Raw genomic sequence first — 144179 nt, forward strand, 5'->3', positions numbered from 1 at the left:
CCTTGTCATCAAAACTGTCTCCCCAATATGGAATGCAGGGGTGTTTACAGGTCTAGGTTTACCCTCATCCGTTGTCAACCAACCTACTATTCGAAATCGACCGAGTCATGAGAATCGATTAGGTGGTCGGTTTGGTCGATTTCGCAAATCTGTTATAGAAAGAGGTTGGAGGAAAAAAATGAGAAAAATATGATTCAAAGTTAAAAAAAAAAACAAAACCATAAACTCATATACATACAAACAAATTGAAATAAAGATAATGGAGGAAAGAAAATGGGAAAAAAAGGGAAAGAGAGAAGGGAAACTCACCATGCCACGACCATTGCTCATCGACACCGCCACCACCGCTATCACTCAACGCCACCACCGCCACACCGTTGATAACTACCAATATTTGCCACCGTCACAGAGGGAAAGACTAAAGATTGAGAGGGAAAAGAGAGAGACGCAAAGATGATTGAGAGATGAGAGAGCATTTATCTTGAAGTTCCAAGGAAGAGAGAGACAAGTCCCATAGTTTTTTGCTAGAGTTTGTCTTTGTGTGTGTGTGTGTGTGTGTGTGAGAGAGAGAGAGAGAGAGAGAGAGAGAGAGAGAGGAAAGTAGGATAGATGGCAGGGTGATAGAGACAAAAAGGTAGATGAGAGGGTGAAAAAGAAGGTGAAAAGAGACAGAGTTGGAGTGAAAATTAAAGTCTCTGAGACTAGGTAAGGCCATAGCCCAACTATTGATTGCAGAAGTCATTGATGATAATGTTGTGTGTGTACAACTAAGGTTCTTGGGAAACAAAATCCACCATTAAAAGGCAACATGTTTAAGCACCATTATTAATTTAATTATAATTATATTCGGTCGGATCAGTTTATGCAGTTTTTCAATTAATACGCTCATAATTCGATCGAAATCTGCACAAAATTCATAATTTCAATCGATTCCCGACTGTTCAACCATTGAAATCGTCCAAAATGGTGTCAAATCGGTTGGATTGGCTCGGTTTGCTCGAGTGATTTAGTTTTATGAACACTCCTAATGGAATGAGATGTTTGATGTAGAACACGTCGGTTGTGCAAATGAGATCTTTTCACAATCTCTAATGGCCCAAATTTTCTGGCTGCCAGTTTATTGTGCTTGTAGGCAGAAAACTTGTCTTTTGTGAGAACAACCTAAACAAAATTTGTGGACTTCCTATAGGTTACTAATAAGATTTTTTGCTTTTTCATTGATACGCTTTCAGTTTGGCACAGGTGCCAAGTCCAATGGAGCTCGTGGTTGATAACCATAGTTAACATAAAAGGGACTAAAATCAAAACTTCGATTTTCTGAAGGGTTACAAGTGCAATTTCTAGTCCAATGATTTCAAATGATCCCCTACCAAACACAGCAATGAATTTCCCAAGGAACAATTAACAACTCTCATTTGACTGTCACTTTGAGGATGATAGGCACTACTAAAGTCAAGCTATGTATTATACAAACAGCTCCAAAAATGATTGAGAAATCGGCTATCCTTGTCTGACACAATGGATTGTGGTAGCCCATGTAGGCAATAGACTTCTCAAAAATACAATTGTGCCACATTTATAGCATCTATTGTCTGCTCGATGCAATGAAATGGACCTTTTAGAAAATTTGTCCATAACCACATAGATGGAATCATAACCTCATTGTGTATATGGAAGCCCCAAAACAAAATCCATTCTAACATCAATCCATTCTAACAAAATCCATTCTCACCAATATTCAACTGCCTTAGGTCCACGTTGGACAAGAGGTTTCGCTTTCACAGAATGAGCAAAATTAGCTCTGGCATGCCAATAATGACTAAGATGACACGACTAGGAAACTCAAGGTCGATATTGCTAGTTTGTCAATAATGACTCAAATGACAAAAACAAATTTGGGAGATATTTAAATAAAGGAGTACTTTTCACCAATTTCCAAATATCTGGATGAGTTTGATTGCATATGCCAAGTACTTGGAATAAATTGCTAAGGCATCGATAATAGTTTGAGTTAAATTACGAACGTAACATCTCTAGAGTTAGGTTGCAAAAAGCCATGAGTGTGTTCACAGCCCAAATATATTAATTACATATCATTAAAATAACACAAGCCTGTGATCTAACTCATCTTATAAGTCTGTAAGCAAACTAGTCAGGTTTACACGCCAGCCTCCAAAATAATGGCAACTTAAAAGGGTAAATACAATTAAGCATGGGTATACATGTATAACTCTGTAAAAGATTTGAATATATGGCATGGCCACCCAACTTTATGCTTACAGTGGTGGAGTACCTGTAATTGTAAGGGACGAGCAAAGATTAAAGCTCACTAAATAATCATCCAAGACATTGAAAATGAGTAGCCAATATATTAAATGTTAATAAGGATGATGCCATATTACACAATTATCTTAAAATTCACATACAAGGATCAATTGCTCAAATATTATAAAATTCAAGGTAAAATCAATACCACCCAAAAATCAATGAAACATCTCGATAACCTAGGCAGACCCTATTGAGTCTAACTAGAACACAATTGTGTCTTTAACCTAGGCGACTAGTCCCTAATCCCGTATTTATGGTTTACTAGACCAATACACTATGGGAAAGCCAACCCCGCATGGGTTTTAGGGGTTATCACCGATGGTATGATGCGGCACCAATCCTTACTCCAATGCACACAACTAACCAAACAGTGGAATATCGGTGCATTTGTATTATTTATCACAAAAGAGGCCTAAGGAATTCCATTGTTAGGTTATCTTTGGGACGTTCAGGTTTAATGTGCTTATTTTGAACATTGGTGCATTTGATTTATTTATCACTAGTAAATGGACTTTCTATTGTTAGGTTGGCTTCCCATCATTTGTTTTGTTGTGGAATTTACTTGTAGATTGGAGAATCTAAAAAAAGAATTCCAGCACATACAATTTTTTTAAAGATTTGGTTACACGTAGGGTTTAATATCTTAGATCATAAATGTGGTGCATTTTAGTGGACTAATCATTTGGTCAGACTAAGTGTCCAGTCTCGAGTCTTGACTGCCGGAAGTTGGAGGGGCATCAAGTTACGGGAAATTTTGATGTCATCGAACAATTTGATAAAATAAAAAAATAAAACCTCAATTTTAAATTTTTTTAAACTCTTTTTTCTTTTTTCTTTTTTTCTCCTATCTCTTTTTCTTTTTCTGAACGTTCCCATTATGTGCCCCATGGTACACGATTCATAAATTGCTCTTTTGTGTTCGTCTTACCTATGTTTGGAATTTGGAACCTGTGGGATTTTAATTAGTATTGTTCATGTAGAAATTCGTACAATTTTTCCTTTTTGTGGTTTGAACTTTTTTATAAGCCAGCTAATCTAGTTGTTTGGAGATGATTTGGCTTATAAATGTGTTTCGTAGCATAAATTAGATGTCTCTGCTTTTGCTTTTCTGTAAAAGTTTTTGTAAGATTCTAACTTCTAAGTGCAGATGAAGATGAAGTTTAGAAGTTGAGTGGCATGAATCAAAGCATCTGAAGTCTTGGGATTATCAGCTATATGTTTCAAAAGAACAGCTTTGGGGAGACTTCAATCCTATTTACAATATATAATTATCTTGCTCGAATTAATGTTTCTGTAAAACATAATTTGCTACACTGGATTTTTAATTTAGTTAACTAGAAGTATTTAACATATTTCACTGTTGCATTACTTCTTGTGAAATTAGTTTGGTTGATTATTGTCTTACGAGTACTTAGCAATGTTTGACTTGGATATATTGGGAGTTTTAAATTTTAGGGGGAATTATAATTTTCACTTTTGTAGTTTGACTCAAATTTCAATTTGATTCTTACACTTAAAGTTCAGTTTTAATTTGGTCCTTTTGTCTAAAAAACTGTTAATTTTTTCATGCACTCCTTGCGAGACTGACACGTATTACAATATTATAAGTTTTGGTGTTTAATTTGAATGGAAGGATCAAATTGAAATCGGATTTAAAAGGCAGGAATCAAATTATTTAAATTAAAATGGTAAGGACTAAAGTGAAATTTGAGTCAAATTAGAAGTTTAACTTATCTTATCTTAATCAACATCTCTGTGGTTTTTATAGAGCAATCCTACACATGCAACGAGTACTAATTTGTAGAATTTTCCTTATATGTGAAGAAATTCTAGTTTTCTGAGCCTACCATAATTAAATCCTTTCTTTTTTCAATTGCTGCTTACCTGACAAGTTGATACCTAATCCTTTTTATAACGATTGATTTCCCATATAACCTAAGTGACGACGTCATTTCCTTGATTTTATGCATGCAACACTTTGACCTCCTTAACCGTAGATTAAAAATTGTATGGGCTACTTTGGATTCTTTGTATGTGTGTAATGTGTAATTGGCCAAGCAAGGAAAATATTTTATTGTTCTTAATGAAAATTATTCTTCTGCGTAGTTAATTGATACCAGTCATTGTTTGGGTAAGCAGTGTCTTGTTTGGATAATGCTTTATTTGCTTCACTATTCACTACAACAAAAAACACATTTGGCGACCTAAAAATTTGTTGCCAAAAGTACAAATTCCGTCGCCAAAAGAATCGGCGACAAATATATAACTTGTCGCCAAAGGCCTGTCACTAAAAGTATTGGCGACGAAATCAGAAATTGTCACCGTATGTAAACATTTAGCGACAAGCAAAATTGGTCGCCAAAAATCATATATTTTGTCGCTATAAAATTACAATTTGTTGCTAAAAGGTTAAAATTTGGATGGGCTATGTAGTTTTAGCGACAAATAAATGCGTCGCCAAAAGTACTATTTAACGACAAAATTAATTTGGTCACTAAAAATCACATTTTTAGCGACGAGTAAGTTTTGGTTGCTAAAAGTTCGTGGAATAACCACTAACTTTTAGCGACAAAAACAATATTTTGTCACCAAATATATTAACAGCGACCAAAATACCACCTGTCACTAAAAATTCAATACACAAATTTTGATTTTAATAATTTTCTTGTTCAAAATAATCCAAAACACCTGTTTTCCTGTGCACAATATATACACAAATGTAATGTAAATAATAATACACCTGTGCAAGATATTCATACTAATTCAAAATTAATAGCTATGAAAAATCCCAATAAACATAATTACAATTCTCTGACAATCTAAAACATGCATACTAAAGTACTTACAAACTACTAACATCAAACCCATAAATACATTACCAAATCCTATGTCAAAATATTTTCAAAATTACAACCAAATATTTTGATGTTAGACATCTAACCAACAAGTCATTTACTAAAATCCTATGTCAAAATATTTGCAAAAACACAACACCAAATATTTTGATGCTAAACATTTAATCCATAAATCATTTATCAAAATCCTATGTCAAAATATTTCCAAAAACACAAAATCAAATCTTCTGATGCAGCCCAAACTATTTTTCACCATTGCCAATCTGTCACATGAAAAAAGAAAAAACAATATTAGATTGACCAAAAAAAAAAAAAACCTCGATATGAACTTCACAATTTTGATTTTAATTTTGTAACGGGAAGTCCAATCGGGTGCTGTTTGCTCATACAACTCTATTTAGGCTTGAACAAGCTACCCGTGCCAAGTTTCGGTAGTTTCAGTGGTCATTTTGCAATTTTGGCCCCCGAACGGGCCTTTTAAGTCTTGTGTTTTACATTTTTTCTCCTAATTTTCTAACCGGAAATCCAATTGAGGTCCCGTTTGTTCCTACAAGTCTACTTAGGCTTGAACAAGCTATCTGTGCCAAGTTTCGGTGGTTTCAGTAGTCGTTTCGAAATTTCGGCCCCCGAACGGGCCTTTTAAGTCTTGTGTTTTACATTTTTCCTTCTAATTTTTTAACCAGAAATCCAGTCGAGGTCCTGTTTGTTCTTACAAGTCTATTTAGACTTGAAAAATCCGTCCATGCCAAGTTTTGGTGGTTCCGGTGGTCATTTCGCAATTTCAGCCCCCGAACGGGCCTTTTAAGTCTTGTGTTTTATAATTTTTCTTCTAATTTTCTAACCGGAGATCCAATCACAACTAGGGAGACTCATAGTATGATCCAACCACTTCTTCTGTGTTTCAATTTTTAAAACCATGACATTGATTTTTCAGAGCCATGGATATAAATCAATCAATTATGATGAGAAATGGTAAAGATAATAGTAAATGCTACTATTGTATTGACATACTGGCAATTTCAGAAGCTTGGTCCTCTGTCAGCTTGGCTGCAAAGCCTCTGAAACCATGTCTGTAACTGTAGACATGAGATGCCCTGTCTTGTTCAACACTGTGTCACCAATTGAATGATTCAATCAGCACAACCAAACAATCCTCAATAAGAACAAGAAGAGGAACACAACAATAACATCAAACCACAAACAAAAAAAAAAAGAGTGTGAAAACATGGTGGTGTACAGTTGAAAAAAAAGAAAAAAAAAAAAAAGAGAAAAAAGGAACATTGGGTGGACCTTCCGCCATGAAAATCAATGAGGAATTGGTGGTTCTGCATCAAAATCCCATCTGGGTCATGACCATCTGTGCTTCCCATATAGACCACAGACCTGCGCACGAGACAAAGCTTGACCCAGTAACATAAATCCGAAAACAAAAAAACAAAAACGAAGAAGTTGAGTGAAAATATCATATCTATATCCACACCTTAACAGAATAACAGAGGCCAACTTGGGCAAGGAAAGCACAAAGGAAAAGAAAAGGAATACCAATATTAGTATTAGTGGTGTTTCTGGATGAAGCCATTCCAAGTACTGAAATGATTCTTCTTCAGTTGGAGTGGAACTTGCAAAAGCTGAATTATATCAGTTGGTTTCAATGGTTGACAATGGATGCCTAAGTTCTTCGTTATCGGTACAAAAAGATATTAGATGCTCGAGCTAAAAATATTCGGAAAAGAATCCAATGGGAGGCACAGGATGTTCACTGGAAAGCTCCTTCACATCATCTGAGAGCTCGGGGCAAAAGGAAGAGAAGAAATCCAAGCACGAGAGTGGAGGAGATGCCAATTCGGTTGTACTGTCACTAACGGATATGGATCCAAGGCCGAAGGAAAAGGGTGTACCAAGCAAGCAAATAAGCGGAAGGAAGAGAAGTGAGAGCACCATTTCTGATGGTGATTGGGCAGAACAACCATCTGGTAAACACACACACAAAACTGGTGACCAATTGACAAGGTTTGGATTAATGGAGACCTTTGATCTGAACATCCAATATCTGACCGACTTTGATTCAGGTCCAAAAGCAATAGACTTGAACTGAGAAGGTAATAATTCAAATGGCATTCAGTGCTTTGAGGCATTGATATCAGATGAGATTAAGTAATATATACAAATATAATGCATTGCTTATATTTGTTTGTAAAAAATTATGTATATTGTTGTGTATGGACCCCAAGTCATTTCCCAAAACTATATCCATATTGAAAGGTAATAATATACTTGTGTACTCTCCCCCTGAGACACACAAACTCACCCCTGTATTCTATTTCGGAATAGCCAAGTCTCTGAGAAATTATTCTTGAGTCTGATAAAGTTCATTGATTAAACAATATTGCAAGAAAAATTCAGTTAAATACCCAACAAGAAACAAAGAATCATTAGCTAAAACATGTGCCTGGTGGGCATAATTACATAGCTGACTAAGAGAATAATTGTATAATCCACACAGCTTAACAAATAATATGTTCCTCTGTAAAAGCCATTGCAACAAGAACAACAGATACATGAACCATATGTGGTTATTCTTTGATATAGCATTTATAGTTGTAGGCTTTGAATATTGTCGGAAAATACGTACTTGCATGACTTCTGATATAAAGTCTCAAGGAGGGAAACTGTCAGCAGCAGAGCACCCAAGCACTGTTCAACGGATGGATACTAGGTGCTTCTAGTAGGAAAAATAAATTCTCTTTTTGAATCAGTGATTGATTTTCGACCAATGAAATTCATCAGTTGCACGATGATTCGTGTGCAAGGATTGTACTATGAAAGAAACAGAGGAAGAATGCTGGGAGGATCCACCCTAGTGTTGGCTCTATGCTAGCTAATGAAGTTTACGGTGAGGGAAGTGGTGCTATCAAAGTCTAGGTAGTTTTTACACCATAATCGACCTTGAAGTCTAGACACCAAAAGATGGCCTCCCCAAGACAGGACTCTGTTATCTTTCTCATGGTTTCAGTTAGGAACATTTGAAGTGTGTAGTGTTAGAATTTCACGTGTTGCGAATCCAATTGCTTTTTATTTGGAAAACTGAATTTGTTGTTTGGTTCGATAAGGTGCATATCACGTAGATTTCATGGTGAAAAAAGAGTTAACAATATAAAAATAGCCTAGTCTACTCTCATACAAGGCGTTGCTCAACCCTATTTGTAAAATCTCTGTATAGATAATACTATGATATCAATTATGCATATAGGTTTCATTCTTCAACCCTTGCATAAAATTAGATCTACCAAATCAGCAGTCCTAGACTGAGTTAAAAAATGTGAAAGTTCACTGGAAGAATTTGGAAGAAGAGACATCTCAGCTGTATTTTGTGGCCATAAATCCAGAAAGTCTTCATAAATATGAGAATGTTCAGCCATAGTAAAGGCAAGAAAGGAAATGCATAGATAGTTCTTGGCTGCACCAATTCTTGAAGCATAGCACTTTTTACGAAATGGCTACAAGGCTTTTTCAATAAATTCAAGCCATCCACAAATTATTCAATAGTATCATAGAGTTCTAAACCATTTCTCACATTCATCATCGAGCAACACCCCATTCCCAAACTGAGACCAACCATTGTAGCATAAAAATTATTATTCAAAGTAAGATGAGACCACTCCACTCATGTTATTATTAGTGCTCCTCTTAATTGATACAGCTGAGAAGCAATGTGATATACATCATGAATGGCATTTTGCAGTCCAGTACTTCACGAGGAGGCATTAATTGAATCCTCCAAGCAACAATCAAAACTTCCAAGTCCCAAGGGGCTGGAAATAGACTCAAACCAGCCCTTACCCAGGCCCGCCCGCCCTTACGGCCTTGGCCACAAACTCACCAAGCAGAGTCCTCCAAACTGCTGCTATTGGATTCTAAATGATTTCAAGATCAGGGTTGAGGCACAAATCCAACCTTCAAGTCCCAATGCAACTGGGATAACCATTGAACGAAACAAACCCATTGGAAGCCCTTCAGTGAAATTTGAATTACTAAGCAAACGGTTCGTTGGATGTGCAAAGTAAAAAACACTTTGTCAAGTAGTTTGATTCAATGACCCCCTCTAGCTGACCCAACACGTAGAATGAAAAGGACTTGAGAACTTTTATCATGGCAATATTGCAACCGCTTCAGTAGTTCACAATGATTACATTAAAGGGCTAGTGGTTGAGGGATTGACAAAGTAGTAATTAATTAAATGCTCACCGCTACTGAGCCATTATGAGTCACATACTCGGGTCTTATTTGTCAACTATATATTTTAATTAAAAAATTAAAGAGTCACTATCACATCACTTTTTTTATTTTTTTATATATGTTTTCATAAAAAATTAAATATTAAAATAACATATTCTCAAACCAAACCTCATTAGGTTCCTCATCACACAGTGACAGGATATTCTAAAATAAAAAATCTAAAAACTCCTAATGTATTAATTTGTGATTATGATTTAATTTTAAATAATAAATAATAATCCTAATTAAATAATCAACAACAAATCAATGCAATGATTTAATATGGAAAAAATCACAATTGGACTCTTCCAATTCTGATAAAAAAATCACAAATTAAAACCACAAAATAATCTCCTAAGAAGATAAAGAAAGAATTATACACTAGAACCCTTAATTACCTAGCGAAGGCAGAATTGAACCGAACTCGATATGCCTCATCCATCGCCATATTCACCTCAAAATTGCTTTACCTAATGTTAAATTCAAAACGTCGATGTCAAATCCACAATGATAAATCATTTCAAAATCTACCAAAACTTTAGATTCAAGTTTTCCGAAATCCACTAATTAATACTGTAACGCCCTCGAAATAACAACATTAAACCCATCAGATAAGACATGCATTTACATATAAACTAACCACATTCTTTTATTCATTTGAGTTCCATTACATAAGTATTACATGTTAACATCAAAACAAAATGCCCTACGGGCTTACAGCTTTCCAAGTTAACACTTGGTTACAACAAAAGAGTACTAACTCGTTTACACATTAAGCCCTTGGCTTGAAGTTACATGTAATACATCAAAAGTTAAGCGACAAAGTATGTCCGCCTCTAGCCTCCCAGCTATGTCCTTGGAGGTGGCATGCTACCTGTACCTGAAAATGATATTCCCATATAGGGTGAGCCACAGCCCAGTAAAAATATACTAAACCAACCATGAACAATGACTAAAATATTAGCAATTGATAGATGGCCAACAACGATACATTCACATAAATCACATATTTATGTCATACGACTTGTGAGTCCAAGTTTCCTTTCATTTTCCCTTTTTCAACGGATAGGCATATAAGCACTACCCACATTCTCAACAGATATGTATAACAACAATATCCACAGATAAGCATATAAGCTATATCCACATTCTACAACAGATATGTATAACCACAATATCCACAGATAAGCATATAAGCTATATCCACACTTCACAAAGATAAGCATATAAGCTCTATCTTCACTTCTCTAGACAAGCATATGAGCTGTATCTACGGAGTTCATCCCCTGTCTTCTCCCAACACTATCCGGTTTAGAGGTACATCCCCTATCTTCCACTAAACCGCGGAGTACATCCCCCATCTCCTCCTCTACACATAACGTATACAAACACATTGGTTCTATATACAATCACACAATACATACAATTAATGTATTCTATCAACCGTCAAATTCAACGACACATTCCATTGATTAGTTTCCGTTTGCCTAATCATCATGCATTGTCTACAACAATCACGACTATCCTCCACCGATAGCCCAAAGCAGTTATTTCTAAACAGAAAATAAATGCACAATGGATATTCAATCAACATTTCATTTTCCTCATTCATCACAATTAATTATCCCAATTAATTAAACAATGTAATTAGGTCAATTTCCATAATTGCCATTTCAACCCTAAGGTCCCATTTTCATCAATGATTTAACATCAATTCCATTTCTCCATGCCAAACATGCATCTAGGTTTATTATGAATAAAACCCCAACTTTTGTAAAATTACACAAAAGCCCCAAACTTTCACAAAATTACCAAGCCAAGCCCAACATCTCAAAATACCAAAATTTAAAGACAAAATCCATAGAGAGGAGTAGGATATCCCTACCTCGAAGTTTAAGCCAAAAAGGAGATGAAGACTCGAAGATCAACTTGCTCCAAATCCAAACTTTTTCAGATTAAATCAAAGCTCTCAACGCCCTCTATCTTTTTAACAAAGGCTCTAGGCTAGATTCACACTCTAGGGAGATCAAATCTTAGAGAGGGTGTAAGTTTAGAGAGAGAGGGTCTCGGATTAAGGGTTTGAAAGAAAAATGAAGTGAAAAAGTGATGTTTCAAAACGCTACTGTCCGCTGATATAAAACACGCTCGCTCGAGCGAAGACTTGGTCGCTCGAGCGACCAGACACAGAAACTCTCGCTCGAGCCAATAAGTTCTCGATCGAGCGAAGAAAAACCCAGACCGCTCGAGCGAAAGAAGCTCGCTCGAGCCAAGAAAGGCAACTCTTAGGTCCAGAACCAGACGCAACACTCGCTCGAGCGAAGCCACTCTGGCTCTACCCACCAGACACGAACCTCACTCTCGCTCGAGCGACAAACTCCTGGCTCGAGCGAAGGGCCAAAAATCTGGGCAGCAACACTAGGCTCCCAAACACAACCAACCTGTAACAAACCTGCCCAACACATCCCATAACTCAATATACAAAGTAAAGAGGATGCAAACTAGATAATAAACAAATACCAACATCCACGGACACATGTCCGGATCACTGTACAACAAGGGTAAACCCGGGATCGCTATAAATACCTATCTCTTTTGTGAATAAAAAAATAAAACTAACCCTTAATGTTTGTCAATAGATAATTCATTGATCAATCAATCTCCTTTTATGCATCAACAAAACTCATATATAAACACACTCAAATATAGAAAACTTTGGGTATGTTTGATTTGGATTTGTAGAGTGATTTTGAGAAAAAATTTCAAAAAAATTTGTTTGGTTTGTAAATTTTCCAAAATCACTTTCTCTCAATCAATCACTTTTTATCTCTCACACATATCTACTCAATTATAACAAGATGTCAAATCATTCTAAACTCCCAAACTCCAAAATTACTTTCAAAATACAGAACCAAACAAATCAAAAAAATTTCTAAACTCCCTCCCCAAAACAATTTTTAAAAACTACTTTCCAAAAACCAAACCAAACCAAACATACCCTTTATTTCTTCTTCCTCTCTAAGAATATGAACAGATTAAATCCTAAAAATAACAAATATCACACTTTATACTAAAAGAAGCCGGAAAGATTGCTCGAGTGCTCACTCTCGCTCAAGCGGTGCGACTAAAGACCGTACTCACATATATGCCAATCGCTCATCTACCATTTGAATGGTAAAACATGTTTTTTAAAAAATCAAAATGTAAACATAAATACTGGATGAACCAATTTCACTATTCAAACACACTAAAAATCGCTCAAGCAATTAATCAACTTTAACAATGAAGTGACAAAAAAAAAAAAATACTCAAATCAAGATTCAAAATATTGGACAATTGTGTACAACTCAAGTTAAATTCACATTTAAACCCTCATAACACATATATAAAACGAATATATATATATATATATATTTGACCAACGAGATTGTCCACCACAAAAACTAACATAAAAGAAAAGTTGAAAATCCACGGCAAACTCTAACCCTCAACTTGAAGAATTTGCATCAGTGACTTGAAATTAAACACACATTTCAAAACTTGGAATGATCTCCAAATCCAAAATTTCCTTTAATAATGAGGTAATACAGCTTTGGAATCATCATGAGAAATGTATAATTTATTCATAACCTCGATAAGAAAAACTTAACAACAAAAAAGAAAAAGAAAAAGAAAAAGAAAAGAGTCTTCCTCAACTAGTTAATAGGAGCCTGCATATGTTTTAGGACACAAAATGCCATCTGCATAGTACAGAAAATACAACCATTCACCTAATCTATGTGGATCATGATTGGAATAGATTCTGCATAAGGAAACATGTAAAATTTAATAGACAGAAAAGTGAGTAGAAGTGACTTTGGTCCAAAAAGCAAAAGGAGATTATTTAAATTGAGAATCTGCAAACAGAACAAGCTAGAGAAAGTGAGAAACTGATATAATCATACAAGTATTACCAAGGTTCATTTGGACCTAGCTAGCAAAATAATTAAGCAACTGAATCCTATCCTCCTGACTAGGAAACTCAAAATTATAATATCAGGGTTCAAAAGAAACTCAACTCTGACTAGGAAACTCAACTCAACTCTCAATCCTATCCTCCTACACATTCAGATTCAGAGCCTAAAACTATTATACCCTCCTAAACCAGATGATCCATGCCCAAAATTATAATATCAGCCCCCAAAAAATACAAAATCAGTTCCAAAATCAGTCCGAAATTTAGAATATACCAGTCCCAAAAATCAGTTCCAAAATCAGTCCAAAAATTAGAATATATCAGTCCGAAAATCACAATATTAGTCTAAAAATCACAATATCAGTCCGAAAAATCAGAATATCAGTCCGAAAAATTAGATTGATGACAAAGAAGAAAAAGAGGAAGATGAGAGAGTGTGAGGGAAAAATCAGTCCCATTGATTGTGTTGTGTTCTGCAATGGCGAACAAGATAATGAAATTGATGATAAAGAAGAAAGAAAGGAAGATGAGACAGTGTGAGAGAGTGAGAGTGAGAGGCAGAAGGAGAGGGAGAGGGAAAGAGAGACGAAGAAGAGGGAGAGAAGACATACCTCTTTGTCTTCTATTGTGTCGCTTCAGGTTGTGGAATGAGAAGACGAAGAAGACTCATTTTAGGTCAATCTTGTTTATTCGGTCATTAAAAAAAAATAAAAAAAAAAGACAGATTCAAAACGACGTCGTTTTGACAAAAAATTTATTAGCGACGAAAATCATTATGTTGCCATAAATATCATTCATCTTTCAGCGACTATTTTAATTCCGTAACCAAAAAATCCAAATTGGCGACAAACATTTTCGTTGCCATATATTAATTTTGTCGCCAAAACTTTTTTAGCGCTCCCGCGCACAAAATTAAATTGGCGCCAACCATTTTTGGCGACGAATTGAGATATTTGTTGCTAATGGTGTATTTTTGGGCGACCAACACGTATATTGTCGCCAAAAACATACAATTGGCAACTAAATTCAATTTGGTTACTAAAAAATGTCGCCAAAAATGTTTTTTGTTGTAGTGATTGGAATGAAATGGAATAACATGATTATTCTATTAAAATATCTATCATCATCTTTGATTCACCAAAAAAATAATAAAAAATACACCCTAAATTGAATCATCATTCACATTATAAAAGAATGATAATTTCATACTAAAGTCTAAGGAATAATTATTTTAACTCGTTTTAGCGAATCAAACAATTCCTAATTGTTAGACTAAGTCCAATAAATTGTACTTTTAAGTTTGACTTATTTACATAATAAACTGGTTTCGAACGACAACCATTGTTGCTATAATGCTATTGTTATTGTTATAATTTGACAATAAATAGTGTTATTTTGTCAAATTATAGCAATGGTGCTCTAATGGTCATTTGCTATTTTAGCAAATCTTAACTAATTTTTTCTCCAAATTTGTAGGTGTTGTTTGGATATAGATTTTTTTGTAATTTTATTTTTGTTTATTTTTTTATCTTTTGTGACATTTTTTTACCTGTTTGTAAAAAAAATTATATATTTATATTATTTCAAACTAGACAAATATAAAAAATGAATTTTTTTTGAAAAATTAAAAAAAAAATTTAAATATAATTCACCCCACCAAAAAATATATCACTATATATTTAATAATTTTTTTTAATTATAGAAATTCGAAATATCACTGTCTGAAAAAAACAACCGTTTAAAGATAACTGTTGTTATTGAATTTTTTTTTTTTTTTTTAAGCCAAACAGAACACAACGGCTGTTTTATGGGCAGAGTGGGAGATCACAACCGTCCACGTCTAAAATGTTCAATGGTTGAGATGATTATCTGGAATCATCCAAACCTCTCCTCTCACTCTCATCACACTGTCTTCCCTCTCCCAGTCACTCTGTCTTCCCTCTCACTCTCCTCAAACCGATCTCTCTCTCTCTCTCTCTCTCACACACACACACACACACACACACACACTCGCACTATCTTCCCTCTCCGCAAACTGATCTCCCTCTCTCTGACTCTCGCTCTCTCACTCTCGCACTGTCTTCCCTCTCTTCACCGATCTCTGTACTCTCCCATCTGTCTCTCTCTCGCTCTCCGTCTATATACACATCATATATATATATACACTTTGATTTTTTGTTTATTTTTCTGTTTGTTGATGTGGAGGCGATCGCGATTTTTCAAACTCAGGTCTCGCGATGGCTTCAAACCGGATCTTCAAAGAACTCAAGCATCTCCAGATCTTCAAACAACTCAGGTCTGTGCTCTCCGATTTTTCGTAATTATTTATTTTGATTTTTGGTTTAATTTTTGTTCATCCAAATATTTTTGTTCATCCATTTATTTTATTTTGATATTTATTTTGATCTTCAAAGAACATCCATCTGATTTTGGTTTGGTTTATTGTGATAATATCCATCTGATTTTTTCACTCCATTTGGATCAACTGATTTGGTGATAAATGATTAAAAAAAAAAAAAGAGAAACCAAATTTGGGTTTGTCAAATTTATTCTGAAATTTGTGAATTTGGCAAAAAAATTGTATAAATTGGGTTTGATTCTGATATGTGGGTTTGATTCTGAATTTGTTGGATTTTCTACTGTTTCAAATCTGTTTCTTCATTTAAATAAATTGGGACCTTACTGTTTCTATATTGGGACTCATATTTTAAAATAAATTCCCCATTTAAATGACGTTTTATTGCAAAAATGTCATTGCCACGTCATTTTAGTGATAAATTTTGTATGAATAACAATTTGCTTTCTCATATGGTCTGGTATGTTTTATTATTTTATAAATATAATAAATCCTATGCATACACACTATTGTTACATATAAAAACGTGAAATAAAATGAGAGAGCTATTATTTATCAACGACTCCATTTCACCTCTTGTATTTATACTATAAAAGTCATGTACATGTGTCAAAAAAATCATATTAAAAAAATAGTAGAACTTACCATGTCACATGAAAGATTAGGGGTGTAAAAAAAATCGATGAAACCAAACTGACCACTCAAGATCAACCGAATTTTAAGTTTTCGATGCATTTTTTTTATACTGGTATTTTATTTCGATTTTGAAAATTTTTACATTAATATAAACTGAAAGATTAGGGGTGTAAGAAAAATCAATGAAACCGAAACGATTGCTCAAAATTGATCAAAATTTTAGTTTTATGTCTATTTTTCATATTGGGTGGTCTGTTTTGATTTTGAAATTTTTTACACTAATATAAACAGAATCAATTGAAATATTATATTGAAAAACTTTTATTTTTTAAGTGATTAATAATTCAATTTTTGTAATAAAAACTAAGAGGGAGACATTTTCACTATTTTTCTTCATTTATTCCCAATGTGGAATTTTACAAGTTTTTATAAAATATTTTAAAATTTCATGTGAATCCTTCTTCGACACCAAATTGACAAAACCAACAAAATTGAATTGTAATATGCGGTTTATTTCGATTCTTCAACCACCAAAACTGAAAGATTCAATTTGGTGCTAAATTTTTTCATAATTCTGACCAAACCAAACCACTTACACCCCTATAGAAGATGAAAACTTGAGATAAAATATTGGGCAAATTACACTGGTAGTCTTTGACACTCATGTTATTTTGATCCTTATAATTTCAATTGGCTTGATTTTGGCCCTGAATTTATGATATTGTCTCAATTTGATCCAATTGATTATAATTGTTATTGATTTTTTTATGAAAAATGTGCACATAAGAATATGTGTCATGCTTTTAAGAGTAAAATTATAAATTTATCTAACTCAGTAAATTAAGCTCAAACAACATAGTAATCATTTTTTGACAAAAATCACAATCAGTATTATCAATTGAACCAGATTGACACTATAAAAATCAAGCCAATTGAAAGTGTGGGGATTAAAATGACATGGTGGACAAAATTCAAGAACTAACAGTGTAATTTGCTCTAAAATATTTCAATCATACATGACAATTATGATAAAATAAAATAAATTTGACGATAAATAACATCACGTGTTCAAAATTTTTTATCCAAGTTAGATAGGGATGTATGTCAATATGTTTTCAGGGCAAATGCTCTTGCCAACAAACACAGTTGTGATCCAACACCATTTAGATTTTCTTTTTTTCTGCTGTTTAGAATTTTTGAAATTGTAAATAAAAATTTGTTTGGTTTATGTTTTTGTTTACAAAAATTTTCTAAACACCAAAAAAACTAGTTCCCCCCCCCCCCCCAATTTCTTCCTCTTTCGCCCACCCTTTTCAATCATCACCCACTACTCTCATTATTTCCACCACTTCCACCAACCACTTCCCTTGGTCATCAATCACCTCCCACTTGTGATAACCACCTTCGGTCACCAATTCTTTTTAGAAACAAGCTTTAACTAGCACTTTAGATGATCGAGCGGCCATTATTTCCGACCGTCAACCACTTTCGACCGTGACCTCTCACTATTGGCAATCACTTTTGGCCACCACTAACCACATCCCACCAGTGGCACTTACTTTCGGCCGCCACCTTCGGAGGCAAACAACCACATCTGGCCATCATCTTCAACCGTCTACAACTACCTCCTGTAGACCAATTCTTTCACTTTTTTTCAAAATAAGTTTTTTAAAACATGTACGTCAAATTTGTTTTTTGTTTTCGTTTTTACCTAAAATAAACATAAACATATTTAATATTTTTTGTAAAATAAAAATAATAAAATGTAAATGTTACCAAACCACATCTAAATCATTTCACCTTAATCTAAAAACACAATTTGAAATATCAGTTTAAAAAAAAAAAGAAAAGAAAAATTAGAAAGTGTACAAAATAATTTTACAAGTCCACGGATTTTTTTCCTCACTTCTAGCACAGCTGAGTATAAACTTGGATTCTAAGAGCAACTCCAATGGTTTTTCTATTTGCCTTGCCAAAGCCAAAAAATAACGTGGCTTCACAAATGCACTACTCTAATGGTGTGCCATTTGCCATGCCAAAAAATGGCAAAGTCAGCTGTTTTTTTGAACCTCCAACTGTTAGTTTCACAACTTCTACAAATCAAAACTCTACCATAAATTTTCAAACCACAATAAATTTATAAAATTACAAAAACTCAATAAAGATCCGTCTAGAAATTCAGCTTTCCAAATTTAATTTGGAACCCTCAAATTTTTTGAATATGGAAAGTTTCTAGATTGTACAAAATTTTAGAATAATTTAGAACCCAAATTTGAACACAAATTTAGAACAATTTACAACCCAAATTTGAATTTGGCATTTGGTTGTGCCAAAATGGCAAGTCCCTATTAGAATGGTATAACCAAAAAAATAAGTTTTGTGCATTGTAGTAAGCCAAAAAATAATTTTGACAAAGCTATTTTAACTTGAGCCATTGAGGATCTATCTTGCAATTTCAAAAACGGTTCTGAGTTTGCTAAAAAATTTCCAAGCTATAGTATTTTATAAATAACTAGAAGGCTGAGAGCACATAATTTGTGGTTGAAAAAAATCATGTGCGTTACCAGGCAGTTGAAAAAATATTTTAAAAAAATTTGAATAATAGCATAGCTGACTCTTGTGGGCATTTTTAATATATATATATGTATGACATGTCTGCACTAATTTAATTGTAAGCTTTATATTATATATTATAATATTAAGGGTACACACATAACGTGTGTATCATGACAATTGTTTAAAGTAATTAGATCTCATAATTATGACACTTATATTTGAAGTAGTTAAATATGAGAGGAACAATTATCAAGTTTAGAATTACTTTGGAAATTTTTTTTCTTTTGACAATTTACACTAATTTATTCATAGGTTTTATATAATAGAATAGATTAACAACCAAAAAGGCCGGTTATGATGGGAAGGATTTGTATCCAATTCTCATAAATGATTTGGACTATCTAGTCAAGTCATTGGGGTCTATTTCAATGATATGAATCATTCAACTTCTAATTTCTTGTATGTAGACTATTAATTAAAAAAAAAATCAGATATATTTGGTAATTATAGCTATGTATTTTCATCATTTATTTAGAGAAAAAATAAATAAATGAACGATAAGTAATTAAATATGATTAAAATTATCGAACAAAATAAATTTTGTATGTGAATAATTTACATATAAATATCAAAAGAATAAATAAATCAGATTCTCAAAATGGGCCAAAAGAATGAATGATCATACTATCAAAATGGGTCATGCGAAAGGCCCCCCAAAGGTGAACTTGATGAGTGGAAGCCTCCCTACCCCTCTCTTTGGGCGAGAATTTAGTGGTAGGAAACCCTACCCCACCTTTTGTGGGTGTGTGTTTTTTTGTTTTTTTTATCTTTTACTGCGAGTCCCTGTCTCCATGGCCGACTGAAGAGAGAATATCAAAGAGGAAGTCTGAGTATCAAAAGAGAAAAAAGATTGGTCCAGGAAAGAAGCAACTGGTCGTTCTCCTTGATGGTATATATTTGTATTTCTCTCTCCGGTTCGCATGCAATTCCTCCTTATATGTAGTTATAGAATTGCACAACAAAGAAACATGTAACTAGCAAGTAGCAACAGAGTGGTTATGCTCACCTTGCCTCGCCTCGCCTCTATAACATTAAAAAAAAAAAAAAAATCAGAGAACTAAGAAGACAACAATGGAGCATTAAAAACCACCTTTTTCCTTTGAAGTTATCTGAGCTAATTTAATAATGTGTCATACATTGTGGTTTCGTGGTGCCTATCTTGACATACTTCCCATTTGATTGTATTAGGGCTTCCCACTCCTTTGCTTAGTGCCACAGGCATTTGAAGCCTTCTCAACCCAACAAATATGCCCAACAAAGTAAACGTTAATACATAAAGAAAAAAAATTACGCTTATGGTTCTAGCTAAATTTTTTTCCCACTTAACAAATGCCCTAGTTGAAAATTAGTTCCAGTGACTTCCAATAAAGAATGTTCCATATGCTTCTTTGTTATATTATTGGTTTTGTAAATAGTAAATACTAAAAATCTGTACAAATACAAAAGAAGCAAGGACACCTACTTCACAGTAATAAGAAAGAGAGAGTATAACAACAATAATTGTTTTAAGAAGCTGACACACTAATTTTGAAATTAAAAATTATAAGAATCCGATAAGAAACTGTTTTCATATCACCGAATACGTGATAAAGTACTATTGTTCTTCACTATTTTTTTGTTAATAAACTGACACACTTATGCTTGGTGTTCATTCTGTAAGCCAGTATCCAAAGGCTACCTATTAATGTTTTGAATTTTCTTTCATCATTCAACTTCATGACTGGTATGGTCCTAGCTATTGCAATTGGAATTTTTAATTAATTAGGCATTTGTCATGAAGTTAATTGCTTGATTCATTGTTAAGAGGTAATTTATTGGTTTCACGGATTAAATTATAGTTTCTTTGACGTGTATAACGTTGATTATTATGCTAATTGTGGTCATTTAGGTTATCGCCTTCGTGGTGGAGTGAAAAGCCTGCCAAACTTGTCGGCCTAGGTATTAATGAACCTGTTTGCTTTATCAACATTTGATGCATCAGCCAAAAAAGTAATTAATTAGCTTGAAGTAATCAGCAAATTTGCCATTTTAAATACTAACTTATCTAATGGGTGTACAAAGTTAGTAATCAAATTTTAATTAAATTCATTGAATAGGATTATGGGAGAAAGAAGAAAATTTTCACTCACCCACTTGACACAAATACAATCAGAAATACTGCCACCGACATTGTAGCCATTTGTTGAGATACTCCATTTGATCTTCTACTTGATCGAACTTAGCAGCTAAGAAATTGTATAGGCAGATAGAATTCGATGTAGTAATTTTGATTATCACTTAGTTGATTAGTCTAAAGCTTTTATAACCTTTGTTTTTGCACTAAACAAAATTTGGTTATTGTTACGAAACTAATTTTTCGCAATAAGTAAATTTACTGTGATGAAAATTATTTTGTCCTTATAGTTCACAAATTCCATGGTAGGAAGTTTTAAAGCCAGTGGGAGTTAAATACTGCCACGAATTAGTTTCATCACAATAAATTTGTTGCAATAAAGATTAAATTAGGACATATTGTGACAAACTATTTTGTAACAATAGGTAACTGTTAATTGCCACAAAAATATTGTTGTAATACGTTGTTGAGTACTTGAAGGAGGGCATGCGGATCTCCTGTGCTTGTGGGCTCGTCCCTCTTGTTTGGCTTCTTGCTGATGGGGGCTTCTATGATCACATCTAAGGAGGGTTTCCATGCATTGTTCACCCTTCCTTCCATTTTCTTTTAATGAGAAAAAATATATACATATGATTATTTAAATATGATTGTTACAATAATTAACAAAACAACTTGGATTATTAGTTAGGTCCAATCAATATTAGGGATAAAATTATAATAAAGAATTAATTATTGTAAATTTTGAAAATATTTATCCATCTGAGTATTATTTCAAGTTAAGTTGGATGAATTTTTTTTTTTATTCTGTCAAACTCTAATTACTCCAAATCTTATATAACATTAACCAATTTTCAAATAATAGATGGATGATATATACTATTTTATTTTTAAAATTTGGATTATAAAATGCATCTTTTTATTTTGTTATTTTTTAATTAAGGGAAAATATTATTAACAATCATATTTTTTAATTAATAGTACATCTCCTATAATAGTACATCTACTACAATGGGATACAATATAATCTCACATGATATATAATAGTACATCATCTACTATAAAATTTGAATATTGAGACAAAAAGGGTTGTTGAGAAAGTTCGGAGGAAGAAAGCCAATGGAAAATTTGAGCCATTGGTTTGAATTTTATTTCTTTTGTTTTCTTATGGTTTTTCATCAATTGAGCTTGGCATCATGTTGCAATTGGTTCTTTGCAATAGTAAGAGGAGAGGGAATAGAATGTATGTACTCAGAAATTATATGACTTGCCCCCTTTTCTCTTATTTTATGGAGATATTCCTTTTTTAATAGATATTGTATGACTTGCCCTTTGCATTACTTTTCTTTAATGGGTTGATTTTCAATTTGAAATACATGTATTTGTTGTGTGTGTATGTGTTCCATTGAGGTTTACTTTGGCAAAGAGTTTTACACAAAGGAATTGGTTTTGATCTTCTGATTTACATCACTTTTTGAATAATGTTGTTGTTTTCTACCTTAGGTTTGACATCTTTTTGTTCAATAGGATTGGAACAACCCTTTACTTTTCCCGGGTAGCATCCAAGCTTACCCAATCTAAGGGGCTTGGAAATAGAGGGTTCCAAGATTTATGATGAAGATAAGGGTGCTAAGATGAATGGGAACCATATAATGGCCTTTGTTCCTCTATGGATGCTGATATGACAGCTGTCCCTATTGAAGAGCTTGATATACATTGTTGAGCTCATTTCCAGACAACTTAAGCTTTTGAGCTTGATGTATATTATTAAGCTCATTTCCTAACACCTTAAGTTTTTGGGACTAGTGGTGATCTAATAGTTCCCCCCCCCCCCCTATACGATCAATACATATGGTATGTACTTGTGTCTATGTGGACCTAAGAAAGAGAGATTTATATTTTACTTTTAACTGTTTTAAATTATAATACTAAATTCCAGACCTTGTGTCCATTTTTTCTAATTGACCTTGAGATAAAGACTATGATCACTTGGACTATCTTAGCTTGAAACATCAGTGCAGAATGTTAAGTTGACCTTCTTAGCCCTGCAATCATGCATCAGGTTTCTTTACTATATATTGATTCTTTTAGCTTTGATTCTCTAAGTTAAGTTCATGCAGCTGCATTCATCTTCGTATGTGCACTCAAGTTTGAAAAACTGATGATAACTGTAGGGATATTACAATTTAAGACACTAACATTTTCATGGGATTCATTAGTTTATACTTTGGTGGTATAGTTATTGTTTAGTAGAGTAATTTGTTACTTGTTAGTTTAGTTTTATGAGTTCACATCTGCTACGTGTAGTGTTGGTGATGTGGGGAACTGACGTGGTTATTTTTGCAATAAAATTGCTAGATCCTTTGCCGGTCTATTGAATCAGAACCTTTTAATTTTTTTTGTCATTGTATGGCGTTATTGAGAAGATTTAATTGCCTTCATATCCTTATTGTACTTATAGTTTGTTGGCTTTGTCAATGGCCTGGATTTAGGAGATTAAGTGGTAGCACTAGAAGTATGTTAACTATTTATTGTGGTTTGTTATTCTAATCTGTTACAGAGAGTTACCCCATTTTAGAGTTACTGATTTTGATTTAAGATGGCTGTTGATCCAGATACCATAGTATGTTTTATCCTATACTTCCATTTTGTAGAATATTTTATCCATATTATCTTATAGCTAACTTTTTATTCATATATTTTGTTTTTATTATATGACTAGCTTGCTAAAGCATTTGAAATACAATTTTTAGAAGGAAAACAAATTGAGGATTCAAACATGTATATTGGTTACCTTGGAAGTACACAAAATAGTATAAAAGTGGTGTACCACCTTGAGTCACAATCAAAAGATTTATAATGGTGGTACGATTTTGCGACGAGTCACTGCAGCCCGTATTTACTGAGAGTAATTGGAAAGTGTCAAAGTAGTTTTGTTGTTTTCACAGAGGTGGTAGAAGGAACTCTACACGATTGGGTGAAGAAAAACCCTCTCATTAGTTCTAAGTATCCTAAAAGGTTGAGTAAGTCTTTTATTGGCATCTTGGGGTAAGTGCATGTCTATGTCATCTTTGCTATTTATCCAAGTAATTCATTCATTTGTTTTTTTGTCTTTTCATTCAAATTTTTTTGGTCATTTACTCTGTAAGGATATACTTAATGGCATCATATACTTCAGATGTATTGAGACAACCACATGGAGAAATTTGTGCAAACAATGTCTACTTAGTTAATGGAAATGCCAAGCTGGGCAAACCTGTAAATCCGGAGTGGTACGAGAAGACATTGGGGGATGACATTGACAAATTCTGTGTCCAAATGGTCTAAATTTCCGTTTGTTTTGGAAAGTATAGTATTTCTTTAATTATGATTTTTTAAGTATTGTATAGTGTTTTTATTATATTGATTCTCACGCTTTTTGTTATACAAGCATTTGATGAATGTAATTAATCATCAGATCTTGTTGATTTTAGATGCAAGATACGAGTATAGACTAGTTGCCTATTCTCTTGTTAAACACCATTCTAGCCTATACTTGCATCTTACATCTAACGTCAACATGATCGGATGATTAATTGCATTCATCAAATGCCTGTATAACAAAAAGCGTGAGAATCAATAGGAATAAAAACACTATACAATACTTAAAAAATCATAATTAAAGAAATACTGTACTTTTTAAATTTGTTGTATTTTTGCACGTATCTATGCAAATGTTCCAAACCAAAGGGAAGTTTTGACCCTTTGGACTTAAATAGAGACTTGACTATGCCGCAGAACTTGTCAATGTCATCCCCAAATGTCTACCACTCAGGATTTAGAGCTTTGCCCAACTTGGCATGTCCATTAACCAAATAGACATTGTTTGCACAAATTTCTCCATGTGGTTGTCTCAATGTAAATCTGAAGTATATGATGCCATTGAGTATATCCCTACAAAGTGAATGACAAAAAAATTGAATGAAAAGACAAATGAATGAATTACTTGGATAAATAGCAAAGATAGAAATATGTACTTACCCAAGATGCCAATGAGGATACTCAGAATCAATGAGAGGGTTTTTCTTCACCCAATCGTGTGAAAAGCAACTCTTAGTAAATACGGGCTGTAGTGACTCGTCGCAAACTCGTACTACTTAGTATACATGTTTGAATCCTCGATTTGTTTTCCTTCTGAAAATTGTATTTCAAATGCTCCAGCAAGCTAGAGTCATATAATTAAAACAAAATAAAAATATATGGATAAAAAGTTATACGATAATATGGATAAAATATTCTACAAAATGGAGGTATAGGATCTTGAATCAAAATCAGCAACTTTAAAATTGGGTCACCCTATACCCACTTAATCTCCTAAATCCAGGCCATGGACAAAGCTAGTGAACTAGTATACGATAACGCATACAATGACGGAAAAAAATTGAAAGGATTTAGTAGTTTTATTGCAAAAATAACAACTACGTCAGTTCCCCACATCACCAGCAGTACATGTAATAGAGGTGATCTCATAAAAAATTTGTTCGTGTCTTAAATTGTAAACAATAACTGTACTACCAAAGTATAGATTGATGAATCCCATGAAAATCTTAGTGTCTTAAATTGTAATATCCCTACGATTTTTGTCATCTTGCATCTCTGTCCTTTCTTCTTCTGTTATGATCTCTAGTTTGTGACACTGATGATGAGAGGGCCACTGCTGCTGCCCTCAAAATTGCCCCTCTTCACCTTGACCATGCCTTCTTTTGCCCCAGTCTTCTTTTCCTTTTCGACTCACTATTCGGTTGATCTTCACCACGGCTTCTACTCAGCAGTGCTTGATTTGTATTGATCACTCTTCTTTGTTTTATTTCTGCCTCATCTTGACTCAGTTGCTTATTTGATCCCAATGGACCTACAATTTCCTCAATGGATGGCGGGGTTGGTGATTGATATTTTGTGATTTGGGCTTCATCCTGTTTCCATTCACTTCTTATGTGGTTTAGACCTCCAATTAATAATCCCTTGAACTGGGCTTGGTCCAACATAATATTTAATGCTGGGCTTGTGCTTATGCTCTTCATAAAGCCCACCGGAAGGCCCACACAGATGATAGAGGAATAGACTGATGTTGGTGGCAAGCTTGCTCTTTCAGACGTCGAGAATAAGATCAACCCTATCCAAACGACCACCAATGGCAGGCTCCCCCTCACCACAAATAACAGTCCGCTGACTAGATAACTCGTGTTGATCTATAACAATCAGATTCACAGAAAGTAACATCCATACTAACATACACTTTGCGAGTGTGAGGATCATAGCATTTGTAACTCTTCTGAGTAGTAGAATAACCAATAAAGACACAACGCACAACCTTGGAATCGAGTTTCCCAGTGCATGCCTTCCACTTTTCCTAGTTACCATATAATGTGGATTTGAGTTCTTTTTTTGTGGTGCCTTCCACGTTTGTTGTGGATTTGTGTTCTTTTCTTCCAAAATTCAAGCCTTTCTCACCATGTAATGTCTTTCTAACCTCTTCTAGCTTGGTAAATACTTTTGTCAGATATCTTTCAAATTACCATGTAATGTCTGTGTTCTTCTATCAGACTTCAATTATTACTATTTTTTGGTTTAACTAATTATATGTTGTTTGTATCTGTTGGTGACCTAACAGATGTAATATTTCTCACTTCCTTCTCTTTTCAGTTTATATGGAGTTTTGTCAATTATATTGTATAAATTGTGGAGAATTGGTCTTGATCATTACTTTTGTCAATTATATTGTATATGGTTAGGGGTGCAAATGTTGTAATTGATGAAAATGATGTTTCTTGTAAATACAATTTCTGTTTAGATGCTTTTGCCTTCCTTTGATCCCACTAGAGGAGGGTTTGTTGGTCCCTGTCCGCGATATTCCCAGATTGTCAGGTTACAAGGCCAGACCTATTGTGGTCACACGAGGGAAAAATTTACGTTCTTTCCAGACATTCATACTAATTCCTGTTTGAACTTGATCTTGAGGCACCCCATTTTGAGGTTTTTGATCCCAAAGGTGATAGAAAGTGGGAAATCCTCCCCAATCCTCTCAGCTTCAGTAAAACTGGTGGTGAAACTATCCTCAGGATTTATACCTAGGTTGGTTTTTGCTTGTTTGACGGAGTTCTTAAGGAAGTATTGAGGGCGGGAGGATGGTAGTGTTGTGCCTTCTCCAGTGTTGGAACTGAATTTGAGGGGGGTGAGCTCACTAGGTACTAAGTGAGCTTTCTATTATGTTCAAACCTCTGCTCGAGCGTTACGTAGGCTTTGTCACCCATCTCTGTGATCGCCTTATGTGTTTCTTGTATGGTAGCAAAGCCAAGTGAGAAGCAAAACCGTTGGTGTTGGTGGCGAACCGTTCCTCTCCGACGAAATTGAGCATCTGCAAGCATATGATTTGGAAAATTGGAATTATGCTTATTGAGTAATCGAGTCTGTCATCATGTATATGACAAAATATCCTATAAACGAACGTAACAAATTAATATCCCAAAAATATGGGAAGAAAATTAAGAAAATTCCCTTGCTTGTATATGGCGTTGAAATGTTGCAGTCAAACTCTTTCCCATTTTGTTCTTTTCTACTCAGAGCCACCATCGACCACAGCTGACCAATCTTTTTCCTTTATAAGATCTTTCCCACTTCTCAAACCTTCACATGATTCCTTGGTACCCCACTGCCCAACAGGGTCCATAATCACACAAAATCAAAGATTAAATATATAACACAGAACTCATAAATATTTTTTTAGGTCTATCACATTTTTTTCCTCCAAAATTGTCTATAAAATTTGTAACTACTCAAAAATTTTCAATTGCAAAATCTGTTTTATTCATCGAAAAATCTAAAATTGATGGGGGACTGTGTATGTAAATGTAGGACAGAATTTTGCTAATTTGGCGGATGTGCACCATCTTATTGGTTGTCTAGCAAATCCATGGTGTATGAATTAGTTGTGAAAATTTTGGTCTCAACCACAAGTCAGCTGGTGGTTGTTAACATGATCCTCTTAATATAATTAGAATTCTATATATATATATATATATATAACAAATGATAAAATTCTTGTGATATTTTAAAAAATACAACATTATTTTTGTCAAAAATTTCATATAAACATTCCATTCCATATGGTTAAGTGTTTGGTAACGTTTACGTTTTCAGTTTATATTTACAAAAATTTTATAAACTGGTTTTTGTTTATTTTTAAAAAAATATAAACTACAAACGCGTTTGGTAATTGACAAAATGTTTAAAAAAAAATTAAAATATAAAAAAAAGCGAGAAATGGCAAGTGGTAGCAAGTGACAACGGAAGACGCTGGTGAAAAGTGGTGACGGTGGGTGGTGGGTGGGTGGGTGGGTGGGTGATGGCGGCAGGTGGTGGGTGGTAGCGAATGGGTGGTGGTGGTGGTGGTGGTGGTGGGTGGGTGGGTGGGTGACGGTGGCGGGTGGTGGGTGGCAACGAGTGGGTGGTGGTGGCGGATGGCGGGTGGTGGTTGCAGATGAGTGGTGGATGGTGATGATGGGTGGGTGGGTGACGGTGGCTAGTGGTGGTAGCGAATGGGTGGTGGCGGGTGGGTGGTGGTGGTGGGTGGGTGGCAACGAGTGGGTGGTGGTGGCGGATGGCGGGTGGTGGTTGCAGATGAGTGGTGGATGGTGATGATGGGTGGGTGGGTGACGGTGGCTAGTGGTGGGTCGTAGCGAGTGGGTGGTGGGTGGCGGATGGCGGGTGGTGGCGAGTGGTGGGTGGGTGGGTGACGATGGCGGGTGGTAGGTGGTAGTGAGTGGGTGGTGGTAGTGGTGGTGGTGGTAGCAGGTGGGTAGCGAGTGGGTAGTGGTGGTGGGTGGCGGGTGGTGGTGACGGGTACGTGACAGGTGGCTAGTGGTGGCAGGCGGGTGGTGAGTGGTGGTGGCAGGTAGGTGGTGAGTGGTGGTGGCAGGTGATGGTGGGGGGTGGGTGGTAGTGGTGGCAGGCGGGTGGTGAGTGGTGGTGGCAAGTAGGTGGCGGGTGGCGGGTGGTGGGTGGTGGTGGCAGGTGGTGGCGGCGAGTGGGTGGCAGATGGGTAGTGGCTGGTGGGTGAGTGATGGGTGGTGGTGGTAAATGGTGGTGGCAGGTGGTGGTGGAGGGTGGGTGGTGGTGGCGGAAGATGGTGGTGGAAAATGGTGGTGTTGGGTGGTAAAAAAAAAAAAAACTCAAAACTCAAAATGGAAACACATTTTTTATGTTTTCATTTTTTGGCCAAATTTATAAACTGAGACCACTGATTTATAAATCAAAAATTTTACCAAACAAGTTTTTATTTGAGTTTTTAAAATTTTTAGAAATTTAAACAGAAAACTGAAAACGTAAGTGTTACCACTGATTTATCGTTTTTGTATAAATACACATTAATTTTATTATAATATATGTGACAGAATGGTGCGGTGCCACGTTGTGATTTGCCCAGCACATATTTTAAGCTCCTAGTTGAAGTTGGTGGGAAGATGATATGGCTTCCAACCGATCAGTTGTGCCGTGGCAAATCAGATCACTTAATCTTATTAATTAATTCTTCAAGAAATGTCTAGGATTGACAATTACAGTTTTAGGGTTATGGGTTCAAATACTTTGCAACTAAGCCATGATTAAAAATACTAGGATTGTTATATATTATTTAATTTTTTTATCTTTATTAAATATTTTAATAATTAGGAATCCAAAAAAAAAATATATTTTAATAATTAAACTTACATAAGAGAAATTAATTATTAATATTCGTGTAAAAATTGATATATATCAATCATATATATATATATATTTTAATATATATATATTAAAATCCAAAAATATATTATTAATTATATATATATCAATCATATATAATATTTCTCTAAAAATATTAATCAGTGTCCAAAATCCCATACGTTTCTTTTGTGGAAGCAAACTAAATAGAAAAGTCCAACGCAATGAGGCTGGACAAAGACAAGTTAATTAAACTGTTTGAACTTGTTCTTTGCAATTAAGGCCTAACAATTTGATTTTATTTCACAGAATCTTTTATTAGAGTTAAAAATTAATCATGTTTATATTTATTTTTGATAAATAAAAAAAATGTTTAATACGCATATATGTTTTAAATTTTGTTTTGAAAATAAGGAAGTAATCGAAAGTAATTGCTGACAACTGGATATATGTTTTAAATTTTGTTTTGAAAATAAGGGAGTAACCAAAAGTAATTGCTGACAACTGGATATAGTGTTAGAGGTGATTTTTGGCAGGAGGAGGCAACCAAAAGTAGTTTCCAGCAAGATGTGGTTATTAGTGCTTGGAGGGGATTTCCGTCAATTGGAGTGGCCAGATGTGATGCCCGATGGTGGTGGTGAGGAATAGATGGCTTGAAGGAATTAAAGAGAGAGAAATTATTTTTCTTAACATGTGAAACTAATTTGTTTTAAGTTAAGAGTTTAATAAATTTTGTAAACTGCTAACAATTTTAAAAAATAAAAATAAACATCAAATAAATTTTTGTTTACAACTTTCAAAATTTTATAAATATATATAATAATAAAAAAATGCTAGCTTAGTCAATCATAGTTTGTTGATAATTGCAAAAATGTAAATGAGGACACGTGTAGGCACGTGTAGTTTTGAACATGGTTAAGTTATTCTCACAATTAAATTTGTATGAGAGTTATAACATTGTAAATGAGGACACGTGTAGGCAAAACGGCTGAAAGGAATCTTGAACCACTAAAGACCACTTATCAACATGTGAAGACCAAACTATATAAGGTTGACATGTTCAATTCATTAGGGAAATCAATACCCGAATCCTAATTCCTAGCTTTCTTTTCAAGTTTTCTTCTCTAATTTATTTGGAGGGTTTTTGGTTTACATTACACCAACACCGGGTGAGATTCACCACTACTTTTATCCATTTCAGGTCATGACATCATCAATAGTAATTTAACCCCAAGTGGTGAGAGGTGACAAAGTTAGTTTAACAACTTCTTTTAAGTCAACTTTTTGATTTAAAAAAATAGAGAAAAATCAAAGAAAAAAAAAAAAAGGAAAATTAGTCTAAGGTTCATCTCCCATCTTTAGTAATGGAAGAGATTCACAATATTATTTTATGATGTCTAAGGTCCCTCAACCCTATCCACATTCATGTATTACAGAGAAATTTGATATGCCTCACGGCTTCAAACCTTCACCCTCTCTTTCTCTTCTTTCTCTCTCAGACTCACGCCTCACCTCTTCTCTCTCCTTGTTGCTCTTTGCTCTCTTTCGTCGATCCAGCTCGATCAATCCAAGAAGCTCTATGTCAAGAACTCCTCGGCCACTCTTGCTTCGATTGAACAGTCGTATGAAGGTCTTCCACCGTGGCTCGGCGACAATCTCCGACCACTCTCGAAGCTTCTTTAGAGCATTGATCCCCCGATCCTATCACCTCCTCCTCCTCGCCATGGTCCATGAAGAAAGCCATTAAGAACAATCATGGTTAGATGTTAATCAATCAGAGGTAGAGAATTTTGTGGTTCACGTGGCTCCATCACCCATCCAAGATTGTGCACCAGATGCTCCAAAAGGTAGCTTTCAATTAGCAGTTATAAATAGTGATCACAAGAAACCAAGATCAAGTGGTAGTTTCAATGATGCTTCCACAAAAGACATCTCTTTTGGTGAAATGGTTGATTTTGAGGATGAGCCTACCTTGAACATTGTGGTTATCTGGGCAAGTTTGTAGAATTGATCTGCTTGAGGATATCATTGAAGATGTAAGAAATAACAAGGTAGTCTTGCTAGTTTTTCAATTTGTTTATTATGATCATAAGCTACTAGAAATTCTTCCTTATTTAAATTTTTGTTATTAGGAACCCTTTCTTATAATCTTAGGGCAGTGAAAACAAAACCACCTTGCTGTTAAACCTTTCTCTGGTTTGGTTAATTTTCTCTGCCATGTTTAATTTTTTCCGTGGTGTTCAATTTTCTCTTGATAGATAGAGGGATTTGAATGTTGATCTAGAGTAATTTGAATATTAGTATAGAGAAATTTGTGAAATGGTCAAGGGTTTTTTATGTTAGTCCAGAGATCTAGAGAAATTTGAATGTTAGTTCAGAGAAATTTGAAAAAAGTTCAAGGGTTTTTGATGTTAGTCCAGAGAAATTTGAATGTTAGTCCAGAGAAATTAGTCCAAAGAAATTTGAATGTTCAAGGTCTTGACCCCATAGAATTTCCAATGATTGCTTTGTATGTTTAATTCATTATGAATATAGACATAAATATAGTTATTGGATCAAGTCTCTTTTTGTAGTATAAGAATAATGTTGGATCAAATTACTGAAGCCATCAAACTGCAGACAACACAAGTGAATTTCTCGTTGGAGGGGATTTCTCTGGGGTTGAGTAAATTTCTCTGGGGTGGAGAGGGAAATTTCTCTGGGTTGAATCTAGAGAAACTCTCTGGTGAGATTTTCTCTATGAATATGCATCCAAAGCACTGAAGCCATCAAATTGCAGACAACACAATTAAATTTCTCTGGTTGAAGGGGATTTTCTCTGGGGTTGAGTAAATTTCTCTGGGGTGGAGATGGAAATTTCTCTGGTGAGATTTTCTCTGTGATGTGTCCAGAGAAATTTGGAATTTTCTCTATGTTGAGAGACCTTAGACATAATGAAAATATTAAAGGTTCTTTATGCTATAAAATCTTAACATCAAGAACCTTAAAAAAAAATCCCAAAAAAACCAAAGGAAAATCATGTTGGTTCGAAATCTAGTAAGTGGATAAGCGTAAGTGGCTGATTCAATGAGCCCACAATGCTCAGGTAGACCCATTATATTCATAGCATGTGACATTATTATTTTGGCATTAATCATTATCGATGATGTAGTTGGGAAAAAAAAAAAAACTGAATTGCCAAATAATTTGGCTTATTTGAGCCTCTTTTTTTTTTGGGGGAGGGGGGGGGGGGGGCTTTTTTTTTTAAACCAAAAAAAAGGCTTATTCTTTGAGCTTTTTCAACATTTTTAAGTGAAAAAAGGGCTTCCAAACTAAGAATTTACAGTGGAAAAATAAAAAATAAAAACCTCTACAATCATTTCCAGCATCCATAATTTATAAAAAAAAATGATTAGGAAAAAATTGAAAAATTAGTCTAATTTTTTTTTTTTTTGGCAAGTGAACAAGCCAGGAGGATGACATTATTAACTATCGAATTAAAATGTATCTTTTAGGCCCACTTGTTTTAGTGGTATTTTATTTTCATTTTCTATATAATCAAAGGCCATAGTTGAGAGAGAGAGAGAGATTGTCACGTTTATAATAAATTACTAAAAGAGTTATGATATATATTATTTGTTTGATAACAAATTAAAAAATTATATTTTTAAAAAAAAAATTGGACTTCAATGAAGTTTTGTAAAATTTGTGTCAAAATTTAAAAAATAATTTACATTTTCGTTAATAAAATGCAATTTTTTTGACTAATTCAAACAGTTAATGTTAGAAACTCACAACAACAAAAAAAAAAAAAAAAAAAAAAAACTAAAAATTCATAATTTAAATCTATAAATTTATTTATTACTTATCCTTATTTTTTCTCTTTTCCTTAACGTAATTGTGTCAGTCTGGCGAACAACAAATGCTCTTAACACGAGATTTTTTTAGAGTCAGATTTTACAGTGGTCTGACAAAGCTCTTCATGGCGTACAAAAGCAAAAGCATTACGGACACTCCGAACCTAGTCCAAACTAGGATCAAGACCAGCCAAAAAATCATATAAATGATCCTTCTCAATCTTCTTTTTCTGGGTGGCAGCATCTGTGGCAGACTTCATTGCACTCAGAAGGTCCAATTCGTGCCAAATAAGTTGAAGAGCACCTTAGCAATCAACCACAGACTTACCATTCTGGCGTGTCTCATGAGACCGACATCGGAGTTCATACATCTGTGAAGCATCATCCTTGCCCACAAAATAGGTTTGGGAAACCACATCCCAAACATCATGAGTAGTAGGGAGACGAAGAAACACAACCCTAACATTAGAGGTCATTGAATTAAGAAGCTAAGATTTAACCATGGCATTATCCTCCAACCAAGTAGAGTAAGTAGCATCTGTTTCATTGGGTTTAGGTTTTTTTTCCAGTTAAATACTTCACTTTTCCTCTTCCTGTGAATACACCTCCACACTTTGAGACCACGTGGAGCAATTTGAGCCATCCAATTTGTCTGGGGTGATTTGTAGAGTTGTCTTGATGCAAAGTCACAGTAGTTGGAGAAGGGTTAGCAACAGAGTTTTCATCACCCATGTTGAGAGTAAATAGGAAGAATAGCAATAATCGGCAGAAAGATTGCATAGTAGCGGCCGTAAAGCAATTTCCAGCGATAGTGGCAGCGGCAGACTTTTCAGACCAGATCGGAATTGGTCGGATAATATGTCAGGGTAAAAATCGCAGAAGAAAAAAGAGAGGAAAAGTTTTAGGATCAATGCTCTGATACCATGCTGGAATATAGCAGATTATTTTATTCTTTTCCAATATGGAGGTATATATAGCTATACGAGGCAATACATGAAAAGATTTACAATTAAGTAATACAACTAATCTAATTAACAACTACTATGAATAACTAAAAAATGACAACTAATCCCTAGCTATACACACATCACCAAGTTCTTTAAAAATTCATGAACAACTTTTAAATGTCTTGGATAGGCAGTTATACAGACTGATCATATGATGAAATTAACATGATTGACTTACACAATTCGAGAGCTTAAGAAGCCTCCATACTCATCTTCCAAAGCTTGGGGAACATCAAATTGAAGAAGAGTCACAAAGGGCTTTATACCTGCATATATAATTTAGGACAAACATCTGTCTTCACATAAGAATACATATATATATATATATATATGCATTTTGACTTGTAAAATAGATTATGAAAGAGTTGAGGTTGAATCAATAACCATTGGCAAGAATCTATGAGGTGTTGTAGTATTTGATTCCTTCTTCTTTCACACCTTCACTAAACCTTCCATCTAATAATTCCAAATTTTGAAAAGAAACAATAAATAAATAGAAGCCAAATAAGGATCCATTGATTTGAAAGGATTATAACATTCCATTGAGATATCAGAAGTTTTAAGATACTTTGATTAAACGATTGAAACACATGATATTTGGGATTCCTAAAACCAACATTTTTTTTTTCATTTGCACATTTTTCTTTTCTTTTCTTTTTTCTTTATTTTCTTTCATTATGTTTATGTTTTCATTTTTGTGGCCCAATATTCCTCTATCATATTTTTAAGAGCAAAATACCAAAGACAAACCCTCAAGGTTTGATGAACATACAAAATATATATATATATATCCTATGATTTGAAAAGGAGTCTTGTGAATAACTATCCATTGGCAATTCGTTAGAAACCAAATAATGTCAAAAAGTTTAAAATTTCAATACACATTTGACATAATTTCATACATTTTTTTACTATATGTTTTTAAATATTTTCACATATTTCAATGTATAAACATTACATAGTGCATTTCCCTTTCAAAAAATTGAAAAAGAAAAAAGAAAAAAACATGAGGTTTGAAGTTTACAGTCAATTATAAACCATCTAAGTAACAGAAAAAAATTGTTCGATGTCAACATTTTTTGGTGCCATGTTCGAAAAGGGAGCCTATGTTTACACCACAAATTCAACTTCTTACACCCACCTTTTCATACTCATTTAAAGCTTCGATTTTTTTTCCTCTTTTCACCATATATTTCCGAAGTACTCTCACATCTAACCTTGCATATCTTGATGTCTCTAACCCTCCAAACCCTAACCCACACAACCTATCCCACAACCAGCACCACTTCCAACGACCACCCTAGTCCCTCTCCTATATATATGCCACCCACTTCTCCACCACCATGATACCTACTAACTTTCTTGCTGGCCTCTATCCCCTCCTCTCATAATCGTGAAACCCCAATTGACTTACCTTTGCAAATCATGTATGAGAGAGACAAACATAGAGACTTTTAAGGGGGGAGGCCTAGGGTATTCAAATCTAAAGGTTTATAGGTTGAGAGTGGTGGTGTTTGGTGGTTGTAGGGTTTCATAGAAGATGGGGTGTTGACAGAGGAAAAGAGGGATTAGAGGTGATGGGAAGGGGCTAGGGTGTCAAGATGGCGGGACGGGAGTTGACTGGGGAAAGGGTGGCGGAGACAGGGTTTGAGGGAGTCAATGAGCTAGTAGTGGGTGTGATGGAAGAGGAATGGAATAGTTACAAATGGCAGCAATAGGTGGGGGAGAGGGTGGTGTCAATGGTTGATGGGTTGGGAGGGGTGGTGGCAGTACGCACTAACAAGTGAGCTGGTAGCAAGTAGCATGGGTTGGTAGAGAAGTTTTTTTGTTTTAGATTTAGAGTTTTTGTTTTAAAATTTAGTTTTATTAAGGGCAATTTATTCGGAAATCCCATCCCAAAAAATTATGTTTTGGAAAGTCCTATGAATTTTTGTGGACAATCACAGTCTTATTGAATTTGGAAATGTACACCGTGAGATCATTTCACTATATTTTTTTGGAGATTCTTGGGTGAAATATACTACGTTTAGTTTCCAAATGTTGGGTATGAACTTTTGCCAAATGTGTCATTCTTAAAATGTGACAATGAGACATCATTATTAAAATGCCAATTGTGTCATTCTTAAAATTTGATAATGGGACAATCATTCTAATGCATGCCTTATTGTCTTATTAAACTTTTGTCAAATGTGTTATTCTCAAAATGTGACAATGTGACCTAAAATGACAACTACGATTTTGCAATTTGAAATATCATATTCACATACACATTTTACGTTTCTAAATGTGGATATGTTTCATTTGAAATTTTTTGATGTTAGACAAGACTTTTTGGATTATAAGAATATTTGGGATTAAGTGGGTCATAAGTTATGGATATAAAATTTAATAGTTAATGCCGTTTTTTACTAATTTACAAGTTGTAATAAAAAGGATTGAAAGTGGGGGGTGTATTGAGCTTGAGAAATTTATTTATAAATTTTATAGCCCAATAAATTCACAAAGTATTCTTGTGTTCCACCTAATCCCATACATTTGAATTCCAATAGGTCTTTTTTCCTATATTAGAAGTATTATGTGGATTATTTTACCCTTATAAGCTTTTATTGTAATATATATATATATCATAAATGAAATATATTTAATCATAATTTTCTTTCTATATGGTAATATATATATATATATATATATAAAATACTGTATATAAATATATAAAATTATTATTCTTAATATTTTATTTGCCTCAATGTGAGGAATTCACTTGATCAAAGATCTTTACCATTATTTTACAATAAGGTCTTATCATGGAAGAATATTTGGAAGAGAAGGTTAGTTATACATGTAGACCAATGATAGAGATGATGATGGACTCGCAACAGAGATAATCGTAAATCAACAGTGGACAGTCGTTTTTTTGCTATTGTTATACATAAAACATAGTCTCTTCGTCAGTTTGTATAGTCATTGATATTGTGTAGTTTATTCGCTGGTATTATGCTGGAGTTGATTATATACATATTTTTTCTAAAAAGGTGCATCAATATATATGAAATATTTGATGATTTTTTTATATATTGTTTGATGATTTGTTATATATTGATTGTTACTATGGTTTTTGATTGAGCAATCATTTTTATTGTCATTGAATAATTGAAATAGGCGTTTTTTACTTTTTTTAATTTTGTTTCCTGTTTTCACATTGCAGTGTGAATGTTCACATTGGTATGAGTTTAGTTTTTTTTAAGGATAATTGTATGTTAATTGTAAACTATGAACATTTACATTATATTTTGGTATGAATTTTATTTTTCTGAAAGTTAGTTGTATGTTAGTTATTTTTATTATAAGTTGGTTAAATAATCATTTTTGTTACCATTGAACAATCGAAGCAGTCAATTTTCACTTTTTTGAATTTTTTTTTTATGTTTTCACATTGGTATGAATGTAGTTTTTTAAGAACAGTTGTATGTTAATTGTAAATTGTGAATATTCACATTGTATTTTTATATGAGTTTTATTTTTTTGAAAATTAGCTGGATGTTTGTTATTTATTGTAAACATTCACATATATTTTGTTTTTTTCGAAGATTAATTGTATATTAATAGCCAGATTAGCACGAACATAGTATGTACATAGAGATGTAAATATTTACATTAATTTTGTAATACAAACACTACAACAAAATTTGTCTATAACCACGTTTTTTAGACAATGTTTTTTTTGGAAAACGCTTTGCAAGAACTAAAGTGAAATTAAAGATACGCATGTTTCACTTTATAACGGTCATTTCTCTCTAGTGTTTTCTCTTTCCGTCATTTTGTTTTCTCTCCCCATTTCTCTCTATCGTTTTCTCTCTTCATCCTAGATCTAGGGTTTTCTCCATCTCCTCATGCTCCTTGATAGATTCACCGGGGTTTAGATCTAATTCTAATTCCATCGATTCCTGCATCGATTTTGTTGAAATTTCTTGATGGTTTTTTGGTTTTCTTGATTTTGATTCTGATGATTTTGCAGAGGAAGATGGTTCGGTTGAGTTGCACAAATCGACGGGGTTATGAGACCGAGGAGTGAAGAAAGATCAAGATCATCAGGATCGAGATAGGGATTGGGACCGAGACCGAGACCGAGATCGAGACCGATCAAGTCGGAGAAAGAGGAAACCAACCAATGAAATGATAGGGTTTTCTGTTCCAAGAAAAGCTCGAGCGCGATGGCATTGGATGTGCCTGTTGAAGCTCCTCCTCAGGTCTGGTTCTCCTGTCGCTACCATCCCTCAGGTCCTCTCTCTATTAGATCTTCGATCTGGCCTCTCTTCATTCGAATTTTGCTCTTTTTTTATCTATTCACTTGCTATTTTTGGTCCGCTTTCTTTTCAATAGAATCTCATTCACTTTGATCTTTTTGTTTTTCAATCTCACTTTTTTCAATTTTTTCAATCTATTTTTGATCTTCTGGTAGATTGGTTTGTCTGTGTATTTGGCTTTCATTACATTTTTGTATCTCCCATATTTGTTTGTGTTTGTCAGACAAGGGGAATGCAAAAGTGGCTGTGTCTCTGGTTGGATATGATCAGGAATTGAAGGTATAATTCAATTGTGTGCTGGAATGTTTCTAGCATGTGCCTTTCTTAATGGGCCAAAATCTTATTCGCATTTGTGCGATTTTGTTTTTGGTTGGATAAAAGAACTTTGGCTTGGGTTAGTTATATTTTGTTTTTAAAGAGAGTTGATATGTGTTGCAAAGTGCTATGGAATGTGTATTTGGTTCAACATTTGTGTGCAAAACTATTAATGCAGCGAGGGAGGTAAGTCTTTTTCAGTAATCCTTTTCCCTTAGGTGCCTTTGTATAGATGATTCTAATATATATTTTCCATTTGAAGATGACATGTTTTCTTTTGTTGCTCTGCTGCTATGTTTTGTGGTCATGTTATATTTGAGTGCAACTGTTGATTCTATGTCTTGATTTTAATGTACTGTAGTTCACTAAGAACACTGCAAAAAAGGATCAAAGAGCATGTGGTGCTGGATTTTTTTTCTCAGAAGTTAGAATTGATGAATGAATTTATTTTTTGACAAACATCTTAGAAACATATGCACTTTGGTTTAAGGTTATGCTATTGATCTGTAAAAGTGTTAACTTGGCTAAATCTTTTTTTTGGCATTGGGCCAAATTAATTTGTCATCTTGTACGTGTCTAAACTACTACGTATTTTGAATAAATGTGTTTTTTGTTACCTTGTTGAGCTTGATCTCATTTTCACATTAATGACTAGTCCATAGGTTGCTTTTAATAGAGAAATTGGCACCCCAAGTGTCACTCTCGAAGGTGATATATTTCAGCCAAGTGGCCTTTTGACTGGTGGAAGTCACAAGTAAGTGAATATCCTTGGTGCTTTTGCCCATTCTTGAGAATAGTAACGATTTATAATTTTGGTCAGTTGCTACTTGTACTTTTTAAGGATGGGAGGTGCGCGGTAACAGATGACATTCTTCCAGATGGATTTAAACTGAAAAAGGAAGATGGTGTTTTACTACATGTCCTATGCCATGGGCAGAGGATGCCTTACATTTGGGGAGATGATGCAGAAGATTTCCGACCTGAAAGATGGCTCAACAATGGTGTTTTCCAACCTAAATCACCGTTCAAATTCATTGCATTTCATGTACGTTTACAGTTTACTTTTTTTTTTGTTTACAGAAAAGATTATACGTGCTTATATTTATTTCTGGCAAAACAAAAATGAAAACATGGAGATGGAACGCGTGATCGAGTTTCCACACGCACGTGGATCGTTGTCCCAGAAAGAGACCGCGTTTGGGTTGGGACATTGCTCCTCAGGCCCTCAAGGTATCAAATCTGTTCTCTAGATCTTTGATTTCATAATTTTTTTCTTCTTTTTTCGATTCTATTTTTTGCTAGATCAGGTCGAAATTAGATATGTGGTAGATCAAGTTTGAGAAAAGTTTTATGCTTTTATGTTTGATCAATTTTTATTGGCTAATTCGTTGTAGTTTCTTATGGATCTGTAAATTTCATGCTTTTATGTGTTCTTTGTTGTTATCTGTGTTGTTGTGGCATTTGTCATTGGTATAGCTGTTTGCTGCTGTCTTCCATGTATAATTGCAATATTATATGCAGTAGCAGATCAGGTAATTTGCAGAAGTGTCTCTTTGGTTTTGTATTTATTGCCATGAAAGATTTAATATATTATGATGGTGTTTGGGAAGTGAGTTTTTATGTAGATTTTATTGGATGTACGTTTTTATGAGATAAAAAATTTTTGGTGTTTGGGAAGATAGTTGGGTTTTTATGTGGTTGGATGTGATGTTTGTGAGAGAAAAAGTGAAATGATTATGGGGTTGGATGTGATATTTTGTTTGGATGTGTTTTTTTGGTTTTGCAAAACTTTTGTCTTTTAGTAGAAAAAATGAGAAAAAAATTTGGAAACTTGCTTCCCAAACACCACCTATATTTCTAAGCCTAGATTTTTCAACTGCAAAATAGTTATTGGTGTTCAGATTTACAGCTCACGCCAATAGTTGCTTTATTAATCAACTAAATCCGCTACGAAGCATAATTGAAATTATGTTGAACTTCTAACTTTTGAACTATATGTTCTACTACTTACCAGAATTATCTGTGGCTTAAAATATTGTAAATTTAACGTTTAAGCTTGGATTTGAATCCAGTGTTTCTTCAAACAGTTATTTGATGGATGACCCCATCACATCACTTGTAACATTTTCATCCTAACTTTCTAGCTCGGTATTGTAGCTAACTTTTCTTGTTCTTTTTTTTTTTTTTTTTTCCTGAGTTTGGACAGAAACTTCTTCCTTTGTTTGCAATTTGAATACACCTTATGTCTTTGGGTGAGTGACATCATGGAATTTATTGGCACATTGTCTGCAAGAAAATGTAACATTAATGACACAGGGCAGAATGTAGAAATTTCTTTCTATGACTATAGAGGTGGAACTTGCTAGAGATACTAGTGCACTGACTATCTTGTACTATGTTCCTAAAGAGGAGATATCATGCTAGGAGCATTGGATGAGAACTGAGATCTGAGTTTGGGTTGTTAATTCTCTCTCTCTCTCTCTCTCTCTCTAAGTTAAAAAGGGTTCATGGTCAACTATCTAGTCTGTACTTAGAATTGCTTTGCCAAATGTCTGTTTCGTTATTTGACATCACCTTGACTCTGAATGTTGAATGCTTCTTCTTTGACTTGGCATTAACTTCTGTATGAAAACAGGAAGGAGCAACGAAGGAAGAAAAGACACGTTTGTTTGGGTGGATATGGGTTTAGAAAGGTACTAATAGTCTAATAAAATTATTAATCTGATGTTTGGTTAAATGATTAAAGAACGGACTAATAATTTATTCGGATATGGCCTTTCACACATGATGGACTATTCAATTCCATAGAGTGAGATATAAATTTGAGGACTAAGCCTCCAAACGGACTATTCAATCCCACAGGGTGGGATATAAATTGGAGGACTAAGCATCTAAACATATGATAGGATACACAATCTAACGGGATTCGTAGTTCCAGGACTATTAGCGACAAAAATACTAATCTAACTTAATCTAGTCCACCAAATAAACATGGCCTAAAGTTAGCGCCAAAGATGGGCTAAAGTACTGGGGGCATTGGGGAGGAGGGGGGCTAGGGAAGGGTTGTAATAAGGGCAAGGTTCATTGGAATGATAATGGAGGGTGGCCGGAGATGGGGGGTGGGAGGACTGTTGGATAAACGATGTTGTAGGGTTGTGGGTCCAAAGAAAAGGTACAGTTAGGATTATAGTGGGTGCTCAAATAAAGAAAAAATAATGCAGAGGAATTTTGGTATAGGTAAAGAAAAAATGTGGAGATTATAAAAAGATCTAAACTTAAATAAGTTTATAAAATAGGACTTGTCACTAAATCTTTTTTTAAAAAAATGGATAAATTACACTAATTTTCCTTTAGATTTGGAAAGAAAAAAAAAAAAAAATACTGAATACTATGAATTTGTTATAATTACACTTCTTTAAGATTTTAATTCCACATTTGCTCCGTACAACTGAGACACTTCCATCCTACAGTCTGGTAGATGAAGACTAATTGACAGTAAAATGTCCATATTGTGAAAACTTCATTTTTTTTTGCTGATTCTAATGTCATTGTTTATTTTACAGAAAGAAATTGCGCAGCTTACATGTGAATGTGAACGGCACATTGGGACACAATCTGGTGGCATGGACCAGGTTACATAACCTCCATTACATGCTCTTGAATTTTATTATAGTTTTCTTGAACCTTCAGGGCTTTACTCTCAATAGTTTGACATCATCCAAACATACTCCAACTCTTACAAAAACATATTTCTCTTGTATATTGCAACTTGCTAATTTTTAATACATTTTAAGGAAGAAGTCCTTTGTTAAGTTGGTGGCTAGTGTTATTTGTCCTTGTTAGGGATGGATAACGGTTTATTCGATCCGCACAATTCGTCCAAACTGATTCTATCCGCACAAATCTAACCCAACGCGCATGCATAAATAGGGCGAGTGCAGGTCTATTTTTCCATACAAAATCGGGTTTGGGTTAGACCCAACCCTACCCGTGCAAATCTGCAACCCGCCCGAATGATCCGCAGCATATGCTTAAACGAAAAAAAATCTGGGTATGCCTCTCTCAAATTCATTTTTTTATACTCCTTTCTCTCTCTACCAAGCTGTCTCTTTTTTTCTCTCATCTGCTGTATCTCACTCTCTCTCTCTCTCGCCTACCTCTCTATTCATCTCCTTCCCGTCGCCATCGCTCTCATCTCCTCTACCGCTGCCGTCGTCTCTCCATCCGCTCCACTCCTCCCTGTCGTAGTGTCGCCGTCACCCCAAACCAGATCTAGAGATGGCACATCTGGAAGATCTACAGCAAAAAAAAAAAAAAAAACAAAAACCGAAGGTACCTAGATCGCCCAAATCTCGCCTCTCCTCCATTTATTTATGGTTTGCAGACTTGTTTTGTTGTGGGTTTGTAACTTTTTTGCTTATTTTATTTAATACAAGAATATGCTTTTGGTTGTGTTGTTGTGTTGTGGGTTTGCAAAGGGGTTTGTAACATTTTGCTTTGATTATTTAATAAAAGAAAATGTTTTTATTGTTGAATAATAATAATAATAATAATAATAATAATAATAATTTGTTTTAAGAAAACAAAACTTCGGAAAAAAATAATCTGTTTAATAATAATCTGAATAATAATAATAATGTACTTAATAATAATCTGAATAATAATAATAATAATGTGTTTAAAAAAAAACTGCTGAAAAAAATCTCTCAAAAGAAAAAATCTCTCAAAAATAAAAAAAAAATAATTCACAAACCGCTCGCAACAGCCCGCGCAACCGCATGATCCACCTGTTCAATCCGCAACCCGCAATGCGGGTGGACGCGGTTCCATTTTTTCCCAACCTGCCCCGCATCGGGTGGGTCCAACCCGTCATCCGAACCGCACGAAACCGATTCGTGAGTAGGATTTTAGTTATTTTAATGACTATCAAACGTGTTCATATTATTTTTGTTTGGGTCAGACTGGCCACAACCTATCAGTCTATAATTTGATTCACCTTGCAGGCTATCTCTGTCATGGCTCAATCTGGGTTTGTGGAGTTGATTGATTTCAATCCCATTCGCGCAACTGATGTGCAGCTTCCTGCTGGTGGTTCTTTTGTAATAGCGCATTCATTGGCCGAATCCCAGAAAGCGGTCACTGCTGCTATAAATTACAATAATCAGGTTGTTGAATGCCGTTTAGCTGCTGTAAGTTTTATTTTGTTTCATTTTATTTTTTGATAGTTGGTGTATATTTTACTTTATATTGCAATTTGGTTGTTTGTTATTTATCAAAAAATAAAAAAAAACTTTATATTGCATTTTCTATCAAAATGACCGAAAGCATTAGTCTATGGATTCAATAGCCATTGTGAAGGCTCCTAATTTTAAAATCTACGAGGTCTATTAGCTAAATTGTCCTCCAATGCAATAGTTTATAGACTTCCAAATGCTTTTAGCTTTTTACTGTTAAACATGTATTGTACTCTTGATATTGGGTGGTTCTGCAGATTGTTCTCGGTATAAAGCTTGGAATGAAACCTCAAGAGGCAATATCCAAAGTGAAAACTCTTTCTGATGTTGAAGGGTTGTGTGTATCATTTGCTAGCAGTCGTGGATCTTCTGATCCTGTCGTTGCTGTGAAGGTATGTATTTATTTATTTTCTGCAGTAAGGCTGTTTTAATCATTTGTTTTTGTTTTTAATGATGCCTCTACTTTGTGCAACACCATCAGAGGTGGTTGTGATCATGGATTTTCTGTGTACCTGTATAACCCCATTAGAGGCTCATTAGATTATGGATTTGTGTAACTTATTGTTCTTTCCAAGTAAACATAAACATTTTTATCCACCAGTATGTATCGGGTTATAGTAGCTTGTGTCATTGCCGCAGGAACTTTTGAGTGAAGAACCTTATAGAGCTGAAAATATTGAGAAAATCACTGAGGAAAACCTGCAATCAATCTTTGCCGATTCTCCAACTTCTTCGGATGTGCTAAAAGTGGCCAGACTATATAAGTTATTCCAGGTAACTTTTTTTACAGTAGCTTTTATTCCAACATCATGATTGAGTTATGATTTAAATTTGTGAGCACAGAATGCTGTTATCCATCGTCTCTGTTTTTGTTAGTTATGAATTATTATTAAAATTTCGTCTGGATTCATAAGGGTGAATGTTTGCTAATTTTTCTTCCTTCAAATCCTGGATTAAACGTGGTAGGTAGAAGGGGCCATTTATGGAAAATTTTCTTCCATATGTGCATTACCTGCATTTTTCTTCATGTATTTTTGGGATGAAGTTTTGGTTATATTGATCCACTAGTTTTTTTATTTTGTTACACAAAATCGATAGTCGCAATCTATTATTCACTAGTCAGAGCATGTTACTAACAGTCAAAGAAGAACACAACTCATAATGATACCTCTAAAATGGTAGAGAAATAAATTATAAAAAAACACAAACACAAGCACAGAGGAACAAATTTAATTTCAAAGAGAGAAGAAAATATATGGTGCCACTACAGTATTGTCATATTCAAATCTATTGCTGCAAACAGGGAAAAGGAAGTTGTGCAATTTTCTTTCCGTATATGAGGTAGTGCGAAGAGAAAAACAACATATCTGTGCAGATGCAACCACTAGAATCAAAACAAATGGCAATCATAAATCAAGGTTCTAAATTATATTTGGTCTGGCCGTGAATGAAGGAAACTAAAGCAAACTTTTCAAATACAATTAGCTCTTAAATTGTAACAATATAGTAACATACAAGTGGTGATATGTTTTGGTAACAAATGAAATACAAAATCAAACATGTCTGATAGTTTGAAATTTAAATTCCAATTTCTTGTTTGTGATGGGCTAAAATAACTCATCATATACTAAAATAGTCAACAAAATAAAACACTCATTACATTACTCTTTTTATTTTTTTACACGTGTTTTTATTATTCCCAAACGATACCATGTAATAAATAAATAAATAAATCGGATCTATATCTAAAACATAGTTTGAATAGTTTTTATTTTTATAATCTGTAACTTGAGAAGTTAACTATATACAGAAATTGATTGTTCTTAGAGAAATACTGTTTAGCACTGTCTTTTCCATTACATCGTCCTTTTTTACTCACTTGATTTCGGTGAACATAGGCCAATTCCATTGACGTATCCTGATTGTTAAATCATGAAAGAATGAACGGATGTGAAACAAGCGAAAATCTTAAAATTTAAGGAAAATGAACAAATCGTAGTTTTACTTACCATGAAATGTTGGTGAATTTGAATCTGCTCCTTCAGAATCCATAGCTATGAAATCAACAATTAATCATCACTATATAACACCAATGACACATCCATATATCCGTACATATATATATCATGTATTTATGTTTGTGTATATGTGATGAACTCATATCACATCATAACAATTAATCAGCACAGTGAATGGATGTGAAACAAGCGAAAAACTTATAATTCAAGGAAAATGAACAAATTGTACTATTACTTACCATGAAATGTTGGTGAATTTGAATCATCTCCTTCAGAATCCATATCTATCAAATCAACAATTAACCATCACTATATAACACCAATGACACATCCATATATCCATACATATATATCATGTATTTATGTTCGTATATAAGTGATGAAGTCATCCCCATAACACATCCATATATCATAACAGTCTAACAGATCCATATAGTAGTACTTTGAAGTTGCTGTGTTTTAGTTTTGCGAGAGAGAGAATATGTGTGTGTTTGGTTTTGAAATGCTTTTGAATGATAAACTCATAATACCACATCATAATAGTCTAACAGATCCATATAGCATTACCTTGAAATTGCTGTGTTTTGGTTTTGCGCGCGAACGCGAGAGAGAGAAAGTATGTGTGTGTGTTTGGTTTTGAAATGCTTTTGAATGATAAACTCATAATACCACATCATAACAATCTAACAGATCCATATAGCATTACCTTGAAGTTGCTGTGTTTTGGTTTCGCACGCGCGTGTGAGAGAGAGAGAAAGTATGTGTGTGTTTGGTTTTGAAATGCTTTTGAATGATAAACTCATAATACCACATTATAACAATCTAACAAATTCATATAGCATTGCCTTGAAGTTGCTGTGTTTTGGTTTTGAGAGAGAGAGAGAGAGTATGTGTGTGTGTTTGGTTTTGAAATGCCATTGAATTGAATTCTGAAGCGCGAGGGGTTTATAAGGCAGTTTCTATTTTTTTTATTTTATATTTTTTTTATCGAAGTTTCTAGCACAACACCAACCCCATGGGAGTGGTGTGTGGCAGCTGTTGGTTGGTTTCATGTGTTTGCCATCATGGTTTTAGATGCCATATATACTGTACAGCAGGTACTTAACGAGATTAGAGAAAGAACAGGGCAGAACACAAACAGCGATGAAATGAAGGCTTTCGAGCAGCTTTACCTACACCAACCCTTTAGAGGTACCGAGCCTTTTGTGCTCTAGCGTAGAGTGAACATTCCTCGAATAAAAAACCTTAGGGAAAGAGACGAGATGCGCTAGTGAGATGTGCCTGTTGCTGATCCTCAGTCGCAAGGTCTTAAGGAAAGAAGGAAGGTCTGATGCATTTATCTGAGGGCGGGGAGTTCATGCAAAGGGGAAGATTCAGAGTCGACTATGCGGGTTATGTCCAACATTCCTCGAGTTACAAACCTTCGGGGAATCACTCGATCCCTTGGATAGCTCAAGGACACATGTAGAGTGTGCCGGAGGAAGGAAAGAGAGACGTGCTTTCTGAGGTGCCGAATGGGATGCATTTCATGTGAACCAATTTTCCCCCTCGTATCGGCCTGTTTTTTTTAATTTTTATCAGTCAGTTCTCGTATCGGCCAGTTTACTGTAACGATTACAAATTAATATGTAATGAGAACTGACTGATAAAAATAAAAACTAAAAAAAAAAGCTTCAGAATGCAATTCAATAGCATTTCAAAACCAAACACACACATACTCTCTCTCTCTCGCAAAACCAAAACACAACAACTTCAAGGTAATGCTATATGGATTTGTTAGATTGTTATGATGCGGTATTATGAGTTTATCATTCAAAAGTATTTCAAAACCAAAACACAGCAATTTCAAGGTAATGCTATATGGATCTGTCAGATTGTTATGATGTGGTATTATGAGTTTATCATTCAAAAGCATTTCAAAACCAAACACAAACACACTCTCTCTCTGGCACGCGTGTGCGAAACCAAAACACAGCAACTTCAAGATAATGCTATATGGATCTGTTAGACTGTTATGATGTGGTATTATGAGTTTATCATTCAAAAGCATTTTAAAACCAAACACACACGTATTCTCTCTCTTGCAAAACCAAAACACAACAACTTCAAGGTAATGCTATATGGATCTGTTAGACTGTTATGATATATGGATGTGTTATGGTGATGAGTTCATCACATATATACGAACGTAAATACATGATATGTATACATATATATGTATGGACATATGGATGTGTCATTGGTGTTATATAGTGATGATTAATTGTTGATTTGATAGGTATGGATTCTGAAGGAGATGATTCGAATTCACCAACATTTCATGGTAAGTAATAGTACGATATGTTCATTATCCTTGAATTTTAAGTTTTTCGCTTGTTTCACATCCATTCACTGTGATGATTAATTGTTATGATGTGATATGAGTTCATCACATATACACGAATATAAATACATGATATATATATGTATGGATATATGGATGTGTCATTGGTGTTATATAGTGACGATTAATTGTTGATTTGATAGCTATGGATTCTGAAGGAGCAGATTCGAATTCACCAACATTTCATGGTATAAGTAATATTACGATTTGTTCATTTTCCTTGAATTTTAAGATTTTCGCTTGTTTCACATCTGCTCACTCTTTCATGATTTAACAATTGGGAGACATCAATGGAATTGGCCTGTGTTCACCGAAATCAAGTGAGTCAAAAAGGACGATGCAATGGAAAAGACAGTACTAAACGGTATTTCTCTAAGAACAATCAATTCCTGTATGTAGTTTATAGCGATCCCGGATTTACCCTTGTTGTATAGTGATCCGGACATGTGTCCGTGGATGTTGGTAGTTGTTCATTATCTTGTTTACATCCTTTCTTACGTTGTATTTGAGTTATAGGATGTGTTGAGCGGGTTTGTTACAGGTTGGTTGAGTTTAGAAACCAAAACTAGTTGCCCAGATTTTTGGCCTGTACGCTCGAGCGGAGGTGTTGGCGCTCGAGCGTAGATTACGTCCATCCAGTATCTTGTTGTGCAGTGTTGTGAGCTCGAGCGTAGGGTTGGGAGCTCGAGCGGAGTCCTGGTTCTGCAAAAGTGCTGGGCGAGTGCATTCTGCGCTCGAGCGGGAGGTTGGCCGCTCGAGCGGACGTCTGTGAGTGGACGCTCGAGCGGGGTGTTTTACGCTCGAGCGGAAGACTGGGTTTAAGTCCCGAAATTGTGACTTTTCAAATCACTTTTTGCTTTCTCTTCTCTCTCTTACTTTTCCAAAAGCACCATTGTTGAGCCTCTCACTCTAGATACTACCTTCTCTCTAGGTTTTGATCTAGTAGGAGTGATTTACTCACCTTTGGCCTTTACAAAAAGGTTGTTGATCGTCGAGGGCTTCTTTTTAATCTGAAAATCTCGGGTTTTGGAGCACGTTGGGTTTTGTCGTCTTCTCCTTTGGGACTCCGAATTTGAGGTAGGGATATCCTACTCCTCTCTATGGGTTTTGTCTTTAAATTTTGGTATTTTGAGATGTTGGGCTTGGTTTGGTAATTTTGTGAAAGTTTGGGGCTTTTGTGCAATTATCCAAAAGTTGGGGTTTCATTCATAATAAACCTAGATGCATGTTTGGCATAGAAAAATGGAATGATTGTTGAATCATTGATGAAAATGGGACCTAAGGGTTGAAATAGTAATTATGGAAAATGGCCTAATTACATTGTTTAATTAATTGGGATAATTAATTGGTGAGAAATGAGGAAATGAAATGTTGATTGAATATCCATTTGTGCATTTATTTTCTGTTTTAGAAATAACTGCTTTGGGCTATCGGTGGAGGATAGTCGTGATTGTTGTAGACAATGTATGTTGATTAGGCAAACTGAAACTAATCAATGGAATGTGTTATGGAACTTGACAGTTGCTAGAATACATTAATTGTTTGTATTGTGTGATTGTATATAGAACCAATGTGTTTATATACGTTATGTGTAGAGGAGGAGATAGGGGATGTACTCCGCGGTTTAGGGGAAGATAGGGGATGTACCTCTAAACCGGATAGGTATTTGGAGGAGATAGGGGATGTACTCCGTAGACAGAGCTCATATGCTTGTCTAGAGAAGTGAAGATAGAGCTCATATGCTTATCTTTGTGAAGTGAAGTGTGGATACAGCTTGTATGCTTATCTGTGGATATTGTTGATATACATATCTGTTGTAGAGTGTGGATACAGCTTGTATGCTTATCTGTGGATATTGTTGATATACATATCTGTTGAGAATGTGGATATAGCTTTTATGCTTATCTGAATGTGAGATATAGTTTTTATACACATCTGTGGAAATGATGATAGAGCAAGTATGCTTATCTGTTGTTAAAAGGAAAATGAAAAGTAATTGGGACTTGTAAGTCGTTGACATAAATATGTTATTTATGTGACTGTATCAGTGTTGACCAACTATCAATTGCTAATGTTTTAGTCATTGTCCATGGTTGGTTTAGTATATTTCTACTGGGCTGTGGCTCACCCTATATGGGAATATCATTTTCAGGTGCAGGAAGCATGCCACCTCCAAGGACATAGCTGGGAGGCTTGTGGCGGGCATAGTTTTGTCGTTTTACTTTGATTTATTACATGTAATTTCAAGCCAAGGGCTTAATGTGTAAACGAGTTAGAACCCTTTGTTGTAACCAAGTGTTAACTTGGAAAGCTGTAAGCCCGTAGGGCATTTTGTTATGAGATTAACATGTAATACTTATGTAACGGAATTCTAATGAATGAAAGGAATGTGGTTAGTTTAAATGTAAATGCATGTCTTATCTGGTGGGTTTATTGTTATTATTTTGAGGGCGTTACATAGTTAACTTCTCAAGTTACATATTATAAAAATAAAAACTATTCAAACTATGGGTTGGGTATAGATCCGATTTATTTATTTATTTATTACATGGTATCGTTTGGGAATAATAAAAACACGTGTAAAAAAATAAAAAGAGTAATGTAATGAGTGTTTTATTTTGTTGACTATTTTAGTATATGATGAGTTATTTTAGCCTATCACAAACAAGAAATTGGAATTTAAATTTCAAACTATCAGACATGTTTGATTTTGTATTTCATTTGTTACCGAAACATATCACCACTTGTATGTTACTTTATTGTTACAATTTAAGAGCTAATTGTATTTGAAAAGTTTGCTTTAGTTTCCTTCATTCACGGGTCAGACAAAATATAATTTAGAACCTTGATTTATGATTGCCATTTGTTTTGATTCTAGTGGTTGCATCTGCACAGACATATTGTTTTTCTCTTCGCACTACCTCATATATGGAAAGAAAATTGCACAACTTCCTTTTCCCTGTTTGCAACAATAGATTTGAATATGACAATACTGTAGTGGCACCATATATTTTCTTCTTTCTCTTTGAAATTAAATATGTTCCTCTGTGTTTGTGTTTGTGTTTTGTTATAATTTATTTCTCTACCATTTTAGAGGTATCATCATGAGTTGTGTTCTTCTTTGACTGTTAGAAACATGCACTGACTAGTGAATAATAGATTGTGACTATCGATTTTGGGTAACAAATTAAAAAATTAGTAGATCAATTTGTTGTGACAGTTGGTCATACAGTTATTTTCTTTTGAATAGCTTTTCCTTTGACCATTAGTCTCCTGTGACCGATTATAGGTTTTTTTGAACAAAGGCATGCATAAGAGTGGTCATATTGGATTTGAATAGATTCATCCTATTTCTCAATACTATATTATTCAACTCAAGGTCTAGAATTATCCACACACTCTCAAAAACTCTCTGCCGCTGTGGTACATACACGGTCTCTCACCATATACTTGCAGAGTGTTTTCTTTGATTGAAAGATCATGGAGTTAAGTATAGACTCTTTTGTCACTTGTTGGAAGTGTTCTAAAGTATGAATACATATTTATAGTGGCTAAGTTTTTGAATCCATAGGTTTTCTTTTATATGTTATGAGTTTTGATGCAAGTGAGTTATATAATTTTTTGTATTATGTGTGATGTTTGAACAAATCGGTGAATAGTTAAATTTTGAATAGATATGGATACTTTTGGATAAATAATATATTTTTAGTAAAAAAAAAATAAAAATTGGACTAATGTATTGACACAATAAAGTATATAATTGTTGTTTCTTCTCTTATTTTATCAATTGTGTTTTGTGGGATGCTCGTAAACGTTGTTTGTTAATAAATCTTTTTAGACAAATTACAAAAGTAGTTCTTGTATTTTAGTTTTTATGTCATTTTAATTTCTATAATTTCAATTGACTCAATTTCAATCATGAATTTGTGATTTTGTTTTAATTTGGTCTAATTAATTACAACTCTTAACATTTTTGTTATGAAAAATATACATACAAGTGGCATGTATCATATTTTTTAAAAGCAAAATTATAAAATTACTTAACTCAGTGAGCTAACTTAAATCAATTTATTGATTATTTTTCATCAACAACACTAATAACATTATTAATTGGATTAAATTGACACAAAATTTAAAATTAATGGTAAAAATTGAGTCAATTGAAAGTGTAAAAATCAAAATGATACAAGAGATAAAATGTAAGACTACTGTTATAATTTACCCAATATTTTTAGTTGAATTTATGACGTGTTCGGTGTAAAAAAAAGTACAAGAAAATAATTAAAAAAAAAGTCATGACTTTAACAGCTGAGTAGTTAAAAAAAAAAAACAACTGACCCGACACCCGAGTTATAAATAATTAAAAAAAACAGCTGAGTAGTCAAATTATCACATACTTTTATTTAAGAAAAAATAAATATATAATCTAAATTCATTCAGTGTTGGTCTAACATAGATAAGTTAATTTTGAAAAATGCTAATCTTTATGAGTAAGATTCGTGACATAAATTTTACGGCGAAATATTAATAAATCTCTAATAATAATCCATTAGACTTAGTTTAGTTAGTCACCATACTTTCCTCTGAGCATCACAATGGGTGTGTCAGTGGGTGTGCCAGTGTGCCAAATTTTGGCCAGCTAAAAACACTGTTTTGTGCTGCAATGAAGTTGCTAACTTGTGTATTAGTGTTAGCCATTAGCATTTTAGACAACGAGAGAAAGAGGGCATTGGGTTTCCTGCAAACCCAAAAAATATAGTATTATTTTTCAATTACAACATAGACAATAGCATTAAAAAAACAAAAATGCAAAAAAAAAAAAAAAAACACATTAAACATTAATGCTAAAAAAACAAAGCCCAACAAGTTAAAAAAAAAAAAAAAAAAGTTAACCAATGGACCGGTCGGACTTCTAGGCAGATGTCTCGGCGGACGACCCAATCCGTTGTGGTATATAAATGCGCACCACACCTTAACATATTCATTGCACCACCACTCACTCTCTAAAATTAACAAATTCTTAACACACTTTACTACACATTTTTTAGGCTTCACTTTTGTTACTTTTTGTCATATAACACACTTTAACAAACAATTTTAGCCATCTCATTGTAGATGCTCTTAGGGCTTAGTCCCTAGGGAGGTCATGGGTTCAATTCCTAATTGAAGGAGTTGAATTAAGGGAGTGCAAGCATTTAGATATTTTGTTAAGGATTGAGAGATTTTTTTCCCGTAGGTACTAATCTAGCAACTAACATTTGCTGATAAAAAATAAATAAATAAAAATCTCGAATAGTGATTTTAAGAACTGTTTGGTCTTTTTTTTTTATTTTGTTTTTTAATTAATGGATTCAAAAGTCATATTCTAATGTGAATTACATAAAGGGTTAAGTATGAACGGGCATGTGCTATGTGTTGAGAGACAAATGTGAGTTTTTTTAAACGTAACATTCCGTTGTAACATATTAAAAGTTTATTTAGTGTACTTTTTTCAAACATAACTATAGCGATCCCGGGTTTACCCTTGTTATACCGTGATCCGGACATGTGTCCGTGGATGTTGGTAGTTGTTTATTATTTTGTTTACATCCTTTTACTTCGTATTTGAGTTATAGGATGTGTTGGGCGGATTTGTTTTAGGTTGGTTGTGTTTAGAAACCAAAACTAGTTGCCCAGATTTTTGGCCTGTGCGCTCGAGCGGAGGTGTTGGCGCTCGAGCGGGTAATACACCCATCCAGTATTTTGTTGTGCAGTGTTGTACGCTCGAGCGTAGGGTTGGGAGCTCGAGCGGAGGCCTGGTTCTGCAAAAGTGCTGGGCGAGTGCATTCTGCGCTCGAGCGGGAGGTTGGCCGCTCGAGCGGAAGTCTGTGAGTGGCCGCTCGAGCGGGGTGTTTTACGCTCGAGCGGAGACCTGGGTTAAAGTCCCGAAATTGTGACTTTTCAAAACACTTTTTCACTTTCTCTTCTCTCTCTTACTTTTCCAAAATCACCATTGTTGAGCCTCTCACTCTAGACTCTACCTTCTCTCTAGGTTTTGATCTAGTAGGAGTGATTTACTCACCTTTGGCCTTTACAAAAAAGTTGTTGATCGTCGAGGGCTTCATTTTAATCTGAAAATCTCGGGTTTTGGAGCACGTTTGGTAATTTTGTGAAAGTTTGGGACTTTTGTGTAATTTTACAAAAGTTGGGGTTTTATTCATAATAAACCTAGATGCATGTTTGGCATAGAAAAATGGAATGATTGTTGAATCATTGATGAAAATGGGACCTAAGGGTTGAAATGGTAATTATGGAAAAGGGCCTAATTACATTGTATAATTAATTGGGATAATTAATTGGTGAGAAATGAGGAAATGAAATGTTGATTGAATATCCATTTGTGCATTTATTTTCTGTTTTAGAAATAATTGCTTTGGGCTATCGGTGGAGGATAGTCGAGATTGTTGTAGACAATGCATGATGATTAGGTAAACGGAAACTAATCAATGGAATGTGTCATGGAACTTGACGGTTGATAGAATACATTAATTGTGTGTATTGTGTGATTGTATATAGAACCAATGTGTTTATATACGTTATGTGTAGAGGAGGAGATAGGGGATGTACTCCGCGGTTTAGGGGAAGATAGGGGATGTACCTCTAAACCGGATAGGTATTGGGAGGAGATAGGGGATGAACTCCGTAGACACAGCTCATATGCTTGTCTAGAGAAGTGAAGATAGAGCTCATATGCTTATCTTTGTGAAGTGTGGATACAGCTTGTATGCTTATCTGTGGATATTGTTGTTATACATATCTGTTGAGAATGTGGATATAGCTTGTATGCTTATCTGTGAATATTGTTGTTATACATATCTGTTGAGAATGTGGATATAGTTTTTATGCTTATCTGAATGTGAGATATAGTTTTTATACATATCTGTGGAAATGATGATAGAGCTAGTATGCTTATCTGTTGTTAAAGGGAAAATGAAAAGTAATTGGGACTTGTAAGTCGTTGACATAAATATGTGATTTATGTGATTGTATCAGTGTTGACCATCTATCAATTGCTAATATTTTAGTCATTGTCCATGGTTGGTTTAGTGTATTTCTACTGGGCTGTGGCTCACCCTATATGGGAATATCATTTTCAGGTGCAGGAAGCATGCCACCTCCAAGGACATAGCTGGGAGGCTAGTGGCGGACATACTTTTGTCGCTTAACTTTTGATGTATTACATGTAACTTCAAGCCTAGGGCTTAATGTGTAAACGAGTTAGTACTCTTTTGTTGTAACCAAGTGTTAACTTGGAAAGTTGTAAGCCCGTAGGGCATTTTGTTTTGATGTTAACATGTAATACTTATGTAATGAAACTCAATGAAATAAAGGAATATGGTTGGTTTATATGTAAATGCATGTCTTATCTGACGGGTTTAATGTTATTATTTTGAGGGCGTTACAACTTGGTATCAGAGCGTACCGGGTTCGAATACTTTGGGTACGTGGGAAGTGATTAGTATCAATGGGTTTGTCTCGCTTGATAGAGATTTAAATGTGGTATCATATGCTATGGGCTTAAGTGATAACATGCTTATGTGACTATGTGGGTTTGGGATTTAATTTCTGGGATATTGATTGGATCCTTGAGTTTCTGGGAGTCTTGTTGGAAAAGCACTTGATCAATGCTGTTTCTAACCGGAACTCTAGTAACGTCTCGGGACTATCATTATCCGGAAATGAAATTCGTAAGTGCTTATGTGTTTATGTGCTTATGTGGAGTGAATTACAGTTGTCCATGTATTAGGACGTGAGTGTTTAGTTTCGGCACATTTATGAATGTGCTAATGTTCTGTGTTGCCTTTATTAGGATGTCAGGACGAGGAAGAGGTGCTAGGCGTGGTAGACCTGCGAGGCAGGAAGTACCGTTACCTGGTGAGATTCCGGCAGTACAGGAGGGGGTTGGGCAGGCCACTGTGGCCGAGCCAGTAGGTCAGCAGGCTATGGGTGCCTTGGCCAGAGAGATAGCAGGAGCTTTGGGTATTCTTAGAGCTGGGAATCAGGCAGCTGAGACAGGGCCTTCCTTCTTGAAGAGGGAGTTCTTTCGGTGTAATCCGGACGAGTTTATCGGGGATCCTAAAGAGCCGCTTAAGGCAGATGAATGGCTCGAACAGACAACGAAGACGTTTGAGATGCTTGGCATCGAGGACGGAGCACTGAAAGTGACCTTGGCATCCTTCCAACTGAAGGGAGATGCGGGTCAATGGTGGAAGTACGAGAAAGCTCGTGTTGGTGGTACTTGGGAGGCGTTTGTGAATGCTTTTCAGGAGAGGTTTTTATCAGCAGCAGCTAGGGAGAAGCTGAGGGATCAGTTTAGCCGGCGGCTTAATCAGCAGGGCTTGTCAGTGGCCGAGTTTGAGGCTACTTTTACCAGTCTGTCTAGGTTTGCACCTGAACTGGTGGCGTCTGAGGAACGCCGTTGCTATGAGTTTGAGCGGAAGTTGAGGCGGGGCCTCAAGTTGAGAATTGGTGGGTCTTATATTCGAGAGTATAGACACCTAGTGGACGCTGTAGCTCATATGGAGCTTATGATGCAGGAGGAGGATGAGGGTCAGAGAGGCTCCAAGAGGAGCCAGGATAGTCAGGGTGATGGCAGGAGACAGAAGGGTTATAACCCTCAGCAGTCTCAGGGTGCAGTCTCTAGATCGACCTTTCCAGTGCCGAGTGTTGGCTCAGGGAGAGGTGGTCAGGGGGATTTCACCTGTTACAAGTGTGGCCAGCTGGGTCACAAGGTTTCTGTTTGCCCGCAGAAGGGTGGGGGTCAGAAAGCTGCTTCTTCTTCAGCTAGACCGCAGAGTCAGAGTTTGGGCAGGGGGTAGCTCTTGACTTGTTATCAGTGTGGACAACCTGGGCACATGAAAAGGTTTTGCCCACAGTTGAGTGCCACTTCGGGAGCGTCTGGTTCTAGGCAGACGCAGGGTTTTCAGCCAGCTCAGTCTGTGCAGGCCTCGAGGGCCAATCCGGGAGTTTCGTCATCCCAGTCTGTGCAGCAGTCTTTTGCTCCGAGAGGTGAGCAGGTAGACCAGGGGCCTACGGGGCGCGTGTATGCTGTTACCGCGCAGGATTTAGTACCGGCTCCATCAGTAGTGAGAGGTACTTTTCTGTTTTGCAACTCAGTTGCTAATGTGTTGATAGACACGGGTGCATCTCATTCTTTTGTATCTGCTGCATTTGCATCTGTTTTGGAATTGGAGTTAGCACAGTTGGCATCTCCTATTTGTGTGGTATCGCCTTTGGGTGGTGAGTTGATCCTGAAACAGGGTGTTAGAGGATGTGATATAGAGGTCGCCGATTATAGGCTTCCTTTTCCGTTTGTTGTCATGCCCATGAAGGGTTTTGATGTTATTTTGGGTATGGACTGGTTATCGTCATACCGGGCTGTTATTGATTGCTACCGCCAGAGGGTCACGTTATGTACCTTGAGCGGGGAGTGGTTCCATTTCTTGGGAGACCGGGTTGGTAGTGTTTTGCCACCGGGGTATGATTCGCGAGGGCGAAGTGAGCTTAGTAGTCTACTTGCCAGCTTTGAGAGTGGTGAGAGTGGTGAGACCCAGGTTGTATTGCCAAGGGTGGTTTGTGAGTATTCAGATGTCTTTCCCGAAGATCTTGTTAGTTTGCCACCTCACCGAGAGATAGAGTTCTCTATTGATTTAGTGCCTGGTACGGTGCCGATTTCTATGGCACCTTACCGTTTTGCTCCAGCAGAGTTGGTTGAGTTGAAAGTTCAGCTCCAGGAATTGCTCGATAAGGGCTTTGTTCGCCCTAGTGTTTCACCGTGGGGAGCACCGGCACTCTTTGTTAAAAAGAAAGATGGTGCCTTGAGATTGTGTATTAACTATCGGAAGTTGAATCGGGCTACGGTTAAGAATAAGTACCCTATGCCCCGTATAGATGATTTGTTTGACCAGTTGAAGGGTTCCCGTTGTTTCTCTAAAATAGACTTGAGATCGGGTTACCACCAGTTGAGGGTCAGGGATAAGGATATTCCGAAAACGGCATTCCGTACGCGGTATGGCCATTATGAGTTTCTGGTGATGCCATTTGGACTTACCAATGCACCGGCAGTCTTTATGGACTTGATGAACCGGATTTTCCGGGAGTTCTTAGACAGATTTGTGGTCGTCTTCGTGGACGACATTCTTATCTATTCGCCTTCTGAGGAGGAGCACGAGGCACATTTGAGAGTGGTGCTTGAGTTACTTAGAGTCCATAGGCTGTATGCCAAGTTTGGGAAGTGTGAGTTCTGGCTGAGGGAAGTCAAATTCTTAGGCCACGTGGTATCCGGGGAAGGGGTGTCTGTTGATACATCCAAGGTTGAGGCAGTGCAAGATTGGGCACAGCCTAAGAATGTGTTTGAGATCCGCAGTTTTCTGGGATTAGCTGGGTATTACCGTCGGTTTGTGAAAGATTTCTCCAGGTTAGCGTCACCGTTGACTAGGCTGACTCGGAAGGGAGTCAAGTTTGTGTGGAGTGAGACTTGTGAAAAGTCGTTCCAAGAGCTGAAAGTTAGATTGACCACCGCTCCGGTGTTGATTATTCCGGAGAGAGGGTTGGGTTATGCAGTTTATTGTGATGCCTCACGAGAGGGTTTGGGTTGTGTGTTGATGCAAGAAGGGAAAGTGGTAGCTTATGGCTCACGTCAGTTGAAAATACACGAGAAGAATTATCCCACACACGACCTAGAGTTAGCAGCAGTGATCTTTGCCTTGAAAATCTGGAGGCACTACCTTTATGGTGAGAGGTTCGAGGTATTCTCGGATCATAAGAGTTTGAAGTATCTATTTACACAGAGAAACTTGAATTTGAGGCAGAGGAGATGGATGGAGTTCATCGAGGATTATGATTTTGAGTTGCATTATCATCCGGGAAAGGCCAATGTTGTGGCCGATGCCCTTAGTAGGAAAACCATTAGTGATGTAGCTTGTATAGCCATCCGGGAATGGGAGATGTTGGGAGCACTTGGCGAGTTTGATTTGCTACTGGGCGAATCTGTCGAGGCTGCGGCCTTGTTTTCTGTTGTTGCACAGCCTACACTTGTGATTAGAGTGTTAGAGGCACAGAGAGGTGACCTTGAGGTAGAATCCCTCCGAGAGAAGATCTCCAGTGGGAAAGTTGAGAAGGGTTTGACGGTGTATCCCGACCTGAGTGTGAGATACCGAAACCGTTTGTTTGTACCGGAGTCTTGCCGAGAGGAAGTACTCCGAGAGTTTCACCATTCGCGCCTTGCGGTGCATCCGGGAGGTACTAAGATGTATCAGGATTTGGGTCGCCAGTTTTGGTGGCGGGGTATGAAGAGAGATGTGGCTGTTTTCGTATCGAAGTGCCTTACTTGCCAGCAAGTGAAGGCCGAGCATCAGAGGCCAGCGGGTTTGTTGCAACCCTTGCCTATTGCCGAGTGGAAGTGGGAGCATGTCACTATGGACTTCGTTGTAGGTCTTCCGAGGACTCAGCGGGGTAGTGATGCTATTTGGGTGGTTGTAGACCGGTTGACTAAGTCGGCGCACTTTATTCCTATGCGCGTGAGAGATTCGGTAGATCATCTTGCCGACCTGTATATTTGGGACGTAGTGAGATTGCACGGGGTCCCAGTGACAATCGTCTCAGATAGAGATCCTCGTTTTATTGCTAGGTTGTGGCAGAGTTTGCAGAGTGCCCTGGGCACTAAGTTGACCTTTAGTACGGCTTATCATCCTCAGACTGACGGGCAGTCCGAGCGTACTATTCAGATCCTCGAGGATATGCTTCGGGGTTGTGTCCTGGACTTCAGTGGGACGTGGGAGAGGCACTTGCCATTGGTAGAGTTTGCCTACAACAACAGTTTTCAGTCTAGCATCGGTATGGCACCGTTTGAGGCCTTGTATGGCCGACCGTGTAGGTCTCCAGTGTGTTGGGCCGAGGTGGGTGATGCACCTTTGTTGGGTCCAGAGTTAGTTAGGGAGACGACGGAGAAAGTTGAGCTTATTCGTAAGAGGCTTGTTACAGCCCAGAGTCGACAAAAGAGTTATGCCGACCGTAGGAGGAGGCCTTTGGCGTTTGAGGTAGGTGATCATGTCTTTCTGAAGATATCACCTAGATGAGGCCTGATGAGGTTTGGGAAGAGTGGGAAGTTATCCCGTCGGTTTATTGGTCCTTTTGAGATCCTTGAGAGGATTGGTGAGGTTGCTTATCGATTAGCCTTACCGCCGCAGTTGTCCGGAGTGCATGACGTGTTTCATGTGAGTATGCTTCGGAAGTATGAGCCAGATCCATCACATGTGTTGGATTGGACTGATTTAGAGGTAGATGAGGATGCCTCGTATGAGGAGAGACCGGTACGGGTCTTGGATAGGCGGGATCAGGTCCTGCGTGGCAAGACCATTCCTTTGGTGAAAGTCTTGTGGAAACATCACAGAGTGGAGGAAGCCACTTGGGAACGTGAGTTGGAAGTTCGAGAGAAATATCCGGACTTGTTTGTTGATATGTAATCTTGTATTTAAATTTTACATTTTGTTGAACTTAAGAGCTTTTATATATGTCTTAAGTTGTGAAACATTGAAAATGTTTTGATTATTGGAAGTATGTTTGGAACTTGCCTCATATGGAAGTTGAATGTGACACTATATGTGTTGAATATATTGTTGAAATTGGAAAGATAGTGCATAATGTTGATGCATGTTGAAAATACATATGTTGTTTACATATTGTGATATGTCTCTTGTTAAAGGGATGGGATGACCGGTAATGGGTCGAATTGTTGAATGTTAAATTGTAACATTGTCTAAAATAAAGGAAAACTTGTTTTGAAAACTTGTGCTTAATTTTGGGGGCGAAATTCTTTAAGGGGGGGAGGTTATAGCGATCCCGGGTTTACCCTTGTTATACCGTGATCCGGACATGTGTCCGTGGATGTTGGTAGTTGTTTATTATTTTGTTTACATCCTTTTACTTCGTATTTGAGTTATAGGATGTGTTGGGCGGATTTGTTTTAGGTTGGTTGTGTTTAGAAACCAAAACTAGTTGCCCAGATTTTTGGCCTGTGCGCTCGAGCGGAGGTGTTGGCGCTCGAGCGGGTAATACACCCATCCAGTATTTTGTTGTGCAGTGTTGTACGCTCGAGCGTAGGGTTGGGAGCTCGAGCGGAGGCCTGGTTCTGCAAAAGTGCTGGGCGAGTGCATTCTGCGCTCGAGCGGGAGGTTGGCCGCTCGAGCGGAAGTCTGTGAGTGGCCGCTCGAGCGGGGTGTTTTACGCTCGAGCGGAGACCTGGGTTAAAGTCCCGAAATTGTGACTTTTCAAATCACTTTTTCACTTTCTCTTCTCTCTCTTACTTTTCCAAAATCACCATTGTTGAGCCTCTCACTTTAGACTCTACCTTCTCTCTAGGTTTTGATCTAGTAGGAGTGATTTACTCACCTTTGGCCTTTACAAAAAAGTTGTTGATCGTCGAGGGCTTCATTTTAATCTGAAAATCTCGGGTTTTGGAGCACGTTTGGTAATTTTGTGAAAGTTTGGGACTTTTGTGTAATTTTACAAAAGTTGGGGTTTTATTCATAATAAACCTAGATGCATGTTTGGCATAGAAAAATGGAATGATTGTTGAATCATTGATGAAAATGGGACCTAAGGGTTGAATGTGAGATATAGTTTTTATACATATCTGTGGAAATGATGATAGAGCTAGTATGCTTATCTGTTGTTAAAGGAAAAATGAAAAGTAATTGGGACTTGTAAGTCGTTGACATAAATATGTGATTTATGTGATTGTATCAGTGTTGACCATCTATCAATTGCTAATATTTTAGTCATTGTCCATGGTTGGTTTAGTGTATTTCTACTGGGCTGTGGCTCACCCTATATGGGAATATCATTTTCAGGTGCAGGAAGCATGCCACCTCCAAGGACATAGCTGGGAGGCTAGTGGCGGACATACTTTTGTCGCTTAACTTTTGATGTATTACATGTAACTTCAAGCCTAGGGCTTAATGTGTAAACGAGTTAGTACTCTTTTGTTGTAACCAAGTGTTAACTTGGAAAGCTGTAAGCCCGTAGGGCATTTTGTTTTGATGTTAACATGTAATACTTATGTAATGAAACTCAATGAAATAAAGGAATATGGTTGGTTTATATGTAAATGCATGTCTTATCTGACGGGTTTAATGTTATTATTTTGAGGGCGTTACAATAACAACGTAACATTTCAAAAAAATTCTTTAGTGTATTTTTTTTCCAAACGTAACACTTCAATCAATGTAACAAATAAAAACTTCTTAGTGTATTTTTTCAACGTAACAACGTAACATTCCAAGAAAACCCCTTAGCGTATTTTTCCCAAATGTGACACTCCAATCAATGTAACACACAAAAACTTTTTAGTGTACTTTTTCTAAACGTAACACTCCAATCAATGTAACACAAAAACTCCTTAGTGTACTTTTCCCAAACGTAAAAATGTAACATTCCAAGAAAATTCCTTAGCGTATTTTTTTTCCAAACGTAACACTCCAATCAATTTAACATATAAAAATTCCTTAGTGTATTTTCTTTTTCCAAATGTAGTACTCTAATGTAGCACTTCAATATAATACCAAAAAATACACTAATAAAAATGTATATTTCCACGCTTGAAAAGAATTTTCCACAACCTTACCTTTCCGTTCCCATGCCAAAAACGAATTAGAAAATTGAAAAAATGAATCATAAAGGGCATTCACTTAAATTCAAATAGCACTAAATCAAATAAATATAACTTTCTAAAACAAAAAGGACTAATTGATTCTTAAAAAAAACTTTTAATACTAAATAGATCAACATTCACCATATTAGATTTATAGATAAATTTTTCTAAATTTTAATCCCTCTCCTATTATGTTAATTAACAGATTGAAGTAATGTCAGTACACCCTCCGTCTCAAAATATTAGTCTCTTATTCTATTTTTATTGTCTCAAAATGTTAGTCTCAAAATAATTATTAACAAGTGGGCATCATTGAAAGCAAGCATAGCTAGTTTGACAAAATTAAATAATTGCACTTATAATTTCTTTTCATATAACGCTACACATTGACATGAATTTTTTTAAATGTCAGCAAGCAAAACTTGAATTATTTGACCTCTCCTCACAAATAGTTGTGTACTGTGTAGAAATTGATTATTTTTTCAACACGATCTCTAATTGTTTTGTTTTGTTTTGTTTTGTTTTGTTTTTCCAGTGCCAGAGATAGATGGTGGCTTGCTCGGCCCGATTGGGCCACTAGGATTCGGTATAGACCTTAAATTTTACAAGTTTTTTTGAATTATGGGTTATGAGTTCTTATGTTTTTGAATATGACAAGCAAAATTTAAATTGTCTGTCATTGCTCAAAAATAGTTTTTTACGGGACAAATTGATTTTTTTTTGAACGCTGTCTTTTGCTTTTTCCAATTGTAGGCATATATGATGATCTGCTTGGCCCTCCGATTGACGGTAAGAATTGAAATTTTGTCAGTTGTAGTGAACGGATTGCGAGTTTTGATAAATAGGTTAAGTTCTAATTTTTAATAATTGCATTTCTGCACAAAAATGGCAAAAAATATTATTAAGAATAGGGCATTATGGGATGCAAGTGGAGATACTATATTGACAAAATTAAATAATTACACACTTGTAATATCTGTGCATATAACATTACGCAATGACATGAATTTCTTTGAATGTTGAGTTGCAAGAGTTGGATTATCTGTCCTCCCCTCATGAATAGTGCTTTGCAGAACATAAATTGATTATTTTTTTCTGCACTATCTTTTTTTTCCTAATGGCAGGCGTATATACTGGTCTGCTTGTTGCACCTATTAACCCACCAGAGCTTGGTATGAACTGGAATTTTTTAAGTTGTAGTCAATGAGTTGCAACTTTTGATCAATGGGTTGAAGTTATAGTTTTTAATAATTGACTTACCATACAAAAATGGGGAAAAATGTTATTAAGAATAGGGTATTATGTGAAGGAAACAGAGATACTTAGAATCTCAAAATTATATTATCTCACCGCCGTAAATTCTTTTCATGTAACGTTATGTAATGACATCAATTTTTTGAACGTCAAGAAACAAAACTTGAATTATTTGATCTTCCCTTACAAATAGTTGTATACTGGGTTGAAACTGATTATTTTTCGACACTATCTTCTTTTCTTCTTTTTTTTTTCCCTTGCCAATGGCGTGCGTAGATTTTGGCTTGCTCGATGCGCCAAATGATCCACCAGCATTCGGTAATGATTGAAATTTAGTAAGTTGTAATCATTTGGTTACAAGTTTTGATCATTAAGTTGGATTTTACTTTATAAAAATTGTAGAAAAAATTATGAAGAATTGGGCATTGTCAGAAGTAAGTGAAGACAACAGGTTTGACGAAATCGAATAATTGCACATCTAATCTTATGTTTTTGTAAGATTATGCATTGACAAAAATATTTTTTGAATTTAATCAAGTAAAACTTGAATTATTTGACCTCTCCTCTGAACAAGGTCTTTACTGGATAAGAAATTGATTTTTTTTTTTTTAAACACTTTGTTTTACAATGGCAGGTATAGTGACCCCGGTCGTTTCTCTTTAAATTATTGTATCCGGACTTAGGTTCCGTGGATCCTGTCATTACTTATTGGTTGTTGTTGTCCTTTAATCTCTTTGTATTTGAAGTATAGGTTGGTTGGGCGGGTCTGTTACAGGTTGGTTGATTTTAGATGCCAATAGGTGATGCCCAGATTTTGGCCTTTACGCTCGAGCGGAAGTTTTAACGCTCGAGCGGTCCCTTCGTTGTTGCTTCTCCGCTCGAGCGGTAATTTTGACGCTCGAGCGTGATTTTCCATCTCCCAGTATTTTGCTCTGTAGTTCTTCCGCTCGAGCGGTAGTTTTTACGCTCGAGCGTGATCCCTTGTTTTTGCTCCTCCGCTCGAGCGGTGAGTTTGACGCTCGAGCGGGTGTCAGTGCCTGCAAAACTTCTGGAAGGGGGCAATTGACGCTCGAGCTGCTTTCTTCACGCTCGAGCATGATTCTGTGTCTTACGCTCGAGCGGGGCTTTCTACGCTCGAGCGTAGAGTCGATTATATCAGTCCGTGATTTCACTTTTTGGATCACTTTTTGACCTACTTTTCCTTCATAACTTTTTAAAAACCGCCCCTGGAGTGTTTTTATCTCTTTCTCTCCCTCTACACACCTTCTCTCCTTCGATTGATCTACTTAGAGTGAGTTTCTACCTTAGATCCTTTATTAAAAAGTTAGAGTAAGTTGAGGGCTTCGTTTTAATCTGAGAAACTTGGGATTTGGAGCACGTTGGTCTTTGGTCTTCATCTCCATCTTCTCTATACGGATTATTTTCTTCGAGGTAGGGATTTTCCTACTCCAATTTATATGTTTTGTTCTAAGTTTGGTATTTTGATAGGTTGGGGACACTTTGAAAATTTTGGGAACAAAAACCTAGTTGAATTGCTAAATTGATTTGAGTAATTAATTTAAGGAAATTGGGGAATTTGGTTAAATCCATGAAATTGGGGAATTTATTGATTAAATGGTGTAGTTGGTTAATATGAATCACTCGCCTATTGAATTGTTGTTATATTTATTTCCAGTCTAGAAATAACTGTTTTGGGCTATCGGTGGAGGATAGTTGTGATTGTTGTAGACATTGCATGTGGATTAGGAATAACTGAAACTAATCACATTGGGTAAGTCATCAATTTGACTATTGCATTAATACAGAAAATACGTGTATTGATTGAGCATTGCATTTGCATACATTGTTTTGTTTGGGAGGAGATAGGGGATGTACTCCACGGTTTAGGGGAAGATAGGGGATGGACCTCTAAACCGGATTTTTGTTTGGGAGGAGATAGGGGATGGACTCCATTAGCACCATTTTTATGTGTGCTTATTATATTGAAGTGTTTTAACATGATTATTGATACAGCACTAAAATGTGTATCAAATGGGAAGTATGAGGTGTTTTGATATGAGCATGAGTCTCATTTGTTTTGTTGATATTGGAAGTAATGTGAATGTGATATATAATTCACTGTTGTAAGTTTGGCCAGGTTCTGAGCCATGTTGATAATAATAGAAAGGGAAATATGTCTTAGACATTAGTGTCATGAGACTGTTTAATGATAAAATTGATTATCTTGGTTAACCATCTATTGAATGCTATAGCTTTATTCAATGCTTATATTTGGTTTAGTATTTTTTCTACTGGGCTGTGGCTCACCCTTTATGGGAACATCATTTTCAGGTTCAGGTGATAAGCTACCTCCACGGACTTAGCCTGGAAGGATTTGATGTTTGGGATTTTGAAGACTTGTCTTTAGTTATATGTTTTATTTTGTTATTTTTTTGAGATTTCATGTAAACAATCAAGCCTAGGGCTTAACTTGTAAATGAGTTAGTACTCATCCTTTTTGTGTCCAAGTGTTAGCTTGGAAAGATGTAAGCCCTTAGGGCATTTATTTTGATGTTGCAGGATGTTACATGTGATGTCTTTCAATAAGAATACTCTGATGAATAACTCAAATGATTCATTTTCTTTTATAAATGCATGTTAATGTTATGGTTATTATGGGTTTATTTTGAGGGCGTTACAACTTGGTATCAGAGCGTACCGGGTTCGAATACTTTGGGTACGTGGGAAGGGATTAGTATCACAATGGGTTCGTCTCGCTTGATAGAGACTTAGATGTACTGTTATGTGCTTATATGATAGCATGTTTATGTGATTATGTGGGTATGGAACGTAGTTTCTAGGATGTTAATTGGACCCTTGAGTTTCTAGTAGTCTTGTTGGAAAGGCACTTGATCAATGCTGTTTCCAACCGGAACTATAGTAACGCTTCGGGACTATTATTATCCAGGAATGAAATTCGTAGGTGCTTATGTGATTATGTGCTTACGTGGAATGAATTATTTTTGTCCAATGCATTAGGACGCGAGTGTTTAGTTTCGGCACATTTATTAATGTGCTAACGTCTTTGTTTGTTTCCTTTATTAGGATGTCAGGGCGAGGACGAGGACGCGGTAGGCGTGGTAGGCCGGGTAGGCAGGAGGTACCGGTGCCAGAGGAGATTCCGGCAGTTCATGAGGGAATTGGCCAGGCCAATGTGGCCGAGCCAGTAGGCCAGCAGGCTATGGGCGCTTTAGCCCGAGAGATAGCAGGGGCATTCAGGGAGTCAGTAGGCATTCTTAGGGCTGAGAATCAAGCCCACGTTGTTGTTGCGGATGCAGGACCTTCCTTTTTGAAGAGGGAGTTCTTCCGGTCTAATCCGGATGGATTTGTGGGTGATCCTAAAGAGCCGCTTAAGGCAGACGAATGGCTCGAACAGACAACGAAGACGTTTGAGATGCTTGGCATCGAAGACGAGGGGTTGAAGGTGACCTTGGCATCATTCCAGTTGAAGGGGGATGCGGGTCAGTGGTGGAAGTTCACTAAGGGGCGTATAGGAGGTACATGGGAGGCTTTTGTGAATGCTTTCCAGGAGAAGTTCTTATCTCCAGCAGTTAGGAAGAAACTGAGAGACCAGTTCTGCCAGCTTAAGCAGTCGAGTTCTTCAGTGGCCGAGTTTGAGGCTGCATTTACTAGTTTATCCAGGTTTGCACCTGAATTGGTGGCGTCTGAGGAACGCCGTTGTATTGAGTTTGAGAGGAAGTTGAGGCGTGGCCTCAAGCTGAGAGTTGGGGGAACTATGATTCGGGATTATGGGCGTTTGGTTGATGCTGCAGCCCACATGGAAATCATGATGCAGGAGGAGGAGGAAGGACAGAAGGGCTCCAAGAGGAGTCAGGATGGTCAGAGTGATGGTAGGAGACAGAAGGGTTTTAATCCCCAACAGTCTCAGAGTAGCTTTTCTAGATCAACTTTTCCTGTGCCGAGTGCTAGTTCGGGGAAAGGCAGTCAAGGAGACATTACCTGCTTCAAATGTGGCCAGCTGGGCCACAAGTCTCCAGTTTGTCCTCAGAGGGGAGGAGTGCAGAGAGCAGCATCATCTTCGGCTCGATCTCAGAGCCAGAGTCAGGGCAGAGGCCAGCCACTATCGTGTTATCAGTGTGGTCAGCCAGGGCATATGAAGAGGTATTGCCCGCAGTTGGGTGGCACACCTGGTGCACCTGGTTTGAGGCAGATTCAGGGTCAACAGCCAGCTCAGTCGGGTCAGGCCTCGAGGGCCAATCAGGGGGCTTCATCGTCTCAGTCGGTGCAACAATCTTATGCTCCTAGGGGTGAGCAGGTTGATCAGAGGTCATCTGGGCGCGTGTATGCTGTTACCGCGCAGGATCTTGTACCGGCTCCATCTGTTGTGAGAGGTACTTTCTTGTTTTGCAACTCGGTTGCTAATGTTTTGATTGATACGGGTGCATCTCATTCCTTTGTGTCTGCTGCATTTGCATCTGTTTTGGAGTTGGAGTTAGCACAGTTAGCATCTCCTATTTGTGTAGTGTCGCCTCTTGGGGGTGAATTGATTTTGAAACACGGTGTTAGGGGTTGTGATATAGAGGTTGATTATCATAGAATCCCATTTTCCTTTGTAGTTATGCCTATGAGAGGTTTCGATGTTATTTTGGGTATGGACTGGTTATCGTCATACCGGGCAGTTATTGATTGCTACCGCCAGAGAGTCACTTGTTGTACCGTGAATGGTGAGTGTTTTCATTTTCTGGGGGACCGTATTGGTAGTGTTTTGCCACCGGGGTATGTTCCGCGAGGACGGAGTGAGCTTAGTGGTCTACTTGCTAACCTTTCGATTAGTGAGGACGGTGAGACTCTGATTGTGTTGCCAAGGGTGGTGTGTGAGTACTCGGACGTTTTTCCCGAGGATCTTGTTGGTTTGCCACCGCATCGAGAGATTGAATTCTCTATTGACTTAGTGCCCGGCACGGCGCCGATTTCTATGGCACCCTATCGTTTTGCCCCAGCTGAGTTAGTTGAGTTGAAGATCCAACTCCAGGAGTTGCTAGATAAAGGCTTTATACGTCCTAGTGTTTCGCCTTGGGGAGCACCGGCCCTCTTTGTTAAAAAGAAAGGTGGTGCTTTGAGACTTTGTATAGATTACCGGAAATTGAATCGGGCTACGGTTAAGAATAAGTACCCTATGCCCCGTATAGATGATCTGTTCGATCAGTTGAAAGGTTCCCGTTGTTTCTCGAAGATAGACTTGAGATCAGGTTATCATCAGTTGAGAGTCAGGGAGGAGGATATTCCAAAGACGGCATTCCGTACGCGGTATGGCCACTATGAGTTTTTGGTGATGCCATTTGGGCTCACCAATGCACCGGCAGTATTTATGGATTTGATGAACCGGATATTCCGGGAATTTCTAGATCGTTTTGTAGTCGTCTTCGTGGACGACATCCTTATCTATTCACCTTCAGAGGAAGAGCACGAGGAACACTTGAGGGTGGTGCTTGATTTACTTAGAGCCCATCAGCTTTATGCTAAGTTTGGGAAGTGTGAGTTCTGGCTAGAGGAGGTGAAGTTCTTAGGCCATGTAGTTTCTAGGGAAGGGGTGTCTGTTGATACATCCAAGACAGAGGCAGTGCAAGATTGGGTACAGCCTAAGAGTGTGTTTGAGATCCGCAGTTTTCTGGGATTAGCTGGGTATTATCGCCGGTTTGTAAGAGATTTCTCCAGATTAGCTTCGCCTTTGACTAGATTGACTCGGAAGGGAGTCAAATTTGCTTGGAGCGAGACTTGTGAAAAGTCGTTCCAGGAGTTGAAAGTTAGACTGACCACTGCTCCAGTCTTGATTATTCCGGAGAGAGGGTTGGGTTATGCGGTCTATTGTGACGCCTCACGAGAGGGTCTTGGTTGTGTGTTGATGCAAGAGGGGAAAGTGGTTGCCTATGGCTCACGTCAGTTGAAAGTTCACGAGAAGAATTACCCTACGCATGATTTAGAGTTAGCAGCTGTGATATTTGCCTTAAGATTTGGAGACATTATCTTTACGGTGAGAGGTTCGAGGTATTCTCGGATCATAAGAGTCTGAAATATCTGTTCACACAGAAAGACTTGAACTTGAGGCAGAGGAGGTGGATGGAATTTATTGAGGATTATGACTTTGAATTGCATTATCATCCGGGAAAGGCCAATGTGGTGGCCGACGCCCTTAGCAGGAAACCTGTTGGTGACATAGCTAGTATAGCCATCCGAGAGTGGGAGATGTTAGGTGCACTTGGAGAGTTTGATTTGATTCTGGGCGAATCCGTTGAGGCTGCGGCCTTGTTTTCTGTTGTTGCGCAACCTACACTTGTGACTCGAGTGTTAGAGGCTCAGAGGGGCGACCTTGAGGTAGAATCCCTCCGTGAGAAGATTTCTGGTGGGAAGGTTGAGAAAGGTTTGACGGTGTATCCCGACCTGAGTGTGAGATACCGAGACCGTCTGTTTGTGCCGAAGTCTCATCGAGAGGAGGTACTCCGAGAGTTTCATCATTCACGCCTTGCGGTGCATCCGGGAGGTACTAAGATGTATCGGGATTTGGGTCGCCAGTTTTGGTGGCGGGGTATGAAGAGAGATGTGGCAGCTTTCGTATCTAAGTGCCTTACTTGTCAGCAAGTGAAGGCCGAACATCAGAGGCCAGCGGGTTTGTTGCAACCCTTGCCTATTGCCGAGTGGAAGTGGGAGCATGTCACTATGGACTTCGTTGTAGGTCTTCCGAGGACTCAGCGGGGCAGTGATGCTATTTGGGTGGTTGTAGACCGGTTGACTAAGTCGGCGCACTTCATTCCTATGCGCATTAGAGATTCAGTAGATCATCTTGCCAACTTGTATATTCGGGACATAGTGAGGTTGCACGGGGTTCCAGTGACGATCGTCTCCGATAGGGACCCTCGTTTTACTGCCAGATTATGGCAGAGCTTGCAGAGCGCCTTAGGTACTAAGTTGACCTTTAGCACAGCTTATCATCCTCAGACTGATGGGCAGTCCGAGCGTACTATTCAGATCCTTGAAGATATGCTTCGGGGTTGTGTTCTTGACTTTAGCGGGTCGTGGGAGAGGCACTTGCCATTAGTGGAGTTTGCCTACAATAACAGCTTCCAGTCTAGTATCGGTATGGCACCGTTTGAGGCCTTATACGGCCGACCGTGTAGGTCTCCTGTTTGTTGGGCCGAGGTGGGTGATGCACCTCTGTTGGGTCCGGAGTTAGTGAGGGAAACGACGGAGAAGGTTGAGCTTATCCGTAAGAGGCTTGTTACAGCCCAGAGTCGTCAGAAATCTTATGCCGACCGTAGGAGGAGACCTTTGGTGTTCGAGGTGAGTGATCATGTCTTTTTGAAGATATCACCAAGACGGGGATTGATGAGGTTTGGGAAGAGCGGGAAGTTGTCCCCTCGATTCATTGGTCCTTTTGAGATCCTTGAGAGGATTGGCGAGACTGCTTATCGTTTAGCTTTGCCGCCGCAGTTGTCCGGAGTACATGACGTGTTTCATGTGAGTATGCTTCGGAAGTATGAGCCGGATCCATCACATGTATTGGATTGGACCGATTTAGTAGTTGATGAGGATGTCTCGTATGAGGAGAGACCGGTTAGGGTCTTGGATAAGCGGGATCAAGTCTTGCGAGGCAAGACCATTCCTTTGGTGAAAGTTTTGTGGAAACATCACGGGGTGGAGGAAGCCACAGGGGAACGTGAGTTGGAAGTCCGCGAGAAATATCCGGACATGTTTATTGATTTGTAATCTTGTAGTTAGATTTTGTCATATTGTCGAACTTTAAAGCTTTTTATATATGTCTTAAGCTGTAAAACATTTAGAATGTTTTGGTTAATGGAAATATTTTGGAACTTGCCTCGAAATGGAAGTTTAAGGGAACATTGTATATATTGAATATATTGAAAATTGTTGAAATTGAAAGAAAATTGCATAGTGATAATGCAGGTTGAAATATATGGTTGTTTTTCATATTGTGGCATGCCTCTTTGTTAAGAGATGGAATGGCCGGTGTTGGGTCAAGTTGTTTATTAGTAAGTTATCATATTGTTGGAATTTGAGAAAAACTTGTTTTCGAAACCTTGTGCTTAATTTCGGGGACGAAATTCTTTTAAGGAGGGGAGATTATAGTGACCCCGGTCGTTTCTCTTTAAATTATTGTATCCGGACTTAGGTTCCGTGGATCCTGTCATTACTTATTGGTTGTTGTTGTCCTTTAATCTCTTTGTATTTGAAGTATAGGTTGGTTGGGCGGGTCTGTTACAGGTTGGTTGATTTTAGATGCCAATAGGTGATGCCCAGATTTTGGCCTTTACGCTCGAGCGGAAGTTTTAACGCTCGAGCGGTCCCTTCGTTGTTGCTTCTCCGCTCGAGCGGTAATTTTGACGCTCGAGCGTGATTTTCCATCTCCCAGTATTTTGCTCTGTAGTTCTTCCGCTCGAGCGGTAGTTTTTACGCTCGAGCGTGATCCCTTGTTTTTGCTCCTCCGCTCGAGCGGTGAGTTTGACGCTCGAGCGGGTGTCAGTGCCTGCAAAACTTCTGGAAGGGGGCAATTGACGCTCGAGCTGCTTTCTTCACGCTCGAGCATGATTCTGTGTCTTACGCTCGAGCGGGGCTTTCTACGCTCGAGCGTAGAGTCGATTATATCAGTCCGTGATTTCACTTTTTGGATCACTTTTTGACCTACTTTTCCTTCATAACTTTTTAAAAACCGCCCCTGGAGTGTTTTTATCTCTTTCTCTCCCTCTACACACCTTCTCTCCTTCGATTGATCTACTTAGAGTGAGTTTCTACCTTAGATCCTTTATTAAAAAGTTAGAGTAAGTTGAGGGCTTCGTTTTAATCTGAGAAACTTGGGATTTGGAGCACGTTGGTCTTTGGTCTTCATCTCCATCTTCTCTATACGGATTATTTTCTTCGAGGTAGGGATTTTCCTACTCCAATTTATATGTTTTGTTCTAAGTTTGGTATTTTGATAGGTTGGGGACACTTTGAAAATTTTGGGAACAAAAACCTAGTTGAATTGCTAAATTGATTTGAGTAATTAATTTAAGGAAATTGGGGAATTTGGTTAAATCCATGAAATTGGGGAATTTATTGATTAAATGGTGTAGTTGGTTAATATGAATCACTCGCCTATTGAATTGTTGTTATATTTATTTCCAGTCTAGAAATAACTGTTTTGGGCTATCGGTGGAGGATAGTTGTGATTGTTGTAGACATTGCATGTGGATTAGGAATAACTGAAACTAATCACATTGGGTAAGTCATCAATTTGACTATTGCATTAATACAGAAAATACGTGTATTGATTGAGCATTGCATTTGCATACATTGTTTTGTTTGGGAGGAGATAGGGGATGTACTCCACGGTTTAGGGGAAGATAGGGGATGGACCTCTAAACCGGATTTTTGTTTGGGAGGAGATAGGGGATGGACTCCATTAGCACCATTTTTATGTGTGCTTATTATATTGAAGTGTTTTAACATGATTATTGATACAGCACTAAAATGTGTATCAAATGGGAAGTATGAGGTGTTTTGATATGAGCATGAGTCTCATTTGTTTTGTTGATATTGGAAGTAATGTGAATGTGATATATAATTCACTGTTGTAAGTTTGGCCAGGTTCTGAGCCATGTTGATAATAATAGAAAGGGAAATATGTCTTAGACATTAGTGTCATGAGACTGTTTAATGATAAAATTGATTATCTTGGTTAACCATCTATTGAATGCTATAGCTTTATTCAATGCTTATATTTGGTTTAGTATTTTTTCTACTGGGCTGTGGCTCACCCTTTATGGGAACATCATTTTCAGGTTCAGGTGATAAGCTACCTCCACGGACTTAGCCTGGAAGGATTTGATGTTTGGGATTTTGAAGACTTGTCTTTAGTTATATGTTTTATTTTGTTATTTTTTTGAGATTTCATGTAAACAATCAAGCCTAGGGCTTAACTTGTAAATGAGTTAGTACTCATCCTTTTTGTGTCCAAGTGTTAGCTTGGAAAGATGTAAGCCCTTAGGGCATTTATTTTGATGTTGCAGGATGTTACATGTGATGTCTTTCAATAAGAATACTCTGATGAATAACTCAAATGATTCATTTTCTTTTATAAATGCATGTTAATGTTATGGTTATTATGGGTTTATTTTGAGGGCGTTACAGCAGGAGCTGGTACTGGCCTACCGGACATACCGATTGATCCAGCAGCTTTCGGTAACATTTGAAAATTTTATAAGTTGTGGTCAATGGGTTTCAAGTTATTGCAAACAAGTTGAAGTTGTAAAAATATTATTTCAAAAGTAGCCATCATCGACAGAAAGCGGAGATAGCTAGATCTACAAAATTAAATAATTACGCTTGTAATTTCGTTCCATATAACATTATGCAATGACACAAATATTTTTGAATGACGAGCAAAACATGAATTGTTGCATCTCTCCTCACAACTTGTGGTTTACTAGATGGAAACATATATATATATATATATATATATTTTCTAACTGAATCTTTCTTTTTCTCTTTTCCCTAGAGGCAGGCGCAAATGCTGGCCTCCTCGTCGCGCTTGCCTCTAGAGAAATATTATTAATAAATGACTTAACCACAGAACAATGAGGAAAAATATTATTAACAAGTGGGCATCATTGAAAGCACGCACAACTAGTTTGACAAAATTAAATAATTACACTTGTAATTTCTGTTCATATAACGCTACGCGTTGACTTGAATTTTTTTGAATGTCAACAAGCAAAACTTGAATTATTTGACCTCCCCTCACAAATAGTTGTGTACTGGGTAGAAGTTGATTATTTTTTCTACACAATCTCTTTTTGTTTCGTTTTGTTTTTTTCTAGTGGTAAAGATAAATGGTGGCTTTCTCGACCCGATTGGGCCACTAGGATTCGGTATAGACCTTAAATTTTACAAGTGTTTTTGGATTATGAGTTATCAGTTCTTATGTTTTTGAATATGACAAGCAAAACTTAAATTATCTGACATTGCTAAAAAATAGTGGTTTACGGGATAGAAACTGATTTTTTTTTTTTGGATGCCGTCTTTTGTTTTTTTTCCAATTGTAGGCGTATATACTGATCTACTTGGCCCTCCGATTGACGGTAAGAATTGAAATTTTGTCACTTGTAGTGAACGGGTTGCGAGTTTTGATTAATGGGTTGAAGTTCTAATTTTTAATAATTGCATTTCCGCACAAAAATGGCAAAAAATATTATTAAGAATAGGGCATTATGGGATGCAAGTGGAGATACTATATTGACAAAATTAAATAATTACACAGCTGTAATATCTGTTCGTATAACATTATGCAATGACATGAATTTCATTGAATGTCAAGTAGCAAAAGATGAATTATATGTACTCCCCTCATGAATAGTATTTTGCAGAACATAAACTGATTATTTTTTCTGCACTATTTTTTTTTCTCCTAATGGTAGGCGTATATGCTGGCTTGCTCGTTGCACCTATTAGCCCACCAGAGCTTGGTGTGAACTGGAATTTTTTAAGTTGTAGTCAATGGGTTGCAAGTTTGGATCAATGGGTTGAAGTTATAATTTTTAATAATTGGCTTGCCCTACAAAAATGAGGAAAAATGTTATTAAGAATATGGTACTATGTGAAGGAAATGGAGATATATAGAATCTCAAAATTAAATAATTTCACCGCCGTAAATTCTTTTCATGTAACGTTTTGCAATGACATGAATTTTTTTGAACGTCAACAAGCTGAACTTGAATTATTTGACCTCCCCTTACAAATAGTTATATACTGGGTAGAAATTGATTATTTTTTCAACATTATCTTCTTTTCTTTTCTTTTCTTTTTTTTCCCCTTTCCCAATGGCATGCGTAGATTTTGGCCTACTCAATGTGCCAAATTATCCACCAGCATTTGGTAATAGTTGAAATTTAATAAGTTGTAGTTATTTGGTTACAAGTTTTGATCATTAAGTTGGAGTTTTACTTTATAAAAAATGACAAAAAAATTATGAAGAATTGGGCATTATCGAAAGCAAGTGGAGATAACAGGTTTGCAAAATTGAATTATTGCACATTTAATCTCATTTTTTGTAAGATTATGTAATGACAAAAATATTTTTTGAACGTGATCAAGCAAAACTTGAATTATTTGATCTCTCATCAAGACAAGCTCTTTACTATATAAGAAATTGATTTTTTTTAACAGTCTCTTTTTACAATGGCAGGAGCTGGTTGTCACGTACCGACTTATTGAGGATGCGAGTTCTACACCAAGCACCTTGCATGCGCATTAGTTTGTGAGCAGCAAGGCAGGCAGGGTAGATCCCCATCACTTCTCTTGGGTTGGTCCTTGGGCATAATGCCACGAGGGTACGTTATACCACTCGTGGAGCCAGCTTCTCGGGAGGATGACAAGCGCCTAGTCTGTGACAAGTGGTATTAGAGCCAACCTAGAGCCAATGTGATAGGGACGGTACGTGGGACTTACACCAAGTGCCTTCATTGTGGGGTCTGCGCCAAGGGTGGTGTTCGCACGGGACGGGTTTCGTGGGTAGGGGAACGGACAAGCGTGGATGCAGGCAGGGTAATGTCCCCCTGGGACTAGCGGTGGTAGTGTGTCACGTACCGACTCATTGGGGATGCCAGTTCTACACCAAGCACTTTGCAAGTGCATTAGTTGGTGAGCAGCAAGGCAGGCAGGGTAGATACCTATCGCATCTCCTGGGTTGGTCCTTGGATATAATGCACGGGGTACGCAGTACCACTCGTGGAGCCGGCTTCTCAGGAGGATGACAAGCGCCCAGTCCGTGACAACCAGCTCCAGTTATTGTAAAAAAAGGTGTTAAAAAAAATATATCAATTTCTTATCCAGTAAAGAACTTGTTTTGAGGAGAGGTCAAATAATTCAAGTTTTGCTTGATAACATTCAAAAAATATTTTTGTCGTTGTATAATCTTACAAAAAATGAGATTAGATGTGCAATAATTCGATTTTGTCAAACTTGGTATCTCCACTTGCTTCCGATAATGCCCAATTCTTCATAATTTTTTTGTCATTTTTTATAAAGTAGAACTCCAGCTTAATGATCAAAACTTGTAACCAAATGACTATAACTTATTAAATTTCAGCCATTACCGAATGCTGGTGGATCATTTGGTGCATCGAGCAAGCCAAAATCTACAGATGCCATTGGGAAAGGAAAAAAAGAAAAGAAAAGGAGATAGCGTTGAAAAAATATTTAGTTTCTACTCAGTATACAACTATTTGTAAGGGGAGGTCAAATAATTCAAGTTTTGTTTCTTGACGTTCAAAAAAATTAATGTCATTGCATAACATTACATGAGAAGAATTTAAGGCGGTGAAATTATTTAATTTTGAGATGCTATGTATCTCCATTTTCTTTACATAATACCCTATTCTTAATAATATTTTCTCTCATTTTTGTATGGTAAGTCAATTATTAAAAATTATAACTTCAACCCATTGATCCAAGCTTGCAACCCATTGACTACAACTTAAAAAATTCCAGTTCACACCATGCTCTGGTGGGCTAATAGATGCAACAAGCAGGCCAGGATATACACCAACCATTAGGAAAAAAAAGATCGTGTAGAAAAAATAATCAGTTCATGTTCTGCGAAGCACTATTCATGAGGGGAGGACAAATAATTTATCTTTTGCTATTTGACATTCAAAAAATTCATGTCATTGCATAATGTTATATAAACAGATATTACAGTTGTGCAATTATTTAATTTTTTCAATATAGTATCTCCACTTGCATCCCATAATGCCCTATTTTTAATAATATTTTTTGCCATTTTTGTGCGGAAATGCAATTATTAAAAATTTGCACTTCAATCCATTTATCAAACTCGCAACTTGTTCACTACAACTGACAAAATTTCAATTCTTACCGTCAATCGGAGGGCGAAGCAGATCACATATATGCCTACAATTGGAAAGAACAAAAGATAGCGTTCAAAAAAAAAAAATCAATTTCTATCTCGTAAACCATTATTTTTGAGCGATGTCAGATAATTCAAGTTTTGCTTGTCATATTCAAAAACATAAGAACTTGTCACCCATAATTCAAAAAAATTTTAAAATTTCAGGTCGATACCGAATCCGGCCCAATTGGGCGGAGTAAGCCACCATCTATCTCTGCCATTGGAAAAAACGAAACAAAAAGAGATTGTGTTGAAAAAATAATCAATTTCTACTCAGTACACAATTATTTGTGAGGGGAGGTCAAATAATTCAAGTTTTTCTTGTGGACATTCAAAAAAATTCATGTCAACGCATAGCGTTATATGAAAAGAAATTACAAGTGTAATTTTTTAAATTTGTCAAACTAATCTTTCAATGATGCCTACTTGTTAATAATACGTTTCCTCATTGTTCTATGGTTTAATTCAATTATTAATAATATTTCTTTAGAGGCAAGCGCGACAAGTGGGCCAACATTTGTGCTTGCCTCTAGAGAAAAGAGAAAAAGAAAGATTCAGTTAGAGAAAAAAAAAAATATATATATAGATATATATGTTTCCATCTAGAAACCACAAGTTGTGGGGGGAGATGCAATAATTCATGTTTTGCTCGTCATTCAAAAATATTTGTGTCATTGCATAATGCTATATGGAATGAAATTATAGTCGTAATTATTTAATTTTGTAGATCTAGCTATCTCTGCTTTCTTTCGATGATTGCTACTTCTGTAATAATATTTTCACCATTTTCTTGTGGAAAAGGCAGTTGTTAAAAAATACAACTTCAACCTGTTCGTCATAACTTGAAACCCATTGACTATAACTTATAAAATTTTCAAATGTTACCGAAAGCTGGTGGATCAATCGGTATGTTCGGTAGGCCAGCACCAGCTCTTGCCATTGTAAAAAAAAGTGTTAAAAAAAAAAATCAATTTCTTATCCAGTAAAGACCTTGTTTTGAGGAGAGGTCAAATAATTCAAGTTTTGCTTGATAACATTCAAAAAATATTTGTCATTGCGTAATCTTACAAAAAATGAGATTAGATGTGCAATTATTTGATTTTGTCAAACCTGTTGTCTTCACTTGCTTTCGATAATGCCAAATTCTTCATAATTTTTTCTTTAATTTTTGTAAAGTAAAATCCAACTTAATGATCAAAACTTGTAATCAAATGACTACAACTTATTAAATTTCAGCCATTACCGAATACTGGTGGATTATTTGGCGCATCGAGCAGGCCAAAATCTACGCACGCCATTGGGAAGGGAAAAAAAGGAAAGAAAAGAAGATAGTGTCGAAAAATATTCAGTTTCAACCCAGTATGCAATTATTTGTAAGGAGAGGTCAAATAATTCAAGTTTTGTTTCTTGACGTTCAAAAAAATTCATGTCATTGCATAACGTCACATGAAAAGAATTTACGATTGTGAGATTATTTAATTTTGAGATTCTATGTATCTCCATTTCCTTCACATAAATACCCTATTCTTAATAACATTTTCTCCCATTTTTGTATGGTAAGTCAATTATTAAAAATTATAACTTCAAGCCATTGATCAAAACTTGCAACCCATTGATTACAACTTAAAAAATTCCAGTTCATACCTAGCTCTGGTGGGCTAATAGGTGCAACGAGCAGGCCAGGATATACGCATGCCATTAGGAAAAAAAAAATAGTGCAGAAAAAATAATCAATTTATGTTCTGCAAAGCCCTATTCATGAGGGGAGGACCGATAATTCATCTTTTGCTACTTGACATTCAAAGAAATTTGTGTCATTGCATAATGTTATATGAACAGATATTATAGCTGTGTAATTATTTAATTTTGTCAATATTGTATCTCCTCTTGCATCCCATAATTTCCTATTCTTAATAATATTTTTTTTACCATTTTTGTACGGAAATGCAATTATTAAAAATTAGAACTTCAACCCATTTATCAGAACTCGCAACCCGTTCACTACAACTGACAAAATTTCAATTCTTACCGTTAATTAGAGGGCTGAGCAGATCAGCATATATGCCTAGAATTGGAAAAAACAAAAGATAGTGTTAAAAAAAAATTAGTTTCTGTCCCGTAAACCACTATTTTCGAGCGATGTCAGTTAATTCTAGTTTTGTTTGTCAAATTCAAAAGCATAAGAACTTATAAACCATAATTCAAAAAAACTTGTAAAATTTAAGGTCTATACCGAATCCTAGTGGCTCAATCGGGCCGAGCAAGCCACCATCTATCTCTGCCATTGGAAAAAAACAAAACGAAACAAAATGAAACAAAAGAGATTGTGTTGAAAAAATAATCAATTTCTACCCAGTACACAACTATTTGTGAGGGGAGGTCATATAATTCAAGTTTTGCTTGTTGACATTCAAAAAAATTCATGTCAACGCAAAGCGTTTTTTGAAAAGAAATTACAAGTGTAATTATTTAATTTTGTCAGACTAGCTGCGCTTGCTTTCAATGATGCCCACTTGTTAATAATATTTTTCCTCGTTTTGTGGTGAAGTGTCAATTATTAATAATATTTCTCTAGAAATCCATTGACTACAACTTATAAAATTTGAAATCTTACCGAAAGTTAGTGGATCAATCGGTACGTCCGGTAGGCCAGCACCAAGCGCCCAGTTTGTGTCATGGTGTTGGTCTATCGGACGTACCGATTGATCCACTAGCTTCGGTAAGATTTGAAATTTTATATGTTATAGTCAATGGGCTTCAAGTTATGGTGAACGGGTTGAAGTTGTATTTTTTAACAATTGCCTTTTCCAAAAGAAAATGGTGGAAAATATTATTTCAGAAGTAGCCATCATCCGAAGAAAGCAGAGATAGCTAGATCTACAAAATTAAATAATCGCACCTGTAGTTTCCTTCCATTTAACATTGTGCAATGACACAAATATTTTTGAATGACACGCAAAACATGAATTATTGCACCTCCCCTCACAACTTGTGGTTTACTAGATGGAAACAATTTTTTTTTATTTTTTAATGGAATCTTTCTTTTTTTCTTTTCTCTAGAGGCAAGCGCAAATGCCTGTTGGTCCCCCAGTGCCTGGTAAGAACTAATTTTTTTTTTTTAAGTTGTATTCAATTAGTTACAAGTTCTGAAATAATTGACTTAACCACAGAACAATGAGGAAAAATATTATTAACAAGTGGCCATCATTGAAAGCAAGCACACGTAGTTTGACAAAATTAAATAATTACACTTGTAATTTCTTTTCATATAACATTATGCAATGGCATGAAATTTTTTTAATGTCATCAAGCAAAACTTGAATTATTTGACCTTCTCTCACAAATAGTTGTATACTAGGAGTGCCCAAAAACCCGATTTTTTTCTTTTTTTTTTTTTTTTTTTTCTTTTCCCTTCTATACATTGGTTTTGTTTTCGATCTTAAAATATCAACTTGATAGGATTGGATTGGGTCTTCATTTAGGTCAATGGCTACACCGAACCAACTTGGGACCAAAACCCATATCTACTGTAAAATATTCTAATTATACTCACGTATCTTCATGTATTTGATTTGTTGTAAACAGTAAGGTGGACTTGATATTTTTTCTTTCTTTCTTTATTTCTTTCTTTTTTTTTTTTGGAAAACTAAGAAGGTGGGACTTGAATGCATCTGATCGTTTTATATATAAGACAAAAGTTAGGGCTCATTAAATTTCATTTCTTATCTTCATCCAGTCAACTCAAATTGTTGCTATCTACCCCTACCTTTATTCTTTGGACCCCACCTCTTTTCTTTCCTTTTTATTGCAATTTTACCCTAACATAAATTCCATCTTTACCCAATGCCTATCCTCTCTAACCCTAACCCTACCTAACCTTAGCCCCACCCGTACCCCACTAGCTCCAGTCGGGACCTCATCAATGTCCACTACAACAAAAATAGTTAAAGATCACACTTTGATAAAAAAAAAGATCTCACTTTTGTTGGAAGTATGATAAAAAAAATTAGATTGATATTTTAATCACACTTTAATTTGATTGAGTGATAATATTTATTTTTTATGTCACTTTTCAATTAAGTGTGATTACATATATATATATATTTTTAATCACACCTTCTAATTAAAGTGTGATTATATATGCACTATTATTTTTTAATCACACTTTTTAAATAAGTGTGATTATATATATATTTTTTAATCACACATTCTAATTAAAGTGTGATTATTTATATATTTTTTAATCACACCTAATTAAAGTGTGATTATATATACATTACTACTTTTTAATCACACTTTTTAAATAAGTGTAATTATATATATATTTAATCGCACTCCCTAAATAGGTGTGATTGTATAAAATATTTCAATTTAATTTTTATATAAAATATACAATTCCCAAATCCGCGCCTCTATTCTACCCATGAATGACCAAGGACGACCAACTACTAGAAAAGAAGGCTTTAGACATGGAACTTTTTTCAACAGTTTGAAAATCGTCGCAAAAAGTAATATTTTGTGACGACAAAAAAAATCGTCGCGAAATTAATTTTTTTGTGATGGCATTTGACTGTCGCAAAAAAGGCATCGGCTAAATACCATTATTAGAGACAGAAAATCCAAAGCCGTGACAAAAAGTAATATTATACACGACGGTACATTACCTGTCTTTTTTTTTTTTTGCAGCGCCTTTTGTTAATCTGTTGCAAAAGATTTTATTTTGCTCATTAATGATGGTCCTTAAACTCGTCGCAAAAACTTAATCCCTAATTACCTTCGCACCCTCCCCACCCCCTTACTTTTTCTTGCTCATCCCTAAACTTTTAGACTTCTCTTCGGATTTTTTTTTTTAAAAAAAAAAACTACCAGTTTTATTGGTGATCATATTTGGTTTAATTTTTTGAAACTTGTTTAAGATTTTTTTAAAAAGACTAAAAATTAGTTTCGTGAAAAAATTAAAAATATTTATCAATTTTATATAACTTTACAAAGGATATGAGTAATTTTTAAAAATCAAAAAATCGATCCCTATATATAAAGCATGAATGCTGGGTGTTGAAATCCTAAAATGACGTCGTTTTGAGCCATAACTCTGAACAAAACCCTTTCACTTTCTCTCTATCGCACTATCTGTGTGTGTGTGTGTCATGTCTCTGCAAAAACTCTTCAAACCCCTACCCTCTCTCCATCAGACCCCAAATCCCAAACCCTCCTCTCTCTCTTTTGCAAAAGCTCCTCAAAACCCTCTTTCTCTCTCTTTCTCTCTCTCTCCATCAGACCCCAAATCCAAAACCCAAACCCTAACTGGCATAACAATGAGTGAGAAGGAGAAGATGGACAAAGAAAATACACACAGACAGAGCTCTGAACCAGAAGAAAAGAACAAAGAAAGAGAAGTAACGACGGAGAGAGAAGACGGCCGAAAGGAGACGGAAGAGACGAACCCATGCAAAGAACACTTCCACCCTTCAACGAGGTTTGTAGATCTATGTTACATGGACTCGGATACGAGTGTCGGGTGCGGGTGTATATCCAAGCGTCAGACCTTCATAAATTTAAATCTTAGGATCTTGGATACATATCCAAAAATTGGATATGGGTACGGGGACACGTCATATGCACATATATGTTGCATATTTTATAATATTCTCAGATGAGATGTTTTAAATTATGTAGAAATATATTAGAAATTAAATATGATTCAGAAAAATATGAAATTTCTATATCTAATTCATGTGGGAGCCTAAAAATATTGCTTTACTAACAAAAATGAATTTCTTCTTCTTCATGTATTGTCACAAATTAAAGGATCTGAGTGTCTAAATTGGGTACAAGCGTCAGACACATATCCCACACCTTTACCAATGTCATATCCGGTGGATACGGGTATTGTGGGGGAAATAGAAGAGTCCGTGTAACACAGTTGTAGATTCAAACTAGGGTTTTGATTTGGGGATTTTCACTAAAAAATCAAGGTTTTGATTGAGCAATTCCAAAATTATGTAAAATTAGTGAACCTTAAGGAACCCTAGGTTCTTGAATTAATTCTGAAAGCATGTGATTATATTGTTTTAGATTGTGAATTTTTCTCTTTTTTTATAAACTTCTTGAATCTGAGTTGGGAAAAATATCTTTAATGTCAATTACTTATTGTGAAATTGGGTTCTTTAATGGGTTGAACACAAATTTTTTTTTTTAATTTGTTATTCTAAAACAATTGATGTTCTGTTACTAAACTTAGGATCCTTTAACTTAGTTGTGATTGTATAAAAAAAAAATTTTTTAAAAAAATTCTTGAATCTAAAATTAGAGAACCCTAAAGGAATTCCAAGTTCTTGAACTAATTTTGAAAGCATGTGATTGTATAAAAATTAGTTTCTTGAATTAATTTTTTTTTCTTTGGTTTAAGTTCATTTTAATTTGCAGCGAGTTGAAAAATTAGCTTAAGTGGTTAATTCATGTTAGTTGAAAATTCTGCTTCAATAGTTCTTGCTTATGAGTACATAATTTATTTGCTACTAATTTTCTTCACAAATCTCTGTCTCTCAAATTATTATTTCAGTGTTTTTTATTTTAATTTGGACTTGGACAATTAGGGATATAGATTATTGCCATTGATTGATTGGTGTAGCTCCATTTTAAAAAATAAATTGGTACAGACACACTTTGGTTATACTTTAATGGGACGGTTGTTTTGGATAAAACTAAAACCTAGATCACAAGTATTCTTGAAAAGGAAGATATGTACATTTAACAATATTTACTTGCTCTACACCTCTGATCTATTAAAAAGTTTAGCAATGAAACTCAAATCCATTTGCCTGGACTCAGCTAATAGTGTCCTTTCTCCTCATTATCTTATGTTATTCTCGATGAAGTCAACCTGTGTATTTGTAACCAATTGATACATTCTCTTTTTTCAAATTCTCTCTTCTTTCTTTTTTAAAGCTTTGCATTAATAAATGGGTGGGGATTGTTGGGAAAATGCTTAAGCTCCAGACCAAAAAACCACTTCATAAGCATGTGGTGGTTGTAAAACAGAGTGAGTGAGGAAGGTCTAAAGGTGAAAATTTCATGGTCAAATTCAACTTTCTTTGCTTGGCTGACTATATCATAAATGTTCATATTGTCACTTCTTTCAGCTCTCAACTAGGTGGATGAAAAATGTTTATCTTTAGCAAAGTTATTTTTTCGTTAAAATTTACAGAGATATGGAAGCCTTTTCATATAATAATGTTTTATTTTCTATTATTTTCTTACTTGGTTTCCTGTGGTTTAACAGGTCATAGGGAATTACTAGTTTCAATTCGTTTCAACGAACCTGGATGGCAATGGTCAGGATGCTTTTTACCAGATCATCTGGGTGATACTCAGGTGAAAATGCAGAATCATGTTTCTGGTGCAATCAGTATGATACGTGTAATTACCACATTATGTTGAATTAGCATGAGTTAGTGCCTTTTTTAATTTTATTTTTTTAGCTTGCATCTTTTAAGACCAGGCGCATTGTTTTGTGAATATACTTGTTTAGGTTTACCCTTTCTGTCAGAGGGATCCATTATCACATTATTTATATCTCAATGTAGTGTAATCCAAGGGTCAACTTCTTTCTTGTTTCTGTATGTAGTATATTCTTTAATTAGTGGATGATTATTTGTTTTGCAGGATGGCACCTAAGGTTATGGAGCAATTACATGGTTATGACTTCAAGTCTGTTTACATGTTTCTTGCAAGTGTTCTTTCTTGTTTATTATTTTTTTAATTATATACTGTGAAGTGTTCTTATTTCAATAATATTCCTACAAGGCTGATATTTGGTCTTTTGGCATTACTGCTTTAGAGCTTGCCCATGGCCATGCTCCTTTTTCAAAGTATCCTCCAATGAAGGTGCATACATTATGTGAAGTCACATGCTTTTATCTGCATCTTTGATGGAAGTAACATCTCATAATCCAATGCTAATTCACAATTGTCAGGTATTGCTTTTGACCTTGCAAAATGCTCCATTTGGCCTTGATTATGAGAGAGACAAGAAGTTTTCCAAGGTTATGTGCCTATAAATGTGGCTATAATTTTAAGTGTTACTGTACTTTGCCTTAAAAACTTGTATATTTATAGCAGAGGAAAGTGGTTTTCATTGTTGATTTTCCTTAATTTATAATCATGTTTCACCTATATATATGATTCAATTACTTCCTTTTGTTGACCTTTGATCCAATAAAAATATAACAAAATTGTCCTATTAGAATTCTTGATTTTCTTATTTATGTTTTTTTCCCGTTTCAAATTTGTCTATATCTATTATCCATTTTTATTGATGTTCAAATTTTTTTAAGCATTTTCATTTTTTCCTGTACTCAAAACAATTGAATTTTTTGATTTTCCTTTTGTGTTTGTTAGTGTGTTTAAAGTTGAAGTTGAAGAGATGAATCCAGAAGTTTTACAACCTAGATTTGTTAAGGTAATAATGGTTATCCTTCGTATATCATTCTTTCACAAGCTCCATTTGTTTGATCATCATATAATTGGATGAATTTTAAATTTTTTTTTTATATTTATTTATTTATTTATTTATTTTTCATTTTTCAATGTTTGGTTGCATGAGAAATGGGTAAAAGAATTTTCTCAATGAAAATATTTGATGACCTTGTTGCGATGGTTTGTTGCCCAACAATAAAATAATGTTTATGATTATGACATTGTTCTCTCATCCAACCAGTTGACAATGTAAATGCAGATGACAAACAATCACAAATTCATAAGGTAATTGAATTAACAAAATTATTTTTATGGTAAACAGAGTAACTAAAAAAGTCCTTGAATTAAAATTATTCTCTTGGTTTTGGTTGTGATTTGTTTCTTTGCTTTGTGATTTGTTGCTCTTATTTTTTTTTTTTGGGTGTGTGTGTGTGTTTGTTTGTTTTACAGGTGTGATGGTAGAGAAATAAATCTTTTCACTCACTCACCGTTGATGTTTACTCCTCAGGTCAGTTCCTTCATATTCCCTCTCTTTTAGTTCATATCTTGCATTGTTTTTTGTATACAAATCTGTGCTTTTGGCTCCTAAGTTGGGATTCAGAATATATATAACGTATTTATGAAATTTGGTCTTTTTAGCAAATGGTTGATTTATTAATGTGTCAATAGGATACTTTATATGTGAAAATGCTACTACTTAGGTGATTAAGTTGATATGATGAAACCTTTTTGGTTGGGGATTATTTTTTTCCTTTTCCGTTTTTCTGTAGTTGACTATACACACTACTTGTTTGATGGAGGTCTAAGAATAGTTGAAGAAGCTATTGGAAGATGCATTGTGTGGCGCTTGATTCATGTATATCTACGAAATTGTGGATTCTTCTATCTTAGAACTATGTATTTGTTAAGCTTTGTGTTGTCATATTTTTCTTTATCTTTTTTTTTTTTTTTGCTTTTGGTGTGGTAGGAGTTAGTTGGTGGAAAGGAATATGATTCCCAGTTAAGGAAGCATTTTCCTTTTAAAAGATGAAATCCTTCTAAATAATAGTTGCATATGTTTTTCTTATATTTTGGGTCTGCATTTTGGTGCTTTGTGCTCATTTAGGACTCTGTGTTTGTTAAGTTTTGTATCGTCATTTTATTTATTAATTTGTTATTATTTTTAAATCAAGTAAAAAAGTGCCCAAACAATTTTTTTCTTGGGGGCGACAATATGAGGTGGGGTGGGCATTGCATCAGCAGTTATATAATTGTCAGGATGCCCTAAAACATTAGGAGCATAGAAAATCCAAATAGAAAAAAAGATAGCAAAGTTTTGCTCCATGTGTGTGTGTGTGTCTTGGCTTCGTAATGTTGGTGGAAAGGAATATGATTCCCAGATAAGAAAAGCATTCTCCTCTCAAAAGGTGAAATTCTTAAAAATTTATTAAGTATCATGTTTTTCTTGTGTTTTGGATCTTTGATTTTGGTGCTTTGTGCAAATTTGTCAAGTATCATGTTTTTCTTGTATTTTGAATCTTGATTTTGGTGTTCCCGTAAAATTGATTAGTTCCACATTTGCAATGATCTAACAGTTTCTTTTTTGTTATGGTCAAGTCTCCTTTTTTTTATGTTATAGCTTTTGGTCCTTGTTTTGTGGCTAGTGTATGACTTCAATTTGTGAACCTCTGTTTCAGTCATTGGAATTGTATCAATTCTGTATGATTTTAACGAGCAACTTACTTTTGATGTATTGAAGGCGAGTGCCTCAGCACAGATGTGGGCTAGCACCCACAATGATACTCTCAAAGAGAAAATGTCTGCACTCGTCAACGCTTTGTCTGCCTGTCCAGATAAAATGGGTACAGGATATCTTTCTGCTTTTCCTCCTGAGCTATTTGATTGTTTTGAAGCTATAAAACCAGTTTGGGCACCATATTACACCATTGACAAGGTATAAACTACTATAGTTGTTTACTAATTTGTTTATTATATACCATTGATATTAACACTTCCTACATCAACAGATACTGGCAGAGGTCTTTTGGATCAACACATATTTGCCAATAATGATCAAGCTTTAAAGATGGTGACATGGATGGTTGACTACTTTTACAAGCTGTTCAGAATGTGATAATGAAGTACACTATTGAAAGACACTGGCTATCATTAAATGAAGAAACTAGCGGCATGAATGATGTCCTTTATAGGTTGTACGCAATAACAGTGCATAAAACTCATCTAGGAACCTCCTTAGCTCTTCATCGTGGTAAAGTAGCATGATTATCTGTTATATTTTTTGTATCAAATATCAGCCTGAATGACTGGGTTCGTAAGGCATTTGGAAATTCCACATAATAGCAAAAGGAGTCATAAACATCATATATTCACTTCCTATAGAGCATTAGGGCAATCTGCAAAAGGAGTTTCATCCAATTTGCAATTATGCAAAGAATTTGGCACCTTCTTTTGCTTTGAATATCTGTAGTGCGATTATGCCCTTAATTCCAACAAATATTGCATTGAACAAATGAATGTCATTTAACAATCCCAAATACCCTATATAGAGCTGTAAAAGCTGATTTGATAAGTGGCAACACTTAATGAGATTTTTGTAAATTGTCACAATTGGTCAGGGATTTTGGTTTAATAGGTCTTTTTCATCGGGGTTGGGGGGTTGGGAAGAAGGGGTACTGAAGTGTTGTTGGTCCTTTGTAGATTATCACTACATTGTTTTTCCCGTATCTGCAAATTCTCTAATAATTTCAAACTTATTTTTTGATAAGGCTGTTTGTTTGTTGTGACTATGTGTAGGGAGATTCAAAACATTTATTGTTGGCTCACCTTTTTGACAAACCCTGCTTTCTAGGATTGCTTGCGATAAAGGTAATTATTGTTTCTTTTGTTTAATTACTTTAAACTTGTATTGGTAAATAGATTGTATTAAATTCTTGAGGCAATGTGGTGATGGCATACAAGCAGTGAATAGGGCTGTCCAAAGGTGCCACTAGATTCTTGAACTATTTGTGCATAAAATTGATCACATGGAATAATAGTTTGTTATGCATACATGTCATAGTTTGCTGAATATAGAAATAATGGAGATAGATATTGAGTTGGACTTTGGATGTCGAGAGTAGTGTACATTCCAACTTTATAGCAAGGATGCGGTAAAAAAACCAGCTGCCCTTGATTATTGAAATATTGCACTACTTGAACAATTCTAACATGAAAAATTGATGGGAAATTGATGCGAAAACCGTGCTCCTTAGATAGCCAATTACTTAATGTCAACTAAGTCAATCAGTTCTCTAGTCACCTCAAGCAAGAATTTTGGTTCTTGATGAAGCCACTACTTCAGTTGATTCAACTACAGATAATCCTATCCAGAAGATCATCTGAACAGAGTTTAGGGACTACACTCTGTGCACTATTGCTCATCGTATCCCAACTGTTATTGACAGCGATCTAGTTCTGGTCCCCAGTGATGGTGCATACACTAATACTTCCCATTTCTTCTTCCATTTAGTGGACATAAGTGTTGCTTGTAGAACTTTTTCCTAAGAATTTTAGTATAATCTGCATTTGGTAATGTTATTAATTTTCACGGGTATCCAAAAAATTTTCATTTCTTTTTCTTTTAAACTTTTGACAAGATAAATTAAATTAGTAAAATGCTCTAGAAGAGAAAGCTGCCCTTGTAGGTCTGTAGGAACAATATCAACACCCACAACTCTTTAGATATCTTGCGATGAATAATTCCTGACTCTGCATCTTGTTTTTCACTAGTAACACCAACTAAGCACAATGTGTTTGCATTGAATCAAATTTTCCAAGATTCATCAAATTTTTTTTATGTTCTTGAAATGATGGAAACTCAAGGAGATTATGGTATACAAGAGTATATATCTAAGCTTGATTCTCAGGATATGCAGGTGAATATGTATCTTGATTAAGAGTTAACTTTTAGAATGTAAATATGGGTTTGAGAGAGTTGTTGGTCTTCGACGTCAAAGTCTTAGGTATGATATTTTACACTGTAAAAATATTAGAGAGTTTTGCTTCTCATTTCTCAACTTGAGTATGATGGTATGGCAAGTATTATCTAAAAATGATTCACTCTCTTTGGCTCACAGTAATTGCTGGAAGCTGAATGAAGGCTGTTGCTTCTTGATCCTCTTGTGACCTGTCCCATCAAATTTATTAACATAATGTTTCTACAACTCCAAGGTTGTTTGTACAGTCGATCTTTGTTTTTATTTTCATCTCTCTCTCTGAAGTATCTAAGTATCAAAGTCACTTATAGGTCATATTCCATTACAGTTCTGTTTTCATTTTTCTTTTCGCTTTTCACTTCTATGAATTTATGCATCTGAAATACCCAGAATTTATTAGATTTGGAATCCATTGATGCCAAGTTTTAACCGGTAATCTTTCTTACAGAACATCAAAACTTGAGTCTAATATTTGGAATTTGTTTTATAACAATTTCTCAGTTTTTTTATCATTTAATTCCCAGTGAAATTTTAGTCTATGTTGTGTTTCTGCTGCACACACTAACAGAAAGCTCATGAAACTTAGTTTTGCAGGTCAAGTGACACAGTTTGATAGTCCAGCAAGGTTATTAGATGACAAGTCTAACATGTTTCTTAGGTTGGTGTCAGAGTACTCATCTAGATCAACTAGCTGCTCTTTGCATAACCATTTAGCCTTGTTTTATAGATGGAATCATTCACTAATAGCTTGGTTCTTTCTTTCCTTTGATCACTTGAATTTCTAAATTCTAGGGCGTATTTGGTTTCTATTTTAGTCAACCAACACTTCACCCCTCAAGAATTCAAGTTTCTTTTTCATCAAAAATTGAGTATATATATATTTATTTATTTATCAGTACGTATTTCTGGGTAATATGAAGTGTATTGAGTGAGAATTAGCTTCTTGTTGTAGTAGATGTATTGGTTAAATTATCAATTTTAGTGCTAAATCTGATTCTCTGGCCATTTCTGTTGTTTGTTATGTTTAGCCATTTGTTTATTTTGGGTACTTGGAACTTTAACTTGTTTATAAAATACTCTCTTTGGTTTATGTGTCTTTTGGTTTATTTTTCTCTTTTGGCCATTTCTCTTTGGCCATTTCTCTTTGGTTTATTTTTCTATCACTAGTTTGCTTTTTTAGGTGTGCTATTGATGTGTAAGTAATGGGTTTGTGACATTCATTTCAAAGGTTGTTTCTTGTAGTGATTGATTTATCTTAATCTATTATGGTTTAATGGTAAGGGAGGGTAATAACAGCGGACTATTTGCAAAAAAATTGTGCTCTAGGTAGTAATGTTAATGTCTGCCCTTTTTGTAAAAGTGAAGTAGAATCTAGCAACCATTTCTGTTGCTAAGTCTTGAGCTACTAAATTGGTGGGGTTTTCAGTGGGCAACACCAGATTCACTCGAGGGTGTGCTCCAATGGTGGTCTGGAGTGAAGCTAAGTAAATTGGAAATGAGTGCTAGATGTGTATATAAATACTGTCATATTTATATATGGTAATCCAAACATTTTATACTAGTAATAATCAAAGTTGTTATTCATTTTCTATTGACGTAGGAGATGAATAGTCAGTATGGTGAGAAAATGTCCGATTTTGTCTTTTGTAAGACAAGAACAGTGTCTACAAAAATAATAAGTTTATTCATATACTTTTAGCGGTTTCTGAATTAATTTGTATTTTTATTTTTCAGGTCAGAAATTTCTTAAAGTGATGCAAAATATGGTCAAAGAATTCAAGAACTTAGTTTTTCAAATTTTTTCATTTTTTAATATATATAATCACAATTAAAACCTTTTTATTAATTCCTTTGTATATACTTTTGAACATTTAACTTTCATTTATGAAATATATAACGTTATTCCATTCAATATATGGTTGTGATTCAAAAATATAGTATATAGTGTGTTTTACATTCTTCAAATGTGTATACAAAAATAATACTATCATAGGTTTTATTAATTATTAATCATATTTAAAAGATGTGATCTAAATGTTATTAATCACAATTAAAAGATGTGATCTAAATATTATTAATCACTTAAAAGATGTGATCTAAATGTTATTAATCACACTTAAAAGGTGTGATTAAAAATGACTCTTTTTAATCGCACTCTTAAAGATCACACTTTAATAAAATTTAAAAGGTGTGATTAAATAACATACATCACACAAAAAAAGTGTGATCTTAATCTGTTTTTATAGTAGTGTTCGTCCGTTGCTCTGGCAACCCCCTTTCCCTTCTCTCTCTCTCTCTCTCTCTCTCTCTCTCTCTCTCATTGTTCTTTATTTTTGTTATGTTAAATCATCATCAAGACTTGTTTTTAATAATGTATTGTTGATTGATTCCTTTATGTTTGTTTAGTATAATAGAACTGTGATTTTCATCCAAACTACAATGGTTTGATTTGTTTTGATTGAGTTTATTCTAATTTGGTGTTAACTTGAACCAAACCGCTTCATAAACACCCCTAACAATATCTACTTTTTCATTTTGTTTTCTAGTTTCGTATTACTTGGAATATTAACTTTCTATAAATTGCAGGACCAGTAAGATGCTTGTTATTTGTGAAGAAGTTGACTATTTCAGATTTGTTGGAAGCTTTGTCAGTTCTGGTGGATCATGCTAGCGATATCATCAAAGAGATTCGTGAGAGGTGCCACATAAACATTGGGACTCATGGATTCATTTTTTCGCTGCACACGGCTGTGGGGGTTTGAGATGTAGTCATGTTGTTACAGGATATAAGCAGGATTCCCTTGATTCACTGGAGGGATTTCTTGTTTGAGTTTCCAGATGTAGTTAGGGTTATGTATTACTAGGAGGACATAGCTGGTGAGAGTAGGTTGCATCTCATTGTTAGAGATGTCGATGATGATGCAAGCTAGGCATTGCAATATGTAAAACATATATACATTTTTTCATTTCACTTGGGAATGGTACATGCTCTCTTAATATAGTGGAAGTCCAATCACTCTCTCATTACTTTTTTTGAATAAGCAGTGTCTCATTACTTGAAAGGAAGTCCTTGAAATTAAACACACATTATAAATTGAAATTTTTAACTTAAATGTAAAATTAGTTTCAGATTTTTACAGGGCAAATTTTAGTTTACTCTCTTATGGTGTGGCTCATGTGTGGATTACTTACCTTTCATTTGGAAATAACCACACAATCCTCTTGTGTTTTATGGATTGAAGTGGATTTTTAGGCCCGTTAACGATTTAATAAAAAAGACTAAAACACTACTATACATAAGTAACGTAAGTGTGAAAATTGCAGATCTTTTTGTTTTATTTCATGTGCGATTTATCTCATTGAAATTTGAAAATGAGCATATAATCCTGTTACGTCTTTTCACTTTTGAAGTTTTCGATGAAATATTTAACGAATCACAAAAGAATTATGTGATTATTTTCAAATGAGAGGGGGTGAGCAACTCATGGGCAAAACAAGGTAACATGAAATTTACCTATATTTTTTAAACGCAAAAGTAAACATTGAAATGTAAAAATGATAAAAATAAAAATAAAAAGCTTGAGCAAGCAAGTGTTTGCTTTGAATATGCCAAAAATGACTTGAAATGGTCATGTGAATAGTACATTTATTTTTTTGGTATAAATTACACTGACATTCCCTAACAAGTTACACTTAGCATCATAGTTTTGACATGTAGAAGAAAAAAAAAAGGGAGTGAAGGAATTCATTCAAATTTCAAATGTCAATTAAGGAAAACAAATTTTCGACATAATTAGTGACATGTAATTCTTCAAAACTACAATGATCGATAAAGAACTTTGAATCAGGAAACCCTGTGATCTTAATCTTTCTAAAAGAATTTCTATTCCGATTAATGAAGGTTGTAGAAGTATTTCACTTGTCTGAATTGCTCCAACACTATAAGGATCTTCCTCTCGAACCCAATCAAGTGGAGGCATCATTGTATCTTTTGACCCAAATCCAAGTCTCATAGTCCTGCAAAATCCAAAGCTCCTCCCAACCATCTTTCGTGTATTCACCACATGCTGCCAAAGGGCCACCAAGTTCTCGTAGACAAAGCATACGTAAAGGTCCCCTAGGGAGTGGAATCATTTGAAATCTCTCATTTTTCAGTTCAAATGTTACTATGACATCTGAATACATAAGAGGAAAAGGTTTTGGTAATTAATAACTTGTATTTTCCAGTGTATGACTGCATTAACACAACGGCCACCATACTAAATTCATAGTGCCAAGGAACAGAAAGACTATCAATCTCTCTCCATGAATGTCTGCCCAAAGTGAAAATTTCACACTTGTAATCTAAGTAGTCATGACACTCCCCCTCCACCTCGATGTGTACAAAGTTTATGAACAACACTTCGTATTGCTTGGTAGAAGGATCAAACCCAAATGACAAATCTGCATCGCAAGTAGAATTAGCATCATCAGTAAGTAAACCTTGTGAAGGAAGGGTAACAATTTGTCGAGTGGTAGGATTCACGATGAAAATGGATTTAGACTTTCTAAGGTACCTGCATATTAAGCCATTGCCAAATTGTTTAATATGATAAAGTCCTGAGAGGAAATGAGTGAGCAAGTACTGGCCCGGTCCTCCTCCATAATTTGCTGAGAAAAAACGTATCTTGGTGGTTGATTAAGGAGATGACAAGGTAGGGCCTAGATTGGGTGTAACGCCCTCAAAATAATAACTTTAAACCCATTAAATAAGACATGCATTGATATTCAAAAGCTTCACATTCTTTCATTTATCAGAGTTTCATTACAAAAAGTATTACATGTTAACAACAAAAGCAAATGCCCTATGGGCTTACAGCTTTCCAAGTTAACACTTGGTTACAACAAAAGAGTACTAACTCAAACACGTTAAGCCCTTGGCTTGAATTTACATGTAATACATCAAAAGTAAAACAACAAAAAAGTCCGCCTCTGGCCTCCCAAGCTACGTCCTTGGAGGTGGCATGCTACCTGTACCTGAAAATGATATTCCCATATAGGGTGAGCCACAGCCCAGTAGAAATACACTAAACCAACCATGAACAATGACTAAAAGATTAGCAACTGATAGATGGTCAACACTGACACTTCCATTTACATCTCCCTACGTTACCATGACAGCCAAGTCTATGTTACAATTCACTTTTCATTTTTGTTCAACTTTGAGTTTGAAAACAAGGCTCAGTACTCTGGCCAGAACGTTTGATGAGATTATAGTTCATCACTAGAACACTTTCGAAATCCAAGGTGGATACACATTATGGTGTTGTATCAATAACACATAAACTACTCCCATACTTCGCAAACAATGATGATATACATTTTAGTGCTATATCAAATCAAACAAACTTTTCAATAGATAAGCATATGAGCTATATCACTACTACAACAGATAAGCATATGAGCTGTATCAACACTTCAACCGATAAGCATATGAGCTATATCAACATTCCAACAACCGGTTTAGAGGTACATCCCCCATCTTCCCCTAAACCATTAACCGGTTTAGAGGTACATCCCCCATCTTCCCCTAAACCGTGGAGTACATCCCTCATCTCCTCCCATACACAAGTAATGCATATAAACACAGAATCACATATGCAATCAATCAATACATAAAATTAATGTATTCTATCAACCGACATGCTCTATGACACATCCAATTGATTAGTTTTAGTTTGCCTAATCATCAAGCATTGTCTACAACAATCAACACTACCCTCCACCGGTAGCCCAAAGCAATTATTTCTAAGCAGGAAATAAATGCACAATGGATATTCAATCGACATTTCAATTCGGTGAGTGATAAATAATTCAACTACACCCTTTAACCCCATGCACTCCCAATCTCAACAATTCCATTTCATTTCCTCATTTCCCACAATTAATTATCTCAATTAATTAAACAATGTAATTAGGTCATTTTCCATAATTACCATTACCACCCTTAGGTCCCATTTTCATCAATGATTCAACATTTATTCCATTTCTCTATACCAAACACGCATCTAGGTTTATTACAAATAAAACCCCAACTTTTGTAAAATAACACAAAAGGCCCAAACTTTCACAAAATTACCAAACCAACCCCAACATCTCAAATTACCAAAATTTAAAGACAAAATCCATAGAGAGGAGTAGGATATCCCTACCTCAAATTCAGAGCTCCAAGGGAGAAGATGAGTAAAACTCAGAAGTGCTCCAAATCCCAAATTTCTCAGATCTCAACAAAGCCCTCGACGATCAACACACTTCTTACAAAGGCCCAAGGTGAGGAAAACACTCTAGGTAGATCAATCCTAAGAGAGAAGTTCGGTTTTAGAGTGAGGTGCTCTCCAATGGAGGTTTTGAAAAAGTAAGAGAGAGAAAGGAAATCAAAAAGTGATCAAAAAGGTGGTTTCACGAACTGATATAAAAGCGGGTCCGCTCGAGCGTACAACACCCCGCTCGAGCGTACAGACACAGGTTCATGCTCGAGCGTCCAAAGATCCGCTCGAGCGCCGGGTGCACTCTCCCAGAATTTTCTGCAGACGACCAAAATGCTGAGAGAAGGAAATTCACGCTCGAGCGTCCAAACTGCCGCTCGAGCGGAGAGGCAACAACAAAATCCCGCTCGAGCGTCAAATCGCCGCTCGAGCGGAGAGACCAAAACCTGGGCAAAATTTCTAAGTTTTAAAACACGACCCACTTATTCCCAACCTGCCCAACACAACCCAAAATTCTAATTAAAAGAGTAAGGGATAGAAATGAGGATAAGATAATAACGAATCTACGGAACCGAGTCCGGATTATAGTTAAACAACAACAGGAAATATCGGGACCGCTATATTGGGCACGAGTATGGTATAAATCCACACAAGAGAGTGAGAGAAGTTGGAGTTGGGGCCTAGAAGCATCATTCCTACCCTTTTGTAAATTAAACCAATCTTCTCACATGTCTTGTAATTTTACAAAATCACCCACTGTCCAATAATTTACTTTCCCTGCACCCACTGAATCCTGTTTCCCCTAATTATAAATTTTGAAATCTATTTTAGCATTTGAAATTATGACGAAACATTAATGGTAAATTTAAGATGATTCCATTTTTTAGTACTTCATGAATATTTGAATGTTTGGGAATTCATTGTCAATCATTCGTCCCACCATTACACTTTTCCTCTATTTGAAGGGTAGTATAGTGTTTATGAGATGAGTAGTGTTATTCAGACCAAAAAATTAGTCACTGTTTAAATCTAATGATGTGACAATCTATTAGAATAACTAAGGCAACTCCCCCTCTCTCTTTTTCTCATTTTTCTCTAATCATTAGCCAATCATATCTTTTACATATTATTGGGTCTAAAAAAAATGGGCTTGCATATCATTTTCCTTCTCAGATTATTGCAAGTGGGATGTAAATAAATATATATATATCCTCTCAATCTTGTAGATGGATGCCACAGCCACAGTATTCCAAGGCTTGGAATGATGACATTGTTAAGGTCTCATTCTACTTGAAGAAGGTGAGATGCAACCCTGATAAGATCCTTTTCGTACCCATCTCTGGATTTGAAAGTGACAACATGATTAAGAGGTCTACCTTCCTTATTGGTACAAAGGCCCAAACTTTGCTTAGGGCCTTTGACATGATTCGGGATGTGTAAAAGATTTGAGTCATTTGAACTGTCCCTGTGGGACGTGTGGAGAGTAACATCCTCAAGCCCCTCTAGCCTAACAACTGAAGTCAAGCCTCAACAGATGCATCATGAGGCTCTCCAGCAAGGTTCTTCCTTATGACAACAATGTGAGGTTCAATGTGAAGAATTTTGCTACTAAGGATCTCAAGGTGGGTATGTTGCATTAAATTCCAAGGAATATCCAGTCAAGGAAGCAGGCAACTTCACATGTCAAGTTATTAATCATGAACAACCCAATTTAGATCACCTTCTTGATCACCACCCTGCCCACATTGCTATTAAGTTTGTTGAATTTTGGAACAAGATCAATAGAGGGTTTAGCAAGGAGCTTGAGAAGGAACCAAATTATTTTTAAGAATGGTGATGCAAGTACTAATATTGTTTAGATGATTCCCAGAAAGCCCATTTTGCTGATTCCCAAAAAAACCAATTTTGCTGCCACGGACATGGAGCAGACTTCGGCTGTGGATAAAGAGTGTGGAGAAGGGAAGAAGTGAGTCATGCATGATGGTTTTGTTAGGAATTAACTCTTCCTAACCTAAAGATGCGTCTCCTTCATCCATTTATAATAGAATTAGGCGTCCCCGAACCCTCTTCCCTTTGGGGGGAGGGTTGCCAAACAAATTAGGAAAAAAGGAATTCATTCAAATTTCAAATATCCCTCAAGGAAAATAGATTTTCGACATAATTAGTGACATGTAAGGCATTCCTACCGCTCCTTCCGAAGAACTCTGAATCAGGAAGTCCTGTGATCTTAATCTTTCTAAAAGATTTCCTATTCCGATCATAATAGTAAATATTCCAGAGGTCATGTATCCGTGAAGGTTGTAGAAGTATTTCACCTGGCTGAATTGCATCGACAATAGAAGGATCTCCCTCTCAATCCCAATCAAGAGTAGGCATCATTATCTCTTTGACCCAAATCCAATTCTCACAGTCCTACAAAATCCAAAGCTCCTCCCAACCATCTTCTGTGTATTCACCACATGCTACCAAATGGCCACCAAGTTCTCGCAGACGACGCATGCGTGAAGGTCCCTTAGGGAGTGGAATCATTTGAAATCTCTCATTTTTTAGTTCAAATGTTACTATGACATCTGCACTCATAGGAGGAGAAGGTTTCGGTATATAATAACTCCTATTTCTCCAGTGTATATCCATTAACACAACGACCACCCCTACCAAATTCATAGTGCCAAGGAAAAGAAAGACAATCAATCTCTCTACATGAATGTGTCCCCAAAGTGAAAATTTCACACTTGTAATCTAAGTAGGCTTAACACTCCCCCTCCACCTTGATGTGTATTGAAGTTGTGAGCAACACTTCATATTGCTTGGTAGAAGGATCAAACCCAAATGACAAATCTGGTTCGCAAGTAGAATTAGCATCATAAGTAAGTAAACGTGTTGGAGGAAGGGTAACAAATTGTCGAGAGGTAGGATTCACGATGAAAATGGATTTAGACTTTCTAAGGTACTCGCATATTAAGCCATTGACAGATTGTTTAATATGATAAAGTCCTGAGAGGAAATCAGTGAGCAATTACTGGGCCGGTCCTCCTGCTGAGAAAAAATGTATCTTGGTGAATGAGTAGTTGATTAAGGAGATGACAAGGTAGGGCCCAGATTGGGCACGAGTATGGTGTAAATCCACAAAAGAGTGATCCTCGATCAGATAGCACCAACGCTTGCAGATGCACTTGCATTGGATTGCCACCTTTGCTGGTAGTCTTGTTAGAATGTCCACCAACATTTCTTCAGGCAATGAACAAGTAGAAATTCCACAACTATTACTAGTACTCCTTCCCTTCTTCATTGTTACTTTTTTTTTTTTTTTGATTTCCAAAAGTAACCAAAGGGCAGAACAAGATTCAACCACTTGCAAGTTTTTGATTTTTGCAATGTACCAACAAATGGATACCTAAAACACAACGCAAAAAAACTAAGGTTAAACTTAAATTTTAAAAAAATATATAGTAAGAGGTTAAATTATGGAAGTATTAGGATGAAGGCAGCAAGCCAACTTCTGATTACAAGGAAGTTGGAAAAAATTTAGTAATTCTTTAGAAGTCAATTTTTTTATTTTTCATGTTTTGAGATGTCAGAAGTCTGTTATGTTGGTTATTTTTCCCATTCATTTCATTTCATCTCCATCAACAAACAAATTCTCAAAGTCTCAAACAAATCCTCAGTCTTGCTTTGTTCGCTAATCTGTGTTGATGGCCTCATTGCCATGGACTACTTGCTAACACTGCCGCTATGGATGAAGAATTGAAAGTAATATATATGTATATATATATATATATAAGCTATCTATGAAAACGTACATATTGATCTCTTTAATTATGAAAATCGTACAAATACACCCCAGAAAGGTGTCCGGAGGAGGGAAAGTGATACAATTTTATAATTGAAAGGATCAAATGTCTGGTTTGATAGATGGGAGGGTAAAGTGCTAATATTTGAGGGGGTCTTGGAGTAATTAACGCTAGATGATAATTTTCTGCCTTAATTCTAATAAACCTTTAATTCTAGAATGACCAATTTATTATAGGTAAATTGAAAAGCAAAAGGGGAAGCAGAAAGATAAGTATTTTATTAGAATCCTTGAAATATTTCAAATAACTAATTTGACATTGTTGTTTTGAAAGATTTCAATCTTGAAATCCATATATAGAAAGTAACAAATCTAAATTTAACATATTTTAATTTCAAATCCATAAATCCAAACAATTTCATAATAATTAGTAGTAGGGTTTCATAAAAAGATGAACAATCTCAATCTCAATCACAGTCTCATAAATATCAATAGCTAAGCTAATATAGCTATTCTTATGGATCTGAAGGTCCTTAACAAGAAAACCGAACAATCCAATTCTAATAGCAAAACCACAATTCAAATTAAGAAAATTAATGTAAACAAAGGGCACATCATATTGTAAATCAAGAAGAAAAGAAGAACCAACATACAAGTTAGAATAAAAAACTGACCTTTCATGGAGAAAACGATTATACCAAGTGTATATATATATATATATATATATTTGTGAAACCTCTATGCTCTCAACGTTCTTTCCCAAGTGATTTGTTAAACATACAGACTGCTATCAGGCCTATATATATAATATTAGAAGGGAAAGGGCAAAGGGAAGAGTGAAAGGGAAAGGTAGGGGGGATTCTATTTACACCCAAAAAATCATTAAGTATTCCCAATTTTGTGTATACCCTATTCAATTTTTTTTAATTTTATGTAACTCTCATTTCACCCTATTTTTTTTCCCAAATTACTCTCAAGGTAATCCCAAATAATAAATAATAAACAAATTATAAAAAAAAAACTAAAGACAAACTTCATAATCAGAGACACCATCGACAAACTTCTCGTCCTTTACTTTGGTCGATCTTTCAACTTTGTCTCTAGCTCGACGGCATCGTATGTTTAGTGTTTTCCTTTCTCTCTTCTCTGTTGTTTAATTTTCTTTCTGAGATAAATAATGCCTTATATGTTGATGGAAAACCTAATATGAATCGCAAACGCACCCGATAAAAAAAATGCTCAATTTTGTTTACGTCTCAAAATTCTCATCTAATCATGGAGCAATATAGTTTGATTCTATAAATCAAAACTTAAAAAAATAAATAAACAAAACTACTTTGAACATTGCTAAAATGATTGATCACTTGTGTACTTTGCATAGCATATTGCCTTGCATCTGCTTTTTTATATCTCTTTCTTCTCTTACTGTTTTGCTATTCCAATTTGTTGATTACTATGTGTTTGACAAAATGCTTGAATGGGAACTACCTTGCTTGGCTTACCTCTTTTATTGAATTTTTTTTTCTGTATTGTTTTACAAATATTATACTTTTTAAGTGTATATGCATATAATGGCGAGTCTTCGTAGGATGGATTGGAGTTTTGAAGGGAGGAAGAAGAAGAAGAAAAAATAACTTTGATCTCTTGAGGAAGAAGATACAGATATTTGAATAGGAATAATTGATTATGGTGTACTATGAAGGAAAAAAAAATATTTTAGGGTTTAATATGTATTGTTCTTTTTAGTAAATTCATATTAAGATAATATGAATTAAAATTTATGAATTTGTATTGGGCATACTGAGATATATTTTGGGTTCAAATAGAATTTCTCGAAAGGTAGGGATTGGCCCATTGACCCACCCAAACTGTGCATCCCAGCTTATTTTGTTAGGGTTTGAGAAATTTATTTTTGTATACAAGGTAGGATTGGGATCATATTTTAAGCCTGTTAAATTAAGAATAAATTATTAATAGATTCTAATAATTAGATTTAATTTTCATCAAGTTTTAGTAAAATTGTTGCAAAAAATAATTTTTTGTAACAATTTTTTGCTTATGTCATTAAAAATTGACAATTAATAACTTTATTTCATGATTTTTATAAATTGTCATTAAAATTTACAATTAGTGACGTTTTTCTATGATGAATTTTTTAAACTATCGCTCAAAGTTAAGAATTATTAATTTTTTTTTTGTGATGAATTTTTTAAATTGTTGTTAAAACTTATAACTAGTGACATTTTTTGTGACAATTTTTAAGTTGTCATTGAAAATTAACTTTTAGTGACATTTTTCAATAATATTTGATAAAAAAATACCATTAATTATCATAAGATTTACTAAGACCTCCAAATTTGCTTCCAACGCTTTGATTTGATTTGATTGCTCTGCAAAGATCACTTACCAAAAGCAACAAACATAAAAAAAAAAAGAAAAGAAAAAAAAAAGGTTGTAAAATACACAGTGAATGTAAAGACAAGTTCTTCACAAAAGTAGATTAGTCCCCAAGAAAGCACACCATTTGTTTGAAACATGTAGGGTGTGTTTGGCTTGTGTTTTGAGATAAATTTAAAAAAAAAAAAATTAGGAAGAGAGTTTAGAATTTTTTTTGATTTATTTGGTTGTATATTTTGAAAATAGTTTTGGAGTTTAGGAGTTTGGGTTGATTTGATATTTTGTTATAATTGAGTAGATGTGTGTGAGAGAAAAAATGATTGAAAAGGAGAGAGGAAAGAGAAAAAGTGATTGATTGATGTGTAATAGAGAGTGAAGTAATTTTGAAATTTTTTTGAAAAAATTTATAACCAAACATGTTTTTGGAAATTTTCTTTCAAAAACATATTTTAAAACACAAATCAAACACACCCGTAGTCTCATGCACCACCCTAAAAATTAAATAAGTAGAAAAATACTTATTATGTGAAAATGCTAATAATGGGTAGAAGTATTACTCAATACAACACTTGGAATAAATTGATTCCACTTTAAATTGTGTAGAAATTCTGTTATACAAATTGCGTGATTAAATAAAACATATAAACTTATATTTGATAAATTAAATTATAAAACATCAAATAAACCTATATTTGATAAATTACATTGTAGAACATGAAACAAAAATATATGTCACATAATATGTTGAAAGATGAGGAATCAAACCAAAACCTGTGTGGTACCACAGTTTCCTTAAAATAGATTAGCCGCCTCACCGTGGGGGTTGGAGGTACGTCGACTTCTGTCTCCCAAGATACGACGGTTTAGACCGACTAATGCAGAAGCACCTTTTGTTAGCTTTGACGAACTGACAATGACAGCACTCTCTCACACATGAAGAAAATTATAGCAGTAAACAAACTGACTGTATAATTCTGGAAGGCAAAAATCTGTATTGACAACCAAAGAGGTTGGTCTCTATTTATGCACTATGGGGCAGAGAGGAGGAGCCTCCAGCCATGAAAGCTAGCAACCAATGCCTATTACTCCTGCAAAACTGTTGGAGTAATGCAAAAAATTGATGGGATTTAAATGTGTGAGTCATACACACTATGCACTTGTATGTATATTCATATCTGCAGTAGACCTGGCCCAAAAAGATTAGGTTGGTGGACCACCAATCCGGCCCAGTCCAAACCTAATATTCCAACAAGCCTCAAGCCCAAGCCTAAGTCCCAAGTCCCAAGTCCCAAGATCCAAGATCCAAAATCCACGACCCATAACCCACGGATCACAAATCACAAACCACGGACCTGGACCCGGCCCGGCCCAGTCTGTAACGCCCTCAAAAAAATAACATTAAATCCAACAAATAAGACATGCATTGATATGTAAAAGTTCCACACTCTGCCATTTATCAGAATTCCATTACATAAGTATTACATGTTAACAACAAAAGCAAATGCCCTATGGGCTTACAGCTTTCCAAGATAACACTTGGTTACAACAAAAGAGTACTAACTCATTACACATTAAGCCCTTGGCTTGAAATTACATGTAATACATCAAAAAGAAAATGACAAAAGTATGTCCGCCTCTAGCCTCCCAAGCTATGTCCTTGGAGGTGGCATGCTACCTGTACCTGAAAATGATATTCCCATATAGGGTGAGCCACAGCCCAGTAGAAATATACTAAACCAACCATGAACAATGACTAAAATATTAGCAATTGATAGATGGCCAACACTGATACATTCACATAAATCACATATTTATGTCATACGACTTATGAGTCCAAGTTACCTTTCATTTTCCCTTTTTCAACAGATAGGCATATGAGCTCTACCCATATTCTCAACAGATATGTATAACAACAATATCCACATTCTCAGATAAGCAATTAAGCTATATCCACATTCTACAACAGATACGTATAACAACAATATCCACAGATAAGCATATAAGCTATATCCACACTTCACAAAGATAAGCATATGAGCTCTATCTTCACTTCTCTAGACAAGCATATGAGCTGTATCTACGGAGTTCATCCCCTATCTTCTCCCAACACTATCCGGTTTAGAGGTACATCCCCTATCTTCCCCTAAACCGCGGAGTACATCCCCCATCTCCTCCTCTACACATAACGTTACAAACACAATGGTTCTATATACAATCACTCAATACATACAGTTAATGTATTCTATCAATCGTCAATTCCATGACACATTCCATTGATTAGTTTTCGTTTGCCTAATCATCATGCATTGTCTACAACAATCACGACTATCCTCCACCGATAGCCCAAAACAGTTATTTCTAAACAGAAAATAAATGCACAATGGATATTCAATCAACATTTCATTCCCTCATTTCTCACAATTAATTATCCCAATTAATTAAACAATGTAATTAGGTCAATTCCCATAATTAACATTTCAACCCTTAGGTCCCATTTTCATCAATGATTTAACATTTATTCCATTTCTCTATGCCAAACATGCATTTAGGTTTATTATGGATAAAACCCCCAAACTTTCACCAAATTACCAAACCAACCCCAACATCTCAAAATACTAAAATTTAAAGACAAAACTCATAGAGAGGAGTAGGATATCCCTACCTCGAAGTTTAAGCCAAAAAGGAGATGAAGACTCGAAGATCAACGTGCTCCAAATCCAAACTTTTTCAGATTAAATCAAAGCTCTCAACGCCCTCTATCTTTTTAACAAAAGCCCTAGGCTAGATTCACACTTTAGGGAGATCAATTCTTAGAGAGAGTGTAAGTTTAGAGAGAGAGGGTCTCGGATCTAGGTTTTGATAAAAAAAGAAAGTGAAAAAGTGATGTTCAAAAACGCTACTGTCCGCTGATATAAAACACGCTCGCTCGAGCGAAGCCTTTGTCGCTCGAGCGACCAGACACAGAAAACTCTCGCTCGAGCCAAGAAGTCCTCGCTCGAGCCAAAAACTCAAAAGTGCGCTCGAGCGAAAGAATGCTCGCTCGAGCCAACAACTCAAACCCTCAGGTCTGTAACCAGGAGCACGCTCGAGCGACAGACCTCTCGCTCGAGCGAAGAACAAACCAGACCGCTCGAACCAAGAAAAGCTCGCTCGAGCCAAGAAATACAACTCTCAGGTCCAGAACCAGACGCAAGCGCTCGCTCGAGCGAAACCACTCTAGCTCGACCCACCAGACACGAACTCAGCTCTCGCTCGAGCGACCAACTCCTCGCTCGAGCGAAGGTCCAAAAATCTGGGCAGCAACACTAGGCTCCCAAACACAACCAACCTGAAACAAACCTGCCCAACACATCCTATAACTCAATATACAAAGTAAAAAGGATGCAAACTAGATAATAAACAACTACCAACATCCACGGACACATGTCCGGATCACTGTACAACAAGGGTAAACCAGGGATCGCTATACAGTCTGGGCGGGTAGGCGGCCAGTGCTTGTGGCAATTTTGCCATAACCAACTTGGACCATAGTTTTGGCCCAAGTCCATCCTTAAAGCATCTATAACTCCCTTCCTTCGAAAAATTTGTATGTCCCAAAGGGCTCATGCCTTTATCAAAATCTTGAGGTTTAAATACCCATCAAAGCTTTCCTCTATAATCAATGTGGGATTAGTAGTTATACACAATTCTCAATACCTCATTCATGAGGCCAACTTTATGAGACAATTTCTCATTCAATTCTTAATGATTTTTGGTCATTCTTTTTGTGGTGTAAGGACCTTATTACAAAGAATCTAAGTCCATTTAATCCTACCTCAACCAATGGTTGGAACCTACTTTAATTTCTCATTAATGTTACCGAATTTTTTTTTTCCAACAATCCCCCACAGGAAAAAAAAATTGACCGAATAAAGAAAAACAGACAACGTTTATAACAAAGACTCGGAGAGAGAGCACACAGACTAACCATGCATCAGAAAAGGTAGCTGTTGGCCTTGAACCTTTCGTAGTAAACGCCTATCGAATTTACTGGCTAACCAGTGAACGTGATGTCTTGAACTATTCTGCTGTTTGTGTAAGCCGAGACAATAGACCTCACACAAGAGTTAGTCCAACCATTATTCTTGTTCTCACTGGTGTGTCTGGTATGGCCCTGGAACACTAGCCTGGTTCAGTGAGTGTTTTTAAAGAATTTGGCCGTGCCAATTCTTAAAGAAGCGGCCCCATTTCGCACTCACATAGGTGACTACCACGGTTGATTATTCATATCACTTAGGTCATTAAAAGTATTGGCTTAACCTTCCACCTCCACATGGTATAATTGTATAACGGAATGGGCAAGAGGATTTACCTCTTCAGTGACTCACCCATTACACGAAATTGGGTTGTCCCTTTGAACCTCGATCTTGGGATCTCCAGTCAATTAGGTTGGATTTTTTGTTCTGGTAACATTACTAAAGGCCTTAACCCCATTCCTCTTGACGACGTTTCTACTAACTCTCAAGTTAACCCTTTGGTTAGCAGATCCGCAATGTTGTCCTTAGACTTTACATAGTCTAGAGAGACAACTCCATTAGAGAGTAGTTGTTGTATGGAATTATACCTACGACGGATATGTCTAGACTTTGCATTATAAATATTAGTCTGTGCCAATCCAATCACCGATTGGCAATCACAATGAATACAGATAACAGGCACAGGTTTCGGCCATCATGGAATGTCCTCAACAAACTGGCGAAGCCATTCAGCTTCTTCAGTTGCTTTATCCAAAGCAATAAACTCGAATTCCATCATTGATCTCGATATACACGTTTGCTTGGAAACTTTCCAAGACACGGCTACCCCTCAGAGGGTAAACACATAACCACTAGTGAATTTGGAGTCCTTTATATCATATATCCAATTAACGCCACTATACCCTTCTAGTACCACTGAGTATCTAGTATAATGCAAACCCATAATCCCGGGTGCTGCGTAGATAACCTAACACCCGTGTAATGCCCCTCCAATGAGTGGCATTCGGATTACTCATGTATCTACTAAGTCTGTTAACAGAGTAGGCTATATCCGGTCTTGTACAACTCATCAGATACATCAAACTTCCAATGACCCGAGAATATTCTAACTGAGAGACACTCTCACTATTATTCTTGGTCAAATGTAGACTCACGTCTACCGGTGTCCTAGACACACTTGTATTTGATTTACCAAATTTCTCAAGTATTTTCTCAACATAGTGAGACTGAGAAAGTACAATACCATTAAATGTTTTGGTAATCTTAATACCCAGAATAGCATCTGCAAGGCCCATATATTTCATGTCAAACTTAGAGTTTAACAATCTCTTGGTAATTCGAATCATTTTATCATTACTACCAACAATGAGTATGTCATCTACGTATAGACAAAAAATGATATAATCTATGTTGGTGTCTTTAACATATATGCACTTGTCACACTCATTGATTCTAAATCCATTTGACAACATAGCATTGTCAAATTTCTTATGCCATTGCTTAGGAGCTTGCTTCAAACCATATAATGACTTGACAAGTTTACGGACTTTCTTGTTTTTCCCTGGAGTTGAAAACCCCTCAGGTTGCTCCATGTAGATTTCTTCATCTAAATCTCCATTTAAGAAAGTTGTCTTTACATCCATTTGATGTATCTCCAGATCACGTAAAGCGGCTATCGCAATCAACAGGCGAATGGATGTAATTCTTGTCGCAGGTGAATACGTATCAAAATAATCCAAGCCTTCTCACTGCCTGTATTCTTTGATAACTAGCCTAACTTTATACTTATCAATTGACCCATCAGCCTTCATCTTTCTTCTAAAGATCCACTTACTCTCCAAGGTCCTACTGTCTGGCGGTAGGTCAACTAACTCCCAAGTATGGTTCTGTGAGATGGAGTCAATTTCACTCTTAATTGCTTCTTTCCATAAGGGACTTTCAGGTGAAGTCACAGCTTAATGAAAAGTTCGAGGTTCTCCCTCTAACATATAAGTCAAGAAGTTTGGGCCAAAGGACTTGGCAGTCCTAGCCCTTTTATTCCTTCTTGGCTCATCTTGATCATCTTCAAGTTTCTCTCAGAACTTTGATCCTCTCCTCGGGTTCGACAAGGAAATAGGTCTTCAAAGAAGGACGCATTCCTTGCCTCCATTATGGTATTCTTGTGGATATCTGAAATATCAGACTTGTGTACAAGAAACCTATATGCACTACTATTCTGTGCATAACCAATGAATATACAATCCATAGTTTTTGGACCTATTCTAACCCGGTTGGGTGTAGGTACCGCCACTTTTGCAAGACACCTCCACATTCGTAGGAAATTATAAGAAGGCTTGTGGCCTTTCCATAATTTATATGGAGTCTTGTCTACTTTCTTCTGAGGGATTCTATTTAGAATGCAATTCGCGGAGAGAATCGCTTCCTCCCATAAGTTCTGTGGCAACCCAAAACTTATTAAAATTGCATTCATCATTTCTTTTAATGTTCTATTTTTCCGCTCAGCAATACCATTTGACTAAGGGGAGTAAGGCACTATGGTTTGGTGAATAATCCTAAATTGAGCACAAATCTCAACAAAGGGGGATACATACTCACCACCACGATCATTTCTATAGCGACCCCGGTCTTTTCCCATTTGTTTATTGTATCCGGACTTAGGTTCCGTAGCTCCTGCCATTGTATTATGATTGTTACCGTCCTTTATTTTCCTATTTCTGAGTTGGGAGATGCAATGGGCAGGTTTGTAGCAGGTTGGTTGGGCTTGGGAGCAAAGGGTTGCTGCCCAGAATTTTGACCCTTCGCTCGAGCGAGCAGTTCTTCGCTCGAGCGAACTCTTTGTTTTGGTCCGTCGCTCGAGCCAGGGTTTCTTCGATCGAGCGAGGATTGCATTTTGTAGTAAGACCTGAGAGCTGAGGTTTTTGGCTCGAGCGAGTTAGTTCGTTCCTCGCTCGAGCGCGAGTTCCTTCGCTTGAGCGTGTGTCTGGTTTCAGACCTGAGGGTTTGATTTCTTCGCTCGAGCGAGATTTCTTTCGCTCGAGCGAGCTTTTGGGTTGTTGGCTCAAGCAAGGCCTCCTTGGCTCGAGCGTAGTTTTTTGTGTCTGGTCGCTCGAGCAACCAAGTCTTCGCTCGAGCGAACCTGTCCAGTTTAATTAGACAGCAGCGGGTTTTTTAATCAGTTTCCATCATCTTTTTAGATTCCAAACCCTAAGGTCCGACTTCTCTCTCTCCCTACTCACCTTCTCTCTTAGGTTTGATCTATTTAGAGTGTGTTTCTACCCTAGTTGCTTTATTAAAAAGATAGAGGGAGTCGAGGGCTTTCATTTAATCTGAACATTTGGCGGTTTGGAGCACATTGGTATTTGGGTATTCATCTCTGTCTTCTCCATTTGGGTTGTTTTCTTCGAGGTAGGGATTTCCTACTCCATTTTATAGGTTTTGTTCTAAGTTTTGGTATTTTGATAAGTTGGGGTTACTTTGATAATTTTGGGGAAAAACCCTAGTTGTTTAAATTAATTAATTTAAGGGAATTGGGGAATTTGGTTAAATTCATGAAATTGGGAAATTTATTGCTTAAATGGTGTAGCTGGATAATGTAAATCACTCGCCCATTGAATTGTTTATATATTTATTTCCGGTCTAGAAATAACTGTTTTGGGCTATCGGTGGAGGATAGTCGTGATTGTTGTAGATATTGCATGTGGATTAGGAATAACTGAAACTAATCACATTGGTTAAGTCATTAATTTTGATTATCGCATTGATACAGAAAATACGTGTATTGATTGAGCATTGCATTTGTATACATTGTTTTGTGTGGGAGGAGATAGGGGATGTACTCCACGGTTTAGGGGAAGATAGGGGATGGACCTCTAAACCGGATTTTGTTTGGGAGGAGATAGGGGATGGACTCCATTAGCATCACTTTTATGTGTGCTTATTTATATAGAAGTGTTTTATTGATACAGCACTAAAATGTGTATCAATCTGGAAGTATGAAGTGTTTTGATTTGAGCTTGAGTCTCATTTGTTTGTTGATATTGGAAGGACGTGAATATGATATATGTAATTCACTGTTGTAAGTTTGGCCAGGTTCTGAGCCATGTTGGTAAAATTGAAAAGTAAAACGTGTATTAGACAATAGTGTCATGAGACTGTAAAATGAAGTAATTGATTATCTTGGTTAACCATCTGTTGAATGCTATTGCTTTATTCATTGCTTATATGTGGTTTAGTATATTTCTACTGGGCTGTGGCTCACCCTTTATGGGAACATCATTTTCAGGTTCAGGTGATAAGCTACCTCCAAGGACTTAGCTTGGAAGGACTTGGATTTTGAAGACTATTTTTAGTTATTTGTTTTTCGTTGTTAGTACATGTAAACACTCAAGCCTAGGGCTTTATTTATATTTGAATTAGAACTCATACTTTGTGTCCAAGTGTTGGCTTGGAAAAATGTAAGTCGGTAGGGCATTTACTTTGATGTTACATGTAATGCTTTTGTTTAGTAAGACTCTGATGGATATTATAATGAATTATTAAAGTGTTTTCCTTAAATAATGCATGTCAATGATATATATAATGGGTATATTTTTTGAGGGCGTGACAACTTGGTATCAGAGCGTACCGGGTTTGAATACTTTGGGTACGTGGGAAGTGATTAGTATCACAATGGGTTCGTCTCGTTTGATAGAGACTTAGTGTAACGTTATATGCTTATGTGATAACATGTTTATATGATTATGTGGGTATGGAATGTAGTTTCTGGGATAATGATTGGACCCTTGAGTTTCTAGTAGTCTTGTTGGAAAGGCACTTGATCACTGCTGCTTCCAACCGGAACTATAGTAACGTATTGGGACTATCATTGTCCGGGAATGAAATTCGTAGGTGCTTATGTGATTATGTGCTTACGTGGAATGAATTATTATTGTCCAATGCATTAGGATGTGAGTGTTTAGCTTCAGCACATTTATTAATGTGCTAATGTCTTTGTTTCCTTTATCAGGATGTCAGGACGAGGACGCGGACGCGGTAGGCGTGGTAGGCCGGGTAGGCAGGAGGTGCCTGTACCAGAGGAGATTCCGGCAGTTCAGGAGGGAATTGGCCAGGCCAATGTGGCCGAGCCAGTAGGCCAGCAGGCTATGGGTGCTCTAGCCCGAGAGATAACAGGGGCATTCAGGGAGTCAGTAGGCATTCTCAGAGCTGAGAATCAAGCTCAGGTTGTTGTTGCGGATGTAGGACCTTCCTTTTTGAAGAGGGAGTTCTTCCGGTCTAACCCGGATGAATTTGTGGGTGATCCTAAAGAGCCGCTTAAGGCAGATGAATGGCTCGAACAGACAACGAAGACGTTTGAGATGCTTGGCATCGAAGACGAGGGGTTGAAAGTGACCTTGGCATCTTTCCAGTTGAAGGGGGATGCGGGTCAGTGGTGGAAGTTTACTAAGGGTCGTATAGGAGGTACGTGGGAGGCTTTTGTGAATGCTTTCCAGGAGAAGTTCTTATCTCCAGCAGTTAGGGAGAAGCTGAGAGACCAGTTCTGCCAGCTTAAGCAGTCGAGTTCTTCAGTGGCCGAGTTTGAGGCTGCGTTTACTAGCTTGTCCAGGTTTGCACCTGAGTTGGTGGCATCTGAGGAACGCCGTTGTATCGAGTTTGAGAAGAAGTTGAGGCGTGGCCTCAAGCTGAGAGTTGGGGGAACTATGATTCGGGATTATGGGCGTATGGTTGATGCTGCAGCCCATATGGAGATCATGATGCAGGAGGAGGAGGAAGGACAGAAGGGCTCCAAGAGGAGTCAGGATGGTCAGAGTGATGGTAGGAGACAGAAGGGTTTTAATCCCCAGCAGTCTCAGGGTAGCTTTTCTAGATCGACTTTTCCTGTGCCGAGTGCTAGTTCGGGGAAAGGCAGTCAGGGAGACATTACCTGTTTCAAGTGTGGCCAGCTGGGCCACAAGTCTCCAGTTTGTCCTCAGAGGGGAGGAGTGCAGAGAGCAGCATCATCTTCGGCTCGATCTCAGAGCCAGAGTCAGGGTAGAGGCCAGCCACTCTCGTGTTATCAGTGTGGTCAGCCAGGGCATATGAAGAGGTATTGCCCTCAGTTGGGTGGCACACCTGGTGCATCTGGTTTGAGGCAGATTCAGGGTTAGCAGGCAGCTCAGTCGGGTCAGGCCTCGAGGGCCAATCAGGGGGCTTCATCGTCCCAGTCAGTGCAGCAATCTTATGCTCCTAGGGGTGAGCAGGTTGATCAGAGGTCGTCTGGGCGCGTGTACACTGTTACCGCGCAGGATCTTGTACCGGCACCATCAGTTGTGAGAGGTACCTTCTTGTTTTACAACTCGGTTGGTAATGTTTTGATTGATACGGGTGCATCCCATTCCTTTGTGTCTGCTACATTTGCATCTGTTTTGGAGTTGGAGTTAGCACAGTTAGCATCTCCTATTTGTGTAGTGTCACCTCTTGGGGGTGAATTGATTTTGAAACAAGGTGTTAGGGGTTGTGATATAGAGGTTGATTACCATAGAATCCCATTTTCATTTGTAGTTATGCCTATGAGGGGTTTCGATGTTATTTTGGGTATGGACTGGTTATCGTCATACCCGGCAGTTATTGATTGCTACCGCCAGAGGGTCACTTGTTGTACTGTGAGCGGAGAGTATTTTCATTTTCTGGGGGACCGGGTTGGTAATGTGTTGCCACCGGGGTATGTTCCGCGAGGACGGAGTGAGCTTAGTGGTCTACTTGCTAACCTTTCGATTAGTGAGGATGATGAGACTCAGATTGTGTTGCCAAGGGTGGTTTGTGAGTACTCGGACGTCTTTCCCGAGGATCTTGTTGGTTTGCCACCGCATCGAGAGATTGAATTCTCTATTGACCTAGTCCCTGGCACGGCGCCGATTTCTATGGCACCTTATCGTTTTGCCCCAGCCGAGTTAGTTGAGTTAAAGATTCAGCTCCAGGAGTTACTAGACAAGGGTTTTATACATCCTAGTGTTTCGCCGTGGGGAGCACCGGCCCTCTTTGTTAAAAAGAAAGGTGGTGCTTTGAGACTTTGTATAGATTACCAGAAATTGAATCGGGCTACGGTTAAGAATAAGTACCCTATGCCTCGTATAGATGATCTGTTTGATCAGTTGAAGGGTTCCCGTTGTTTCTCAAAGATAGACTTGAGATCGGGTTATCATCAGTTAAGAGTCAGGAAGGAGGATATTCCGAAAATGGCATTCCGTACGCGGTATGGCCACTATGAGTTTCTGGTGATGCCATTTGGGGTCACCAATGCACCGGCAGTTTTTATGGATTTGATGAACCGGATATTCCAGGAATTTTTAGATTGTTTTGTAGTCGTTTTCGTGGACGATATCCTTATCTATTCACCTTCTGAAGAGAAGCACAAGGAACACTTGAGAGTGGTGCTTGAGTTACTTAGAGTCCATAAGCTTTATGCTAAGTTTGGGAAGTGTGAGTTCTGGCTAGAAGAGGTCAAGTTCTTAGGCCATGTAGTTTCTGGGGAAGGAGTGTCTGTTGATACATCCAAGACTGAGGCAGTACAAGATTGGGCACAGCCTAAGAGTGTGTTTGAGATCCGCAGTTTTCTGGGGTTAGCTGGGTATTACCGTCGGTTTGTGAAGGATTTCTCCAGATTAGCTTCGCCTTTGACTAGGTTGACTCGGAAGGGAGTCAAATTTGTATGGAGTGAGACTTGTGAAAAGTCATTCCAGGAGTTAAAAGTTAGACTGACCACCGCTCCAGTATTGATTATTCCAGAGAGAGGGTTGGGTTATGCAGTCTATTGTGATGCCTCACGAGAGGGTCTGGGTTGTGTGTTAATGCAAGAAGGGAAAGTAGTTACCTATGGCTCACGTCAGTTGAAAATTCACGAGCAGAATTACCCTACGCATGATCTAGAGTTAGCAGCTGTGGTATTTGCCTTGAAGATTTGGAGGCATTATCTTTATGGTGAGAGGTTCGAGGTGTTCTCGGATCATAAGAGTTTGAAATATTTGTTTACACAGAAAGATTTGAACTTGAGGCAGAGGAGGTGGATGAAATTTATAGAGGATTATGACTTTGAGTTGCATTATCATCCGGGAAAGGCCAATGTGGTGGCCGATGCCCTTAGCAGAAAACCTGTTGGTGTCATAGCTAGTATAGCCATCCGAGAATGGGAGATGTTGGGTACACTTGGGGAGTTTGACTTACTTCTGGGCGAATCCGTAGAGGCTGCGGCCTTGTTTTCTGTTGTTGTACAGCCTACACTCGTGACTCGAGTGTTAGAGGCTCAGAGGGGTGACCTTGAGGTAGAAACCCTTCGTGAGAAGATTTCCGGTGGGAAGGTTGAGAAGGGTTTGACGGTGTATCTCGACCTGAGTGTGAGATACCGAGATCGTCTGTTTGTGCCAGAGTCTTGCCGAGAGGAGGTACTCCGAGAGTTTCATCATTCACGCCTTGCGGTGCATCCGGGAGGCACTAAGATGTATCGGGATTTGGGTCGCCAGTTTTGGTGGCGGGGTATGAAGAGAGATGTGGCAGCTTTTGTATCTAAGTGCCTTACTTGTCAGCAAGTGAAGGCCGAACATCAGAGGCCAGCGGGTTTATTGCAACCCTTGCCTATTGCCGAGTGGAAGTGGGAACATGTCACTATGGACTTCGTTGTGGGTCTTCCGAGGACTCAGCGGGGTAGTGATGCTATTTGGGTGGTTGTAGACCGGTTGACTAAGTCGGCGCACTTCATTCCTATGCGCGTGAGAGATTCGGTAGATCATCTTGCCGACTTGTACATTCAGGACATAGTGAGGTTACACGGGGTTCCAGTGACGATCGTCTCAGATAGAGATCCTCGTTTTACTGCCAGGTTGTGGTAGAGTTTGCAGAGTGCCTTAGGCACTAAGTTGACCTTTAGCACGGCTTATCATCCTCAGACTGACGGGCAGTCTGAGCGTACTATTCAGATCCTTGAGGATATGCTGCGGGGTTGTGTTCTAGACTTTAGTGGGTCGTGGGAGAGGCACTTGCCATTGGTGGAGTTTGCCTACAACAACAGTTTCCAGTCTAGTATCGGTATGGCACCGTTTGAGGCCTTGTATGGCCGACCGTGTAGATCTCCTGTTTGTTGGGCCGAGGTGGGTGATGCACCTCTGTTGGGTCCGGAGTTGGTGAGGGAAACGACGGAGAAAATTGAGCTTATCCATAAGAGACTTGTTACAGCACAGAGTCGTCAGAAATCTTATGCCAACCGTAGGAGGAGATCTTTGGTGTTTGAGGTGGGTGATCATGTCTTTCTGAAGATATCACCTAGACGGGGTTTGATGAGATTTGGGAAGAGCGGGAAGTTGTCCCCTCGGTTCATTGGTCCTTTTGAGATCCTAGAGAGGATTGGCAAGGCTGCCTATCGTCTAGCTTTGCCACCGCAGTTGTCCGGAGTACATGACATGTTTCATGTGAGTATGCTTCGGAAGTATGAGCCGGATCCATCACATGTGTTGGATTGGACCGATTTAGTGGTTGATGAGGATGTTTCATTTGAGGAGAGACCGGTTCGAGTCTTGGATAGGCGGGATCAAGTTTTGCGAGGCAAAACCATCCCTTTGGTCAAAGTTTTGTGGAAACATCACGGAGTGGAGGAAGCCACTTGGGAACGTGAATTGGAAGTCCACCAGAAATACCCGGACATGTTTATTGATTTGTAATCTTGTATTTAGATTTTGTAATATTGTTGAACTTAAGAGCTTTATATATGTCTTAAGTCGTAAAACATTGAGTATGTTTTGGTAAATGGGTGTATCTTGAAACTTGCTTCATTGTAGAAGTTTAGTGTAACATTGCATATGTTGATTACATTGTTGAATGAGTTGTATATATCATGCACTTGAATATGATATGGGAATTGCTAACATTGAAAGGAATAATGCATAATAGTGATGCAGGCTGAAATATATGTTGTTTTATAGACACATTATGAGATGCTTCTTGATAAGAGATGAAATGACCAGTTTTGGTCAAGATGTTTACTAGTGAATTGTCAAAAAAAAAAAAAAAAAAAATCTGTTTTCAAAAACTTATGCTTAATTTCGGGGACGAAATTTTTTGAAGGGGGAGGTTATAGCGACCCCGGTCTTTTCCCATTTGTTTATTGTATCCGGACTTAGGTTCCGTAGCTCCTGCCATTGTATTATGATTGTTACCGTCCTTTATTTTCCTATTTCTGAGTTGGGAGATGTAATGGGCAGGTTTGTAGCAGGTTGGTTGGGCTTGGGAGCAAAGGGTTGCGGCCCAGAATTTTGACCCTTCGCTCGAGCGAGCAGTTCTTCGCTCGAGCGAACTCTTTGTTTTGGTCCGTCGCTCGAGCCAGGGTTTCTTCGATCGAGCGAGGATTGCATTTTGTAGTAAGACCTGAGAGCTGAGGTTTTTGGCTCGAGCGAGCTTTTCTTCGCTTGAGCGAGTTAGTTCGTTCCTCGCTCGAGCGGGAGTTCCTTTGCTCGAGCGTGTGCCTGGTTTCAGACCTGAGGGTTTGAGTTCTTCGCTCGAGCGAGATTTCTTTCGCTCGAGCGAGCTTTTGGGTTGTTGGCTCGAGCAAGGCCTCCTTGGCTCGAGCGTAGTTTTTTGTGTCTGGTCGCTCGAGCGACTAAGTCTTCGCTCGAGCGAACCTGTCCAGTTTAATTAGACAGCAGCGGGTTTTTTAATCAGTTTCCATCATCTTTTTAGATTCCAAACCCTAAGGTCCGACTTCTCTCTCTCCCTACTCACCTTCTCTTTTAGGTTTGATCTATTTAGAGTGTGTTTCTACCCTAGTTGCTTTATTAAAAAGATAGAGGGAGTCGAGGGCTTTGATTTAATCTGAACATTTGGCGGTTTGGAGCACATTGGTATTTGGGTATTCATCTCTGTCTTCTCCACTTGGGTTGTTTTCTTCGAGGTAGGGATTTCCTACTCCATTTTATAGGTTTTGTTCTAAGTTTTAGTATTTTGATAAGTTGGGGTTACTTTGATAATTTTGGGGAAAAACCCTAGTTGTTTAAATTAATTAATTTGTATAATTAATTTAAGGGAATTGGGGAATTTGGTTAAATTCATGAAATTGGGAAATTTATTGCTTAAATGGTGTAGCTGGATAATGTAAATCACTCGCCCATTGAATTGTTTATATATTTATTTCCGGTCTAGAAATAACTGTTTTGGGCTATCGGTGGAGGATAGTCGTGATTGTTGTAGATATTGCATGTGGATTAGGAATAACTGAAACTAATCACATTGGTTAAGTCATTAATTTTGATTATCGCATTGATACAGAAAATACGTGTATTGATTGAGCATTGCATTTGCATACATTGTTTTGTGTGGGAGGAGATAGGGGATGTACTCCACGGTTTAGGGGAAGATAGGGGATGGACCTCTAAACCGGATTTTGTTTGGGAGGAGATAGGGGATGGACTCCATTAGCATCACTTTTATGTGTGCTTATTTATATAAAAGTGTTTTATTGATACAGCACTAAAATGTGTATCAATCTGGAAGTATGAAGTGTTTTGATTTGAGCTTGAGTCTCATTTGTTTGTTGATATTGGAAGGACGTGAATATGATATATGTAATTCACTGTTGTAAGTTTGGCCAGGTTCTGAGCCATGTTGGTAAAATTGAAAAGTAAAACGTGTATTAGACAATAGTGTCATGAGACTGTAAAATGAAGTAATTGATTATCTTGGTTAACCATCTGTTAAATGCTATTGCTTTATTCATTGCTTATATGTGGTTTAGTATATTTCTACTGGGCTGTGGCTCACCCTTTATGGGAACATCATTTTCAGGTTCAGGTGATAAGCTACCTCCAAGGACTTAGCTTGGAAGGACTTGGATTTTGAAGACTATTTTTAGTTATTTGTTTTTCGTTGTTAGTACATGTAAACACTCAAGCCTAGGGCTTTATTTATATTTGAATTAGAACTCATACTTTGTGTCCAAGTGTTGGCTTGGAAAAATGTAAGCCGGTAGGGCATTTACTTTGATGTTAATGCTTTTGTTTAGTAAGACTCTGATGGATATTATAATGAATTATTAAAGTGTTTTCCTTAAATAATGCATGTCAATGATATATATAATGGGTATATTTTTTGAAGGCGTGACAATTTCTTACAGCCTTGATCTTTTGCCTTAGTTGATTCTCAACTTCATTCTTGAAAAGAACGAATTTATCAATCGCCTCATCTTTGCTTTTAAGCAAATACACATAACAGTATTTTGTACAATCATCAACAAAAGTGATGAAGTACTTGTTGCCACCACGTGAATGTACGACTTTCAAGTCACACACATCACTATGCACTAAATCCAAAGGCTCGGTGCTTCTTTCAACAGAATGAAAAGAAGTCCTTGTCAATTTTACTTCTACACAAGTTTCATACTTATGATTTGGATTAATCTTAAAAGATGGTATGTGATCTGACTTGATTAATCTATGCAAAGAGTCAAAATTTACACAACCCAATCTACCATGCCATACATTAGGGGACTCAAGCATATAAGCAGAAGTAGAAGCTTTCTCATTAATTTTAGGGACAAGAGTCATTACATTGAGCTTAAACATACCGCCCGACATATATTCCTTCCCCACATAGACCTCGCTCTTGGTCAACATGACCTTATCCGACTCAAACACCATGCAGAAGCCATGCTTACTTAAGAGCGACCCCGAGACAAGGTTCTTACAAATGTCTGGCACGTATAGGACATTGTTAAGAGTCAGCTCTTTTCCTGAAGTCATCTTCAGGATCACCTTGCCTTTATCCTCAATAATTGAGGTTGCAGAATTGCCCATGAACAACTTCTCCTTGTTTGAAATCGGTTCGAAAGTTGTGAACATCTTTTTCTCCGCACAAATGTGGCGAGTGGCTCTAGTGTCCACCCAGCATTCCTGCGAGGTTGGACCTTACCATGTTCACTTCGGAGACGACAGCTGCCAAATGCATGTCAGCCATGTGGGCATGACTATTGTTCTGTGGAGGGTACTTGTTGTAAGGCTTCTTTTTTTTGCGACAATCAACCACCCGATGCCCATCACTTCCGCAGTTGAAGCACTTTCCATGGAACCCAAAAGTATGTTCTTGTAACGCCCTCAAAATAATAACATTAAACCCATCAGATAAGACATGCATTTACATATAAACTAACCACATTCCTTTATTCCTTTGAGTTCCATTACATAAGTATTACATGTTAACATCAAAACAAAATGCCCTACGGGCTTACAGCTTTCCAAGTTAACACTTGGTTACAACAAAAGAGTACTAACTCGTTTACACATTAAGCCCTTGGCTTGAAGTTACATGTAATACATCAAAAGTAAAACAACTACACTATGTCCGCCTCTAGCCTCCCAAGCTATGTCCTTGGAGGTGGCATGCTTCCTGTACCTGAAAATGATATTCCCATATAGGGTGAGCCACAGCCCAGTAGAAATACACTAAACCAACCATGAACAATGACTAAAATATTAGTAATTGATAGATGGCCAACACTGATACAATCACATAAATCACATATTTATGTCATACGACTTATGAGTCCAAGTTTCCTTTCATTTTCCCTTTTTCAACGGATAGGCATATAAGCACTAACCACATTCTCAACAGATATGTATATCAACAATATCCACATTCTCAGATAAGCATATAAGCTACATCCACATTTCACAAAGATAAGCATGTTAGCCCTATCTTCACTTCTCTAGACAAGCATATGAGCTATATCTACACTTCTCAAAGATAAGCATATGAGCTGTGTCTACGGAGTTCATCCCCTATCTCCTCCCAACACTATCCGGTTTAGAGGTACATCCCCCATCTTCCCCTAAACCACGGAGTACATCCCCCATCTCCTCCTCTACACACAATGTATATAAACACGAGGGTTCTATATACAATCAATCAATACATAAATTTAATGTATTCAATCCACCGTCATATTCTATGACACATTCAATCGATTAGTTTTAGTTTGCCTAATCATCATGCATTGTCTACAACAATCACGACTATCCTCCACCGATAGCCCAAAACAGTTATTTCTAAACAGAAAATAAATGCACAAATGGATATTAAATCACATTTCAATTCGGTGAGTGATAAATAATACAACTACACCCTTTTTCCCATACATTCCCAATCTCAACATTTCCATTTCATAACCCCATTTCTCACAATTTATTATCCCAATTAATCAACAATGCAATTATGTCATTTTCATAATTAACATTACAACCCTTAAGGTTCCATTTTCAACAATGATACAACATTTATTCCATTTCTCTATGCCAAACATGCATCTAGGTTTATTATAAATAAAACTCCAACTTTTGTAAAATTACACAAAAGCCCCAAACTCTCACAAAATTACCAAACCAACCCCAACATCTCAAAATACTAAAATTTAAAGACAAAATCCATAGAGAGGAGTAGGATATCCCTACCTCAAATTCGGAGTTCCAAGGGAGAAGACGACAAAACCCAACGTGCTCCAAAACCCAAGATTTTCAGATTAAAATGAAGCCCTCGACGATCAACAACTTTTTTGTAAAGGCCAAAGATGAGCAAATCACTCCTACTAGATCAAAACCTAGAGAGAAGGTAGTATCTAGAGTGAGAAGCTCAACAATGGCGTTTTTGGAAAAGTAGGAGAGAGAAGAGAAAGTGAAAAAGTGATTGAAAAGTCATAAATTTCGGGACTTAAACCCAATCTCCCGCTCGAGCGTAAAACACCCCGCTCGAGCGTCACTCACAGACTCCCGCTCGAGCGTCCAAACTTACGCTCGAGCGCCGGATGCACTCTCCCAGCATTTATACAGAACCAAGCCTCCGCTCGAGCTTCCAACTCTACGCTCGAGCGGCACTCAAACAACCCCGCTCGAGCGGCCAATACCACGCTCGAGCGTACAACGCTGCACAGGAAAATACTGAATGGGTGTAATCTCCGCTCGAGCGCCAAAACCCCCGCTCGAGCGTACAGGCCAAAACCTGGGCAACTAGTTTTGGTTTCTAAACTCAACCAACCTGTAACAAACCTGCCCAACACATCCTATAACTCAATTATGAAGTAAAAAGGATGTAAACAAAATAATAAACAACTACCAACATCCACAAACACATGTCCAGATCACTGTACAACAAGGGTAAACCCGGGATCGCTATAACCTCCCCCCCTTAAAGAATTTCGTCCCCAAAATTAAGCACAAGTTTTTCTTCATTTTTAAACAATGTTACACTTTAACATTCAACAATTCGACCCATTACCGGTCATCCCATCCCTTTGACAAGAGACATTCCACAATATGTAAACAACTTATGTACTTCCAACATGCATCAACATTATGCACTATCTTTCCAATTTCAACAGTATATTCAACATATACAATGTCACATTCAACTTCCATACGAGGCAAGTTCCAAAACATACATCCAATAAACCAAAACATTTTCAATGTTTCACAACTTAAGACATGTACAAAAGTTCTTAAGTTCAACAATTAGTCCAAAATGTAAATACAAGGATTATACAACAACAAACAAGTCCGGATATTTTTCACGGACCTCCAACTCACGTTCCCAAGTGGCTTCCTCCACTCCGTGATGTTTCCACAAAACCTTCACCAAAGGAATGGTCTTGCCACGCAGGACCTGATCCCGCCTATCCAAGACCGAACTGGTCTCTCCTCATACGAGGCATCCTCATCTACCTCTAAATCGGTCCAATCCAACACATGTGATGGATCCGGCTCATACTTCCGAAGCATACTCACATGAAACACATCATGCACTCCGGACAACTGTGGCGGTAAGGCTACACGATAAGCAACCTCGCCAATCCTCTCAAGGATCTCAAAAGGACCAATAAACCGAGGGGACAACTTCCCACTCTTCCCAAACCTCATCAGGCCTCGTCTAGGTGATATCTTCAGAAAGACATGATCACCTACCTCAAACGCCAAAGGCCTCCTCCTACGGTCGGCATAACTCTTTTGGCGACTCTGGGCTGTAACAAGCCTCCTACGGATAAGCTCAACTTTCTCCGTCGTCTCCCTAACCAACTCCGAACCCAACAAAGGTGCATCACCCACCTCGGCCCAACAAACTGGAGACCTACACGGTCGGCCATACAAGGCCTCAAACGGTGCCATACCAATGCTAGACTGAAAACTGTTGTTGTAGGCAAACTTTACCAATGGCAAGTGCCTCTCCCACGTCCCACTGAAGTCCAGGACACAACCCCGAAGCATATCCTCGAGGATCTGAATAGTACGCTCGGACTGCCCGTCAGTCTGAGGATGATAAGCCGTACTAAAGGTCAACTTAGTGCCCAGGGCACTCTGCAAACTCTGCCACAACCTAGCAGTAAAACGAGGATCTCTATCTGAGACGATCGTCACTGGGACCCCGTGCAATCTCACTACGTCCCGAATATACATTTCGGCAAGATGATCTACCGAATCTCTCACGCGCATAGAAATAAAGTGCGCCGACTTAGTCAACCGGTCTACAACCACCCAAATAGCATCACTACCCCGCTGAGTCCTCGGAAGACCTACAACGAAGTCCATAGTGACATGCTCCCACTTCCACTCGGCAATAGGCAAGGGTTGCAACAAACCCGCTGGCCTCTGATGCTCGGCCTTCACTTGCTGGCAAGTAAGGCACTTCGATACGAAAACCGCCACATCTCTCTTCATACCCCGCCACCAAAACTGGCGACCCAAATCCTGATACATCTTAGTACCTCCCAGATGCACCGCAAGGCACGAATGGTGAAACTCTCGGAGTACTTCCTCTCGGCAAGACTCCGGTACAAACAAACGGTCCCGGTATCTCACACTCAGGTCAGGATACACCGTCAAACCCTTCTCAACTTTCCCACTGGAGATCTTCTCTCGGAGGGATTCTACCTCAAGGTCACCTCTCTGTGTCTCTAACACTCTAATCACAAGTGTAGGCTGCGCAACAACAGAAAACAAGGCCGCAGCCTCAACAGATTCGCCCAGTAGCAAATCAAACTCGCCAAGTGCTTCCAACATCTCCCATTCCCGGATGGCTATACAAGCTACATCACTAATGGTCTTCCTACTAAGGGCATCGGCCACAACATTGGCCTTTCCCGGATAATAGTGCAACTCAAAATCATAATCCTCGATGAACTCCATCCACCTCCTCTGCCTCAAATTCAAGTCTCTCTGTGTAAACAGATACTTCAAACTCTTATGATCCGAGAATACCTCGAACTTCTCACCATAAAGGTAGTGCCTCCAGACTTTCAAGGCAAAGATCACTGCTGCTAACTCTAGGTCGTGTGTGGGGTAATTCTTCTCGTGTATTTTCAACTGACGTGAGCCGTAAGCTACCACTTTCCCCTCTTGCATCAACACACAACCCAAACCCTCTCGTGAGGCATCACAATAAACCGCATAACCCAACCCTCTCTCCGGAATAATCAAGACCGGAGCGGTGGTCAATCTAACTTTCAGCTCTTGGAACGACTTTTCACAAGTCTCACTCCACACAAACTTGATTCCCTTCCGAGTCAACCTAGTCAACGGTGACGCTAACTTGGAGAAATCTTTCACAAACCGACGATAATACCCAGCTAATCCCAGAAAACTGCGGATTTCAAACACACTCTTAGGCTGTGCCCAATCTTGCACTGCCTCAACCTTGGATGTATCAACAGACACCCCTTCCCCGGAAACCACATGGCCTAAGAATTTCACCTCTCCTAGCCAGAACTCACACTTCCCAAACTTGGCATACAACCTATGGGCTCTACGTTCCTCGTGCTTCTCCTCTGAAGGCGAATAGATAAGGATGCCGTCCACGAAAACGACTACAAATCGATCTAAGAATTCCCGGAAGATCCGGTTCATCAAGTCCATAAAGACTGCCGGTGCATTGGTAAGCCCAAATGGCATCACCAGAAACTCATAATGGCCATACCGCGTACGGAATGCCGTCTTAGGAATATCTTCCTCCCTGACCCTCAACTGATGGTAACCCGATCTCAAGTCTATCTTAGAGAAACAACGGGAACCCTTCAACTGGTCAAACAAATCATCTATACGGGGCATAGGGTACTTATTCTTAACCGTAGCCCGATTCAACTTCCGGTAGTCAATACACAATCTCAAGGCCCCATCTTTCTTTTTAGCAAAGAGGGCCGGTGCTCCTCACGGTGAAACACTAGGGAAAACAAAACCCCTATCTAACAACTCCTGAAGCTGAACTTTCAACTCAACCAACTCTGCTGGAGCAAAACGATAAGGTGCCATAGAAATCGGCGCTGTGCCGGGCACTAAATCAATGGAGAACTCGATCTCCCGATGAGGTGGCAAACTAACGAGATCCTCGGGAAAGACGTCCGAGTACTCACAAACTACCCTCGGCAACACAACCTGGGTCTCATCACACTCACTACTCTCAAAGCTAGCAAGTAAACCACTAAGCTCACTCCGCCCTCGCGGATCATACCCCGGTGGCAAAACACTACCAACCCGGTCTCCCAAGAAATGGAAACACTCCCCGCTCGGAGTACACACAGTTACCCTCTGACGGTAACAATCTATAACAGCTCGGTATGACGATAACCAGTCCATACCCAAAATAACATCAAAACCCTTCATGGGCATGACAACAAACGGAAAAGGAAGCCTACAGTCGGCGACCTCTATATCACACCCTCCACATCCGTGTTCCAAAACCAACTCACCCCCAACAGGTGACACAACACAAATAGGAGATGCTAATAGCGCTAGCTCCAATTCCAACACAGATGCAAATGCAGAAGATACAAAAGAATGAGATGCACCCGTGTCTATCAACACACTAGTAACCGAGTTGCAAAACAGAAAAGTACCTCTCACCACTGATGGAGCCGGTACTAAATCCTGCGCGGTAACAGCATACACGCGCCCGGTAGGCCCCTGATCTACCTGCTCACCCCTCGGAGCAAACGACTGCTGAACAGACTGGGATGACGAAGCTCCCGGATTGGCCCTCGAGGCCTGCACAGACTGAGCTGGCTGAAAACCCTGCGTCTGCCTAGAACCAGACGCTCTCGAAGTGGCACTCAACTGTGGGCAAAACCTCTTCAGGTGCCCAGGCTGCCCACACTGATAACAAGACAAGGGCTGCCCCCTGCCCAAACTCTGACTCTGCGGTCTAGCTGAAGAAGAAACAATTCTCTGACCCCCACCCTTCTGTGGGCAAACAGAAACCTTGTGACCCAGCTGGCCACACTTGTAACAGGTGAATTCCCCCTGACCACCTCTCCCGGAGCCTGCACTCGGCACTGGGAAGGTCGATCTAGCAACACCACCCTGCGACTACTGAGGGTTAGAACCCCTCTGTCTCCTGCCATCACCCTGACCATCCTGGTTCCTCTTGGAGCCTCTCTGCCCCTCATCCTCCTCTTGCATCATGAGCTCCATATGAGCTGCAGCATCTACCAGGTGTCTATACTCTCGAGTGTAAGACCCACCAACTCTCAACTTGAGGCCCCGCCTCAACTTCCGCTCAAACTCATAGCAACGGCGTTCCTCAGACGCCACTAATTCAGGTGCAAACCTGGACAGACTGGTAAAAGTAGCCTCAAACTCGGCCACTGACAAGCCCTGTTGATTAAGCCGGCTAAACTGATCCCTCAGCTTTTCCCTAGCTGCTGCAGACAAAAACCTCTCCTGAAAAGCATTTACAAACGCCTCCCAAGTACCACCAACACGAGCCTTCTCATACTTCCATCATTGACCCGCATCTCCCTTCAGTTGAAAGGATGCCAAGGTCACTTTCAGTGCTCCGTCCTCGATGCCAAGCATCTCGAACGTCTTACTCATTTGCTCTAGCCACTCATCAGCCTTCAGTGGCTCCTTCGGATCCCCAACAAACTCATCCGGGTTAGACCGGAAGAACTCCCTCTTCAAGAAAGAAGGCCCTGCCTCAGCTGCCTGATTCCCAGCTCTAAGAATACCCAAAGCTCCTGCTATCTCTCTGGCCAAGGCACCCATAGCCTGCTGACCTACTGGCTCGGCCACATTGGCCTGCCCAACTCCCTCCTGCACTGCCGGAATCTCACCCTGTAACGGTACTTCCTGCCTCGCAGGTCTACCACGCCTAGCACCTCTTCCTCGTCCTGACATCCTAATAAAGGTAACACAGAACGTTAGCACATTCACAAATGTGCCGAAACTAAACACTCACGTCCTAATGCATGGACAACTGTAATTCACTCCACGTAAGCACACAAACACATAAGCACTTACGAATTTCATTTCCGGATAATGATAGTCCCGAGGCGTTACTAGAGTTCCGGTTAGAAATAGCATTGATCAAGTGCTTTTCCAACAAGACTCCCAGAAACCCAAGGATCCAATCAACATCCTAGAAATTAAATCCCATACCCAAATAAACACATAAGCATGTTATCAATTAAACACATAGCATGTGACACTACATCTAAGTCTCTATCAAGCGAGACAAACCCATTGTGATACTAATCACTTCCCACGTACCCAAAGTATTCGAACCCGGTACACTCTGATACCAAGTTGTAATGCCCTCAAAATAATAACATTAAACCCATCAGATAAGACATGCATTTACATATAAACTAACCACATTCCTTTATTCCTTTGAGTTCCATTACATAAGTATTACATGTTAACATCAAAACAAAATGCCCTACGGGCTTACAGCTTTCCAAGTTAACACTTGGTTACAACAAAAGAGTACTAACTCGTTTACACATTAAGCCCTTGGCTTTAAGTTACATGTAATACATCAAAAGTAAAACAACTACACTATGTCCGCCTCTAGCCTCCCAAGCTATGTCCTTGGAGGTGGCATGCTTCCTGTACCTGAAAATGATATTCCCATATAGGGTGAGCCACAGCCCAGTAGAAATACACTAAACCAACCATGAACAATGACTAAAATATTAGCAATTGATAGATGGCCAACACTGATACAATCACATAAATCACATATTTATGTCATACGACTTATGAGTCCAAGTTTCCTTTCATTTTCCCTTTTTCAACGGATAGGCATATAAGCACTAACCACATTCTCAACAGATATGTATATCAACAATATCCACATTCTCAGATAAGCATATAAGCTACATCCACATTTCACAAAGATAAGCATGTTAGCCCTATCTTCACTTCTCTAGACAAGCATATGAGCTATATCTACACTTCTCAAAGATAAGCATATGAGCTCTATCTTCATTTCTCTAGACAAGCATATGAGCTGTGTCTACAGAGTTCATCCCCTATCTCCTCCCAACACTATCCGGTTTAGAGGTACATCCCCCATCTTCCCCTAAACCGCGGAGTACATCCCCCATCTCCTCCTCTACACACAATGTATATAAACACGAGGGTTCTATATACAATCAATCAATACATAAATTTAATGTATTCAATCCACCGTCATATTCTATGACACATTCAATCGATTAGTTTTAGTTTGCCTAAACATCATGCATTGTCTACAACAATCACGACTATCCTCCACCGATAGCCCAAAACAGTTATTTCTAAACAGAAAATAAATGCACAAATGGATATTAAATCACATTTCAATTCGGTGAGTGATAAATAATACAACTACACCCTTTTTCCCATACATTCCCAATCTCAACATTTCCATTTCATAACCCTATTTCTCACAATTAATTATCCCAATTAATCAACAATGCAATTATGTCATTTTCATAATTAACATTACAACCCTTAAGGTTCCATTTTCAACAATGATACAACATTTATTCCATTTCTCTATGCCAAACATGCATCTAGGTTTATTATAAATAAAACTCCAACTTTTGTAAAATTACACAAAAGCCCCAAACTCTCACAAAATTACCAAACCAACCCCAACATCTCAAAATACTAAAATTTAAAGACAAAATCCATAGAGAGGAGTAGGATATCCCTACCTCAAATTCGGAGTTCCAAGAGAGAAGACGACAAAACCCAACGTGCTCCAAAACCCAAGATTTTTAGATTAAAATGAAGCCCTCGACGATCAACAACTTTTTTGTAAAGGCCAAAGATGAGCAAATCACTCCTACTAGATCAAAACCTAGAGAGAAGGTAGTATCTAAAGTGAGAAGCTCAACAATGGCGTTTTTGGAAAAGTAGGAGAGAGAAGAGAAAGTGAAAAAGTGATTGAAAAGTCACAAATTTCGGGACTTAAACCCAGTCTCCCGCTCGAGCGTAAAACACCCCGCTCGAGCGTCACTCACAGACTCCCGCTCGAGCGTCCAAACTTACGCTCGAGCGCCGGATGCACTCTCCCAGTATTTATACAGAACCAGGCCTCTGCTCGAGCTTCCAACTCTACGCTCGAGCGGCACTCAAACAACCCCGCTCGAGCGGCCAATACCACGCTCGAGCGTACAATGCTGCACAGGAAAATACTAAATGGGTGTAATCTCCGCTCGAGCGCCAAAATCCCCGCTCGAGCGTACAGGCCAAAACCTGGGCAACTAGTTTTGGTTTCTAAACTCAACCAACCTGTAACAAACCTGCCCAACACATCCTATAACTCAATTATGAAGTAAAAAGGATGTAAACAAAATAATAAACAACTACCAACATCCACGGACACATGTCCGGATCACTGTACAACAAGGGTAAACCCGGGATCACTATAGTTCTTGTGGCTTGTAGACCGGCCTTTTGGAGACACCGCCTCTTGCCCCCTGCTTTGAGCTTTTGCTTGTTGCTGGCTTTTTCCTCACCCCCGAGGACTAGCCATGCTCAACCATGTTTGCTTTTACAGTGGAGGTGCTCTCCCTTTTCTTCTTGTTATCTTCCTCAATATGGAGCCTGACAATGAGCTCTTCGACTGTCATTTCCTTTCATTTGTGCTTCAAGTAGTTCTTGAAGTCTTTCCAACCGTTAGGCAGCTTCTCAATCAGCACAGCTTCCTGGAATGATTCACTCAAGAACATTCCCTCTGCATGAATCTCGTGCAGAATTACTTGGAACTCTTGGACTTGACTGATGACCGTTTTTGGGTCCACCATTTTGAAGTCCAGGAACTGACCAATGACAAATTTCTTTGCCCTAACATCCTCGGTCTTGTACTTCTTGTCCAAAATCACAGCTTCTTTGCTGACTTCTTGGCATAAAACACGTTGAAAAGTGAATCTGCCAAGCCATTCAGAACATAGTTTCGGCAAAGGAAGTCTGATTGCTTCTAAGCATCTAGATCCATGAGCTTTTTTTTGTCTTGCTTATTCTTCCACAGTTGGTGGATCTTCACTCAAAAACCTCGCAAGGCTTAGAGTTGTTAGGTAGAACAACATCTTTTGCTGCTACCTCTTGAAATTCACTCCCGTGAACTTCTCCAAGCACTCATGGCGATTGAGAGGCCCTCCACGAACAGCAGGAGCAACAACAATGTTGACCACAGAGGTCACAACAGTAGGGGTTGGCAAGCCAGTTGCCCCTGGGTTCTGATCCCCACCAACATTAGCAGCAACATCAGTGAGAGTTGCCATTATTGAAAAATACAATAGAATTTCACTTTTTGTGTTTCCAGAAATTAAACTTAACACTAAAAAATCCCATAGTTGGAAATTTAATTCAAAACTAATCTCATCACTTAACCTAGAATCGAACATGGTCAGGAATGTTCCTTGAAAGATTGGAGGGGTCACATTGGTCTCACTTAAAACCCAGCTAACCTTTTGACAACTTTCAAGAGCATATTGGCTCCTAATTCATGGGAAACAATTTTTAGAATTAAGTTTTTCAAGGGATGAACTAGGTTAAAACAAACCAAAGTCCAGACTCACAAGCAATTTAAAAATTGCTAACCAAATTATAAGCAATGCAAAAAATTGTTACAACAATATAAGCAAATAAAACTTGCTTCTACAAATTGGTAAATGAACCAAATTAAAAATCAAGCAAAACATTACTGCAAACATAAACCAATCCAAATAGGATTGTTATTTGTCTAAACTCCTTTCCTCGCTTAGGCATTTCTGTTCAATCAAAAAGGTTAGTAGGTCAAATTTTATTGCAATCCCAAATTTTATTCATTTGGATATGTATTTTCTTTTTCCATTCCCTTGCGCATAGGTATTCTTGTAAAGTAAGTTCGCAGAAAACCACTACAAAATACAAAGCAAATACTTGGAAAAAAATGTAAAGCAATAAAGTTATTTCAACTCTCTAGTAGTATATTGAATAGCAAAATTAGATAATGAATTAAAATACTATACAAGTTACAAAGCCTTATAACTCCTAAATAATTAAATTAAATTACTAGGCAAGAGTTTCATATGAATTTAATTCACAATAAGCATGCAAATTAACTCCAGCAATTAAAATCATGCAAATGTTCTAGAAAACATGCAAATAAATATAGACAAGTTACAAAGCCTTTATAACTCCAAAATCTTAAATTAAAATTTAATAGGTAGGAATTATGTGAAATTGTTACAAAGCAATAACCACGTAAATAATTTTAGCAATTAACATGCACATAAGAAATTAAATCATGTAAGAAAATTAAAATCTATAAGATAATTTACACGCCAAAAATTGCATAATCACGGAAATTATGTTATTAGATCTAGAAATAAAGTATTCAAATGAACTGAACAATTAAAATCATAACATTGCATAATTTACAATCATAAAAAAATAATGGGCAACGAAACAATGTACAAAACAGTGAGTATCTAGGCATGTATATATGTTTCTTTGTTTATTTATTATTGTAATTCTAATCATGCAATAGTAGTAATATAGTCCAACCACGAAACAGTGAGCTTTTATTATTCAAAGATTCTAACATAATGGTAGGAATGTATGCAGAGGCATGCGATTAAATCATGAATTCAAACAGTGGCCATTAATCTTGTAGAAATTTGCTATGACACATAACCAATACAAAAACATTTTTTTCCTGTTAATAGATACAAGTAGTGTGATTTATTAAAATTAAAGATGAATTCCCTTATCATATTGAAACAGTGATCTAGACACAACATGCTATTTAGTCACATAAACCAAAACCAATTAATCTTATTGGTAAATACTAGATGAATCTAATTGTTCAATTTTATGGTAAATACATATAATCTATTTTAAGCTTGTTGTACAAATTGCGTGATTAAACAAAACAAATAAATTTATATTTGATAAATTAAATTATAGAACATCAAATAAATCCATATTTGATAAATTACATTGTAGAACATGAAACAGAAATATATATCACATAATCTATTGAAAGACGAGGAATCAAACCAAAGCTTGTGTGGTACCACAGTCTCTTTAAAACAGATTAGCCGCCTTATCGTGGGTGCTGGAGGTACGGTGCTTCGGAAAATTTGGAAGCCCCAAAGGGCTCATGCCTATCAAAATCTTGAGGTTTAAATACCCATAAAAGATTTCCTCTATAATCAATGTGGGATTGGTAGTTATACACAATTCCCAATACCTCATTCATGAGATCAACTTTATAAGACAATTTGTCATTCAATTCTTAATGGTTTTTAGTAATTCTTTTTATGGGGGTAAAGACCTTGTTACAAAGAATTTAAACTCATTTAATCCCACCTCAACCAATGGTTGATACCTACTTTAACTTCTCATTAAAGTCACCAAAAAATTATTTTTTTCCCAACAAATTCTATATTTTGACCAATCAGTATAAAAAATTGCATCAATAACAAGAAAACTTAAAGAAACAGAAACATTAATGAACTAAAGTATAAAATATTCCAAAAACTCTATGAAGCTTACTCACAATTACTTGGGCCAGCATGTAATCCTCACTACTACTATAAGAATACAATTCTTATTGCCTCAACTCCTTATTTGAGCGTTCACTTGCCCTCAGTCCTCTTAACGCCAAACATATCACACCTGACTATCTTTTCATTAGCATGTTTAGAAAAAGATTCACAAAATGTTCACTGTATCATACATCAGAGAGAATGATGAAAGGAATTATCATTTAGGACATAAATAAATGTCTAATGCACATTAGAAGGAAATACAAGCAGGTAGACTAGGAGGTTTCTGCATTGTTAACAAGTGCCTGACACATCATAAGGCCTCGTTTGGGAACAGGCTAATTTAGTAACTTTTTGGCTATTTGGCTAAAAAGGTAGGTAAAAAAAACTTGTATGTTTGGGATGACTTTTTGGCTAATTACGAAAAGATGTGTAAAAAGTAGAAAGAAAAGAGAATCTTTGACTTTTTGGTATGGATTGTTGGCTTTTTGGCTAATTTAGTAACTTTTTGGCTAATTGGCTAAAATAGCCTCTTGCCAAACGAGGCCTAAGTAAGGAAAAATCTGTTCTTCAACACATTGGTATCGTATTTTTCAAGACATTGGTTGTTACAACTAATATGTATGAAGGCTGCTATATATGAACAGATAAATTTCACCTTTTTTATTCCAAGTGGCAAACATGGGTTGCTGAAACCTATTTTGCCTATGCCAAAAATGTAATATTGGATCATGATCTCTAGTGAGGATTTCAAAAAACAAGTCTAGTAGTAGAATCAATTTCAATGATGCTTTGCTCAAAGTCATGAGAAATTTATTATTGGATAAACTGCCAATAGGTCCTAATAGTTGAACTTAATTCTCATCACGCCCTATTGAAAATAAGTCATAGTAAAATCGTCATTAAAAATAATTTTTTGTAACAATTTTTTTTGCATATGTTGCTAAAAATTGACGATTAATGACTTTTTTTGTCACGATTTTTATAAGTTGTAGCTAAAACTTATAATTAGTGACGTTTTTCTGTGACGAATTTTCAAACTGTAGCTGAAAATTAAAAATTAATAATGTTTTTTTGTGATATTTTTTAAAATTGTTGTTAAAACATATAATCAGTGATATTTTTTGTGGCAAAATTTTCAAATTGTAGCTGAAATTAATAATTAGTAATGTTTTTTAATAGTAATTGATGAAAAATATCATTAATTCTCATAAAATCTATTGAACAATAAGTCCACATATTAGGACCTACGCGTAAGTTCCTGTTATTATTGGAACTCTAGTTATAGGAGATGTCAGGCAACCGTTAAGATTGAAAAATTATTTTATGGGGCCCAAAAATAATATTTCTATTTGACGTTCTATGAAGAAATAAAAACAAAAAACTACATGTATACCATTTGGGGTCCCCTAGCATGCCAAAATAAGATTTTGACATTGCCAAAATGTTCTTACTTCAACATATCTTCTGTAAAGCAAGCTTTGATGCCTTTTATTCTTTTGTGACCTGTCTAATAGCTCTATAAAGGGCAAAAGGGTTAGTGACATCTCCATTGATGAGGAGTGATAGATTGGAAGTGGTTACACCGGAGAGGATTCATTTAATCCAAGGCTGGGGGGAGGGGGAGGGGGAGGGGGGGCAAAAAATGAAAGGGTGTCCTTTCTGAAGTTCCATTCCATTCTATCAAAAGCTTTCTCGAGGTCAAGCTTAATGGCCATGCATGGGGTTTTGGAGTTCTTTTTGTTAGCCGTTGATCTTATTAGCCCTTTGATTTATTGGCTGCAAAAAAATAAAAAATAAAAAATCCTCCCAGTAATCTGGCTCATCATTTGAGCTTACTTGTTGCCAAAAAGTACCAAATTATAGAAGCGCATGAACAAAAAGTTCAGAGATTTCAAAGACCTCCATCGCAGTGATTAGCTTTATGATTCTAAGCATTGTGTTCTCCACCAACCTTCGAAAGCCTTCAAAATCTTACCAATAATCCCCACAAGAACACAACCCATCCTTGAAATGGTGAAATCTATTATTGTCCCTAACAATTATCTCTCTCCCAACAACCTTGGACATAAACTTGATTGCAGAATGGCAGTCCACACATATGCACAAATTTTTCTTCAGGCTTCCCAACTGGCTTATTAGTGCAAATGCAATAGCTATCCTTTCACTGTGATGATGATGAACCTTCTCCTTTGTATTATTGTCCACGTCCAGTGGGATATAATTTGTGAAAGCAACATTTCCAGCTCTCTTGATCTGATCAAGAAGACTATCAAGTTTCTCCTAAATTTCTTTCTTTTTTGGGTGAGACAAATCCTCAGCACCAAAAACATGGGTTTTATTACTGATGTCTACCCAACTATACCCGGGCAATTTCTTCACTTTCCCTTCTCTCATCATCTGTTTTGGAGCTTTTATAATATGATTATATATATATATATCAACAATGCTGCTTCCCTTTAAAGCTAGAGCTCTAATTGAGCTCTAGTGAGGTGGGAAAAAAAAAAATCACATCAGATGGGCTCCACATACACATTAGTTCTATTAGAACTCGCAAATTAGAACTCCAAAACATTTTTGATATATATATATATATATATATAGAGAGAGAGAGAGAGAGAGAGAGAGAATAGAATCAAAACAAAACATAATTGCAACCAACCGGTTGGAGCAAAACAAGTATGTTGATTCGAAGTCAAAATTTTCGGTAGATTTTTATTATGTGCTTGTCATTATTAGGATGTCAAATGATTCTAACATATCCAAAACAATTTACATTACTCCTATGTTCAATTATTGACAGAAATTAAATAATCCAAAAGAAAAGAAAAGTAAAAACAGAGCACATGTTAATAAAAATTATATTATCTATACCCAAAAGAAAGGTAAAAACAGAGCAAATGTTAATAAAAATTATATTATCTAAAAGAAAGGTAAAAACATAGCAAATGTTAAAAAAATTTAGATTATCTATACCCAAAGAAACAAGGCATATCCAAACCCACCAGAAAGAAAGATAGAGGAGGATCCGGATGGTTATCTGTACACACACAGATGACTAGTTATCTGTACAAAATGAAGCTACAAAAAATCAAATACCCAAAACCCATTTTCTAACTATCTGTTCAATTAAGCCTTTACCAGATCTGAGCTTCTAAAAAAAAAAAAAAAATTGAACAGAGACGATCCCAGCTGCAGCAACGAAAGCAAGAAAACATGGAAGGCTTTTATTCACCCAAAAAAAAAAACATGGAAGGCTTTCAAAGACAAGATTCGTCTTTGGCGACTCCACCACGGACTGTCGTCTCCGACCACCACCATGAGCACCACTTTCCATTCAATCACTAACTCCAACACAAATTCAATAAAATAATTAATTATTAAAAAACAATAGTACAGAATTTGTCAGGACTATATATGAAAGGGACGAACGATGAGAACACAAATTACAAACTAGAAAATACAAAAAAAAAATTGATATAAAATTTTCTTGCAAAATTTTGCACTTTTTAGGTTGTTGCAAGGAGATTTCTCTAGACGCATGAAAAAAATTGGAGAAAACAAGCTCGGGAAAATCTACACTTTCTCTAGAAAATCCAAGAACCAGAAGTAAAATTCAATGTAAAAAACTCCAGATCTGCGAAGTTGAGGATGAAGATGAAAAATTTCTGAAAATTGTTATTAATAGAGGATAAACAAATAAAATGAAAATAAGAATATCATCAAAACAAATTCAACCCAAATTAATTCTACTTAATACAATCACACACTACCCTTCATAGCTCAAATTCTAAGAATCGGTTTGGTTGCTAGTAAACAGTAGGAAAAATGAGAAGGGGCGCACACTAAAAGACTCTAATAACGTCCCCCCATGTTTCATTCTCTAAAATTTTCTCGACAACCAAACAAAGGTTGATTGTTTGATGGGAAAATATAGTATGTACCTTCTTTTTCTTGGAAGATGGTACCAGAAGCTCGGGTTGTTCTGGCGAGAAGAAAAAGTGATGACTTGACGAGAGGAGGGGTGACATGGCATGATTAGATCGTGGGTTGATTGACGATGACGAACTCTATATGTAGATTAGAGTTGTGCGACGCCGGAATACGAGGATCGACGAAGTTAGATTGGGGACACACTGCAGCTCGGGAAGCCATCGGCGGTGAAGATGGTAGAGAGATCTCGCCGGAACAACCAGATCTGACTCCAAATACCTACAAATCTGCGATTCACGCATCGATGATCGCGTTCGCCGCCGCAAAGTCGCCTCATCGACTTCTACCTGAGTCGAATCGAGGACGATGAACACCAGAGGCAATACCCCCGCCGGAGAGAAATGATGAAGGTTGGAGGAGGCGACAGCTATTGTGATGTGCTCGATGGACAGACGACGATGAAGGGGAGAGAGAGAGAGAGATCGCCATTGAGGAGATTGATGTAGGAGGGAGCGGTGAGAGAGAGACGACAGAGAGAGACAAAAAATGGTTCGGTTAGAGCATCTCCAATGGTTCATCAAAAATTTCATCAAATCTGAATAAAAGAAAAGTCAAATTTCTCAATCTGATATCAGCCACTCCAATGGTGAGTACTGTAGCTTTTATCAAAACACACTAGACGCCCAGGGGATGACTGGCCAGTCGACCGGAAAGAGGAACAACAAGAGCTTCATCATCTCAACCTCTCTGCTCACATTCTCCATGTCCACAGCAGTTCTCAGCTTACTCTTGGATATGGATTTGCAAGCGAATTTTTCACCTGTTTCCACATTAGTGGCTAGATATGTGATCCGAAATTCATCTCTCCCGAGCTCGCGACCCAAATAGTATCGTAGCAAAATGTCATAGAAGAGCAGCAAAGCGAAATAAGCGAAAGGACAATGGAATTAAGCTAAAATTTAAGAAAATATATGTCAGGTCATTCTACAAATTTTAAATTTTATGGGATTTGAATAAAGGAAAAAAGAATAATATATATATATATATATATATATAAGGGCTAAAAATAAGGGAATGAAATTGCAATTGGGGGTTACGGACATGACTTTCTTTCCATAAAGGATTAGATTAAATAAAGGAGAAGTGTCTGTGAAAGAAATCTCCAAAAACTTTGGATGATTTTGAATATTTTTCAAAAGAAAAAGAAAATGTTTGCAAAAGAGCACAATTTTTTTTTTCTTTCAAGAACAATACCTATGAATTTTTTTTTTCATGTATTCCTTCTTTGGGGTGATAAGCGAAAATCTAAAGAAGACCCAGATTGGTTTAAGGTCAAGAGCTTAAATTAATGGAAAAAAATGAAAGGGTTGTGATTTAGAAAACAAGAGCTTGATTGTTTGGAAGATCTAGGAATTATGCAGGTAGAGAAAAGATAGGAAAATCACAAGGGAGAGAAGAGGAAGGAGATTAGCCAGAGGCCACCCACGAGCATTGGCAAAAAAGGCAGGGCAAAAAAAAAGATGCAGAGGTGGCCGATTGTGGTCGATCGGTCAATGTAAAATTTTTACAAATTATGCCTTGAGGTAGTCATCCGGGAGGAGATCCGGCCGAAGGTCCGGTGGGTTCACACTCAACGGCTACGCACAGTAAATTGCTGAAAGGTGCAATCCATCCTCAGTTTGGTGAAAGTTTTGGCCCGTTCTCAATTTGATATCATTTTGGTGAAACCGTTGGGGAGATAAAAACTGTCATTTTTCATCAAATTTAAATTTTGGTGATCAATTTGATGATCCGTTAGGGTTTGGAAATAATATATATATATATATATATATGGGTAGTTTGGTCATTTTGTAAAATATTTTAGAGTATGAACTTCTGGGTAAAGAAAATTTAAAATTAGATTTATATACTAAGTGCCCTAAAACAAATTAAATTAAATATGAAAAAAAATTCACCAATGATTAAAAATTAAAATAAAATAAAAAACTTAAACAACTCCAAAATGATTTTTAAAAAATAAACCAAATAAACTGATAAAATCATTTTAAGTATTTCATTTGAGATGTTATGTACAAATCACATGCCAATTTTTCATCTATCTAAGGCCATCTCCAACGCAGCACCAAATTCATCATCAAATTCAAATTTGGTGAAAAAAGTCTTTTTTTTTTTGTTTTGCTCCAATGGTTTCATCAAACATGTATTAAATTGAGAAAATAACAAATATTTCACTAAACTAAAGATATGGGCTCCTTTCACCATTTTACTATGCATGATCTTTGAAGATGGCCCCGCTGGACGACCGGGGTCCGGATGTCCAGCTGGATGTCCCCCGGTCATCCCCTTCCTTGAACAATTCCCACAAAAATAGATAACACAGAGTGTTGGAAAAATAATTTGTGTAACCATGACTTTTGACTAACTTTGAGCCTAAATTGAGATGGGCTCCGGACACTGATTGAGGTGTGTTTGGGTAGAAATGCGTTTTTTTCCTGGTGGTGATTCACTTCGTATATTTGGTTGTTCAAACCATTTTCTGAGTGAATGCGAAATTAACTCCAAAAGACTTCGGCAACACAGTAGTTGCTCTGTTTTCTTCATCATCATTTAGCTTTCTGCATTATAAATATAAAGAAGAGTATGTATGTACGTGTATGTGTGTGACCTTGTGAAACAAACAAAGATGTATATGTTTGTGTACATAGTTGGGGAGAGAGAGAGAGAGAGCGAGAGAGAATCAATAAAATAACAAAAAATCAGTGAGTGAATCAATGTGCGTAATAAGCACACAAAGATGCAAGACTTGTCAATTAAATTGAACATACAAACAAACCGAATGTGAAATTATTAAATAAGAAGAAGATAATAAACACACAAAGATGCAAAACTTGTTTTTATTTTCTATTTTTTGCATTAACTGGTCGATCGGTCGGTTGTCTGCCAGGTCAATCGGTGATTTGATGAAAAGTCAAAATTTTTCGTTGAAGCAAGCGATATTAAAGAGAGTTTTTACTCAAATTTAATTAAAAAAAAATGATGCATCATTGGAGCAACCCTAAGAAACAAGTCTTTAACAAAATGTTTCATTGATATACAAATTAAGAGTTTAAGGTGAAAAAAATTTAACATTTTTTAGTTGAGGAGATAAATTGATATTGAGTGTTCAAGGAGGTAAAGTATAAAATATGTTCTTGCTGAAACAATATTTGTGTATTAGGAACGCTACTATATGATTATAAAATTAAATTAAAAAATAAATAAATTAAATAATAAAAAAAACAAAATTTAAAAATAATTAAAAATAAACCTACCCAATGCCTGCATCATGATTATATTTAGTATCATAATTAGATACGAAAATATGTAAAAATATTTTTGACAAATTACTCAAAGTTAGTTTCATATTTTTTTAGAACATATTTCAATTTAACTTTTGTAATTTGATTCATGTGCAGATTACTCCCTTCACTTGGAAATAATCACATCAACCCCCTTATGACTTGTCGACTAAAATGAATGGTTAGACATTAATGATTTAACAAAAAAGATTAAAATACCTTTAAATTATAGATATTTTTGTCATTTGTTTGGGAGGCAAAATACAATTTAAGCTCCTATATTTTATTTCATTTGCAATTTACCCTATTAAAATTTGAAAATGAATTCCCATCTAAAAAATAATAATTGAAAATACACATATAACCCTTTCGTGTCTAGCACGTATTTTACATTTACTATTAAATTGAACAAAATGTTTAGCGATGCACTTTAGCTTATAAACCACAAGAAAATTATGTGGTTATTTCTAAATGAGAGGTAATTAACACATCGGCAAAACCACATGCAGGTGAAGTGAAATTTACCTATATTTTTTAAATCCAGCAGTAAAAGCTGAAAAATGATAAAAATAAAAATAAAAATAAAAAGCTTGAGCAAATAAGTGTTTGCTTTGAATATGCCATAAATGACTGGAAATGGCCATGTGAATACTACATATATATTTTTGGTATAAATTACACTGACCTTCCCTAACAAATTAGGAACAAAGGAATTCAATCAAATTTCAAATATCACTCAAGGAAAATAGATTTTCGACATAATGAGTGACATGTAAGGCATTCCTACCGCGCTTGCCGGGGAACTCTGAATCAGGAAGTCCTGTGATCTTAATCTTTCTAAAAGATTTCCTATTGCTATCATAATAGTAAATATTCCAGAGGTCATGTATCCGTGAAGGTTGTGGAAGTATTTCACCTGTCTGAATTGCGCCGACAATATAAGGATCTCCCTCTCGACCCCAATCAAGAGTAGGCATCATTATCTCTTTGACCCAAATCCAATTCTCATAGTCCTGCAAAATCCAAAGCTCCTCCCAACCATGTTCTGTGTATTCATCACATGCTACCAAATGGCCACCGAGTTCTCGTAGACGATGCATGCGTGAAGGTCCCCTAGGTAGTGGAATCATTTGAAATCTCTCATTTTTCAGTTCAAATGTTACTATGACATCTGCACTCATAGGAGGAGAAGGTTTCGGTATATAATAACTCCTATTTCTCCAGTGTATGACTCCATTAACACAACAACCACCCCCACCAAATTCATAGTGCCAAGGAACAGAAAGACAATCAATCTCTCTCCATGAATGTGTCCCCAAAGTGAAAATTTCACACTTGTAATCTAAGTAGTCATAACACTCCCCCTCCCCCTTGATGTGTATAAAAGTTGTGAGCAACACTTTGTATTGCTTAGTAGAAGGATCAAACCCAAATGACAAATCTGGTTCGTGAGTAGAATTAGCATCATAAGTAAGTAAACGTGTTGGAGGAAGGGTAACAAATTGTCGAGTGGTAGGATTCACGATGAAAATGGAATTAGACTTTCTAAGGTACCCGCATATTAAGCCATTGACAGATTGTTTAATATGATAAAGTCCTGAGAGGAAATCAGTGAGCAAGTACTGGGCCGGTCCTTCTTCATAATCTGCTGAGAAAAAATGTATCTTGGTCAACGAGCAGTTGATTAAGGAGATAACAAGGTAGGGCCTAGATTGGGCACGGGTATGGTGTAAATCCACAAAAGAGGGATCCTCAATCAAAGAGCGCCAATGCTTGGAGATGCACTTGCATTGGACTACCACCTTTGCTGGTAGTCTTGTTAGAATGTCCACCAACATTTCTTGAGGCAATGAACAAGTAGTAAATCCACAACTATTACTAGTATTCCTTCCCCCCTTCATTTTTACTTTTTTTTTTGTTGGTTTGATTTCCAAAAGTAACCAAAGGGCAGAACAAGATTCAACCACTTGCAAGTTTTTGATTTTTGCAATGCACCAACAAATGGATACCTAAAACACAATACAAAAAAACTCTGGTTACAATTAAACTTTAAAAAAATATATATAATAAGAGATTAAATCATGGGACTACTAGGATGAAGGCAGCAAGCCAACTTTTGATTACAAGGAAGTTGGAAAAAATTTAGTAATTCTCAAAAGTCTGTTATGCCGGTTATTTTTCCCATTTATTTCATTTCATCTCCATCAACAAACAAATTCTCAAAGTCTCAAACAAATCCTCATAGTCTTGCTTTGTTCACTAATCTACGTTGATGGCCTCATTGCCATGGACAACATGTTAGCTCTGCCAGCTACGGATGAAGAACTGAAAGCAATATATATATAAGCTATCTATGAACACGTACATATTGACCCCTTTAATTATGAAAATTGTACTAATACACCCCCGACAGGTGTCCGGAGGGGGGAAGGTGATACATTTTTATAATTTAAGGGATCAAATGTCTGGTTTGATATATGAGAGGGTAAATTGCTAATATTTGAGGGGTTCTTGGAATAATTAACACTAGATGATAATTTTCTGCATTAATTCTAATAAACCTTCAATTCTAGAATGACCAATTTATTATAAGGTAAATTGAAAAGCTAAAGGGGAAGGAGAAAGATAAGTATTTTATTAGAATCCTCAAAATATTTCAAATAACTAATTTGACATTGTTGTTTTGAAAGATTTCAATCTTGAAATCCATATATAGAAAAATAACAAATCTAAATTTAACATATTTTGATTTCAAATCCATAAATCCAAACAATTTCATAATAATTAGTAGTAGGGTTTCATAAAAAGATGAACAATCTCAATCTCAATCACAATCACAATCGCATAACTATCAATAGCTAAGCTAATATAGCTATTCTTACGGATCTGAAGGTCCTTAACAAGAAAACCGAACAATCCGATTCTAAAAGCAAAACCACAATTCAAATTAAGAAAATTAATGTAAACAAAGGGCACATCATATTGTAAATCAGAAGAAGAAGAAGAAGAAGAAAAGAAGAACCAACATACAAGTTAGAATAAAAAACTGACCTTTCATGGAGAAAAAGGATTATACCAAGTGTACATATATATTTGTGAAACCTCTATGCTTCCAACCTTCTTTCCCAAGTGATTTGTTAAACATACAGACTGCTATCAGGCCTATATATATAATATTAGAAGGGAAAGGGCAAAGGGAATAGTGAATGGGAAAGGTAGGGATTGGCCCATTGACCCACCCAAACTGCGCAGCCCAGCTTATTTTGTTAGGGTTTGAGAAATTTATTTTTGTATATTGGGTAAGATTGGGATCATATTTTAAGTCTGTTAAATTAATAATAAATTATTAATAGAT

General features: G+C 36.8%; 2 protein-coding genes and 1 pseudogene across 51 annotated transcripts; 2 read left to right on the plus strand and 1 right to left on the minus strand.

Annotated features, from left to right (window-relative positions):
* Positions 1 to 15329: 15329 nt before the first annotated feature.
* On the plus strand, positions 15330 to 94351 carry LOC114310685 (galactokinase). 50 transcript variants are annotated; one of them, XM_082878702.1, is made up of 24 exons: positions 15379 to 15527; positions 15640 to 15706; positions 20907 to 20956; positions 38723 to 38985; positions 39235 to 39290; positions 39982 to 40080; positions 40147 to 40556; positions 41962 to 42019; positions 42890 to 42958; positions 43257 to 43658; positions 44330 to 44515; positions 44818 to 44952; positions 45200 to 45334; positions 48857 to 48901; positions 49105 to 49149; positions 49246 to 49325; positions 86530 to 86561; positions 86705 to 86751; positions 86841 to 86909; positions 87265 to 87325; positions 87793 to 87850; positions 89081 to 89275; positions 89349 to 90207; positions 91248 to 91643. In XM_082878702.1, the coding sequence occupies exons 10-20, from the start codon at positions 43605 to 43607 to the stop codon at positions 87271 to 87273; spliced, it is 837 nt and encodes a 278-aa protein (XP_082734828.1). In that variant the 5' UTR covers positions 15379 to 15527; positions 15640 to 15706; positions 20907 to 20956; positions 38723 to 38985; positions 39235 to 39290; positions 39982 to 40080; positions 40147 to 40556; positions 41962 to 42019; positions 42890 to 42958; positions 43257 to 43604; the 3' UTR covers positions 87274 to 87325; positions 87793 to 87850; positions 89081 to 89275; positions 89349 to 90207; positions 91248 to 91643. The 50 variants fall into 50 exon arrangements, with proteins under 50 accessions (XP_082734800.1, XP_082734801.1, XP_082734802.1 ...); XM_082878703.1 differs by having other exon boundaries at positions 15385 to 15527; positions 15616 to 15706; XM_082878711.1 differs by lacking the exon at positions 43257 to 43658 and having other exon boundaries at positions 15442 to 15513; positions 40168 to 40371; positions 40463 to 40556.
* Positions 94352 to 98791: 4440 nt separating this feature from the next.
* On the plus strand, positions 98792 to 99420 carry LOC145795950 (elongation factor 1-alpha pseudogene; annotated as a pseudogene).
* A 41982-nt stretch (positions 99421 to 141402) lies between these two features.
* On the minus strand, positions 141403 to 143963 carry LOC145794706 (putative F-box protein At1g32420). Its single transcript, XM_082877097.1, has 2 exons — positions 143876 to 143963; positions 141403 to 142833 (listed from the first exon to the last, which is right to left on the minus strand). Exon 2 carries the CDS (start codon positions 142723 to 142725, stop codon positions 141550 to 141552), a length of 1176 nt encoding a protein of 391 aa, XP_082733223.1. The 5' UTR covers positions 142726 to 142833; positions 143876 to 143963; the 3' UTR covers positions 141403 to 141549.
* Between the last annotated feature and the right edge of the window lie 216 nt (positions 143964 to 144179).

Source organism: Camellia sinensis, chromosome 7, assembly GCF_055761805.1.
Source record: "Camellia sinensis isolate YWXY chromosome 7, ASM5576180v1, whole genome shotgun sequence".
Taxonomy (NCBI): Eukaryota; Viridiplantae; Streptophyta; class Magnoliopsida; order Ericales; family Theaceae; genus Camellia; species Camellia sinensis.

Excerpts from the sequence above, each read along its gene's own strand:
- LOC145794706 (XM_082877097.1), bottom strand. The coding sequence starts at position 142,725 with ATGAAGGGGGGAAGGAATACTAGTAATAGTTGTGGATTTACTACTTGT.
- LOC114310685 (XM_082878663.1), top strand. The coding sequence starts at position 15,608 with ATGTGGAGGCGATCGCGATTTTTCAAACTCAGGTCTCGCGATGGCTTC. Across the intron at positions 48,902-49,104 it reads GAATTCACCAACATTTCATG|CTATGGATTCTGAAGGAGCA; the intron begins GTAAGTAATAGT and ends TTGATTTGATAG. Across the intron at positions 86,562-86,704 it reads GGTTATGGAGCAATTACATG|AGCTTGCCCATGGCCATGCT; the intron begins GTTATGACTTCA and ends TTACTGCTTTAG.